The 127072-nt window shown below is 46.9% G+C and overlaps 2 protein-coding genes and 1 non-coding gene across 5 annotated transcripts; all 3 read right to left on the minus strand.

The window, feature by feature from the left end:
* Positions 1 to 13620: 13620 nt before the first annotated feature.
* On the minus strand, positions 13621 to 76755 carry USP10 (ubiquitin specific peptidase 10). The gene is given in 15 exon segments (XM_070388615.1): positions 13621 to 14628; positions 17272 to 17337; positions 18568 to 18712; positions 20076 to 20241; positions 22545 to 22722; positions 23501 to 23600; positions 25959 to 26062; positions 26296 to 26351; positions 26850 to 26959; positions 27466 to 27557; positions 37307 to 37893; positions 37895 to 38351; positions 42533 to 42593; positions 47221 to 47289; positions 76601 to 76755. Coding segments are annotated over 15 exon segments (2400 nt in total). The 5' UTR covers positions 76622 to 76755; the 3' UTR covers positions 13621 to 14440.
* TRNAR-GCG (transfer RNA arginine (anticodon GCG)) lies at positions 34425 to 34496 on the minus strand. Its single transcript has one exon. It is a non-coding gene; the product is annotated as a tRNA-Arg (tRNA).
* A 21688-nt stretch (positions 76756 to 98443) lies between the features above and the next one.
* Positions 98444 to 110036, minus strand: KLHL36 (kelch like family member 36). Of its 3 annotated transcripts, none has more exons than XM_070388616.1 (5): positions 109887 to 110036; positions 107374 to 107452; positions 101655 to 102728; positions 100031 to 100188; positions 98444 to 99153 (listed from the first exon to the last, which is right to left on the minus strand). In XM_070388616.1, exons 2-5 carry the CDS (start codon positions 107434 to 107436, stop codon positions 98598 to 98600), a joined length of 1851 nt encoding a protein of 616 aa, XP_070244717.1. In that variant the 5' UTR covers positions 107437 to 107452; positions 109887 to 110036; the 3' UTR covers positions 98444 to 98597. The 3 variants fall into 3 exon arrangements, with proteins under 3 accessions (XP_070244717.1, XP_005892518.1, XP_070244718.1); XM_005892456.3 differs by having other exon boundaries at positions 109464 to 110025; XM_070388617.1 differs by lacking the exon at positions 107374 to 107452 and having other exon boundaries at positions 109464 to 110025.
* Positions 110037 to 127072: the final 17036 nt, after the last annotated feature.

The raw sequence follows: 127072 nt of genomic DNA on the forward strand, positions 1-127072 counted from the left end.
CAGTTAGACAGAGGCTGCGCTCCGCCAAGGAACAGGGGGAACGAACCCCACTACACATGCCCCTCAGAAAGCTACAACAGTCTTCAGTTCAGGACGCTTGGGGCACTACCATAAGCCCCCTGTAGCCTGTTATTACCAGCCATTTCCCTCTACGGATATATTAAACTGGCAGAGACATGCTCCACCGTACTCGGGGGAGCCACAAGCCACGATTAGGCTAATGGAGACTATTTTTCAAACCCACCGCCCTGCATAGGATGACATAATCCAACTACTAGTCTCCCTTTTCAGCACTGAGGAGAGACACAGGATCCTAACTGAGGCCAGAAAATGGTTAAGAGCAATGGCACCTGAGGGTACTGCAAACCCGCAGCGGTGGGCAGAACCAGCCACCCCGATGAGAGGCCCAGCTGGGACTGTAACGCAGAGGACGGGAGGGCCCACCTGGAGGGATATGGGGTGACTATTTTACAAGGTCTCAAGACGGGGGCCCGAAAAGCAATGAATATCGCAAAACCCTCTGAAGTGATTCAAAGGGAAAACGAATCACCCTCTGAGTTCCGTGAAAGACTGTCCAAGGCCTATAGATTTTAGACGCCAATAGACCCAGCCAGAGGCTGCTGGGTCTCAGATGGTGATAAATGCAGCCTTTGTGTCTCAAGCCTACCCTGAAAATGTCAGATGGGGGATACCAAGTGACTCACGAATTTTTATACATCCCTGAATGCCCAGTACCTTTGTTAGGAAGAGACTTGCTGTCTAAACTGGGGACACAAGTGACCTTTTCCCCCCACAGAAGACCCACTGTTCAAGTGGGCTCAACCACCTACTTACTCTTCCTCTCAGTAACCTCTCAAGATGAATGGAGGTTGCACGATCTCCTGGAAGGGAAACTGGACAGGCTAAACAGCCGAGAGAGAGAGTCAACTCAACAATTCCCTGAGGTCTGGGTGGAAGACAACCCAGCCCAGGGTTGCAAAACAAGTCCCACTGGTAATAGAACTCAAACCTGTACAACGACATCAGCACCTGCCTTGGGCCTGCCAGACCTCGCTAAGCCATTTACTCTTCACGTGACTGAAAAGGACAAGGTGGCTATGGGAGTGTTGTCCCAGGCTATGGGGACATGGGACAGACCAGTGACTTATCTCTAATCAGCTGGACAATGTTGCCACTGGGTGGCTGGGATGCTTACGGGCAGTTGTTGCAACTGCCTTACTGGTCTGGGAGGCAACCAAGCTGACTTTGGGCCAAAATTTGTTCGTAAAAGTCCCACATGAGGTCAACACTCTCCTGTGAGGGGACCCCCATAAATGGCTGTCAACATCCCGGATTCCTCAGTACCAGGGACTGTTATGTGAGAAACCCCATGTTACTACTGAGCCTTGTCAGGCCCTGAATCTGGCCACTCTCTCTCTTGTGGGAGAAGGTGGGCCCTCACATGATTGCAAGGAAATACGCCAGCAGCCCTGACTTGAGAGACCAGCCAATCCCGCACACAGATTGCGTCCTGTACACCAAGGGCACCAGCCTGGTGAAACAAGGACAGTGACTGTTGGGATATGCGGTTGTCATGGAAGAAACCATCGTTGAGGCTAGGTCTCTGCCATCACACTGGTCCACTCAATGGGAGGAACTATATGCTCTAATCCAGGCCCTCCAGCTGTCAAAAGGTAAGACGACAAACATTTACACAGACTCCAGCTATGCTTTTGCCACACTACATGGCTCTGTATAAGGAGAGAAGCCTTTGACAGCTAGTAAAAAAGATATTAAAAATAAGAAAGAAATTAAGACCCTATTAGATACTGCCTGGGAGCCAGAAAGGGCTGCAGTCATACACTGCTGAGACATCAAAAAGAGGATACCCACCGAGCTCAGGGAACAGACTGACAGATAAGACCGCTAAACAAGGCAGCCGAGGGCTTGGGGGTGACAAGTGAAGCCCCGATTAAAGCTCTCATATTGGTGGAGCTACCTGAGCTAACGCTAGACTCTCCAAAATACAGTGAAGCTCAAAACCAACTAGCCAAGGCAGAAGGGGCCATCAAGACTGGAAAGAGATGGCGGGAATTGCCAAGTGGCAAATTATTGGTACCGGAGGAGCTGGCACCCACTCTGGTAAGCCAAACATACCAAGTGACCCATCTAGGCCATAATAAACTGGAAGAGCTAATTTGAAAATATTTCTTGGTTCCCCGCCTCTCTTCCCTATGCAAGACAAAATCTCAGAACTGCACTGCCTGCTCACAGGTCAATGCTGCCTCTCGGCACAGACAGAAACCTCCAGGGACTCAGGTAAAAGGCACGCTGCCCTTTGAACACCTGGAAGTGGACTTCACTGAAATGAAACCTCACCGACACTACCATTACCTGCTGGTCATAATATGTACTTTCTCGGGATGGGTAGCAGCTTTTCCTACCCGGACTGAAAGAGCATCAGAAGTAGCCTGGTGCCTGCTTAGGGAGATAGTTCCCAGATTTGGATTTCCTACCAGCACTGGATCGGACAATGGCCCGGCTTTCGTAACTGATTTAGTATAGCAAGTAAGCAGCACTTTAAACATCAAGTGGAAATTACATGCAACACATAGGTCCCAGAGTCCTGGGATGGTGGAAGGAAACAACCGGACACTTAAAGAGACAGTCTCCAAGTAGATCTTAAGAGACTGACTCTTCCTGGGTGGACTTGTTTCCAACAGCTCTGCTCAGACTCAGGATGATGCCACAGTCCCAAGGCTCTTCTCCATACAAAATTGTGTATGGGAGGCCCCCTCCCATAATAAAACAGGTGCCAACAAATTTGCCTCAGGTAAGGGGAGATGAGATTTCACAGCAGATCGAACAACTGGGTAAGGAACACCTTACCAGGTGATAAATCAGGTAACTAAGTTTGTACAAGAAAGGGCGCCATCCCCCCTTGGGGAACAGATTCACAAATTTGTGCCCAGGGATCAGGTGTGGTCAAAGCCTGGAAACACGACTCCTTGGCCCCACATTGGAAGGGTCCATATACTGTTGTTCTGACCAGCCCTACTGGAGTTAAAGGTGCAGGTGTGGATCCACCACATGACGGTGAGGAGAGCATACCACGCAGACCCGGAGGACATCGAGTGGACTACACAACAGGCCCCCACTGAGCCCCGTGAAACCAAGATCATCTTAAAGAAGAAACAGAGGGGAAGCTCTGCAATCAATTGCTGCTGCAAGGACTTGCTGGTATCATCTTGAGACTAACCAGAGTTTCAGTACAAACAGGGACCTGTGCTATGATTAAAGTTGAATGTTGTGTCTATATTCCTGATTTATCTGGCTATATATCAGCCACCCTAGCTGTCACAAAAGGTCAGGTAAAATTTATGTCTGATGATAATCTTCCTTGTTGGACTTCAGTCCTATCTTGGGTGAAGGGTGATCGGTGGAAAACTGTATTTACCATTGTTATAGTTGCCTTGATAGTTCTGCTTTGTGGACCCTTTATTTTACAATGCATTATGAACTTTGTAACCCAAAGGTTAATGACGTTCTCCCAAATTAGAGGTCGGAGAGTCAGGGTGCAATATATCCCTATGAATGGTGCTCATACTATGAGTTAAGAGCATCAAGAGCGGGGAATGAAGGAGGAAACAGACAGAACAGGCTCCATCTTGAAAGCAGGACTCCACCTTGGGCCGGACGGTGGACTTTGAGCTCTATGCCCAGTATCTATGGAAACGACATACCAACTGGAAAACCAGGCCCCCTGCACGGGAAAGACTAGAGATCTCTTCAAGAAAATCAGAGATACCAAGGGGACATTTCATGCAGATACAGGTACAATAAAGGACAGAAATGGTATGGACCTAACAGAAGCAGAAGATATTAAGAAGAGGTGGCAAGAATACACAGAAGAACTGTACAAAAAAGAGCTTCACAACCCAAATAATCACAATGGTGTGATCACTCACCTAGAGCTAGACATCCTGGAATGTGAAGTCAAGTGGGCCTTAGAAAGCATCCCTATGAACAAAGCTAGTGGAGGTGAAAGAATTCCAGTTGAGCTATTTCAAATCCTGAAAGATGATGCTGTGAAAGTGCTGCACTCAATATGCCAGCAAATTTGGAAAACTCAGCAGTGGCCACAGGACTGGAAAAGGTCAGTTTTCATTCCAATCCCAAAGAAAGGCAACGCCAAAGAACGCTCAAACTACCACGCAATTGCACTCATCTCACACACTAGGAAAGTAATGCTCAAAATTCTCCAAGCCAGGCTTCAGCATTATGTCAACCATGAACTTCCAGATGTTCAAGCTGGTTTTAGAAAAGGCAGAAGAACCAGAGATCAAATTGCCAACATCCACTGGATCATTGAAAAAGCAAAAGAGTTCCAGAAAAGCATCTATTTCTGCTTTATTGACTATGCTAAAGCCTTTGACTGTGCGGATCACAATAAACTGTGGAAAATTCTTCAAGAGATGGGAATACCAGACCACCTGACCTGCCTCTTGAGAAACTGGTAGGCAGGTCAGGAAGCAACAGTTAGAACTGGACATGGAACAGACTGGTTCCAAATAGGAAAAGGAGTACATCAAGGCTGTAAATTGTCACTCTGCTTATTTAACTTATACACAGAATACATCATGAGAAATGCTGGGCTGGAAGAAGCACAAGCTGGAATCAAGATTGCCGGGAGAAATATCAATAACCTCAGATATGCAGATGACACCACCCTTACGGCAGAAAGTAAAGAGGAACTTTCGCCTCTTGACGAAAGTGAAAGAGGAGAATGAAAAAGTTGGCCTAAAGCTCAACGTTCAGAAAACTAAGATCATGGCAGCTGGTCCTATCACTTCATGGGAAATAGATGGGGAAACACTGGAAACAGTGTCAGACTTTATTTTTGGGGGCTCCAAAATCACTGCAGATGGTGAATGCAGCCATGAAATTAAAAGATGCCTGCTCCTTGGAAGGAAAGTTATGACCAACCTAGATAGCATATTAAAAAGCAGAGACATTACTTTGCCAACAAAGGTCCGTCTAGTCAAGGCTATGGTTTTTCCAGTGGTCATGTATGGATGTGAGAGTTGGACTGTGAAGAAAGCTGAGCGTCAAAGAATTGATGCTTTTGAACTGTGGTGTTGGAGAAGGCTCTTCAGAGTCCCTTGGACTGCAAGATCCAACCAGTCCATTTTAAAGGAGATCAGTCCTGGGTGTTCATTGGAGGGACTGATGCTGAAGCTGAAACTCCAATACTTTGGCCACCTCATGCGAAGAACTGACTCACTGGAAAAGACCCTGATGCTGGGAGGGATTGGGGGCAGGAAGAGAAGGCGATGACAGAGGATGAGATGGCTGGATGGCATCACTGACTCGATGGATGTGACTGTGAGTGAACTCCGGGAGTTGGTGATGGACAGGGAGGCCTGGCGTGCTGTGATTCATGGGGTCACAAAGAGTCGGACACGACTGAGACAGAACTGAACTGAACTGAGAATTGAATTCAACTTGCCCAGACAGCCCCTCATCTGGGCTCTCCCAGGCCCGACTCCTTTTCTGTGACTAACACTTATCACTTCATCCTCCCCAGAGCCTGGGTCCCACTTTCTCCCTCCGACTGTGAGCCCGTCAAGATGGGAGTTGTCAAACTTCCGACCTCCTTTCATTTTTATCTCCCTGCATCTACAAGAAAAATGTCGGATCAAGTCAGTACCCAGTAAAGGTCTGATGGGTGAATTAAATTCACTTGAAATTGCCCCAAGCTCTGATTTTCATAAGTTCACAGCATGCTTGGCTGTTTCTGGGGTGGGGAAGGCTCCTTTGTGATGCTGGAGAGACCGGCCAGAGCACCATGATCTGCAGAGCCTACTGGCACCAGTCCCATACTCAGCACAGAGGTCTCCTTGGCATTTACAGTGTTAAGAATGCAGACAAGAATGGAGGAAGCCTGTGTAGACATAGTTATTAAGGATCAATTAGGGCTGGAACCATCTAGGGTTTGGAAAAATGTTTTCAGATTATTTTCCAAGTGTTTGATGAAACCCCAAAGACATTCTTCCCAGGAATATTTCCCCAGAAGTTGGAAACCCTTAAGTATTTAAGAGTTTAACCCTTAGGTTGAGAGTGTTTGTACTGAGCTCATCCCAGTGGAACGGTCCACGGTGCCCAGATGGCCTGTGCTCTCTGTATTTATTTAAACGTGGAGTTAGATGCTTGCATTCCAGAGCACACAATTGAGCTTCACGTGAATTCTCAAACCAGTGCTTGAATTCCAAGAGGGTATGGACTGGACACACATGCTTCCCGATGGCTGGCATCAAGATAAGCCTCTGGGGTTGCAACATGGCCAAACTTCAGACCTTAGAACCCTTAGAGAGGTGGGGGATGGGAGAGGCACCTCCAGCAGCTACCTGGGCTGGCTTGGGGACACAGAGAAAAAAATATTTCTAAAACTTACAAAGAAAAAATACCCACTGTAGAGAAACTGGAATACACAACTACACTGCAGGGGTGGGGGAGAACATACAGAGACAAGCACTGGGATGTCTGGATGAGGGTGTCTGCTTTCAGTCTTTTTGGGGGGGAGTTGTTCTGTGTTGGCATGGCACTGGGCTGTGGGAGCTGGCTTTCAAGGCTGAGATGAAAGGGGCAGAACTGTGTGATTAACCAGCCATAGGCCCTGGTTGTCCTCCTTGGGCAGCAGGGGGAGCTTGCCTGGGACCGGGAAGCAGGATCCAGACACTGGCTCCATCTGTCACTCACACAAACTTCCTCCAAAAAAACAGGGAAGCCAGTTTCTGCCCCTCTCCGAGGGTAAGTGGGAGGGGACACCCATGGTGGATGAAACGAGGGGACTCTGCAAACCACCAACCAGTTAAACTTACTCCCTCGTTTGTCAACAGACTGGTCTGGCTCCCTTCTTGAGATTTTGGTGAAAATAAGGAAGATATTGTGCAAAGAATCCATGGCACCTGGTTAGCCTGGCATCTGCCATCAGGTGAGCATTCAATCAGGGGTAACTGGGACGAAAAGGGTTTTCTATCTGGACTATGAAGAGTTTATCATTTTGAGAATCATTTATCAGTGGTCACCCTGTTACTAAAACTGGCACGTTCTGCATACAAGGTTTCTGTGAGCTTAAGCCCTCCTCACACCCCACTGGAGATTTCAACACCAAGAGACTGTGTTGACCCCGTCACACTGGGGTGATTACAACTGCAGATAACCTTGGGTAAAAGCAGGCACAGGGTACAGGCTGTGTGATGTTGTTTCTATGAAATCCTAAACAAACTCCCTACAGCAGTGGTTCCCACCCAGGAGTGATGTGGGCCCCCAGGGGACATTCAGCCATGTATGGTGAGGTTTCTGGTTGTCACAACTGGAGGAGGAGTGCAGATGGTACCCACTGTGGGGCCAGGAGGCTGCTAACACCCCACCATGCACAGGGCAGCCACCCACACACAGACAGCCACGGCGCCAAGGGTGAGAAGTGATGTATGACCGACGTCGGGCACTGGTGAGACAGGTGAGACCAGTGGTGAGACCTCCACTGGTGGAGGTCCCAGGTGCTGGAAACGCTCAACACATTTGCACAGGAGTGTGAATATGCTATGTGCCCTAAGCTGTGTGCAAGTCACACCTCCAACCCAGCCCTGCCACCCCCATGTGACACCACCACCCTCCCCTTAGCACCAACTTCAGTAGGACAGGATGGTTTAGTCAGTGCATCACTTTTACTCGAGTGAAATTAAAGGGTTTGGTTGCAGGCGTTCCAAGTCAAACACAAACCATATGAAAATGCAGACTCATGGTAGCCACTTGGTTCCCTTTCACAAGATTTTCCAAACCACCACCACTGACGCCAGCAGAGAACAAACGTCTCCCTCCCCACCACCCTCTCATCCCCGCCCCGCTCCAGGTTTTATTGTCATTTCCCTGAAAAGGGGGCAGGATTTGGCCCAGCCCTTCCTGCTCCATAAGCCACAAACCTGCCTGGGGTGTTAGCACCGGGGGCCTGCAAAGACCCAGTGAGTCAGCTGCTCAGTGGGCCAAGGGGTCAGATCCCAGGGCTGGGATGAGCCGTGAGGTCACAGGTCCCGCCCACGGCAAGGAGGGGCTGCAGGGTGGACCTCGGACGGACCCTGCGAGGCCATCCTGCTGGGGCTGCCGCTGTTCGCGTACTGTTTTTTGCAGTGAACTTCAATTTTAGTTTTCTGACTTTTGAATCACATTACATACTGTCACCATTAGGACTAACAGGAACAAAATACTTAGGTTAGATGCAAATCTTACATGGGACCGGTTTTTGGTTTCCTTTTTCTGTGTGGTGGTGAATTGAACAAAAAATTGAAGCCTGGCTTAAAGAGAAGCATCCCGAACTGACAGGACAGCAGAATTCAGAGGGGACAGGCAAGCAGAATCAAAGGTCGAGGCAGGGAGAAAGCACAAAGTCTGAAAGGTGAGTTATGAAGAACGAGACCTGACCCTGTGATGACACCAGAAGGGACTCAGGTGACCAAAGCTTGCTGAGCTCCAAGGCTCTGCTTACAGATGTCACCTGTTACCTGGCCTAACCCTGTCCCTGGCCCCATGTGGCAGTGCCCCCACCGGGCACTTCAGACACCAGGCCACCTCCCCAAGGTCATAGCTGGTTAGTGCAGGGGGATTTCGGGCCACAGGCTGGGTGCTTCTGCACCCCAATTTCTAATCCCTTCATTCCTTTTAGTACCATAAGCATGGAGCATTCCTCCAGATTGCCCTTCTGCCTCTCTGCTGTATCACCAGGCTCCGGTGGCCACTCCAGTTCACTCCCGAGTGACAGGACTGAGCTGGGCAAGCCTTGAGGATGGAGGGGTGGGCGCCAGCACACGGCACAGCACAGGGATCCAAGCAGACTCAGGCTGGTGCCGACTCCCCAGCTGCACAGCACAGGCACGAAATCCTGCCAGACGTCAGAGGGCCAAGTGCCCGGAAGCCCCCATGGCTGGGCCTGGCCCCTAGGAAACCCCATGTCCTCTCAGCTACTGTGAGCATCCCAAGAAAAGGTGCCAAAGGAGAAAGGCTGCCCAGAGAGGGGAAATGGGGGGAGGGGGGCAGCAAACAGGAGCGCCCCAGGAGCGACCACAGGTCCCAACACCCCGGACCTGCTCCAGGTCATGAGCCCCAAGGGACAGCTCCACGGAGTTGGCCGTTTGACACCGGGAGGTGTGGTCTCAGTGCACCTGGAGGGTCTGAAGCCCTAAGAAACAGAAGAGAGCACCCTAGAAAGGGAGTGTTACTACTGCAAAGTTAATTCACAACTTGACAAAAACAGAACAGATTTCAGTGAAGACACAGTGAGATTTCATGTCACTGCATGCCCCCCAGGAGGACCCCCTCGCTGGCCTGGGATGTGAAGGGTGGATGTTAGCTGCAAAGTCAGGAGGGTGAAGCCACAAGGCAGAGCTGACCGACCGAACTCTCCGCCCAGCACAGGAGGACACTGCTTTCAGCTGCAGGGGATAAGATGCTGCTGCTGCTAAGTCGCTTCAGTCCAACTCTGTGCGACCCCACAGACGACAGCCCACCAGGCTCCCCCGTCCCTGGGATTCTCCAGGCAAGAACACTGGAGCGGGTTGCCATTTCCTTCTCCAACGCATGAAAGTGAAAAGTGAAAGAGAAGTCGCTCGGTCACGTCCGACTCTTAGTGATCCCACGGACTGCAGCCCACCAGGCTCCTCCGTCCATGGTATTTTCAAGGCAAGAGTACTGGAGTGGGGTGCCATTGCCTTCTCCGGGTGATAAGATGAGCAGAAAGCAATCCACCCGCCAGGCATCAGAGCCCAGAGCTGGGCCCGCTGCTGGCCACAGGGAGTGAGTCCGTTCTCAGATTGGTCAGGAAATCCATGCTCATGTAAAAGACCTGCAAAATGTTTTCTTCAGTCACGTACAGAATCTCCAATGCTCAGCAAATCTGTGAGGAGGTTGACTTTCTTTGGAGGACAGGTGAGAGCTCAAGGTCAGGCTCACCTGACCCCACCCCAGAGTCCCAGAGCCGCCCTGAGCTCGGTGAAGCCTCAAGGAGGGCCTGACAGCTGAAACCAGAAACACTCTGCATTCGTTAAGGTATCTAAAGAAACAGAAGCCAGCTACGATTTCAAAACAGGACAAGACACACCTCGGGGCCGAGGTCCACCTGATTTCCAACTGTGCTGACACGGCCACGGGGTTTCCCAGGAAGGGCTCCAGGAGTGCTTCAAACACACTCAGGCCTGAGTGCTTTGATGCCACAGAATAAACAAAGCTACCCTCGTACTGACTTGCTAGGAAACCAACAGTGAATACATTCAACATATGTCAGATTAAAGCAGACACAGAAATGGAATCCAGGAGGAAACGGAGTTCATGAAAGATGAAAACATCTTGAACAATATCACTTGATGCACGTGAAGTCCGAGAGTCAAAACAACACTTCCTGAATCACACAGCCCCTAGGTACGTTCCCTTTAAGGAGAAAGAAACCAAAACTCAGAGTTTGTTTTTAATTTTTATTTTATATTGCAGTATAGCTGATTTACAATGTTGTATCAGTCTCAGGTGTACAGCAAAGTGGTTCGGGGACCAAGCAATTGTTCAATGGTTCATTTGCTTATCCCTGAATAAAACAAACATCACCACAGGGTGAAGTCAAGCTATGAAGTAAATCTCATTTTTCAAGCATTCACCTTGAAATACATTCATCTCCAAAACGTATATAAATAAGATGGCAACGGTCAGTTCAAAAGATGAATAAAAACAGATTTTTAAAAAATGCTAGGAAGCAAGAGCAAAAGTTTAATGAGGAAAAAGCATGCCTGCTTGGCAATCTGCTATGACTGAAAGAAACAACACAGCGTCGTGTGTACAGAAAGGCTGTTCACACATGGCCTTACTAGATGTGGATGATTTTTTATGAACACTAAGACTTTTCTCAAAATGTTTTTGAAGCCAATGACCCTCAGGAAATTGTGGTTGTTACCTTCGAAGGTATTATCTTTCCTTCCTGAGACAGAGAAGTACAGAAAAGTCTTCGGTCTCTCCTGATGCAGGAAGCGCTTCCCAAGGGAAGCGTCACAGACCATGAGACTGAAGCAGCCACACTGGCAAGGCACCGACTCCTGCAGGTGAGCTGAGAGCTGGGCAGCACCAAGGTCACTGGCTCACTTGGTTAACTCAAAGCCAACGGACTCCGCCTGTGATCTTGGCTTTCTCACTAGTTGGCCCAGTCGAGTACAAGCAGCCTATGACAGCCATCTCCAGAAATTTCCACAAAGGGAAAGACAGACAATGATGCATCTGCTGACTACAAATTTACTGCTTGTGACTACCTGACTACACACAGTAGACCATGACTACTGACTGACTACCTGAGAACTTAAGAGATGGCTGCTCTGAGCCACGGGGCCAGGCAGCTGAACGTGGCTGTACAAACAGGAGAAAGGAAGAACTACCATTGTTCCATGAGGAATGGAACACGTTTTCCACCAGGATAAGCGGCACGTGCACTTTCCTGGCTTTGGGCACACAACACACCAACCAGATACACCCAGTTTTATTCTTCCTGGAAGACTTCCGGGTCTTGTTCACCTCATTTAAACAGTAAGGAAAAAACCCCCAGTGAAACGCTTCTAACGTCAGCCTAGCATTCACAGTGCTTTAAAAGCCAGTGACAAACACAGGTCAAATCACTCAATTTGCAACCCCAACAACAAGGTTCATGGGCCAAGGTCCGAATGTAAATGCCTTAAAGCCAAGGAAACAAGTCTATGAGACTTCTAAGATATACTAAAATCTGCAGCACAGAATACTGAACATTGAGTCCAAAATCTCAAGGACATGGAGAGACCCACAGTTCACGTGGGACCCTAGAAAGCATTGGACTTGCTAGAATGATCTCAATTTCCCAAGGGTCAATCAGTCCCTCCAGGGAACCAAAGGCAGAAAGTTGTGAATTCCAGGCTGGCATCTCCTCACTATACAGTCGGCCCCTTCCTGAGCTTTGCTCGTCTGCAGCCGGGCACGCTGATCCTGTGTAAGCACAAGAAAACTGGAAAGTTGTGTATCTGTCATAAACATGACCAGAGCTGTCAGGGAGTAGGGGGCCATGAGTGGTCTTTCAGACAACACACTTGTATACAGGATAACAGAGGAGCCCTTTGCTGGCTGCCAGACACAGAATCTACGAGTCTGACGTGCCAGAAGGGACAGCAGCGCTCAAGAGTGAATGCAGCACCGCCACACGGGACAGGGTGACCAAGATACCCAAAGGCCCGCTGGACTGAATTCATCTCCAACCACTTCTGAGAGACAAGATCTTCTGAAGGAAGCTTCCTAATATTTCAGTCATTTCCAACATACTTTGAGCTTGACAAAATAGGTGACTTAGCAATTTAAAGACCATGAAGAGATCCCTGAATGACATCCGAGAGAAAATACTGAAATACACAGGGTGGGTGCCAAGATCTGGAAGTAGGCAGTGTACCAACAACAGCAGCGTTCTGTCCTGGCCCGTTTCAGATTCCTGGGAATGGCGCCTCCCAACTGGGAGGCCTTGTTCTGGACAGGACGCTTGCTGACTCACGGGGACACTGTAACCAACACCAGTTATAGAGGCTAAACCTCAGGACAGGCAAGCCGCTCGCACAGGATGCCCTGCCCCAGTTCGCAGATCACAGCGTAGAACAAACAGCGCCAGGCTCTGGAAGAGGCTCCTACCGTGTGGTGGGGCTACTGCTGTGCAGGCTGCTTTCCCCAAACTTACTCTGGACCCCATGTGTTCCATAACAATCACACACAATTTTAATGAGAGGCGGATTACGACTCATTAAGAAGCTAAGCAAATCGGAGCAGAGCAACGACACAGCAAGCAGGCCCAGGGGACAACGTTAGTGCTACAGTTTTTTAATGTGCATGTATTTTATTGAAGTACAGCTGATTTACAATGTTGCATTTCCGGTGTACAGCATGGTGACTCAGTTACATACATGTACACACTCTTGTCCTGTACACAATACTGGGTACGGCTCCCCGTGCTCTAACAGCATTGTAGTTCTAAAAGTAAGCTCACAGTGACACATGGCTATGAGCAGCAGATGCTAAAAGGAAGAGCTTGGACCACGTAATCCGCATCTCTGGGGACCCCAGCTCACTGCTGTGAGGGGCCTGTGCAGGGCCTTCCAGAACCATGGCGCCGTGGGCCAGGGAATGCCTGACATGCATGACGTCTCTCCATCTCTTCCATCTCGAAAGGCTTCCTTTCCACATCCAGAGGTGGTGTCCATGGCGCAGTCAGGAGGCTTGGTGGCGGGCAACGACAGGGATGCTTGGGCAAGACCCACACTCCCCCCCTCTGTGAACTGAGCAACGCAGGGGACAACACAACGGGGAGAGCACTCACCAACCCCCATTTCTGCTATTTGAAGATCTTAAAAAATCCACCTATCCAAATCACTAGCATTAGCAACTCTGGGAACAGTGAACAACGACCATCTGAGGGCTGGGTCGGCATTCGCAAACACGGCAGGCTGCACCAAGGGCTTACTCTAATTCTGGCAGCGCAGTCCTGCCTGCTTGAACTCCAGTTACTGGAAAAGGCACTCGCTGTCAAAGAAACACCACACATGCAGCTTTAAACCAACTTTGTGATTTTTATTGATGGGCGACAACTGTATACTCCTAGCTATCACTAACTGTGTACAATTAGAGACGCGGCATCGTAGAAGAGCAGACAGCAGAATTAGACAGCAGACGGAGGGAAATACCAATCTTCGCTATTTTGCTCCTTTTTCATTATGTGTACACAGAAGCATGAATGCGTTCTGAAATCTTTTAATGGCAATAAAGTTACAATCACCCTTCTATGTGACTGGCATCGTAACTCCAGATATTTGATCTGCAATGTGTACGTAAGCAGCTTCTCATCGCACAATTATTAAAATGTATTTTTCCTGTTAGGAACCAGCAACTTTTTTTGTGTGTGTTTATCTTTTGAAGAACTATTTCTTCTCTGGTAACTGGCTCATTTTTATCCTTTATCAAAAACTAAAGGGTGAGGGGCGAAAGTGTGATGGATTAAAAAATTTATCCTTTTTAAGGAAAGATAAAATTCATTTTCACAAATTTACAAGTGTTGTTGCTGGTGCAGGACTTACTCTACTATGCAATTAGACCGGGAATCAAACGCAAGTTCCCCTTCTTACTCAGGAATCAGCATTATTTCAGAAATGTGTTTCTCATGTATTTTCTTGAATCAAGAGACAGTCTTTCACCAGATGATTTTGATTTGGAAGTCAGAAGTCAACAGAAGCTATGTTGTGCACAAAACCCAAGGCGTCTCCTTTCACTCTAGCCCATTTTTGCGACAGGGAGAAAGAGCTTCTCTCTAAAGAGCCACTAAAGAGAAGAGGGGAGGCGGTGAGTGCCGAGTCTGCGCGCGGCGTGGGCGCGGCTACAGCAGGTCCACGCGGCGGTAGTACAGGAGGTAGGCTGTGCGCTCGGCGGCGGGCCTCACCACCTGCTGCTGGCTGACCACCTTGACCGTCTGGTCGTCGATGCGCAGCCAGCCGTTGAGCCCGATCTGGAAGACGTCCGTGGTGTAGTGGCCGCCCGTGGCGCTGCTGCCGTGGTGGTAGACCACTGCAAAAGAGGGCCGGGCGCCGTGAGAGCGGCTTCACACAGCAGTGCCTACGGTACCCCCCAGTCTCACGAAACCCCACACCAAGCCAGGTGGGACAGAGAAACATGACACACACAGCAAGGCCGTCTAAACTCAAACCCTCAACAAGTTACAACACAGAGTCACACATCTATACTGTGATAACATGTTCAAACCTCCCAAACCATGAAAGGAATGCCAATTTATAATGGGGTCGTCCCATCTGTGAGCCCTGTGAAGACTTGGGCCTGAGGACGGTCCCCTGGGAAGCAGGACACACAGGAGACACGGTCTGCAGAGCCGTCAGCCCGGCGCCCTGGGGGACCGCACACTGAGACCCAAACCCCAGGCCCTGATCCAGCCAACCCCACCTCCAGACTGTTCTCAGCAGAGTGTCTGAATCCTGGACAGCGTGGAAACATGGAAAAGCCGAACCCACTAGGAGGAATGCCAAGTACATTACAACAAGATGAATTTTTTCATAGGACAGATTAGGACTGTTTGGTGGTTTAGAAATAGGCTTATACTACGTGAAAAAACCAAGAATCTGAGATTTGCTGAGGACTGTCACCCATGACAAGGACAGCACTGCCCCAGGAGGGTTGCCTGGGCAGTTAGCTAGGCTGAGTGGGCACCTGTGGAGCCACCCGGCAGACACAGCACACTGGCCACTGCTATTTTTCTTCGGAAAGGCACTGCCCACTTCCATGAAAAGGAGGGCCCAGGAATGTCCTGCCCAGCAGCAGACCCAGCCTGCGTGAAGGAAGCAGCCTCTGGTGACATTCTGAGAAGGGGACGGCAGTGCGGCCAGGGGGAGCTATGTGCTACCGTGAGTGGCATGAAGGACAGTCTCTCAGGCAGAGAGGCACAATCTGGCATGAGATTCAGCAATAAATACACCTGAATGTCAGTGCACTCTCCCCTCATAAGGAGACCCGAACCCACCCTGAGCCAGGGACCTGGGCTGGTCAGAGCTGGGCTCTGCTGGGGCTCAGAGGGCACGGGGCACTGGCCCACCAGTGACGAACGTGACTGGTCACACGAGGAGAGCAAGACTGTAGGGCCATCAGGTGGGAAACCAGCCAAGGGACCAACACCAGGAGGCGGCTTCATCCTGTCCTGCAGGCTCCCAACGGAGAGGTTGCCACACTTTACCTCTAAGGCCTACCTGACTTGGGAAAGAGTTATGGGCCTTTTTTTTTTTAGTGACCAGGCACTGGGACTGAAAGGACCTGTGGATTTAACTGATTTGCATTTCCTTTGAGACACTTCATTCTAAATATTCAGAAGAGAAGCCTCTACCTGTATTCGGACTTCTTAAACAGTAACCCCATAGCTAACGTGGTGACGTATCATGGATACCCAGCAAGCTCACTGTCATAGAAGCAGAGCCGAGAACCAGAGATTTTCAAAAGCTTATGCACTGTACTAACTCGTTTTCTTTGTCCCACAGTCAAAACCATCTTTAAATAAGTACCTCTTTACTCACATTGTACAGAGAATTGCAACCCATCCAGTGACCTTACTTCTGAGGTCAGAAGGCTCACGATGGGGACTCAGGGGTGCAGGCAGGTGGAGTCCATGCTCTCACCATGGTCCCCTTGACCAAGAGACGAGACCTCCTAATCCTGCCTGTGACATCACCCACTCTGCAAGGACTCCAAGGGAGAGCTACAGGGGGACTTAGAGAAACATGTTCATGCCCTGGGACCTCAGTGACAAACCTCAGAGGTCAGGCTGCACCCTGGGGGCCTCTGGTCTCACAGGCAGGCCGCAGAGAGGCCAAGTGTCCAGCCCACAGCAGGCCGGGGGAAGGCAGTGCCCACCAGCTCCCAGCAGGCTGGGGCCAGGCTGTGATGAGCCACCTTGGGGAGAAGAACAAGTCAGAGGGAGCAGGACCCACTGGGAAGAAAAGGCTGACTGGGCCCAACATGTTCTCACAGGGCCCCTGAACCACCCACCGCCCACACCCACATTCCAAGCACTGGGGGCGGACCCAGGGCAAGAGTGTGAAGCTCTACTCTGCCACGAAAGGGCACGGAGCAGTGAGTGCTCCTCCACAGCTTCAGTGTGTTCTTCTACAAAACGGGACAGCACTGCGTTCCTCTCAGGAAACTGTTAAGGACTAAATGGGGTTCTACATAAGAAGTATCTGGTGGAAAGGTCAATGAACTGGTGAGGGCCAATAAATAACAGTCATTACAAACAGGCTCACAGAAGGCAACACAAAAGGGGGGTGGGAGAGAAGCTAGAAAAGTCTAATAAAAATGGCCAAAAAAACCAACACAATTGGCCATGGGCACCCCATCCCCAGTAGGGAGGGTTCCCAGCCTGACAACCTCACTCCTCTGGCTCCAAGACAGAAACATCATGTGAAATGAGGCCGTACACTGGATTGAGCTTTAGAGCGAGCCAGGAAGACATTCTGTCAAATTGCAAACACACCAAATTTTAGGTAAAACACACATTTTCAAATGATTTACAGACTAATAAAGCCCACAGGGATACCAACAATTTTTCTCTACATTAAACGGTATTATAACAATATAAAATTGTGCCTGTGTATAAAACCTTTTAATCATCGCTTTAATAGGGAAGTATCATGTCGTACAAAGTTTACTTACCTGCAAACAGCCTATAGGTTCTGTGGCATTTAAAGTTCTTATTTTTAACCCCTGGAGAGAGCAGTTCTGAAAAACAAAATATCAACAATTTCAATCTATAAAAGGGCTGACATACCAGGGTCTCAGAAAAAGGGGGCAGATGGCGGCCTCCATTCAAGTCACCACCCTGTGGACCAGGGAGACCCGCCAGCACTCCAGCCCTTCGTCTGCAGACAACTGAGCAGAGAGGCAGTAATCACGTCACCAGAACCCACCCATCAGGGGATGGGCAGTGAGCCTCAAGTTCATGCTAGAAACTCCTTACAAGCAGAGGTTCTAAAAAGTGGAAAAGCAAGATAAAAACAAAGCAGCCCTGGAAAGCCTAAGATGGGAAACATTATCCACGTGCGCCAGATCACAAAACTCGAACAAACAGTAAGATGATTTTCGGTTGACATTTCTTCCCCTCTCTGGTCCTCAAGCAGCCTGTGAACTGGCACTGGGAGCACACCTACAGGCAGAAGACGGCCACTCCTGAGAACAGGGCTGAGAGCAGAGCCCACTGGAGTGAGAGGGAGCATGAGGCCCGCTGCCCGCAGGTCCTGCTGCCTGGCAGGTTGCAGGGCCGGGTGGTGTGGGGAGGCAGGGGAGGAGGATGGCAGGCCCGGTCCTCCAGGAGCCCACCCTGGACTGCACCCATGTCCTCTGTCTCCAGGCACCTGGACACTCTGAGCATCACCTCTAGTTTGTTATGCTCCTGAGGGAACTGCAGTTTCACACATAACATCTCTCTTAAATTCTGAAGTTTTCTAGGGAAGTTTTCCTTCAAGCTCACTCTTAGCAGGACAATGGGGTGCTTGGACCACCAAGTGCCCAAGCTGGAGCCCCAGTGACCTGGCGGAGACCTGGGGCTGGGCCGCAGCTCTGAGCAGGGCCACTGGTGCCAGAGGGCAACGTTCCCCATCCTCTAGAAAGCCCAATTAAGCAGGCTGCTCCCACAGTTACTAATATTCGGTGTAAGGAGAAGTATTTATTACCACTGATCCATAAAGTTTTTATATATTTTAGTATTTTTCTCACCTAGTAATATGTTCATATGGTTTATTCATTTTTTTACTTTGTCTTTAAAAAGCCATTTTTGTGAGAATTTTAACCTAAAACTCTATAAGGAGTCAAGAAATGTAAAACAAAAAAAATCAGGAGCGAGCCCTTCTGAATCCTGACAGGGGATGGAAAAGCTTAAGCTTCAAGAAGCTGGCTAGTTTCCAGCATCACCAGAGCGTCACCATTAACACTTCTGCCTTACACAGCTGTTACCTTTACTAATTTCCAAGTCCACAGGATATTCGATATTTTTGATGAGCTTCTGACAGCCACCGGTCTTCTCATAGACAAACCGTTTGAGGTGCAGCACAAGCACAGGAGGGAGCTTTTCCAGAGTCACTCTCCGACTGATCTCCACCTGAGACAGAGCACAGCAGACACGCCGTCTCACTTCGAGAGGCAGACCTGGGGCCATCGCCCACACCAGGACTCAGCGTTCCGGGGCAGCGCATCTCACACCTTCCTGAGGCACACATCTTTAGAGAATCCAGTGGGCTCTTTCTGAGCGCCACCAACCTCCTTCAGTACATGCTGACAACCCTACAGACGCAGCTCGGGGCCCTAGGCCAAGTTAAGAACTTTTGTCCTAGGGCATTAAACTGGCATAAAAATCCAAAGGCTAACTTAGTAATACCTTAAATTACATACGTATTGACTCATTTTTTAGTAATTCTCAAAATACAGAGAAAGCTGAGCACAATGTGTTTCTTGCATTAGATGCTTTAAATGACCTTAAAGCTGTTTGGTCTAACCACTGGTTTTATAACAGTTCCAGTTTTATCCATTTGAAATGCCCCTTGCTGTTGCTAAGTCGCTTCAGTCATGTCCGACTCTGTGGGACCCTATAGACGGCAGTCCACCAGGCTCCCCCATCCCTGGGATTCTCCAGGCAAGAATACTGGAGTGGGTTGCCATTTCCTTCTCCAATACATGAAAGTGAAAAGTGAAAGTGAAGTCGCTCAGTCGTGTCCGACTCCTAGCGACCCCATGGACTGCAGCCTACCAGGCTCCTCCGTCCATGGGATTTTCCAGGCAAGAGTACTGGAGTGGGGTGCCATTGCCTTCTCCGGAAATGCCCCTTAAGCACTTTCAAAAGTCTACTGAATGCTGCTTCTTATTAAAATGGATCTTCAGAAGCAAATTTAACCTCTTTATGTACTGTTCTCTGTAATTTCAAACGTGTTGATGCTTCCTATGTTTCTATGGAGAATAGTTTCGGTAGAAATTACTTGTTCAAGTCACAATCCAAAAGACAGCAGCACAGAAAAAACACCCAGCAAACCTCCGGAGAAGTGCCCGCCTGTCTGGCTGAAGGTGTATGACGGGGGTCAGGCTTTGGGGAAGCAAGCCTAGTGGCCACCGCCCCGGCTTTTTTTGGTTTCCAGATGCCTTCTCGCCTGTCCTTCCATTCAGACAGAGATCCCAAGGGTGGAAACGGCCCTGCCATCTCTACATTCCCATGGAGCATCTAGAGTCGAGTGTCTCACACACTATACAAATGGTGAATGAATAAAACCTGACCACAGTCCCAGTCAGCACCAGAGACCATGGTGTTTCAGCCATTTCATTCTCACACGTAGAAGCTTTCAGTCCAAAACATGTTAAACAACTGATCTGAGGAGCAGAGCTGAAACCCACTTTTCCTCATTCCAGATCCGTGCTCCCCCCATCGCCCCACGGAGAGCCCCAGGACAAATGTCCCAGACAGACAGCGATCACACCTCTTGTCTGGTTTTGGTGGTGTAACCCTGGACAGACTCTCTGGCCACCAGGCTCTCCAGCGCGTCCTGCACGGTGCGTATCTTGTCGGACTGGATGTCCAGCTGCAGGGTGAAGAACGGCTGCAGGGTGGCAGACTCTTTTGAACTCTGCTGGTAAACCACAGACCTGGGGGTGGAGAGCATAGCGCACCTAAGAGCCCGCCTTCCCGCTCCCCAAGGTTATGCAGCAGGACAGGAAAAACAAACGAGATTATGGTGCCACAAGCAAGATTTTCCAGCATCTCTGTCAGGTGACAGGAGAGGACAGAAATGCCAAAACTATGCTGAATTTTAATATAACTCTGCTCAATACCACCTCGAAAGAATTTCTAGCAACTCAATCCACCAGGTGGAAATTTGGAAGGCTTCCAAAGGCCTTCTCCACTTTATTTAATGCACCAGTTAGCAAAGGTGACGATCTTGCCACAGTCAAAACGCTGGCTCTTTTTGTATCCTCTCAAAGTCTCACAGGCTGTTTTATTGATTGATTGATTGATTTTTAAATTTTTATTATGTTTGGCTGTGCTGGGTCTTTGCTGCTCTGCGCGGGCTTTCTCTAGTTGTAGCAAGCAGGGGCTACTCTTCTTTGCTGAGCACGGGCTCTAGAGCGTAGGCTCAGAGGCGCGGTGCTCGGGCTTAGTTGCTCTGGGACATGTGGAATCTTCCCAGATTATGGACTGAACTGGTGTCCCCTGCATTGGCAGGCGGATTCTTATCCACTGCACCAGCAGGCAAGTCCCTGCAGGCTGTTTTAATAAGAGTGAACTCCAAGGTACATAGAATGTCTTGGGTAGCATTCGCCCCTGAAAATGACTCCACAAAGGAAGGAGAGCAAGATGTGTGTGACAGGGAGGCGGCCACAGCTCAGCCTTGCTTCCTTAGCTGGTTTTCCATTTCATTTTCCTTTGTCTAAGTTTTTTTGAGTAAAAGTGTGTGCTGGGCCCATGTCTCATCGAGCCTCAGCAAGGAGCTCAACACGGAACTCTGACTCTGCAGCACAAGTTCCCTAGTTTACACAGAAATTAAGGGGTGGACGGTGGTTAGACTTCATGAGGAACTGCTGTGAAGGGCAAGTCAGCAGCTTCCTGCCACGGTTTTCTTCTCTCTCGCTGCTTCCCCGACACACAGCACGGCAGCACCTCCAGGCCCCCGTGAGGAGGCAGCCCGGAGAGCAGCGGCTGTTCCTTTGGTCCCAAAGCGTAACAGGCCTGGACTCTATCAAGAGGGTGGGAAAGGTGGAGAAAGGTGTTGGTCTCCTTGGGAAACTGAAAAGCTCCCAGAAGGGGGTGGATTTTAGGAGAAAACCTTTCAGTTGGAGACTGACACAACAGACTCCAAAATAGGAAGGGGCCTGCAGAGTCCAGTCCACAGTGAGGGCACAGGAACCACACGTTCAAGGTCGAGAGACCAGTCCGGGAGGCCTGATCATCAGCTGATGAGGTTCTCATCAGCCTGCTAAAAGGCACTCGACCTAAGCTGTTTTAGCAGAGGGACTGAACTTCCCCAATGCCTTGATAAGGGCATTACTTCTTGATTTAGGACAACGGAAAGCTAAGAGCCTCACTTTAAAAAAAAAAAACACACACACACTCCTGAAGGCGAAGCTAGGGCCTTCAGAAGACGACTGAACTGTAATGAGGTCCCTGAGGACTCTGGAGGAGCAAGGAGATCCTTGGAGTCAGCGCAAGTTCTACTGAACTCCACATCACGTGGTACTGAACAGCTCCAACATAACTGAATAAGCAAAAACTTTCCTTCTAGGACTTCGTGAATGAGCAAAGGGCAGCTGGCCTGAGGGCGCTGTGGCAAGGAGGTGCCACCCGTCTTCCTCAATGTAAAAAGCTTCTCCCTCAACTTACCAGCTCAGCTGGCTCCAGGGCCTAAAACCCCTCCAATCAGATACATGAATGTCTTAACAAAACATGTATTTCCATTAACTTGTCTTTCTCTTCCTTCCAGGCTGTGAGCAGCTAACAGAGGGAATGTCAAGTGTGTTCAGGGTTGAGGGGGCTGGGGGCCAGGAGCCACTGGCAGACCGGTGGGGTAGTGCCTTCCGCAGGAGTGCCACCATGGGTCCTGTGGGGCCAGCAAGGTGTCAGGAGGCCCAAGAACAGAGCAGGCACACAGTGCAGAGGCAAAGCATCCCGTCCAAAGTTTCTTAGGACAAATCTTACACCACCCCCTCCAGCAAAATGGCAGAACCCTAAAAAAATGCAAACGCTAAATTATTCCAGAAAAAGCATAAAACCGGGATTTCTGCAGCGGTAGTGGCTAAAACTCCACACTCCCAATGCGGGGAGCCTGGGTTTGGTCCTTAGTCAGGGACTAGATCCCACATGCTGCTACTAAAGATGGAAGTTCCTACATGCCACAAATAAGACCCAGCTCAGCCAAATAAATAAGTACTTTTGAAAAAGAAAAGCATAAAACCTGATGTGTCCACCAAAAATGCCAGTGATGGGGGTCTGAACAAAGTCCGCCTGGCGAGTGACTGAGGTCTTGTTTCGGGGACCCACTTGCTCCCATTCGTCCTCACTTCCTTCTCCTGGTTCTTCCTGCTCATCTTCATTCACTGAGTGGCTTTTGGGTCCATTGGAAATAGTAAGTTCTGAAAAGCAGACCATCTGCTTAGGCTACTATACACATTTACACAAAGAACAAAAATAAAAGAAGGTTTTACATGAGCCACCTACACAGATCTGTCAACTGCAGCGTCAGAGTGAACTCAGGGTGGTACACTGGGGACAAATGCAATGGTATGATGCCCCCGTGTGCTGCTGGTCTGGCCAGGGATGGATGACACCAGGGGACACCTGGGGCACGCACGTGGATGGGGAAGCACACTCTGCCGCGTTATCGCAGTCAGGCTCCTTCACTTGCGAGGGGACTCAGGGTACCAGGAAAGTCACCCCTACCTCAGGGGATGCGTGCTTTATCAGAAGTGAACTAAACCACCATCTGTAACTTGATTTTGAATCACTTTCAGGGGAAAAACTCCTCTGGTGGGGCAATGGGGATAGACACAGATTAGTAAGGACAGTGTGGTAACCACTGCAGACTCCACCAGTCATACAGGTGATCACCAAACTATTCTTTCAGCTTTTCTCCATGCTTAATCATTTTCTCAATTACAAGTTGTAGGGGAAAAAGCAAAGGTTCTGGACAAATTCTTGAATATACAAAATACAAGATTCTCAGTGGTACATAATAAGCAATGTAAAAGTAATTAGTCACCTTCCTTAATGAGCAGACAAGTGATTCTTGAAGGTGGGTGACTGTTGTGGGGAAGGCAACTTATTATATGAAGATTACATATAGCATCTGTTTAAGAAAGATTCTTAAAAAAATGTTCTACACACTTCTGTAGTAAACACACTGAAACCTACTATCATTATTTGGTGAGAGAAGCTTCTTTAGGTTCAGCATTTCCTCATGGAGTCCATTTAGAATGAAGCCTAAGTACTCTTCGGCATCTTCTTGTCGACCCTGAGAAGGTCAAATAGGATCATGTTAATTTTAACAGATTACTCTCCAAGGCCTGCACAGAGTATATTATCTGCATATACAAACTAGCCTTCTCCTGAATGTTCAATAAGATTTAACATAAAGAGTTTCCCCAAAACCATATGGATTTTTTCTTGACAATTAAGATGGTGAAGAAGAGGAGAGGGAGGGAGATTAAACATTTATCTCTAAGCAATAAAAAGGGTGTTTTGTTTTTTTCATTTTTGCTTTTCTCTATTTCTGAAATTTCCTAAAATAAATAGATACTACCTTCATGATAAGTTATTTTAAAAGTTTCTTTTTTATTAAAATGAAATAAAAACATGAACTCAATGTCTAGGCCACCCCACTGTACAACCCCAGGGGTCACCATGCACACTGTAACTGTAAGCTGTAAAATTAACAGCCCCTGTATGTCTCCTTCCATTTTTGACAATGGGCAACCAAGGTAGAAAAGATGTTATATGTGAAAAACTACTCATTTAAAGACTCAGCTGCCTGTTTCACACATCAGTATATCAGTGGTAGATGAATCACACAAGACCGTCATACAGAGACATGAGATGAGGTATCATCTCACATGGTTTCATCTGATCATGTAATTTATCATGATCGCTTCACACTTCACTCTTTGGTGCATAACCATGTGCGTGTTTCAGGGATCTGCAAGCTCTTCTGCTTGCGGTCTCTGAGCAGATCTGCTTACTCTCATGTAACTGGAGCTGTGGACGGGGGCTTCTGGTGTGTGTCTGTGGGAAACGGCAGAGGCTGGCACAGCCCAAGACACAGAGAAGAGCTAACAGTGCTGGGAAAGGGCTGCTCGCTGGGCTGGGCCTCAGCTGGCATCTAGGAACTTGGGTTTCGGGAGGGCTCCCACCATTCCAGGAACTAGGACGGGAACGTGCCCAAATCGTGCACAGCGTGGTTTCTCCTGAGTGCTGGCTTTCCTTCTGGGAGCCTGGAATTTCGGTCTGTGCGAGGCAGCCAGTGCCTATGTGACTGGCCCCTAACACAATCCCTGAACACTGAGACTCCAAGGGGCGTCCAGGGTGGACCACACCCCACACGCTGTCCCAGTGTGGCGTGGGAGGACCTGAGTGAGGACTGTGTGGCTACACCCGAACGGGACTCTCAGGAGTTCCTGCAGACACTGCCCAAGTCCTCAGGCTCTGCTGAACCCACTGAAGGACCAGCTCCAGAGTCCTGTGAGATCTTCCAGCTAAGCACCAACCCTGAGGTTGGGGTCTCACAGGGACCCCAACAAGCCAACAGTGATGTAACAGCCACAGGATGGCAGCGCTGCTCAGCGACGGGAAGCCCCCAGCTTTACCTCTGCCCCCCTGGCATCCTATGGCTTTTAAAGCATCTGGACACGCATCTACCTCAGAGCTTGTCTTGCCTATTAAATTATCGATCTAACTCCCTTACCGGAGGATGAGCTCCTTGAGAGCAGAGGGCACACTGACTCCATGTGTACATTTCCAACACAGAAACATCCCTAAATTCCGAACTTAACATTCAAGGCTCCACTGAGAGCACAGAAGAGCCCCTGGTAGTATCCTGCTGGACTGCCCGGAGTATCTACTCTTGTTACAAACCACAGGGTTTCAAACAATATTATTTCACTCAGTCTTAACAGAATTTCCTGCACTGTTTCCTAAAGCATTTCCCTGACCATCATTTCATTGCTCATCTTGACTTATCACAAACTCTATCAGGGAGGAAAGAAATGCTCCAGTTCACTGTGCTATGGGTGCTCCGATTTCCTTTCAAGGCCACATGTCAGGGCCCTGGACAAGACCTCCAGGGCCTTGAGCCCCATGCCTTCAGCAGTACAGTGTATGATTAAAATTGTAGGTTGTCAGAAAGTCACAGGCCCAGGAGCTGCTGCAGCAGGAGCATGAGGAAGATGGCAAGCCCTCCCGAATGCTGGCGTGGCTCAGGGCCCCCAGCCCCGCAGCAGCAGGGCAGTCCCTCAGAGGGCAAGGAGCTGGCTTGGCTGCCAGGCTCCACCACTTCCTAGCTGGGACCCTGGACAGTGACTTCACTTTCCTCAAATGTAACAAGCAAACAATTATCACACTACCTACCTTCACAGGGGGAAGTAAGTTAATCTATAGAACGAACACACAGCAGTAGTGGTCACAGTAAACGATACACGAGTTGTCTGACCCCCATGACTGTCATTCCATATTCTAACCCATCCTAGCAACTGCCTCCAGAGCAAGCCCAGATCCACGGAACCCCGCTTCATCACACACTTGAAAGCAGAGGGCAAGCAGCGAACACACAACTGGTGTGGCACGAGCGTCACGCCCGCTATGGAACGTCAGTTCCCACCTTCTCAGACAGGCTCGACTTGATCACTGTCAGGAGTCTATAAATATACGTGGGTTCAAAGGCAGCTCCGGGGCGGATATCCCTCACGATTTTATCCCCAAGAGCTGCAACAGAAACAGGACACAGATTTTCACAACCCAACAAAGTCTTGAAATGACAAAAAGCATGATCACCAAAATTCCCCCCACTGCCACCCAAACTTAAGAAGAGCTTAGGTGTACCAACCTGCGTGTAAAAAGACATTGTTTTCCCAGCAAGACTGAATTTCTCAGTCTCAGTCATCTGACTTCATAGTTCCCCATAGGTAATGGTATAAGAAGCCCTTGTTTCCACTCACCTTGTCTGGGTTTTGGAGGTACTGGCATATTAGTAAACTCATTCATTAGCCGAACACTAAACATGGGGGAGAAAATGTTTAGTACGCTTTTTTTCAACGTCAACATCAATGTCATAATTTATATTGTGTAAATAACGACAGTTTAGATATATAAAGCAAAAATAGAAGACATGAATGAATTTAGTCAGCACATTTTTCAAAAAAGACATACTATCACTAAAGAGACCTGATGGCTAAGTAGAGTATTAGCTTGTATGAAGATAGCAAACTTTAGTTAACCAATGCTACAAAGGCTAGTGAGTTCTTAAATCTTTTTTAAGTGATACAAATTACTAAACATTAAAATTTATTCAACTGACACTAAAGAACACAGATAAAACAATGCTACAATTGCATTTCTGGTTAACTTCCATACAAAATCATGAACAGTAAATTAAGAAAAAAAAAAAAAAAAGAACAGGATTGGTTTATAGGAAATCCAAAACTTTGCTATCTGAATCTAATTCTCAGAGTGGGGAGCCCACTCCTTGACCCGCTCTCAGCGGCTTACTTACAAGCTGTCTATCATGGGTGTGGACGTACAAGGCCTTTGCACTTTCGAATACAGAGGAATGAGCTTCATCAGGTGATACATCGGCGGGCAAGCCACCAAGGCTTGCAGTGTCTACACAACAGCAGTGAGGAAGCGTAAAGGAAACTAAACTGATGCTCCAGAGTGTGGAAAGAACATATAAAACTAAATAAGCCAAGAACACTGAACAACTGAAATATGTAAACACAAAAGGAACCAAACCAAATAATCCCCGAGATAACTGCCTTGTGATATCCAAGGAATTTATAAACAAGATCTTGACTTAACCTAGATTAAGTCAATTAGCACATTTCCAGTTTAAGTGGTCACTCTACCCTACTATTCAGGAACACCCCCCCCCTTTTTTTTTTCAGGACCATTTTAGAGAACTAAACTTGCTTGATTTTGACAGTCATCATCTTTTTTTTTTGGGGGGGGTGGGGTGGTCAGAAATAACCCAGTTAATAAGCAATAAGGAACCAAAGTTTTGGATTCAAAACATGGGGTGGACGCCCCACAGAAGCTGAACTAAGTCAAACGTGCCCTGGGAAGAGGATGCTGCAGAAACCAGCCTTGGGGACAGCATCTGAGGAGGATACAGCGTTGATGTAGCACCAGTTTCCTTTGTTGATCAGCCCGCGGGGTTGCAATGACACCGGTTTGTGAATCAGGGTGACATTCTCCAGTAACTCTGAAAGATGGGAGCACAGTCAAAGTGTTAACAGCGTCTCAGGAGCAATTCACCTGCTCTGCTCTGGGAGCTGACTGCCTACTCCAGAGCACAGTCACACCCACAGGGAAGGCAGGCTCCATCAAAGCTTGGTTCAGCTCTTCATCATGTAATTATTGAATGATTAGAATTTTCAAAGGTATTTGGCCCCCCCTCCCTGAACACTGACATTTATCAACTAGGAAGCACAAGAACTGTTTTAATGAGAAACAGAAAAGGCTTAAAAAACAGTATTAACAGTATTAGGGAAGAGACTTGGAGCAAGCTTTGTTATCCTCAGACTCATCTTTGACATCACTTTTCCCCAGTCTTAAAATAGCAATAAAAGAATGTTTTATGCTTTTAATAGAGATGCTTTATAACAAGGTCCCCCATGTCCCATTACAAATCCTTTAACAGTGACAGCCACAGTTATTCTCGGGAAGTGCGTTCCAGCTCACAGTGTTAACTCACTGTGCTTAATCCTCAGAGATCCCAGGGTAGCACTACCATCCCCTTTCAACAAAAGGAAACCGAGGCTCCAGATTAACCCGCCTGGCTGTGACCTCACAGGAGCCAGGAGGTGCAGTCAGTACCCAAAATTCATCACCTGCAGCCACACTGCCTCCAGTGACTTGTAACAGTAACAAGGGAGCACGAATTTGATATCGGCACCCACCCCAAGGCAACACTCAAAACAAAAGAAGCCTTTCTTTTCTAAACACACAGCTGTACTGGCAGGTCCCAGACTTAAGCATTAAAAGAAGAAATTAATTCGCAAGGTTCTAATGTCAAACACACCCACTTCCTCCCTCTCTCCTGTGAGGATAAAATGCCCTCTGTCCTCTAATTGAGGAAGCATAGAGAATAATTTTCCCATTTATTAAAAAGTGAAACATGACCAACTCAGAAGAGAGGCCATGGAATCTGTTCAGTTAAGACTAAGTTTGCCAAGGTCCTCTCCCCTCACCCCTGCTCTCCATATGGGGCACAGTCATAAAACTCAAAACCAACTTCTGAACACAAGGACCTCTGATAAATGCCATGCTGCTGCTGGTTAAGCCTTGCCTGGGCACCAGGACCTGCAGGCCCAGAGACAACCGAGGGGTGGCCCTGCCATGTCAGAGCCTGCAGACCAGGCGGGGAGGGACGACACAGTACGGGCTCTGCGGGGGGGTGAGGGTGGGCAGGGGAGGGGACGTGCCACCCGATCCACGGACTGGAGAAACCAGGGGTGGCCGGGGCGTACGACAGCAAACAGCACCAGAAATTTGAAAATGTCTCTAGTTAAGCGGGCTGCCTTGCACCCAGAGATGTGCGCGGAGACAAGCAGGTTCTTTGCTGGCTCTGGGGGACCATGACGAGATGAGGGGCTCAGTTTGAGAGTTTCAGAGGCTCGAATAAGGGTGCCCGGACGACACCACTGAACAGTACACTGACCCTCACAGACCAGCCAGTGACACATCTCCACTCACTCACACACGGGACCCTGCAGCTCAGGGCTGTACATCCTGAGAGCGATGGGTGGGGAATGGAGCCCCTGGACCACCCCCGTCCCAAGTGACAGGCTGAGGAGAAACCGTCACGGTGATCGAGGAAGACAGGGCAGCTGGACTCAGCAGTGGAGGCAGACGGAAGTTGGAGGGCCTCAGGAGGGGAAAGCGAGAGTGGAGGGCACTGGGGGCAGGAAGCCTGGCTGAGGAGGGAGACAAGAGGCGTGTGACAGCAAATGGCACCAGAAGAAATCCCTCCAGCGGAGTGTGGTGCCCTCCACCAAGAGGAAACACACACAGGGACAGCAGGGGCTCAGGAGATCCCGGGATGGCAGGAGGGAGGGGAAGGGCAGACTTTTACGGGAGCGGTGGGGAGGGGACATGAAAGAGCAGTATCAACTTCCCTGATGATGCTGGAAGCAAAGTGTCCCAAGGTGGGGGTGGGCTATGAGGGGGACAGGCCTGACAGCATCAATTCCCATTCCATACAGACACTGAAGGAAACAGAAAGCAAATGACTGGGGACATAAATGCAAGACCTTATCTGAAACTTCTCTTCCACACAACTGTTTTACAGGCCTCAAAAATACATTTACAGATGGTCAAAAGTGCTTTGGATGTGTATTTTGTCAGGTTAAAAAATAATCATTTATGACAAGGCCAAGTCCACTCTCAAAGGGGAAGCAGGTGCAAAAAGTGTCAGGAACTAACTGCTCTAGGCTGGAAAACGCCTCTCCTCTCATGTTTCTCACTGAGCTACATGCCCAGAATAATCTGAACACCTGCAGGTGGAAACATCCCAGCCCTATGGAATCTGTGAACACAGCCAATTTAAAATTGACTACTAGCTGATTCCTTTCCAACATTTGTCTGGACAATGGCATGTGCTGATTGGACAGAACCTTTAGTTCTACATCAACCCTTCCCCTGAACCAATCCCAGGGTTGCTTACTTTAAGGAGCAGGCAGGTTAAAAAAAAGAAAAGAAAAAAAAAGGTTCACTCTTTCTTCCCCAATGCTAAGTCTCTTAGCACCACCTAGTGGTTTGTTCAGTAACTGCAGGTTAATAGAACTAAGGGGTTGCAGGCAGACGCATTGACTAACAGAACTTCCAAGCAGACACATATTGGCTCCATCAGGTCTCCTCGCCTCCTTCCCCCTGCTGCTCTCTCTGCTAAGAGCCTCCAGCTGTTCCTCTCCTATCCTGTTCCTTGGCGAGTCCTCAAGGCAAGGCCGATCGTGACTCGCTGACCTAGACCATGGATAGCACACAGTGTTCACCAGCCACATGGGATGAAGTAAGCTGGAGACTAATAGCTATGGATTATGGCAAATGACTCCACACAAGTTTGTGTGGAACGACCTGTGGAGTTGAAGTGAAAAGTGTTAGTCACTCAGTCACGCCTGACTCTTTGTGACGCCCTGGACTGTAGCCCACCAGACTCTTCTGACCGTTTTCCAGGTAAAAATGGTGGAGTGGGTTGCCGTTTCCTCCTCCAGGGAATCTTCCCAATCCAGGGATCAAACCCATGTCTCCTGTGGCTCCTGCAACTGCAGGTAGATTCTTTACCATTGAGCTACCTGGGAAGCCTTGAAACTCTGCAGGAGTGGGAATTCCAACAGAGAAGTGGACTAAGGGCAAGAATCCAGGAAGACAAGCAGAAACAAGGGTCTGCCCCCCGATTCCACCACTTCATTTACCCTGTAACCTGGGGCAGACAGCACGGCCCCTGCAGGGAAATGGGGAGGGTCTGGATGATGTCTCACTCGGTCAGCTCCTCATAGAGGGTCCTAATCCTGCTCAGAAAATAAAGAGCTCAAACAAGTGAGAGAGAAGGAAGGGGACTAAAGGATGAAGTCTGGGAGGACCAACACTTTTCAGTTCTTCAAATGGAAATGTTTACTTCGATTCCTTAAAGTTAAGTTTTGACTATTTTGTGAGTGTGTGCATTAACAAAGTCACATTTTGAAAGGAAAGAAAGGTTGTAGAAAAAATTAAGATTAAATATCTTACTGTCTAAGATTTTCCTCTTAATGTTCAGTTTTATAACACACTGTGCATTGAGCGTTTCTCCCCCGGAACAACTTCAATGGCCACACACTGATCCAGAGGCTAACACCCGACAGAGCCCGCCGCGTGCTGCTCCTCTCCTCAGCCCAAACAGCACAGGCGCAAAGACAAGGCTAATCCTAACAGTCCCAGTCCTGTTTAGTGAATCCTCCTAAAATGAATGAACGTTACTGCTCTAATCCAGAAGTCAATATTCACGATTTACAGACAAGCCAGTATGAATATCACTTTCAATTTTTTGGTATAACCACTATTTAATTAAGTTCCTTTTATAAGAACATCACTGTTTCCGTTTACTATTTTGCTAAAGTCCAATAAGCACGGTAATTATGGAGGTCAAAAAAATCAAAACAAGGAAGGGCAGCCAGAGAGAGAGAGCAGGGTATTTCCTGGGGTTGAAACTTTAAATCTGACTTATGGTCCCAAGTCATCACCGTTGGTGATCTATTTTACCTTCTTTCAGGGCAAATTATCAGAAGTTGACTATAGTAACAAGTTTCCCCCTGAAAAGCCTTCTCTTCAATCCATTGTTGTTGGTATAATTTACTACTTGGATCTGTTTAGACAGTAACTTTAGGAGGGTGCTCTCTTCAAGCCATCTTTTCCACAGGAGTTGGCAGGTCTGCGGAGGAATGGTGTTACAGGAATGGCATAAAATGCCAGCACTGACTCCATACCACACAGAAGATACAAAACTGAAACCGTTATTTCCACCTCTGTAATAGCTCAAACATTAAATGCCTGAATTAAAGTTCAACTTTATGAAATCTGCTGACAGGCAAAAACACTGAATGGTTAAGAGCCTTTCTTACAATTCAAGACATATATAGTAAACCACATACCTTACCACAAATCACTCAAGTGAAATGATTTATAAACTCAAATGGTAATACTAACACTGTCAAATGTATAAGTTCACAAGCCATGAGTATTCTTACATATTTTATGCATCAAATTTTGTTTTCCTAAAGTCAGCACCTAAAGGTCATATTACCATTTAAAATCCATGAAAATGCAAGGCACAGAACTTTCACTGATTCTGAAGGCTCAACAGTTGGCTTGTCGTTGACATTCTGCTACTGTTGACCTGCCTTTCTGTCATCTTCCTAACTGTTTAAAACATTCTCCAAGTGTTTTCTTCCTCATTACATCACTGTGGAAGAACACACACTATCCTGGTTATCTAATTAGGTGGAGGACAGTGAAGTGATCAGAATGTGCCACTACCCACTGGTGACAAATCAACTTACATTTTCTCATGGTGGGAAAGGGAGTCCCATTTAGGGAGGTCTATAAAGGATACAGAACAGAAATACATGCAAGGACATACACCTGTCAAGTCAGACGTGAACTGAACTCTCAACCCACGTGAGTCTGCACACAGGTGGTGGACCTCCTCCACTCAGGGCCTGCTGCATGGTCACTGCCTGGACTACTTGGGAGAATGTGAAGAGAATGAAAAACATGGGAGAAAGTATTTCCCAAGGACAGGAGAAATATAGATATGATTTATAAACCACCAAAGCAAAGCTCAATTGGGGTATACTGCTTAAAATAAATACAGATCCAGGAATTCATTTTTCTGAGCAGATCCAATTTGTAGTGATTTTATTGCTCTCTCCAGCGACAGTTTTTTAGGTCCAAAACAGTGTAAAATCATCTATTAAGTGTGTTTTACCAAAATTCATAATAAATGGCATGACTAGAGCCTCAATACCCCGCAGAACAGAATGTTTTTCAGCGGTCTAAGACCTCACTTTACATAGTTCTCTGAGACTAGAATTCTTGCTCCTATTTGGGCATTTGGCCTGGTCTCGCTCCTTGCCACCATTATTTACACACCTTTAAAACAGAATACACTGGTGCATAGTTTTGAAAGCAAAACATAAAGAACAAAATAACTCTGTGTGTGACCTGAAAGCATTTGATATAATTCAGGTTTGGGAGAGTACAAGTGACCCCCAGTAAAAGCCCAGGAAGATTTTAACGTTCATCACTCAGCAGGGTATGCTCCATTCCAGGCTCTGGAGGGAGCACCAGCTGAGGCTGTCCCCTCTGCTTTTTTCTGTCACACTTACTCTCAACATGGGTGTGTGCCTCAGGTTTTGCACTTAGTTTCAATACAAGCTATAAGAATTAAGATTTTCAGGTTCCTTTTGCTCATCTCCTGACTCAGTTATTCCTACTGAAAAATGGCATATACTCCCTATCAGACTGACATAAACCACTTTCTGAAACACGGAAGCCTCCCCAAGCCTCTACAGGCCTCCTGTGCAGGTCCATGCTTCCCACCAGGTTGGGGAAGTGCTTTTCCCTTCCGTTTCCTGCTTAAATCAGAGTTTACACTTAAAACGGCGAAAGGAACAAAATGTTGACAAATAACACCATGAAGATGGTCTTGCCACCAAAGAACGTAAAAGCAGAATGCAATGCAGTAATGGATAAACAGACTGTGAGTAACTGAAATCTGGCTATATTTCACTCCAAAATGCTGTGTATGACTATTATTTTCTGTTTACAGTTGATCTGAGTTCCATTTCATTTGTGGTTATACAAAACTACCTGGCACTCATTAAGCACAGACATAATGACAGGGCAGACAGATGATCCAGAAATGCGGACACCCAAAATAAATTACCCTGGGGTCAAAAATTGGCCTGTGGATACTGATATCCTTCTAAGAACTCAAAAGAGAATAAACTTATTCAAACTGCCGTTCCCTCCTGTTTCTTTCCCAAATTTAATAAATAAAATGATACACATAAAAATTACTCTCAGCAGAACCACTGAGACGTTAATGCAAGTCAAATTCTATGACAGCCAACATCAACAGATCTTTTAATGGAGCTAGAATTTCACACAGTTAAATGCTGCTTAAAGGAAAAAAAAAATAAAATAAAATAAGCGGGCCTACCATTAAAGCTACGTCTGTGGCAGTGATCTGACCTACAACCACTTCAATATACCTTTTCATTTTTACAAGGTAAACCTCTCAGGAGGGGAATATGACAAAGGGGGAAAAAAATTCTAAACAATCTATACTTTACCTAAGCTCAGTGTGATTCCAACAGTTACTCAGTGTGACTATCACTGCATTATTTTTCAAGAAATACTGAAAACTTTCAGCAACTACATTCTGTATTTCTAAGGTTCAATGAAGAAGTGAAGTCCCTCGGTCGTATTCGACTCTTTGCAACCCCATGGACTGTAGCCTACCAGGCTCCACCCATGGGATTTTCCAGGCAAGAATACTGGAGTGGATTGCCATTTCCTTCTCCAGAGGATCTTCCCAACCCAGGGATTGAACCCGGGTCTCCTGCATCGCAGGCAGTCGCTTTACCATCTGAGCCACCAGGGAAGCCCTCTAAGGTTCAATAATCAGGCTCAAAAGAATGAAACGTTTTGAAAGGAACCACACTTTTGCTCAGATAATGAAAACATTTTTATAACTGACTTAATCAAAAACGGTTAAAAACATAAATCTTGGGGGGAGGTAATGGGGGACCATCGATTCAAAAGTGATTAGACTGTAGCAATGCTCTGCACCAATACAAATAACTTAGAGCCCCCAGTGTCGCTCTGTTCCATTTCTCTTTTGGAGGAGCCGCATCACTTGCAGGATCTTAAGTTTTCCAACCAGGACTTGAAACTAGGCCCTGGCCCAGTGAAAGTGCTAGCCACCAGACCGCCAGGGAATCTCCTCACAGTGTTCTAGAGAGCAGTTTACCGTCAGATTTTAGCAAGTCAACTAGATTTTAACATACACAGCAAACTATGTATCAAACCACATTTAAAGTTATTTGACAAAAAAAAAATAAAAAATAAAAAAAAAATAAAGTTGTTTGACTACAACGCTTTAAAACATTTAAAATGAATATTTTCTTTCTTCTTTTAAATAGATTGAGGGAATTTCCCAGGAATGGAGGTTTTCCTTGTGAAGTGGGCTTCCCGGTGGCTGAAAAATAAAGCATCTGCCTGCAATGCAGGAGACCACCTACAATGCAGGACTCCCTCATTCGATCCCTGGGTTGGGAAGGTCCGCTGGAGAAGGAAATAGCAATCAACTTCAGTATTCTTGTCTGGGAAATCCCATAGACAGAAGAGCCTAGCGGGCTACGGTCCATGGGGTCACAAAAGAGTCAGACACAACTTAGTAACTAAACCACCACCACCCTTTGTGAAGCAATTTTAGGAATACAAACATGACAATGCCTTCTCACTTTAAGGGCTTCCCTTGTGGCTTAGCTGGTAAAGAATCCGCCTGCAGTGTGGGAGACCTGGGTTCAATCCAGGGGTTGGGAAGATCCCCTGGAGAAGGGAACAACTACCCACTCCAGTATTCTGGCCTGGAGAATTCCATGGACTATATATATAGTCCATGGGGTCACAAAGAGCCGGACACGACTGAGCGACTTTCACTTTCACTCTGAGTTTAAACAGCATGTCCGCTTTTAAAAGCACCAGACCATGCATCTCCCACTACAAGTTAAGAATGACGTTTAATGATCTACACAAAGGCTGTTACTATTCTCCCCTGACTCTTACAGCTTTCCCTTGCAATGAACACGTTTTAAAAAGTTACAGTAAAAAATTCACCCAAATAACCTAAAAGTTATTCGTTTTAAAAGTCCAAAATGCTGGTACATCTATCAATTAACTTCTCATTTAAAGAGAAATCCAACACCTAGATTACTCAAAATATTGTATTTTGTATAAGTAATAAAATGCTTATTTAAAAACTTGTTCTAGTATTGCTTGGTGTCATCTTACTCTCAGCAGAAGGATGCACTTTGTCTTTGCTGCAATCCTGGCCATTCGTAAGAGAGCACACACTTTGCATCTCGTTACTGCTTTCACCCTCATCGTTTGGTGCCAAATGCTGTCAGGTATGCCAAAATGTTAAACCAGCAAACATTAAAGCCTAAACAAAGACAATTCAGAACTTCCCTGGTGATCTAGTGGTTAAGAATCTGCCTGCCAACGCAGGGGACCCGGGTTTGATACCCGATCCAGGAAGGTTCCACAAGCCTCGAGGCAGCTAAGTTCATACATCACAACTACTAAAAGAAAGAAAGGAAGGAAGGAAGTGAAGTCGCTCAGTCGTGTCCAACTGTGTGAGCCCAGGGACTGTAGCCTACCAGGCTCCTCATCCATGGAATTTTCCAGGCAAGAGTACTGGAGCAGGTTGCCATTTCCTTCTCCAGGGGATCGCTGCAAACCAGGGATCGAACCTGGCTCTCCCTCACTGCAGGCACATGCTTCACCGTCTGAGCCACCAGGCCCTCACTACAGAACCTGTGCTCCACAACGAGAAGCCACCAAAATAAGCAGCACAGTCACCACATTTAGGGAGCAGCCCCTGCTCGCCGCAACTAGAAAAGTCTCAGGCAGCAACTAACACCCGTGCGACCAATAAACTTAAAAAAAAAAAGACAGTTCATTTTAACTGGGCCAATGGGGTAAGAACCTGAAGTACTGGCTACTGGTAAACTCCTTGGATAATGAATCCTGAAGAACAGCCCCAGTTTCTTAGGCATGTGTAAAAACACACACGTTCCTGCTTCTGACTTCCCACCTTAACTTTAGAAACATAAGCCATGAGGCTTTACAGTTTTATTGTGAACTGGCCCTACTTTGTGAGCCTTAGCATATCAAATGAAATATTAACTTCAGGCCAAACTGTTGCAGTTTTTCTTTTCCAGTCAAGAATTGGCCTTGGTGTGCTAAAACTGAATAAAATCCATTTACTCAATCCAAAATAGGCATTAAAAAAAAAAAAAAAAAAGTACTTTCTTATATCCTAAGAAATAACTCCTAAGTGAGTGGAATCCTCAGGGATTACGACCGTGAGGTCGTAATAACTGGAACACAGGCAGGACTACCCATTAGTCACACAAGGGAGCACAATTAGTCAGAAGGCAAGACGTGGAAATGTAATCTGTCAAATGACTGGTAACGGACATGGGTTTTCCACTTAACGTAAAAGTAAGATAGATATCCCTCCCCACCCGACTCTGCTCATATGTCATTTTACTTTTAGTGACACATAAGGCACAGGTATTGTTCAGAAATTCATCTGAACACATAGGTAATCCGCTATCGCTCTGGATAACAGTGCAGACTGTCTGCTCCCATCTTGGCCTCAGACCTGTATCTTTTGAACTATACCTGCAATCTTTATGGCTACAGGATCCTCTGAAACTGGAACCAGCCCTTCCTTGACTTCCGCCTGCTTTTCAGAGACCAGGGGAGACGTGGCGGGAGGGGAATACTTAGTTTCCACAGAAACCACAGGCAAGGAAGAGGAAGAAGGCTTAGAATCATGAAAAAGACTAGCCCATGACTTGGCAGGCTGACTGGCAGGCACAGTGCCCGCTGCGGAGGCTGGGGCATCCGCAGGTGGTGGGGCACTCTCGGCCTTGGCGGGGTCCGAGTCCGAGCTCTCCACGGTGTGCAACTCCACCCCGTTGGCAGCTGTGCCCTCACCCAAGGATTCAAGTATTTGTCCGTTAGTGACTCCAAGGTTCTCAGTAGTATCAGTCCCCACGGAGGGCTGAGCCACAGCTGTCCTCAACAAGGTGTCCCTGCCGGCCTCGGCAGGGAGGCAGGAGGCCTCCGAGTCAGCCCCCGGGCAGCCCTCAAGCTGCCCTGCAGTCCTGGCCCCGCCGTCCAGGGCTCCAGGGAAAGCCCCAGCAGGCCCGGCGTCGCTGACAAAGTCTGTGGCGTCCTGAGGGCTGCCCCAAGTCCGGGGTCCCTGCCGTGGGTACATCCCCCATCAAGTCCGTGTCCTCGGCGCCTACGCTGTTGGAGACTGCTGGGCCGGCGTGGCCATTGACCAGGGCTTCTGCCGAAGGTCCACCCTCGCCACCGTCTTTCAAGTAACTGTAATATCCAGGGGGACGTTTTTTCTTCTTTTTACGTTCCCTTTGTCCAAGACCACCCGAAACACCATCATTCTCTAAAGCTTCCGCCTCGGCAGGAGAGCCGCCATCCAGGGCAAGGGCAGGGCCCGGGTACTGGCAATTGGCGGAGCTATAGTTCACTTCTTTATCAATGTCATCGGGGAGCTTTTTGGAAGTTGTGCAGCTAAGGATAAATTCAGGGGCCTGAGGGTTCAATGTGCTTGAAATACTGTAGTTGGGAGTTCTCGGCAGAGTGTCACTGGGTTCAATTACTTCATTAACACCAAATTCAATTCTCTGATAGTCGTGTCCTGTTTAGAAAGAAAATGATCAGTAAATATGCCACCAGTTAAGAACACAGCTATACAACTTATAAAAGTCTCAGTAATTATTTCTTTTTGAAACTAAAACCTTAAAGTCTTGCAGTAATTAACAAAGCTAAAACATTTAATTTCTGTGTTAAGTAAGTAATTTGCTGAAATAAATAATAACCACAAAATTATATTTAATTTGGAGATATGAAACACAGAAGCTGGTATCCATTTTCCACTCACGGTAGTTAAGGTAGAAATTAAAATGAAACTTTGAATAGGAAACAAATGCTATTCTGCCTATCTGAACATGTCCCTCAATGCAATCTGATTTTATTAGTTTATTTTATACCTAAGACTAGGGTATATATATTTTGGAAAACTTAATTTTTAAAAATCAACACGACCAACTTGGGGACTTGAAAACCACTGCTTGCTTGTGCTCTCTCTATATATATATATTACGTATATACGGTTTCTCTAATTTGTCCAATTTAATAATTCAAAAAGTATAAATTACACAAAAGCACTCTTTCAAATTATCCATTTCCCAGACTCTTCTATTAACAACCTTAACTGAAGCCCCAAAATGGCCTTGCATGAGTGCCTGTGACTTCTCCTAAATTAATTCATATTGGATTAACCCCATGGGTAAGGAAGGTGCTTCCAAGATAAAGTTAGGACTGCAAACCTTTAAAAATCTCCTTGAAATCCTTTAATACTTCTTCCCCACTTCCCCACTGACAACAATCCACATATTCTATCCATTTAAGATGGACATTTTTTTCACAGATCACATCTCAAAAATTAGGCTGAGTTTCAGAATCAGCTGAGTTTTTCAATAGAAACTAAACACCAATGTCATCTTATATGTGACGAAATAGTTACACATTTTGAAGTTAGGAAAGGATATGTATTTTTTTATTTATTTTTCATGCATTACTGAAGATTTCTCAAGTCTAGTACAAGAGGCCCACTTTTTCTCAAGGCGTTTATTTAAAAAAAAAAAAATCACAGTACCAAAATAATCATATTCTACTCAGGAAACTGAATATATTTTACTTTCGAAGTATTTTTAGAGGAGAAAAAACAGCCCACAGAGGGGCCAGTGCCCTGAATAGTTTTCTAATTCTCCATTTGGTTTGATATCACACACCCTGGGAGTGGGGAGAATACACCAGCCCAACAGCAAAACATTCCTGAAAAGAGAACATGATGATGGTTACAGCTAACCATCTACAGAGATACCGAGAGAACAATTTCAATTCTCTGTCCCCTGAGCACTGCTTCGTGGTTTCCTTATTTTGAAAACAATCACCAAAGGAAATATATTTCTCCATTATCCCTAAAAGTGAACTGTCCAGTTTGCTTCCAGGGAGCTCCATCCAGTGAGGCTGCAAGGATGCAGAGCTGCTCTGTGGACCAAGACGGATGTAGCTGAAGCAGGGAGGCCACCGTTCAGAGACTGGAATGTGCATCGGGAGTCACATTGAAGTTAGTATGTGCTGTACCATGCAGCCTGTGCAGAGTTTGGTTATTCCCAACAAACACAGTGCGTTCCACATCTTAATCATTAATCTTATCGTAACATACAACACTCCAGAATGTGATGTGACATTAATGGAACCATTCTGATATGCTACAGTTGTTACCAAAACATTTACCAGACTGTGGACAGTCTGACCACATCCCTGGAAGGCTGAGTCCTACCCAGAACAGTTCGGTTCCTTTTCTTATGCAGGAACACGGGTTGTGGACACACCATGCACTGCACTCCAGGGCAGAGAAGTCAGGACAAGGCCCAACCTGTCGGGCTGGAAAAGTGATGGAAGGCCTGCAAGCTCATGAGCACTTGGATCATCAGGCAGGGGATTTGTTAGGGGAAGGAAAATTAGCTCAAACCAACAATCACACCCTAACACAGCACTCTCAAAGCCCGTGCACTGCAGCACTCACAGTGCAGTAGCCTGGGGTGCCCGGATGGGGTCCTGAAGTCTGAGATGCTCAGAGGCACCCAGGAGATGCTCATGGCCACGTCCATTTGAGAACCACTGCTTAAGTGGCTTCCTCAGCTGACTTCTCCAATCAGTTCATAGTGAGTCAAGTCAATAATCATGGAGCTCTCAGCCATGTGCAAAGTGTTTATTATCAAGGGGGAGGGGTACAGAGATTAGTAAGGCAAGGTCCCTGCCTCAGGGGATTACATCTATAGGAAGACAGACATCAAAGACGGGAATGATGGAAGCAGAGGGTGGGTGAGATAAAGCCTCTACAGCTTTCCAAGAATTTGTTGTATGACTCAGGGAGCTCAAACTGGGGCCCTGTGACAACCTAGAGGGGTGGGATGGGATGAGAGGTGTGAAGGAGGTTCGTGTTGATATATGGCAGAAACCAACCCAATATTGTAATTATCCTTCAAATAAGAATGAATTAAAAAAAAATGAATAAAATTTAAAAATAGAATGCTCCTCAACACACACACAAAGAGATCTATCTGGATCAGAAACTACAGAGAGGTCAGAGGAGCTGGCAGGATAACTGGATGGGGGAGGGGATGGGAGGGAAGGAGGGGCAAGGCTGCTTCCAGCTTTGGGGACTAACTTAAAAAGGCCACATTAGGGGCCCCCACCTAGAGTGTGAGGAGCCGGCTGTGGTGGGAAGTGCCGGAACAAATCACTCTAAAGCGCTCATCCAAAACCATCCTGAGGGTTTACAACACTGCAGACACTGTACTGTGCAGCTGCTGCACACAGAAATGGATGAGCGCCCACAGCTGAACTCAGCCTAAACAGGGAGGCAGATTCACTGACTACTGGACAGTGAGCTGGCACTGTAGGAGAAATAAAAACAACAGAACAGGACAGAAGAGGCCTTGGGGAACAGGGGCCTTTGAGCTGGCCTCTCTCAGTGTGAGCAGCTGTGTTTTTGGCAGATTAAAAGATGGACTTGAGAGGAGAGGGGGAAGAACGGAGAAAAAGAGCCAAGACGCGTAACTGAGCAGGGATGCCAGCCTGGAGGGGGTGGGGGACATGGTGAGAGTGAGGAGGAGGGAGTGGAGCAGAGAGGAGAGGCGCTGCGACACTGGGGGTCTGAGAGGGAGGCGGAGCCTTCATCTGCAGCCGAAGCCCCTGGAAGGATGGTAAGGCACGACTTGGACCAGGGCTCTGACAACAGGTAAGACAGCGAGACATCTGGAGCCCGAGCAAACACCGGCGGCACAGCGGCTATGTGCCAAGTACTGGAAGTCAGGGAGCACCTCAACCCACAGACGACAAGGGGGCTCCAGAGGCTGGGAGGCCTGGCAAGGGTGTCTGGGTCCCTCTGGCATCTCTTATTTTATCCTCATCCTAAGTCATCATAAGTTCTCTACCTTATGTTTCTTATAAAGCTGCTAATAATTTTAGATAAAATCATTTTCTCATTTGTCTGCAGATGAAAAGTTTACATGGTCTCTGCAAGGTTTATATTTAAATCTAAATTATAATAAAACCCTTTCTGACAATGCTATAGAAACAGGGAACCAAATCACTGCTCTCAAAGAAAAGGTTCAGCTTCCAGCTTCTCCAAGGCCAATGAGGACCTTGAGCATGATGCAAACTGAAAAGCAGTCTAGACAGGTTTGACACGTGCAATGGCAGCCAGCAAGATGAGAGGACCCTACTGTTAGTGACACTGTAACATATATGAGAGGGCTGCAACTCAGTAAGCATCACCTCCAGTGATCAGCTCAGTGTCTGGGACACAGCCAGCCAGCTACTCAGTCAGGACAGGAGGTGAAGAGATCACCTGAATTCCCAAGAGCCCTGATAACAGGCGTGGACATAACCGCAAACTCAGGACAAGAGAAACGAGCTGCCACTGAGCCGGGTGGAAAGCACGTACTCAGAGACGTGCCAGTTCTGGGCCCAACAGCCGGTGCACTCAACAGACAGCCCACTCCGGAACCCGCACAGAGAGCCTTGGCTGTGAAGGGTACACCTGTGCCAGAGGATCCTTACGAAACAAACAGAAATGAGCAATTATTTCCAAAACTCACCTTGGAGGTCTGATACTCTGAAGCACAGAATAAACTTTAATTCATTAGCCAAAGTGGTTTGGTGATTAAAGCTACTCGAGTTTACAGCAAAAACATCAAGCTGAAAGGGAAAGGAAGGAAGACTGCACCCACGGCGCGTGCTTACCATCGGGGAGGTCATCAGCAGCCTGTGCGCCACACAGAACTGTCCCGCCGTATGGAGGAAGCTGCCCAGGGAAGTGGAAAACAGAGTTTAACTCAACAAACTGTTAAAGTTCAACACATGCTATTTCATTAAAGCAACCCTCATTAAAAGGCTATTTATCCATGCAACTTTTCATAACACTATTTTTAACAAAATAACACAGATGGGGAAAGAGTAAGATTAAACATCTTCATATTAAAACACCATCAGAAAGCTTTCCAACACTGATTGTTATTAAATAGATCCAAAAATGAGGTAAAAAATAAAAAATGGGCTCCAACGGACATGTCAATCAGCTACAAAAGGCTCACGACACACCCTCTGTTTCACAGGAGTTGCAGAGTACACATCAAATACTATAAACGCTTGTCTCTGTCCATTGACCAGTACAGAGTCTTCGTGACCATCTGCACACGTTGCTCACCATCACTACAAGTCCACTCAGCCATAGGCAGGAACCAAGCCTGGGGACAGTGAACAAAGCAGCTGGGAAAGAAAAGCCTGAGAATCACAGCTCTCTTTTAACAGGGTGCCTTAAACAACTGGATTAACAGCTGGCAACCACATTCCTTGTTTGGAAGAGAGACAGCAAAATGGTCAGTGCCTGGGCTCTCTGCAAAATGCAGGAAGGTATCATGAATATGCCAATTTTTTTCCCTCCTAGCTATTCCATAATACTTATGAGCTGGAATGTTTCAAATGGCTGTGTTTGAAATGAGAAAGTTTAGAATGGAAAGGGGTAAGGTAAGTGGACAGATAATTGCTATCTGAAGCAGGAAGCAAAGAACAAAAGGATTCCAGCCTAACACGGCTTCTACCACAGCACTTCTCAAAGCCTGCACACTACAGCAGAAACAGTACAACACCCTGGGGTGCCTGGATGGGGTCCCGGGCTTGGCATGTTCAGAGGCACCCAGGAGACTCTCACGCCCACAACTGTCTCAGAACTACTACTTCAGCTGATTTCCTATTAACTCTTAGTGAGTCAATGCAACAGTCTCAGATATAAAAGCTTATCACTCCAAGTACTCTCCTGAGAGAATTAATGACAAATAAGAAGCTAAGAAAACAAAACTGTTAGTCGCTCAGTCGTGTCTCACTCTTAGTGACCCCGTGGACGGTAGCCTGCTAGGCTCCTCTGTCCATGGGGATTCTCCAGGCAAGAATACTGGAGTGGGTAACCATTTCCTTCTCCAGAGGATCTTCCCGACCAAGGGATCGAACCACGGTCTCCTGCACTGCCAGCAGATTCTTCACGGTCTGAGCCACCGGAGAAGCCCAAGAAAACAAAAGGAACTGACCACTTTCTGGACTTAGCAGTGCATACTTACACCAGACAGGGGCACTCCAGCATTCATCACGGCAGAGCACTGTGTGCCCAGGTGGGCTGCACTTGAGCCTGAAGTGCAAGACCATTCCACACACGACTCCAATGCTCCCATCCAGTGCCCCAGCCTTTATCACTGGCATGGACACACGGAGCAAAACAGTGTGTCTGGGGAAGCCACAAATCAGGATGACATCCCTCTGCAGTCACAGAAGACAGCAAACTCCCTGACACAGCCTTTATTCCACTGATGACACTCGGGTGCCCCCTGGTGATAAAATCTAACTTGTAAGGCACTCAAAGTCTTGTTTTTTGAAATCACACTGTACTTAGAATCTAGGGAGTAGGAGAGCCAGGATCTGAAAACAGAGCCCCTGGCATGCCCCAGGGCAATACTGCTGTTTTCTGTTAAGTGTGTTTAAAACACTTACTTTGGTTTACTAACCTGGTAAGACCATAACTGGGAATTACTAGAATGCCAGAATGAGTTCAGGCACAGAAAACGTGTGTATTTTTTTTTCACTCTATACACTGCATATGGTGCCTGTTACACAGCAAACCTCCACCACCTCTAAGAAACCCCTTTGTGGGAACTGGGTATAATAAAAATGCAGCAGAATAAAACTGCAAGAATTGTTCAAAGTTCTCTCTTTAACTATATAGTTACTTATAAGAACAAAGAATTTTTTAAGCAAAAATATATAATCTCACACACAAAAGGAAACTGAGCAACAGAAAAAGCTAAAATTTATTTGTATTAGATACAAAATCAAACCAACTTACTCTGGAAACAGTGCTACCATATTGTGAGGTCAATACTCAGGACCTTCAATAGTAAGAAGGTAGTATTTTTAAATCTTTTTTGCTACTGCTATGGGGTAAGGGGTTAGATCCCCACCCATACACACACACACTCAACACCACAATCTCAAGTTTTATTACATACCAAAGTGAAAACAAAAACTTTAAAAACTTTTTAAATGTCTTTATGACTCAGGGAAGGAAAAAATTTCTTAAAAAATATTTAAAAAATCCACAAACTATGAGGAAAAAAATTACAAGACACTAAAACTTTAAAATGTACTCCAAAAGATTATTAACCCTATAAATCAATAAGAAAAAGACAAGCCATTTGGTAAAAATATGGACAAAAGATATAGAACAGGTAATTAACAGAAACAGAAATCTACACTGCCAATGGACATATGAAAGTAATGTAATGGTGCTCAAATGTTTGTAATCTGGGAGACGTAAATTAAAACGACAAAAATCCACTTACTCCATTAGATTAGCAAAAATTTTAAGTATGTCTATACTGAGAAGAAGAAGAACCAGAGAAGGCAATGGCACCCCACTCCAGTACTCTTGCCTGGAAAATCCCATGGATGGAGGAGCCTAGTAGGCTGCAGTCCTGGGGTCGCTAAGAGTCGGACACTTTTTACTTTCATGCATTGGAGAATGAAATGGCAACCCACTCCAGTATTCTTGCCTGGAGAATCCCAGGGACGGGGGAGCCTGGTGGGCTGCCTTCTATGGGGTCGCACAGAGTCGGACACGACTGAAGCGACTTAGCAGCATACTGAGAATGGGGCTTTCCAGGAGACACTAGTGGTAAAGAATCCAAGTGTCAATACAAGAGACGCAGGTTTGATCCCTGGGTTGAGAAGATTCTCTGGAGAAGGAAATGGCAGCCCACTCCAGTATTCTTGCCTGGGAGATCTCATGGACAGAGGAGCCTAGCAGGCTACAGTCCTTGGGGTCAAAAAAAGCTGGACACAATTGGAACATCTGAGCACAGCATACTGGGAATTATCAAAAATTTTTCTTTTTAATGGGATCTAAAAGATCCATATAGTTATGGCTATGGTCTTCCCAGCGGTCATGTAGAGTTGTGAGAGCTGGACCATAAAGCAGGCAGAACACCAAAGAACTGATGCCTTCAAACTGTGGTGCTGGAGAAGAGAAGATCCTAAAAGTCCCTTGGACAGCAAGGAGATCAAACCGCTCAATCTTAAGGAAAATCAACCCTGAATACTGGTTGGAAGGACTGATGCTGAAGTTGAAGCTCCAGTATTTTGGTCATCTGATGACAACAGCTGATTCAATAGAAAAGTAGAAAAGTCCCTGATGCTGGGAAAGATCAAGGGCAGAAGGAGAAGAGGGCATTAGAGGGTGAGTGGCTGGATGGCATCACCAATGCAATGGACATGAACTTGGGCAAACTTCAGGAGATGGTAAGGGACAGGGAAGCCTGGTGTGCTGCAGTCCGTGGGGTCGCAAACAGTATGACGTGACTGAACAACAACAACAAAAACTCTCATGCACTAGTGACAGGAATGCAGACTGTTAAAACCACTTAGAAAGCAGATGCACTAAAGATGCTTATTCCTTGCAGGGCGCCAAAATTCCATTCCTAGGAATACTTCTTGGAGAAATCCACAGAGGAGCATGAGGAGACATGACAAAATATGATCACTGCCACACTTCTGTACTAATGGAAAAGCTGAAGACCTAGACAGCCCCCTCAGCATGGAAACAGCTAAGTCCAATATTTCACAATGAATGGGGAATTTCCTGGCAGGGAATTCCCTGCTCAGGGAACTAAGATCCATAGGACACAGCCAAAAAAATAAGATTTAACAATTAAAATCAAAGAAGAACAAAATATCCAAATAAATCTAAAGAATATTTAGCTTAAAATAAACAAACTGCAAAATGATGAATACAGCATGAAACGACTTTGTTTTTGTTCTTTAGTCACAAGGCAGGTCTCTTCTGCGACCCCATGAACCATGGCCCACCAGGCTCCTCTGTCCATGGGATTTCTCAGGCAAGAATACTAGAGTGGGTTGCCATTTCCTTCTCCAGGGGAATCTTCCTGACCCAGGGATCAAACCCACATCTCCTGAATTGCAGGTAGATTCTTTACTACTGAGCCCCTGGGGAAGCCCCTGATGAGACATTTCTAACCGCACAAAACAACAAACAATATATACATGCACAGTAAGAGGTGAAAATCACAGCCAGGAAACAAAACGTACTGTGCATTTTTGGCAGAGTTTCAGTATTTCTGGGGAATAGGGCGAATGCGAGGATACAACGGAAGCTTCAACTGTCTCTGTAACGTTTTGCTATTTACAAGTATAGCAAAATGTTAACAGTAATCAAATCCAATGGGTGGGTCCAGTCATTTTTTCATGTTAGGCTCCTCACTTTTCTGTACATTGGAATTCCTAATTAAAAGGCATAAAAAAAAACCCGATCTAAAACATAACCATCAATTAAATTTATGCATGCACTCAATAAAACAAAATTGTCTTACCTCAACTGAAGCACGAGGAGTCACAAAGAACTGATTGAATTCATCAGGGCTAAAATCTCCAAAAATATACTGGGAAAAAAAAAAGAATCACAGATCACATAAAATACACAAATCACACAGTTTCAGAAAACAGTGTTACATGGACCCTATAAAGAATCCGCCAGGACCCCCCAAGACCCTCTCCAGGAAACACAGTGCTGTCTGGAGCTCCTTCACAGCCCCACTGCAGAGAGGTCTGTAAGTCTAGATAAAACCTTAGGGTTTTACGGAAGAAAATCAAAATGATGGACCTTATGATGGGAGAAAACGTTCCAGACAATACCAACTGCCAGCAAGGATGTGAAGCAACTAGAGATGCAGAAAGGCACAGCAACTCAGAAAAAAAAAAAGAGTTCGGCAGTTCCTTATAAAGTTTACTTACCACACAACCCAGCAAGCCTACTCCTAAGCACTTACCAAAGAGAAATGAAGAACAATGTCCACAAAAACAAAAAAAAAAACCTGTATGCTGAAGTTTACAGCATCTGTACTCATTCATAACCACCAGAAACTGAAAAGAATCCAAATGTGTATCAACAGGTGGACATGATACATGAACATGATGATCTACTAATCAATGACTCTCTAAAGCATCACCCTAAGTGAAGCATCAGACTTACAAGGCCACAAGCTATAAGGACATCCACCAAAATATTAATGATTTCAGTTCTTGAATATGAATGGACAACAAAAAAATCAAAGGACATGAGAGGCAAAAAATAAACAGCAATAAAGAGGGTTACTATTAAAACAGGGGAAAATGAATCTGTGTAAACAAAACACAGGATACAGAAAAGAAGTTAAAATTCTAATCTGTATCCTGAAATTCTAGCAGGTAAAATAAGCAGAATGTCAAGAAAAAAAAAGGAGAGAACAAGGAAGTATTCAAAGAAATCAAAGGATTATTAAATTTAAATTACTAAATTTACAAACTCAACAGAAGATCTTAAAGAACCAAAATCAATACAGCAAGACAGCAATGCTTTGAAAGTTCCAAGAAAAAAAGCGTCTCTTTTTGTTTTCATAGAATTCTATTCTATAGTTTACTACTCAAGTGCAAAAGGCAAAATAATTCTTGACTCTCATACACACTTGGGATGAGTGGAGGTGGGCTGCTTAAGAATTCCAGAAAATGCATTCAAGGGATACAACAGCAGTAACAAACAAGTAGGATCCAAAAGATGATCCACACTGCAGACGTGAAGCCCAACGCAAACATGAAGACTCATGTTGCTTTATTTAATACCAACAACAGGAATGCTGTCCACATAGAAGAGAACCACTTTACCTTCTAAGCGGCTACTTTAATTCACGATGTGGGGAAGACACATTAGGATAAGAAGTGAACGTTCTTATAGGATTGCTAAGTTTTTCTCTTCAGGCTGGATTTCTCTTGGAAAGATAAAAATAAATGAAATACTCTTTGAAATCACACTTCTATGTACACTTTCTACAAGTATTTAAAAAAAACAGAAATTGGTCAATCCAGTAAGAGAACTAAAATTTCAAATGATTCAACAAAATCTTGTCAGTGAAGAGGAAGGGAAGGAACCGTGATCCAGCAAGCCTTCTACCAGTCTGCTGGAACAAACCTCATGGTCAATTATGAGCACGCTCCAGTTCAGTTGCTCAGTCGTGTCTGACTCTTAGCGACCCCATGGACTGCAGCCTACCAGGCTCCTCCGTCCATGGGATTTTCCAGGTAAGAGTACTGGAGTGGGTTGCCATTGCCTTCTGCGAATATGCTATCTAGGTTGATCATAACTTTTCTTCCTAGGAGCAAGCGTCTTTTAATTTCACGGCTGCCATCACCATCTGCAGTGATTTTGGAGCCCAAGAAAATAACGTCTCTCTGTTTCCACTGTTTTCCCATCTATTTGCCATGAAGTGATGGGACCAGATGCCATGATCTTAGTTTTCTGAATGTTGAGCTTTAAGCCAACTTTTTCACCCTCAAGAGGCTCTTTAGTTTTTCTTCGCTTTCTGCCATAAGGGTGGTGTTATCTGCATATCTGAGGTTACTGATATTTCTCCTGGCAATCTTGATTCCAGCTTGTGCTTCATCCAGCCTGGCATTTCATGATGTACTCTACATGTCAGTTAAATAAGCAGGGTAACAATATACAACCTTGACGTACTCCTTTTCCTATTTGGAACCAGTCTGTTGTTCCATGTCCAGTTCTAACTGTTGCTTCTTGACCTGCATACAGATTTCTCAGGAGACAGTTAAGGTGGTCTGGTATTCCCATCTCTTTAAGAATTTTCCACAGTTTGTTGTGATCCACACAGTCAAAGGCTTTGGCATAGTCAATAAAGCAGAGGTAGATGTTTTTCTGGAACTCTCTTGCTTTTTTGACAATCCAGCAGATGTTGGCAATTTGATCTCTGGTTCCTCTGCCTTTTCTAAAACCAGCTTGAACATCTGGAAGTTCATGGTTCACATACTGTTGAAACCTGGCTTGGAGAATTTTGAGCATTAGTTTGCTAGCGTGTGAGATGAGTGCAACTGTGCGGTAGTTTGAGCATTCTTTGGGGTTGCCTTTCTTTGGGATTGGAATGAAAATTGACCTTTTCCAGTCCTGTAGCCATTGATGAGTTTTCCAAATTTGTTGACATATTGAGTGCGGCACTTTCACAGCATCGTCTTTTAGGATTTGAAATAGCTCAACTGGAATTCCCATTACAATCTCCACAAGCTTTGTTTGTAGTGATGCTTCCTAAGGCCCACTTGACATCACATTCCAGGATGTCTGGCTCTAGGTGAGTGATCACACCATCATGATTATCTGGGTCATGAAGATCTTTTCTGTATAGTAGTTCTGTGTGTTCTTGCCACCTCCTCTTAACACCTTCTGCTTCTGTTAGGTCCATACCATTTCTGTCCTTTATTGTGCCCATCTGTGCATGAAATGTTCCCTTGGTATCTCTAATTTTCTTAAAGAGATCTCTAGTGTTTCCCATTCTATTTTTTTCCTCTATTTCTTTGCACTGATCACTGAGTAAGGGTTTCTTATCTCTCCTTGCTATTCTTGAAGAACTCTGCATTCAAACGGGTATATGTTTCCTTTTCTCCTTTGCCTTTCGGGTCTCTTTTCTCAGCTATTTGTAAGGCCTCCTCAACCATTTTGCCTTTTTGCATGTCTTTTTCTTGGGGATGGTCTTGATCACTGCCTCCTGTACAGTGTCATAAACTGTCCACAGTTCTTCAGGCACTCTGTCTATCAGATCTAATCCCTTGAATCTATCTGTCACTTCCTGTATAATGGTAAGGGATTTGACTTAGGTCATACCTGAATGGTCTACTGGTTTTCCCTACTTTCTTCAATTTAAGTCTGAATTTGGCAATAAGGAGTTCATGATCTGAGCCACGGTCAGCTCCTGGTTTTGTTTTTGCTGACTGTATAGTGTCTACATCTCTGGCTGCAAAGAATATAATCAATCTGATTTCAGTGTTGACCATCTGGTGATGTCCATGTGTAATCTTCTCTTGAATTGTTGGGAAGAGGGTGTTTGCTATGACCAGTGCATTCTCTTGGCAAAACTTTGCCCAGTTTCATTTTGTACTCCAAGGTCAAATTTGCCTGTTACTCCAGGTATCTCTTCACTTCCTACTTTGGCATTCCAGTCCCCTATAATGAAAAGGACATCTTTTTTGGGTGTTAGTTCTAGAAGGTCTTGTAGGTCTTCATAGAACCATTCAACTTCAGCTTCTTCAGCATTAGTAGGGATTACTTGGATTACTGTGATATTGAATGGCTTGCCTTAGAAACAGAGATCATTCTGTCATTTTTGAGATTGTACCCAAGTACTGACTGCATTTCAGACCCTCTTGTTGACTACAATGGCTACTCCATTTCTTCTAAGGGATTCCTGCGCACAGTAGTAGATTATGGTCATCAGAGTTAAATTCACCCATTCCAGTCCATTTTAGTTTTCTGATTCCTAAAATGTCAATGTTCACTCTTGCCATCTCCTGTTTGACCACCTTCAATTTACCTTGATTCATGGACCTAACATTCCAGGTTCCTATGCAACACTGTTGTTTACACCATCGGACTTCACTTCCATCACCAGTCACATCCACAATACGGCGCTGTTTTCATTTTGGCTCTGCCTCTTCATTCTTTCTGGTGTTATTTCTCCACTCTTTTCTAGTAGCATATTGGGCATCTACCGATCTGGAGACATCTTTCAGTGTTGTACCTTTTTGCCTTTTCATACTGTTCATGGGGTTCTCAAGGCAAGAATACTGAAGTGGTTTGCCATTCCCTTCTCCAGTGGACCACATTTTATCAGAACTCTCCACCATGATCCATCTGTCTTGGGTGGCCCTACACGGCTCGGCTCATAGTTTCGTAGAGTTAGACAATGCTGTGGTCCATGTGATCAGTTTGGTTAGTTTTCTGTGATTGTGGCTTTCATTCTGTCTGCCATCTGAGGGATAAGGATAAGAGGCTTATGGAAACTTCCTGATGGGAGAGACTGACTGTGGGGGAAATTGGGTCTTGTTCCGATGCATGCTCAGTAAATCTTTAATCCATTTTTCTGTTGATGGGTGGGGCTGTGTTCCCTCCCTGTTGTTTGCCCCCAACCAACACCTCACCTCTGGAGATTCCTGGATACTCACAGGCAAGTCTGGGTCAGTCTCTTATGGGGTCACTGCTCCTTTCTCCTGGGTCCTGTTGCACACAAGGTTTTATCTTGCCCTCCAAGAGTCTTTTTCCCTAGTCCTGTTTAAGTTCTGTAGTCAAATCCCACTGGCCTCCAAAGTGAAATTCCCTGGGGATTCTCAATCCCTTTGCCAAATCCCCAGGTTAAGAAATCTGTTGTGGGTCCCAGAACTTCTTAACAGTACGAGAACTTATTTGGTATAACTGTTCTGCAGTTTGTGGGTCGTGTGCTCAACAGCTCTAAGGTAGGGTTAATGGCAACCTCTTGTAGGGAGGTTGCCGTTCTGCCACACCCAGGACTGCTGCACCCAGAGCCCCTGCCCCTGCGGCAGGCCACTGATGACCCATACCTCCACAAGAGACACCCAAACACTCAAGGCCGGTCTGGCTCAGTCTCTGTGGGGTCTTCTGGAGTGCACAAGGTTTTGTTCGAGCCCTCCGAGCGTCTCTGGCAGGTATGGAGTTTGATTCTAAACACAATTTCGCCCTTCCTACCGTCTTGCCAGGGATTCTCCTTTGCCCTTGGATGTGGGTTATGTTTTTTTGGTGGGATCCAATATTCTCCTGTTGATGGTTGTTCAGCAGCAAGTTCTAATTTTGGAGTTCTCGTAGGAAAAGATGATCTAAAATCCTTGATTTTAGATGCTGTCCCTCCCAAGGGAGTTTCCCAACCAGCTGTTAATGCCCAAAAGTTGTCTCAAAGAAACAGCACGAAGACGTCTGCAACAGTGTTGATGACAAGCTGGGGATGGTTTAGCTGGTTTCAGGATCTAATGAAGCTCGCATTCTTGATGTCTCATCACAGAAAGAATTCAGTGAGAGACAAAGTGATAGGTAAGAAGTGGATTTATTCAGATCCAGAGAGAAGCACACTCCACAGACAGAGTGTGGGCCACTGCAGAAGGCGAGTAAGTGCTTAGACTCCAGGGAAAGACTTTTTCTCCTATTATTTTCGATTTTACTCAAATCTTTGTTTTTAAAGGATTATTTGGAAAAATCTGCTACAGATTTTAAGTGTGCTTTCTCATTACAACTTCATGTCAATAATTTCTCCACAGATCCACATCTTTAACCTGATTACAAAACTCACTGGTGAGGGCAACAGGAAGGGCAGGAAGATTCCCCGGCGGTCCTGGGTTAGAACTCTGCCCCTCCACTGGGGACTAAGAGCTGCTGGTGCAGCCTTCCAGATGGAAGGAGCATGTACAGCGAGTAATCTCCAACACTGTTACAAGAAAACATTCTTTGGGTTAAAAAAAAAGGGGGGGGTGGGAGGCAGGAAAATAGAAATACTGATTTGTATTTGCATAAAGACAGGGGCTTCCCTGGTGGCTCGGTGGTAAAGAATTCGTCAGCAATGCAGGAGACTCAGGTTCAATCCCCGGATCAGGAAGATCCCTTGGAGAAGTAAATGTTCTTGTCAGGAAAATTCCATGGACAGAGGAGCCTGGCAGGCTACAATCCATGGGGTCACAAAGAGTCAGATATGACTTCACGACTAAACCACCAACCAAAGACAGATCAATACCAGGATTAACCTGGTAGCTTGGTGGTGAGAAGTCCGCCCACCAACGCAGGAGACACAAGTTCAATCCCCGGCCCAGGAAGATTCCACATGCCGAGAAGCAACTAAGCTCAGACATCACAACTACTGAGCCAGCACTCTAGAGCCTGCTCACTGCAACTAGAGAAAAGTCCGCACACAGCAACAAAGACCCAGCATAGGCAAAAACTGATTTTTAAAAAGCAATAGATATTGGAGGGAGGGACAGTCAGTGGAGGTCGTGGAACAGAGAAGGATATATCTTTTCAGAGTTCTTAGTTCTGAACCATGCAAAAATACTTTACTCAAAAGATTAACTGTAAAGTCAGTGTTATCAAATCACTGTACAACTATTCATATACCCATTTTCCAGAAGCTGTGTTTGCACCTATGTTTCATGATCTCCTTGAAAACAGATCAGGACTTGATGAAAACATTTAATCCAAAAATGACACCATAAGCAACTGCTAACTATCAACTATGCAATGCTGAGGTATCATTTAACACCTGACAAATGGCTAGCCAGAGCTGCTCTGAACTTTAACATAATCCCCTTAACACCAGCTCACATATATCAATAAACAACTCCATAAAAATACACATGAATCACATTCTCTGCCCTAATCGGATCTATTTTCAATCCTTAAAATGCAGAAGTTTTTGAAAGTAAGTAGTTAACACTGGCAACAATCTAAAGAACAGTTTTGTGACTGAGCTTACAGAAGGGGCTGCTAAGAGGCTAGCGCCAAGTCCCAATCTGAGTTGCACGAAGTCACTCAAGTCTCAAGTAAGGGAGACATCAGAATAAAAGACAATTTCTTGCCATCACAATACATGTGAAAAAACAGTAAGTATTTCTTTCATGGGCAGAGAAACTAATGTCTCTTTTGTAACCACTCAAAAACACTGAAGGGAAGTGATATAATAAAATATAATACCCCACATAAATTTGGAGGCTATCATTTGAGTGCTTTTCAAAATCATCTACATCAGTTACAAATAATCACAGGAAGCATCACTATGAAGAAGTGTTTTTTATCCACACTGTTCTAAAAAGGCAAATAGAAGTATTGTTGTAAAGGAGAATTTAGCTTAAATAAATTAGGAAGAAAAGTTAAATTATGAAGTTAAAACTACAAAAGCATAGAAAAACCCAAGTATTTATTCAACTGCAAACCCCAGTGACTGCATAAATTACACTGCCCTGAATTTTAGTGACAACTGTTTAACTAAAACTATATCTGACTAAAGTTTTATATATCTGACTGAAGCATCTCAAGTCTTGTGACATCAAAGAGTTTATCCCAGAAATTCAGGGCAGCCAGCTTCCATTAAAATGTTCCAGTCTCACCATCCCCAAAAGTCTTCCTAATTTTCAATCACAAACTGTTTTAAATGTCTGGCAAAATGAAGAATGTTACCAAAAAGCAGGGGCAGGGTTGTGCTCTTCCAAAAACTCAATGTCAGAAAAGGCTGTGGAAAAGTTCAAGATGGCAGGAAGCTAAAGAGACAGTACAACTAAATGCAACATCTGACCCTATCCTGGATCCTCCCCTGGAGAGGAAATGCTATTAAAGGAGAGCATAGGGTCAACTGACAAGTCCAGAATACAAACAGTGGATTAGAAAAAGATACTGCGTCCATGTCAACATATGGAAGTGATAGCTATCCAACTGCGGTTACTTTAAGAGAATATTCATGGGAAATATACATTCAAGCAGACAAGAAGGCTAAAGGGTCCCAGTCCATGTAACTCACCCTCAAACCTCAAAGGGTAAGAGAAAATGTGTCTGTATTTTCGTGTGTTTGTGAGTTTGTACAGGTATCTGTATAAAGAAGGAGAGAACTTAAACACACCCCAATGATTAAGTGAGGTTCAACCCTAACCAGTCAATATGAATAAAAAATCAAATGGGGGCTCTTTGTACTTCTGCAATTTTTATAAATTTAAAATTATTCCCAAATAAAGAGCTTGCTGGGGTTGTTTTTAAACTAAAACTGAAAACACTCAGCTGTGAGGAAAATTTTTACCTACCCTCTTCTTATATTTGTGTGAAACATTTTCCTTCCTCTGAAGAATTAATAAATATATTTTAAAGTCTGTTTTTAAAGAAAAATACGGTAAGTTTTGGTTTAAAAAAAAACAAGATAAGAATGAGTCAGTGCCTGATTTCACAGGATTTACAATCTAGGAAGAAAATGGCACTGGCCACATGCATTTGTTTGTCTTGCAGGAGCAGGGAGAGCTGAAACTCACAGCTGAAACTCACAACTGTGAGGCTGGCAAGGGGAGGAAGTGCAACCCCACTTTCCCCATCCCTGCCAAGCCTGCAGGGGCCGGCACGCCTAGGCACCCAGGCAACGGGCACTGCGAGCCCTCCGTGGACCACAGAGCACTACAGAAATGTTGGCATCGTCATCAAGTGAGGCAGATCCCTGAGGTTTAAGCCAGGCCCACCAGAGTTGAATGAATACTGGAGTCAAGAGGAGGAACAAGAGAGCAACCACAGACGCTCTGCTCCCAGTTGTGGGGGGGGGGGGGGTGGGCAGGAAGGCCACGGGGGTCGGGACACAGCACAGGGTGCTGGGCTGCCCCGTCCCCTCTCTGGGAAGGGGCTTGGGGGTGGAGGGGTCCTCTCAATCAGAATAAAGCTCCACTTCACCTCCCTTCCACTGACCCCAGCTCAGGCCTTCAGAACTCCTACTGTTCCCGTCTGATTTTGTGATCCTTTCTAGAGAGGACATGAAAAATATATGCACAAGAAACACATCAGGAAAAGGGGCAAGCGCTCAGCACAGCCAGGATGGATGCAAGACACTTCACTGCAGCCCAGCGCCAGGGCGCGGCACTCTGAGTTGCCAGAGCAGACTCCAGAAGGCCCTCTAGGGCCTAGGGCTGTACAGCCTGCGAAAGGCACAGGCCAAACTGGAAATACCAGTGTTCCTGCTAAAGGAAAAGCAAAGACACAGCCTCAGCCCAGGAGAGGTGAGGAGAAGGAAAGGCGTTTGCCAGTCGCCTGCGTGGCCCACTGCTGGCTCTCCAGGGATCCGATGCAGCCATGGAAAACAGCACCTTCTGCAGGAAGCAGGGACCCGGAGGACGACCCCCAGAGCAGGCACTAGGGGGCGCTGGAACACAGCTTCCAAGGTTTGAGATCCAGAAACACAAGTCATTGTGCAGGCTGCCACCAAATCCATGTCCTCTGCCTTCAAAAGGACTCAGGAAAATGGGAGGTCAGCCTCTGAGGTAAAAACTTAGGCTACAAAGGCATGATCAACAAACACTGCTGGGTGCACATTGTACTTCACAGATTCTGCGGCAGTCAGGCATCTGCGAGCCAGACCCAGGTACAGTGTCCCAAGAACACTCAAAGCCCAGCCTGCAGGGTCAAATGCCAGAACCAAGCACAGGAAGTAGAGTCTTCTCCTCCCGCCTCCCTCTTTTCCAACACAAAAGTGAATTTGGGAGGTAGGAGGAAACGTTAAGGACTAATACACTGGTGGCTCAGCAGTAAAGAATCCTGCAACACAGGAGATGCAGGTTCGATCCCTGGGTCAAGAAGATCCTCTGGAGAAAGGAATGGCTACCCACTCCAGTATTCTTGCCTGGAGAATCCCACGGACAGAGGAGCCTGGTGGGCCACAGTCCGTGGGGTTGAAAGAGTCTGGCAAGACTTTATGACTAAAGAACACTGCTCCGAGTGATAAACGCTTTAACTTCATCTCTAAAATCAGAGTATGCCAGACTAAATCCATCTCCACAGTTCTTCCCAGCTCCAAAAGGATCTCCTGGATCTAACCCAGAGAAACACAGCTTTGGGAATGTTCTCAGACTGACACGGCTACCAGGTGGCTGGCACCTGAACACATCGCACTGAGTGAAAGAGGCCAGACTCAAGAGCCACGCATCGCAAGAGTCCATCCACATGCACTGGGTGATATCCAGGAGAGGCAAATCCCCAGAAACAGAAAGGAGAGAGGGTGGCTGCCAGAGGCTGGGTGGGGAGGGACCAGGGAGTCACCATTATGGGTATGGAGCCTCTTTCTGGAATGATGAGGTGTTCTAAAATGGACTGTGGGGGCAGCTGTACAACTCTGTGAATATACTAAAAACCACCAAAATGTACAGCTATTTAAATGGGAACTATTAACAAATGAAGTTTTAAAAAAAAATCAGATCAGTACTTGCATAAAAAGAACCATTCAAATTTCTTTACTTTTTTTTCATCAGGACCCAGTACCTGATGGATGGTGACATCTACTGAACAGTTACTGCTCAGTCTTAACTTTGGCAATTGGTGTGGGTGGCCTAGGGGACACCTGGAGGTGACAATGTTCAATGCACAGCAGGAATTTCATTGATTTAACAGCATGTATTGAACATCAACTATCCACGCTGAACTGTGTTTGATTATGAGAACAAATTCTGAACAAGACGAAGTTTGGGACACCACGATATTTATAAATTTGTCACCGTGTGCGTGAACTGCGCATTGCTTACAGTACTACAAACGGCAGAAGCAGACAGAGGAAGAGGGGGCAGAGGAAGGCTTATGCCTCGACTGACTACCCAGGGCTGCAGCAGGACGCTCCTCACTTTCTTGTGGCTGAGGAGCCCCGAGAAGGGGAAAAATGGACCAAAAAGTGTGACAAAGCCACGCCCTCCTGAAGATTCAAACGTCAAGTGTTGGTTTCCTGTGCTTTGTGCATTTTATTCTAACTATTGAAGTCCTATCAAAAGCCACCCTCTCAACAATTTCCCTGGTAGTCCAGTGGTCAGGACTCCTCACTCCCAATGCAGGAGGCATGGGGTTGATCCCGAGTCAGGGAACTAGATCTCAAGTGCTGCACGGTGTGGCCAAAACCTAAGATCCCACATGGCATGGCAAAAAAATAGTAATTTTTAAAAAGTGATCCTTTCACTTTTCCAAGATTTTTAATAGACTGGATTTATTTAAGTGCTTTCATGGGGAATCTAAGCTGAAACTTGTTTCCACAGACTGCACTCTCCAAATCAGAAAACATGATTCAGTTAACACAAATCCACTTATACCAACCTTCCAGGCCTATTGTACATTACACAATGTCAGTTAAATTTTAACTTGCTTTGCTCTAAACTGTTACTAAACAGCCCTCATTATACAATAACTTGCTATATAGACTTATCACATGGAAAAGAGCTGATAAATTAGGGAGTCGATTTGGTACTTGTTATCTGGGATACCCCTAGTAGAAAAAAGTTCAAAATTCCACCTGTTTTCATTTCGATCACCTTGGTGCTAATCTAGGAAGGAAAGGGAAGGGATGGGAAGGGGAAAGTGCAACACCAATGAAAAAGAACCATTTCTGTCAAAATTCATCAGACTATATACATTAAATGAATTAAATTCACTGCATGTATATCATACCTCCATAAAGTTGTTCTTTGAAAAGGAACAGACACCAAGTCAACTCATTTTTTCCACTGCCTGGATCAGTACTTGGCATACAGCAGGTGCTCAAGAGCTCTGCTCAACAAATGAGTTCAGGAAGAGGAGGAAGAAAAGCAAAGCCCACAACCTATACAAGTTCCAGGGCTGAGGACCGACGCCCTCTCTACAGCAACAGTTCCAACTCCAGAGTCGGCAGGCTGAAGAACTCAAACTCAACTGCTCTCATTGTTTCTTATGCTCCCGTTTTTACTATCAGCAGAAGTGGGCGAGCAGGGGCACAATTTTCATTTCTAAATATAAACTTTTAACATAGTCAAGATATAACATGCAATTTTTAAGTATAACATTTAACCATAATCAAGAAAAGTGAATTAAAGCTTTATTGAAAACTTTAATAAGAGAATACCTATTCTGACCTGAAGGAAAATCATTCACAATAATCACATGGTCTCCCAAACTGGAGAAAAATCAACTTCCAAAATGTTACACCTTAAAGGGGAAAAATGGGAGGCACTGGCAAAACAAACCATGGATGTGCATCAGGTCAGATCAACCTTGTAAAAGTACATTTTTTTCTCCCCCCACAACATCGCTGACCACCATATAAGTCCCCTGTGTCTAGCATGTTGGAGGCATTTGCCCAGTTTTTCTTGCCCCCACTCTCTTCTACTTAAACTTCTTTACTAAAGCCTATTTCCTTAAGAACTCCCTGCTTGCAGGCAGGAGTTTTCACTTTTCTGTCACAGATGTGGCTCGTGTTCCTGGGAATGCTGTCAAGTGTGGGTGAGGACACAGAAGGGGGACAGGCACTGCTGCTGCAGAGGTGAAAGGTGACCGCCGCTTTCTAAAAACTTAGCAGCCTCTTACAAAAATCAAACATACATCCACCATATGACATAGAAAAATTCTACTTCTAGGTATTTTATCCATGAGAAATGAAAATGTATGTTCACACAAAGACCTGCACGTGAATGTGGTCAACAGCTTCATTCATAACAGCCAAATGCTGGAACAACAAATGCCCATCAAGAGGTGAAGAGAGAACCTGTGGCCCATCCCTACAATGGACTATTACCCAGCACTGAAAAGGAAGGATTCCTACACCACATAGGCAAATGCCAAAAATGCTATGCTAAGTGAGAGGAGGCAACACACAAAGCACTCTATAAAACATAACGAAAATTCTAGCAAACGGGAACTCAGCCTATAATAGTGACAGAAAAAGCAGCTCAGTCATTGCCTGCGAGAGGGATGAGGATTCATGGTGAAGGGTCATAAGGGAAACTTACAGGCAATGAAAATGTTCTCTATCCTGATTGTGGGGGCAGTTACCCTCCTATATACATTTGTCAAAACTCAAAGCGCTAGCTTAAAATTGGCACATTTATTGTACTAAATTATACCTCAATATGGTTGACATTTTTAACTAGACATACATCTATCAATAAATCGATGAGGCAGTTGTTTTATAAAAACAGCTCTTTAAGATCAAGGACCACGATACTCATTTTTCGTTTACACGAGCAGAATTCTTAAGCACTCTATAAATACTCACACACAAGGGCTCTTTAAGATTTCATGTTCCATAGCTCAGAGACCCTAACTAGTGGTACACAACACGACCTAAGCTACAGTGCACGCATCTGTATTCCGCTGCCTGTTATCACTGTGACCAGCCTCTCTAAGCCTCCAACCTCAGACTGTTCATGCCTGGCTTGGCCTTTACAACTGCCTAGATCCCCTGACATACCCAAACCCCACACTACACAGAGACAATCAGTGCCAACAATGCTGAATCAAAACTAGGGCTGCATTAAACAAAATGCTACATGAGCAGAAACTTATAAATCCATCTGTTCTACAGGATTTTTCACTTAATGAAATATGCTGGAATCAAACCAACAAAAGCTTGACTACTGAAGGCCACCTGCCAGAAAGGAAAGTGCATCACTGAATCAGAGCTCCATGTTAAAAGACATTTTGGAACAAAAGAGGTGTGACTACGTATTTTCCTCTGTTGGTCACTGCCAATGGTCTCGTCAAACACCCTGAAAAACAGAGAGGTGCGAAAGAAACAGGACTCATCTTAGCTGGTACACACACCCCTCTCCTTCCAATTTTAAGGAGAAAGAATATAGAATGTTCCCTTTCATGAATTGCTCTGGTTGCTAATGAAGACCAAAGTTAGAAGAGTTGGTCCACTGTTTACCTTCTCAATTTAACCTTCACCTAACGACCTGCTGAAAAACAGCCTCCTAAGATTCTAATTATGGAGGTATAGTTCACCTGACCAGCCAAAACAATAGATTGAACTCCATTCTTGAATTACATATGTAGATTCTGTTACGATTAAAAGTATTTTATTAGAAAAATAAAACTCAAGACTTCAGAAAGTCTCTTGTATGGTGAACATATGGAGCTCAGAAATCTGGAAAAGAAATTTTACCCCAGTCAGCTCACAATACTGTTTTCCTACAAAGGTGAAGGTCACCAAGCCAGGGAACAGGGTCAGCTGTACAGGACAAAGGCATCAGGCAGTGCTTCTCAGCCCTGACTAACACCTGAGGACCAATTGAGCATCCTCAGGCCACAATTCTGGGTTTCCACGGTGGGAAGCAAGGCTTCACTTAGCATTTCAAATGCTTCCTGTGTGAATCTGATGTGCAGTGGAGTTGAGAATCACTGAACACAGGGGCACTGCCAGGACCCAGCGATGCAGGAGTGGAAGAAACTAAGCAGACAACTGGGGCGGGGGCAGCACAACTGCTCCCATACTCGGTGAGGGCTCTAAACCACACGCGAGAAACCACGAGACAATCTGAGGCGACTGTTCACGGCCTCAGAGCACCTACTGCTCGATGTACATCCAGAGAAGGCGCTTTTTTCTTTCTACAAAGCAGATGTTTGTAAAATGGGAACTCTTTTAGTGCTTTTAAAGGGTTTATTGGTCATTAACAAGTTAAAGCCCAACAATCAGAAGAAAAACTATAACACAACTAAACTAGAAATAATTTGATAGAAACATTCCACTCCAATGCAACTTTTCAGAAATGTCTTTTCCACAGAGACACTGCTTTGTAACGGAACTCATTTTCCATTGCTCTTTTGACTCAATGAAATCTTTCGCCTCCAACATTCTGGTTTTCCAAAAATAACCCGATTCAAACCAAATCAGTTTACATCCTTAAGCTCATCAACCTATCAAGCACTTGATTAATAATAAGATCTCACTCACACACACTTTTCATAATAATCTTTACTGGAGGGCACTCTACCTTCTTCAGGACTTGGTTCCGGCTCTTAACCATTCTCTCTCCTCTGGGCTGACACCTGGATGTTCATTCTCCCATTAAGCATTCTTCCCACTCATTCTTCCACCTACTCTCACAGCTTCAACTAGGCAGATGAATTCTGAACTCACACTTTCAACTTGGACTGCTCAGTTATACTCCATTCCATATTTCAAGCTGCCAACCCCTAGATTCATTCACTGTTATTTTCTGACTTAACCTTAAAATCAAAAGGCCCACTATTTCCTCAAAACCAGGTTTTGCACTTATGCCAATAGCAAACTTCATTGTTTTTCCAAACTCTTGGATGAGAAACTTGGAAGATTATCTTGAATTATATATACATAACCCAGTTCCTGGGACAATCTCATCAAAACATCAAAATGCTCAAAAGATTTCATTTGGTAAAAACAGCAGCAACTGCATGAATTAAAAGAAGCATCCCAATTAAGTGATGCCGGTCAGGGAGCTAGGACCCTGTTTAATCGGCACATTACTTCTATGAGACAGTGATTCCCCTAGCCTTTTTGGCGGTGGTGAGGAGGTGATGTAAGCAAACAAGGCCCACCACCTCAAGGGTGCACACGCACACATCTCGGCACATGATTCCAGGACTTGCAGACACTCTCACGCTCCCTGTGTCCTATACGACCCTGCTACTCAGTGTGGGTCCCAGCCCAGCAGCAGACACACCTGGGAGTTTATGCTGCTCTCAGACCCCAGCCCAGACCTACAGAAGCCAAACATGCCATTAACAGGACCCCCCATTGACTTTTAACGTAGCGTCAGCCTGAGAAGCAGGGGATGCAGCACAGCATCCCAGGGTCCTCCTTACGGCAAGCTGAGCCTTGTATCCTGGACACTACTGCAGGGCTCCCAACTCCTCTCTCAGGCTGGGTGACCGATTACCACCCAAGCTGGGGGCACCGGCCCACATCAAATGCCCTCCTCCTTTCTCTCTATGTGCCCAAATCCCATTCATTCTCAAGGCCACTCGTTACCCACCTCCTTCACTCCTGAATTCCCCCTGCAGAACCTGCCATGTGCACTGCAGAGTTCAACACACTGCACATTTCAGAACCTGCCCCAATTGTTTCCTATGCCTAGTCACCTGCCGAGTCGCCTGCTCCTACACAGGGTGAGAACACTTTAGGTATCTTCCTGTGCAGCTACAAGCAGCAGGTAACATAGCTGGCCCAGCTGACTTCTCACACTGCAGAACTCAGTTCGAGTCTCCTCTTTGCAAATTACTTTCCTAACAAACCTGAGTTATTCTGGATTTTAACAGGTGATTAGCCTCATTCCCACAGTCAACCAGGGATTACCTAAATGTATAGACTGTGTTATGTCTTTCATAAATTATTCATCAATATTTTGCGCACTTATTACATTCCAGGCTCAGGGAATGTAACAGTGAACAAGAGAACGCCTTCCCCTCACTCATCTTCCACTCTAGTAAAGGGAGAGAGAAAATGAACCAAATAGCTGCTAGGATATCAGATGAAGGGGATCAGAAGGTGTTAAGTGCTCTGAAGAGAAAGCAAGGCAAGAAGGTGGCGGGGGTGCAGCAGGCTGCGATTTTAAAAAGGGCAGAAAAGAAATTCAAAAATGAAGCTAACATTTCATTCTTTCACTATATTAGCTGAAGCTTAACTCACAGAGGCATTAGAGCTGGAAATCTCCAATTAGGTCAGAAAGTCTTTTTCCTGAACATAAACAGAAGTAAATGGTGGAACGTCATCTGCTATTGTCAGACATAAAACAATTTTAACTTCAATGACTCAGTGGACATGAATTCTAGCCAACTCCTGGAGACAGTGAAAGACAGGGGGAGCCTGGTGTGCTTCAGTCCATGGGGTCGGAAAAAAGTCGAACATGATTTAGTGAATGAACAACAACTTTAAGATTACTTCAAAGTATGGTATTTTAGAGCATACTCTCAGTTTCAATTATGATCCTGCCAAATGAAAAATAATACACAATACAAAAGAGACAATAACTTGAAAATATTACCATTTGTAGCCCATCAGTCACAAAAGAGTCAGACACAACTTAGCAAGTAAACAACAACAATGCCATCTATAAGGTCTGGTCCTAGGAAAAATGCAAAATAAACCAAGCTGTCCACTTTGAAAAACTAAAATAAATAAAGAGGGCACGGAGGCAGGCCTGCCTGAGAAGACTCACCCACTCCAAGTGGCCTGGGGCCAGGGAGCAAGCGCGTGGACAGAGGGGGTAGCGTGCTACAGCAGAGACAACTTATCTGTGCTCATTTTTGTTGGCACACAGCTGAGTTAAAAAAATAACCAGTGGGGGGAAAAAAAAAAATAACCAGTGGGCGAACGATGACACTGGCTGAGATATCTAAGATGACAAAGGTAGGAAACACAAAACATAACTGAGCCAGTAAGTCAATGGAAAAGCTCTCTTTCCACACTCACCAATGACATACTCAGGCTCTCCACCTGGGAAGGTAGACAGCTCTGTGGCTCTGGAATTTGGAGATAAAGGCATTTGCTCAGACCAAGTCAACCAAGGATCAATGCTCTGGACCACTATGGGGAAGGCTACCATGAAGGTATTTACTGCATCAGTAACGGTCCTCTGATCTCAGCTAAACCTGTTGAGAAACAGCCCAAAGAATGAAACAAAACAGATTAGCTGATACACAGATGAGTCGCCTGGATTCAAGAAACTATACAACACGAATAAGGAGAGTCACGAAACCCTTCAAGAAAGCCTAGAGGTCACCTGAATTCTTAACGCAAGAACTGCAATCCATCTGAAAACCTCAGGAGCAGCCCACCTCTTTTGCAGCAGCTCTCGTTACTATAAAGGTATGTCTAGGGAGGGCAAATCTGTGCCTTGTGGTTCCTGCACCCTGTGGTCCTGACCTTCACTCCCAGGACTAGAAGTATGTTCTGCCAGACAACATCTGTGTGCTGTGCCCTCCTCCGCCAGGCAGGGCCATGCGTTCCTTCCACCGCTCGGGCACTCGTCCCATCCAGGGCCAGCAGCCTGCAGGCCTCCAGGAAGAGCTGACTGACTGGGAGGAAGAACAAGGCATCCCCAGCACCAAAGTCCACAGGGCCCTCCAGGCTCCCGTGCAGGACAGGCTTGGGAGTCCTTCCCTTCTTCACAGGGAAGGGAGGAAGCTAACTCAGATCTATGCTTTCAACCAAAAAGAAATCAATGGCAAAGAAACAAAATGGCAACATATTTTACCTTCTGTCCATTTTAAAAAGAAAAGAAACTCATTTGTTCAACATGTGTCAGGGGGTGAGAGGCCAAGTCTTTCCAAACTGAGCTGTGGCAACTCTGTGTCCAAGACCAGTCATGGCTAGGATATTGCTACAGAGTCATTGTGAGTGAAGTTCAAGTTACAGCCAGAGAAGCTTCCAGCCAAAACTAAAGAGACTGCTCAAGATTTTTTTTTTTCAAAGCAATCTCTTATCTCATTTTCATGGAATAGAACTCCAGTCACACATGAGAAAGAAAGTTTGTGCTCCTGGCACTTAACTCACACTGTGTAGTGTGGCATGGAAAAGCCAAGAATTCAGTAAGAACCAAGATGGAACCAAGAGTGTTACTTTAGCACCAATTTGTGAAAAACTGGAGACAAGAACTTCAAAGCTGACAAATCCATGACCAGCAACAACAACAACAAAAAAAGGCTGCAAGAATTTCCAATGGCAAATTGGCTTAATGCTATGCCCCAATTCTCAAAGACGGCAGACAGTCACAGTTAAACGGAGTTGGGGCGAAGCCCGAGCTGCCCCCACACTGAGAGTCCTATCTCACCACATGGCACCCAGCAGTTTCTAATGGCTTTGGGGAATATAATACAATTTAGAGCAAGAGTTGGATAAATGTTTGTGGAGAGGAATTTGTCCATCAGTTTAGCTACTGAACTTCCAACAAAACTGAGCTCTCAGGCTCAAGACCCAGGGTGGCACGTCTTCAAAGTGGCAACGTGTCAGGCTCCTCAGTCGGTTCTGTTTCCACAAGTCACTCGATTCAGGACTAAAATTACTAACATTACCTTGCAGAGGGCCACAAACTGGCGTCTTTTGTTGTTGTTCATACCTAACCTAGACTGAAAATGTTTTTAAATGTCCAAAATATTACTCAGTTAATTCTATTCATGGGAAAGGGCTCTGCAGCTTAAGGGGAAAGGCGGCAAACAAAAGCATGCAGAGGCTCTGACACCTGTGTCAGGCTGAGGCCCTGGGGGCTGAGGGGACACAGCTGGGGGCCTAATCAGGGGTCCCTAGTCAGTGGGTCTGGATGGCCACCAGGATGCCAGGTGGTTCAACTGAGAAGACCACGACCAAGGATCATGACTTAAGAAATACTACTAGAAATACTACTATATAAAATGGGGCTTCCCTGATAGATCAGCTGGTAAAGATCTGCATGCAATGCAGGAGACCCTGGTTTGATTCCTGGGTGGGGAAGATCCGCTGGAGAAGGGATAGGCTACCGACTCCAGCATTCTTGGGCTTCCCTTGTGGCTCGGTTGGTAAAGAATCCTGGCCTGGAGAATTCCATGGACTGTGTAGTCCATGGGGTCACAAAGAGTCGGACACAACTGAGTGACTAAGCAAAGCACAGCACAGCACAGCACATTGTGTAAAATGAGCCCAAATGTCTAAAATTTAAAGGGAAGCATTTAAAAATATTAACAGACGTCATCTCAGAGTCATGATATATGGGTGATATATTTTCTTTACAATCAAGGAATAAATGCTGGTTTTTAAAGTTGCCCCCCTCCCAAAAAAATTAAAGAGAATATGGGCAGAAAGTGAAGAGAAACTAAAGAGCCTCTTGATGAAGGTGAAAGAAAAGAGTGAAAAAGTTGGCTTAAAACTCAACATTCAAAAAACTAAGACCATGGCATCCAGTCCCATCACTCCATGGCAAACAGATGGAAAAACAATGGAAACAGTGAGAGACATTATTTTCTTGGGTTCCCAAATCACTGCAGATGGTGACTGCAGCCATGAAATTAAAAGACGCTTGCTCCTTGGAAGAAAAGCTATGACCAACCTAGATAGCATATTAAAAAGCAGAGACATTATTTTGCCAACAAAGGTCCGTCTAGTCAAAGCTTTGGTTTTTCCAGTAGTCATGTATGGATGTGAGAGTTGCACTATAAAGAAAGCTGAAGGCCGAAGAATTGATGCTTTTGAACTGTGGTGTTGGAGAAGACTCTTGAGAGTCCGTTGGACTGCAAGGAGATCCAACCAGTCCATTCTAAAGGAAATCAGTCCTGAAAATTCATTGGAAGGGCTGATGCTGAAGCTGAAACCCCAATACTTTGGTCACCTGATGCAAAGAACGGACTCACTGGAAAAGACTCTGATGCTGGGAAAGATTGAAGGCAGGAGGAGAAGAGGATGACAGAGAATGAGATGGTTGGATGGCATCACCGACTCGATGGACATGAGTCTGAGCAAGCTCTGGGAGGTGGTGATGAACAGGAAAGCCTGGGGTGCTGCAGTCCTTGGGGTCGCAAAGAGTCGGACACGACTGAGCAACTGAACTGAACTAACTGATGTCCCCATATGACTTCCCTAACAACTCTATCCAATTATCACTGAGGACACTCAAGGGCTATTTGCCTTGCACTAATCTCCCTCAGATATCCCCAAACATCCTACATTTTCCCTGCTCAAAGTTTTAGGATTTAAGGTGCTGAAGTGAGCAGAGAGAACATTCTGAGATCTAGAGGAGAGCCAGCAGAGGACACCTTTGCCACCCTGGGGAGGACCCCAAACGGGCCTAGAACAACCACCTCCGTCAGCAACCCTCACAGAGCCTGTGCTTTCAGACACCCACCACCACCAAGGCTGAACTACCAAAGTCCTTCGTCCCCCAACCCCCACACACCGTCCCAGCATCCCACCCTACACACCAGGCAGTCACCCACCGAGCACAGGTCTGTCTCCCAAACAGGCCGCAGGCCTAAACACTCTGCTCTTCTGCATGTGCTCCCCACAAAACCCCATCCCTGAGCTTCTCTGCCCAAATGTCGCCTTTCTAGGAGAGTCGACTGGCTTCTCCTGACGCTTCTTCTCAGCTTCCCCTGACGCTCCCCTTTCCAACCCACACAGCACTGCCACTCCCCCCACCTCCTCCGCACCCTCCCCAAGCTCAAGCTTGTGGCCACCATGAGCCTGCAGGATGGTTCTGCAGGGCAGGCAGCATGAATGCGTCACCCTCTTCCACGCTCTCGCCGGGTAAGACTGGCCGCCTCACCACCGCCACCGCCTTGGCACCCAGTTCTGAGTTCTCAGGGGCTCCCCAGGCCCTGCAGCCACAGAGCCATCTCAGACTGGGTATCACCCAGGCCCTGCTTCTGGGAGCCGGTCTCCTGCCTCCCCTGCCCTTCCTCCAGACTCGGTCTTCAGTGTGGAATGGCCCTCTGCATTCCTGCGACTATCTGATTAGTGTGGGTGTCTCTCTCCACAGTAAGCTCCCTGGTAAGACGGACAATGCCCATCTCTGCTTATCACTCCATCCTCAGTGCATGGTACACAGCAGCCACTCAATGACTTGCTGAACGAATGAATGAAAGTTTCTGACTATATTGTTCACACTTCTGCTACAGGAATTACCACCCTAAAAAGGGGATTCACCAATTAGCCTGTTTCCCTCTCCTACTATGCTGTCAACTCCCAAAGCACAGATCTCTTTTCAGCTCTATCCTGCTAACGCCTGGCCACCAAAATTCTTTGTTTGAGCAATCACAAAAGATATAAAGTCCTTTATATGCAGTTCTGAATAAAAGTGCCTGGTATATTACAAATTAATTCCAAAGACACAGAATACTACCCTTGGAAGACCTGACTTTGCATTAGAAGTGGTGGAATATGATTTCTGGGGAGAGGAAGCAGACATGAGGAGTGGGCCAGTTCTTTAGGATTTGTTTTTCTTTTCTTGCCACTGCAGTATTTCAATAAATACAAAGGGGAGAGACCAAACATGAATCACCTTATTGACAGATATTTTATGAAAAAATCTTTCTCAATCTTTTTCAAATATTTCACAGTCTAACTTGCTTTTTGATCAAATTAATATGTAGTTTTAAGTTTTTTAACATAAAAATACTTCATGTTTTAATTTACCACTAATTATTTTCTTAATGTTACTAAGCAAAATGTATCTCCCACTCTGCCTCCAAATAACTAATGAATTAAAGATTTTCATCTTTTAGAGAATTTCCTGGTGGTCCAGTGGTTAGGACTCCATAGGTCACTGCAGGTTTACTCCCTGGTCAGGGAACTAAGATCGCAGTGTGGCGAAAAAGAAAGAAAGAAAGAAAGAAAGTGGGGAAGTGAGCAAAGTCTGATTTTGGATAAGACAGGAGAAAGTCCAGGTTCATTACCCAATTCCCCACTAGTCACCAAGGCTGATGACCTACTAACCTCTCAAACTAACCAAAGGTTTGTCCTCTCAGGGGTCTTCTCTAATGCAGAGTTGACCAACAGATTAGAATGTGAATCTGAATCAGACCTTTTTTTTTTTTACAATATAGAAATTGGACACCATGACTGCTATAATTATGGGGTTGAATGTGTTCAAAAAACCATTTCTTAAAAAAAAAATTTGTTCAGGCATTTTAATAGTCATAGATTTCTACAGCACTTCCAGAGTTCTCAGTATACTGGGTCACAGAGAACCACTTTAACCTCCAGAACATCTGCTCCATCCCCTGGCAAAAGCCAATAAAAATAAGAAAAAGTCTATTCTACCTGAATACACAGCTTCAATAATTTTAGAAACAAGAGGTGCTCCAAAAAGTCCAGCCCACTGACTATACAGTTGCGTGCATGCGAAAGTCACTCGGTGTCGCTCAGGGTCCGACTCTTTGAGACCTCATGGGCTACCCATATCCAGTCCATGGACTTCTCCAGGCCAGAATCCTGGAGTGGGCAGCTGTTCCTTCTCCAGGGGACCTTCCCAACCTAGGGATCAAACCCAGGTCTCCCGCAGTGCAGGTGGATTCTTTACCAGCTGAGCCACAAGGGAAGACCGACCATCTGGTTAGAAGACTGCATTATGAGACAAGGGAACAAAAACAGTGTCAGAATAGGAAAGGCACACCAGACAGACCAATGGGACCAAGATCAGGGAGGGGGGCAGTGACTTTTTACTTTAAATGTGTCTGTTTCAGAAACTCAAGTCTTAAAAAAAAAAAAGAAATTCAAGTCTTTATTTTGTATTTTAAAATCAATGAACAAGATTTACCAAAATGCACTCTACACAGAATCTAGCAATTAATAATTAGTAACAGACTGGTTGTTGCTGTTTAGTTGCTAAGTTGTGCCCAACTCTTTGCGACCCCGTGGACTGTAGGTTGCCAGGCTCTTCTGTCCACGGGGTTTTCCAAGCAAGAATACTGGAGTGGGTTGCCATTTCCTTTTCCAGCTCTAAATAATTACTTAAACATGTAAACCTTTGTTTCATTCATTCGGTCATTCCATAAACCTTCTCTGAGAACTATCATAAGGAAATTGCACTGTGAAACGGCAGGCCTTTATCAGTCTGGCCAAGTATAAACGACAGAGGCTAGAAGTCCAAAACCTGCTCTTAAGTCCCTGATAGCGCCTTTCACGGCCACGTGACTTCAATCACAACCTCCTGAGTCTCACTTTACCCATCTGTAAAATGGTGATAATAGGAATACATTACAGGGTTGCTTAAGGATCATGCCAGCCACAGCACTTCACAAACCATGCAGTTTATAAACTACACAACCACTCCACATGCTGATCGCTGTAATGTTTCATTTCATAATAAATATGCTCCTCCTTGTCCAATCACCAGATCTACCCCAAATGCCTACTCTCCAAGTCTCAAATAAACACACACATCTTGGTAACCATCCAAGGAGAATTACCACTTAAATATTAAGAGACAGAAGTTTTCTACAACATCAGGCAGGAATCTCCAAAAACTCAAGAATTAAACGTCATTTTCAAATTCTCTTTTATATCCTCCCAAGTGCTGTTAAAAGTAAAAAGACTGATATTTTCAGGAAAAAATAGAGAGTACATACTTTAATGATGAAAGTCTCTCAAGAGGCATTGCTTCACTCCTCTGGAGTTATAAACTGTCTAAAATAGGAGAGACACATAAGAGGAGGAAAACTAGAAATGCTCTTGACGGTTACCAGAATACCAAATAAATTCACAAGTTGGCCCTAATTAAATTTAAATGAGTGTAATAAAATTTAAAATGCATCACTTATATCCAGAGAAAAGGATACTATCTTTATGTGAGAATAATTAAACAATGTAGACTAACTCATAGCCCAGCTGCTGCTGCTGCTAAGTCACTTCAATCGTGTCCGACTCTGTGCGACCCCATAGACGGCAGCCTACCAGGCTCCACCGTCCCTGGGATTCTCCAGGCAAGAACTCTGGAGTGGGCTGCCATTTCCTTCTCCAAAAGCCGAATCAAAACTCTCCACACACAGCCATGTATTAAATGTTCTTGGGTGGTTCTGGATGTAGTTCACAAGGCCCATGGCTTGCAGCAGACAATTTATACAGAGATCTAGCTTTAGTCAACATATTTTAAAACAAAGAATACTTTTGACTTGTACTCACAATAATGATAAACGTCTATTTTCCTGAACAGTGAGGAAAGTAAATTAAGAAAATGGTCCAAAAAACCATCCCCACCACTTCCGGTGCATCCAATGGCTCTCATGGAACTACAGCTCGGGAGAGGGGTGAGGATGGGGGGGTGAGGGGGCTATTCATGGGACTCCTCCCTTCCCTCCCCGGCCAGCTCGTCCACAATAACAGGTCTGTAACATGAAGCCCTCTATTTTGTTCAGTCTTAAATGCAAGGTTTTTTTTTCCCTACATTCAGTGTCTTACAGCAAGGCATGCTTGAAATCTCTAATATTATTCAAGTTACATTTAATTTTTTTTTCCACAGTAGCTCCAATGACAATATAAGTTTGCAGCTATCACTCTGATCTTTTGACACTTTAAAGACTACTTTGCTAGAAAAGAGCACTGGTATGCCAACTGTGTGCATGTAATACACACAGATAAAAAGCAGCATTTCTCCATAAAACAAGTACAAGTGGGGAAACAAAACTGTACTACCATCAGAGAGAGAAAGGCAGGCAGCTAGGTGTAAAACTTGGATACCAAAGGCACAAGAGTGGGGCACCAGTCTTTCTACTAGGAGGTATTTTTATTTTCAATGCACTACTTGTGAGACTCTTAAATCAGAGAGTGTAGGCTTATGAGATGGTGAGATGGTCCTTGAGCTGATAATCAGAAAAATAAAGTGAGAACTGACCTGAAGAATGACAACCAAAAAAAGCTGCAGACAAAGCCCAGGAGGGAGAGGCCTGAAGAGGGAGAGCAGAGGAGCAGCCCTGGGCTAGGACGTGGTCCGAGCACCTCGTCATCTCTCAGCTCTCAAGGCAGCCAGAGAGGGCATGTCCAGGAAGACTGGCTGTGTCCTGCCCACCCCAAACCACATTTCCACCTCTACACCTCAGCAAGCCTACTCCTGGGACAGGGCAACCCGAGCACAGGGTCTTTCCAGACAGGGAGCAGCATGGAGCTATTGGTTTCTCGGGTCCTCTGCTGAAAATGGGGTCACGACTGAGGAGCTTTCAAATAGTCAGAAAGTGGCCCACTCATGCAAAGTCTACGCTCTGAAGACTCCACCTTGAGGCTTACGACAGATCCTACAGTGCCTGATCCTTGAAACAAATAGTACTATAAACCTACCCCAAGGGCTATCTTTATTTTGCCTACACTCAGTTCTTCCTCCAGCCTGCACTGACAGAAAAGATCACAGAAAGACCTATTGGGAGATCACGTCAAAAAACAGGAAAACTGCAGTCCAAGCACATGCAAGTCTTTGGAATTGAACATCTACACTGCTGAAGTAGCACTAAAGTGACAAATGACAGTAATCCCATGGCCCAAGGCCAGGAAATTCCACTGCAAACAGATTTATCTGTTTTGTGCCACAGTGATTCTTGCCTGTGTGGCAGTAAAGAGAACTGTGACAGCGTAATTACAAATTCAAAAGCAAGCGCTTCCCACTGGTTTTCATACTTGTGTATTGTCAGGAAGAAGTGTCCTCAGCAACCACCTTCAATGTGCCACTTGAAAAGCCAGACCTCTTAACAGCAAGCACTTGCATGTCTGACATTTGTAAAAGCACAAACAAACAAACAAATAATCTTGATGTAACTACTTCAGGTTGAAATGATACAACTTTTCTCAATTACTTGAATATTATAGTCTGAGCACAGCACAAAGTAAATGTGCCACTAGGCCTGACATTAAATAATCATTAAGCTTAGGAATTTTTTTTCTTCCTTTAGTTTTCCTATGTGACCCACTATTCAAGTCATGTTAGTTCTACATTCAAAAAAATCTGAAATAAACGTCCTAACTTTTGCTCTGGAGAGGAATTTAGAGTGAGGCGGGTCCACTTATTACTTGCCATCACTTCATCACTTGGTCCCCACAAGATGGGCTCCAGAGCGTGAGGGGAGGCCCTGGATGGGGCTCTCACCTCCATTGCTGGTCTGCAGGAACCACGGAGGAGATCATCAACTCAAACTTTAAATAGCATATCTAGTGCAAGGACCTGTTTCAAGATTTTGCTGTCACTCTACAAACGAACACTGGTATCTCCAAATATCCTATACTTCAAATAATTTTATTTACTTCAGCTGCTCACTATGAAACGCCAATAAAAATGCTTCTCTTTGGAGAACTACTAACACAGCTGTCAGTTACAAAGATATTCAATGCTTCAGTAACACTCTACCATATGCTCAAAGTTGGATCCAAGAAATCCCACAGTGTAAAATAAGGGGCCACATTATTTTAACCTAGGTAAGGAAAAGATTGAGGTGAGCCCGCTGCAGAGGACCAGGACAGGAGCAGCCACATGATATTCAAATAGGGTGTAAGAAGCGTTACTGTAGAGATTTCACTAAGAACAGCTGCAACGATCACAAACGCTTCTTCCAGTTTAAGACAGCACTGGTCAGTTCAAATTAATTATCCCAAGTCATTTCATCAGTTCCCTCGTGACAACAAATATTAATTAGAGATGTACTTTCACCTCAATTGTCAAAGTTCATTATTTGGGTTTGTTAAAATGTGTTGAAAGCTATCCGCATTAGAAATGTTTCCAAGTTTTTCAGTTTCACGTCAATCCAGGGAAAAGGGTTCAATCAATACTATGGAAATAGGATATAGTCTATAAATGTTTTTTTTTTTTCTTTTTATCAACTGTAACCTTAAAAATCCAATTTTAAAATAGGACCCTTAAAAAAACCTAAGAAAAAAATAAAATGAAATAGAGCCCCGACTGCTAATCTGTGGTTGTTAACCCCCACAGTAAACACCTAACATGCATCATCGTGCTTAGCACAGGGTGATCGCTCCATCGGTATTTGTATGAATGGCAATGACCAAGGCAGTACCCTTAGGACAGGAGGTAACTGAATAAAACTGAATTATTAAAACGCTCAGCCTGACTTATGCAGGATCCAACCATTAAATCCTGTCACATACATGATTTCATTACCTGTTTTCATTACTACTCTTCTAAAAAGAAAATTACTAAAAGTATGAGAAATCATACCATTTCCTTTCCTACCTTCTCTATGCTAGAACTTAAAAGCATTTCAATCATACTTTAAAAGAATAAGCCCAAAGTGTTGCTAACATTTATGTTCAGCTAACTGTTGCCACCTTAATTTTCCAAAGATGTACAACATGCAGGCAATAATGCTGTATAAAACAAACACTAGGACAAGGAAAGCAAACGAAATTACAATCACGTTTACATATTATCACTGCTCATTAACATTTCAATTTTGCCCTGCGTCGGGTGCTTATGATAATGAAGTGAATTATGCCTAAACATGCTTCTTTCATTTCAAAATCACTAAGACTATGACCCATTCGTTCACAATGAACCTTGTACCTATTTTGTAGCTATTTATCTTAATATTTAAGTTGAGAAAAAGGCAAATACTAAATTTCTTAAGAAAAGAAATCTTTGAATTACACACGTAAAACTTATTCAACCACTAAGCCTTTTTTTGTGCATAGAACTTTACTGAGTTACTTTCAAAAGCAGACGTACTAGTGAACAAAAAGTTAAAGGCGGAAAGTTGTAGAGCAAACTGAAGCGCCAAAAATTTAACAAAATTGCAGCTTCCTGTTAAGATCTCATTTTTTTTTTAAATTATCGCGTCTTAAATTCCGCGACACGCGTTAATTACAAGTTATTAAAACCTACTCCATTCCCAAAAGGGCAACAAAAACCAACTGCTTAGAGAGAGTTATGATTTACCGGCCACCAGTTTTCCAATAGCTACTCCGTTCCATTTCCCTATATTTAATACAAAGTTAATACTACAGCACACGGAGTTGATACAAAAAAGTGCAACAACTTCCAGGGACTGGAAGTCGACAAATCAGTGGTCTACACAGCAAGCTCGACAAATAAGACCACATGCTTATTTTCAAACAGAGCAACTGTATTTGGGAGAGTAGGGAGCACTGAGTTCAACTCTAAACTATCTCCCTAAAAGCGTGCTCGTTCCTCTTTCTTTCCACTACGGGATTATCTTAAGTGGCCCCTAAGCCTGAGAGACCGCTCTGACAGTGTGCGTTAGTATAGTGTCAGACGGGCTGAAACGGATTCATGCAAAGCATGTCACTCAAAGGCAGGTATTAATAAAAGTATAGTCTTGGCGAGTTATTTCGAGTCCCCTTTGCAACAGTAACCTTAAGCTGCTCCTCAGTCACTTGAATCTAAAAGCCAGAAAACCAGCAATCTCACTCACCCCCACCCCACCCCACTCCACCCCAACCCCCGCAACGGGGTCAATCAAACTGCGAAAGCAACCTTTAGTGCCACGGGGAAAACGGTGCACCCCCAAATCTTGGTGGTTCGCTGCGGGCAGAGAGGCAACCGGAGCGCGTGGAAGGCTCTGCCGCTCCCGGGCCTCCCGAAGCCCCTCGGCCGCCTCCCGGGACGGCCAGGGCCCCATCCTTACCGCCGGCTCGCCCCGCGGTCCAGCCCTGAGGTTAACCCCTTCGCACCCCCCGCCCCATACCCTCTCCAGGCCGGCCCGGGCTCCCCCTCTCTGCCGCCCCCACGAGGTGGGGCCCGGCGGGCTCGGGCACGGGCCTGGCCGGGCTGAGGGCGGCCGAGACGCGGAGGCAGCGGGAGGCTCGGGGCCTAGTCCCGGGGAGCGTGTCCCGGCGCCCTCCCCCACTCCCACACGCTCGCTCAGAGCCGGGGTGCGCCCGCCCGCCCGTCCGCCCCGGCGCCCGCCCGCCCGCGGCCTGGGATCGCTTCCCGCCGAGGGCGCCGGCTGGCGGCTACCTGCGGGCTGTGGAGGGCCATGGCGGCCCGTTTCAATGAGCCTCGGCGCTCGTCCGGCTCCTCACGCTGCTTCCCCCGCCGCCGCCATCTTCTCGCCCGCACATACACACTCGCATCGGCCGCCGCGCCTGCGCACTGGCCGCGCGCCGCGGGGCGTGGGGAGGCCGGGCGCGCCGGGCCTGCGCTGCGCATGCGCAGCCGACAGGTGGGCGTGCGCGGCGGGAGCCGGCCTGGGGTGGGCCCTGAGCCCGCGCCCCTAGGCGGATACGGCCCCGCCCTCTGCAGACCCGAGCTGCCGGGCCCGGAGGGAAAGCGCGGGGGACGGAGGTGATAACGCCGGAGCGCCTGGTGTGCCCGAGCTTCTCACCACCCCGGAGGCCACCTGGGCGGTGCTTGGCGGGACTCGGGAAGTCCGGGCCGGGAGCTGCGGCCTGAGGTCGGCCTGGTCCGCCAAACCCTTGGGCCGGGGTCTCCGAAGTGCGAGCTGAAGATCTCAGAGCAGTTGCGTTTATGGAGGTCGCATCCACCCATTCATATTTGTTCACCTTTCATTCATTCCACAAACACACTGAGCGCCTGCACTGTGCCACGCCTTTAACTAGGCATCGGAGAATATTTTAAAAAAAAAATAAAAACGCACCCGTAAAGCGTTTAGGATTGGGGCCTGGCAAATGATAAGCATCCAGTGTTACCTATCACACACCTACATGCATGTGTGCAGACAGACCAGTTTTCGGGTCATTGGTTCCAGAAACAGTGAGCCCCACCTGACCATGCAGGGTACCACCTGCTTCGGCCCCTCCAGCTGAGTCTTTGGGTTCGTCACCCGTGAAGGAGGTTAATTAAATTTCTTAACTCATAAGATTTATGTAAGGAGCAAATTAAATGAGTGTGAACACACTGGCAAAAAAATTTTAAAAAAAACTTTAAAAAGCTAGGGAAACAATACTGTTGTACCCATGCTGATATTAAAACCACAGGAAAAAAATCTACCTATGTATAAAGACAAGGAGGGATATGAAAACCCATTGATGACTTATAGTGGTTTACATCTAGTTTGTAACAGCATGTTTTGTTTGTTTTAATGGTGGCACCACTTGATTTCAATACAAGGAGATACATGTGAAAAGGGAAATATGAGCAAGCATTGTGGGCCCTGGGCTTCCCTGGTAGCTCAGATGGTAAAGCATCTGCCTGCAATGCAAGAGACCCAGGTTTCGACCCCTGGGTTGGGAAGATCCCCTGGAGTAGGAAATGGCAACTCACTCCAGTATTCTTGCCTGGAGAACTCCATGAACAAAGGAGCCTGGCAGGCTACAGTCCACGGGATTGCAGAGTCAGACAGGACTGAGCGACTAACGCATTGTAGGCCCTGCAGTCCTTAGCAGGCCCTTCCCTGGTGGCGCAGACAGTAAAGCGTCTGCCTGCAGTGCGGGAGTTCAGTTCAGTCTCTCAGTCGTGTCCAACTCTTTGCAGTGCGGGAGACCTGGGTTCAGTCCCTGGGTTGGGAAGATCCCCTGGAGAAGGAAATGGCAACCCACTCCGGTACTCTTGCCTGAAAAGTTCCATGGACTGAGGAGCCTGGTAGGCTACAGTCCATGGGGTCGCAGAGTCAGACACGACTAAGCGACTTCACTACCTTCACTACTATACTTGCAATGAGAGCCAGGGGAGGAAAGCACAGTCAAGAAAGACCTGAAAGGGACTTCCCTGGTGGTCCAGTGGTTAAGAAGCCACCTTCCAATGCAGGGACACAGGTTCAATCCCTGGTTGGGAAACTAAGATCCCACATGCTGTGGGCCTTCGTCCCACAACTAGTGAGCCGGCACACTGGAACAAAGTCCTAGCACAGCCCCACCAAAGAAAGCCTGAAATAAAATCCCAACACCCGCACTCTCTGGGCTGTGTGAATTTCAGCAGGTAAACTTTCTGTGAATTTTTTGTAAAAGGAGGTGTGGTAAGCAGAGTCATCCCATCCCCAAAATGTCCACTTTCCAATCTCCAGAACCCGTACAGATGTGACTTTACATTGCTAAAGGGACTTTGCTGCTGCTGCTGCTAAATCGCTTCAGTCGTGTCCGACACTGTGCGACCCCAGAGACAGCAGCCCACTAGGCTCCTCTGTCCCTGGGATTCTCCAGGCAAGAGTACTGGAGTGGGTTGCCATTTCCTTCTCCAATGCATGAAAGTGAAAAGTGAAAGTAAAGTCACCCAGTCGTGCCCAACTCTTAGCGACCCCATGGACTTCAGCCTACCAGGCTCCTCCACCCATGGGATTTTCCAGGCAAGAGTACTGGAGTGGGTTGCCATTGCCTTCTCCAAAAGGGACTTTGCAGATGGGGTTAAATTGAAGACTTTGAGATAAAGAGATTAAATGGGTGGGACCCATGTAAACACGAAGATCCTTAAAAAAAGAAAGAGGGAGGAAGCCAGAGAGTCAGACAATCAGAGAAGTTAACAACTAAGTGAGGAGGGAAGACAGAGAGAGTGAGAGAGATTTCAAGATGCTAGGCTGCTGGCTTTGAAGATGGAGGAATGCAGTTCTAGAAGCTAGAAAAGACACAGATTTTCTCCTAAAGCCTCCAGAAAGAAGACAGCCTTGCCTACAACTTGTCTTCAGCCCAGTGAATCTTCTGACCTACAGAACTGCAAAATAATTTGTAAACCAGTAAATTTGTGGCCACGTGTTACAGCAGCAACAGGAAATTAACACAGAGGAATAATACAATCTACTTTGCAAGCATGTTGCCAGGAGGAAACTACTGTATTTAGCTCATGGAATATGGTGCCTAGCACTTTTTAACTACCAATCAATTAGTGATAAGGGACTTTTTATTAAATCCCAGGGAAGGTATGAGTTTTCTCCAAGGAGGTAACATTTGAGCTAAGCTTTGGTAACTATGTCTTTAGAGGGGCCCCATATTTTCCCATCTAAACCAATGGCTACATGGTCTGACAAGCAGGAGTTAATTCTTGGGTCCCAGGGGTTAGACTATTTCAGTTAGACCTATCCTACCTGGAAAATTATTTTCTGGAGCTCTGATAGTATAGAAGAGTACCGGTAGCTGTGTGACCTGGGGCAAGTACCTACCTCTCCCGACCCTCTGTTTCCTCCTCTGTAAAACAGGAGGGATGATACCTTTCAGGAATGTAATGGAAATGAATACAATAACAAGAAAACATATGTAAATTGCTTAATAAGACGTTCAGCATAGAGCAAGAACTCAATAAATGATGGAAATTATCATTATCCAGACTTTTGGAAAGGGAGATAATGTTAGCAAGGGCTCAGTGCATTTGACAGGATGTTATTGCCGATAATAAAATTCAAGCTTTCTAAGAACAATTGGAATTTGGGGAGACATATCCACCATTGTGAGCTGAGCAGCTTCCCAACATTTAAAGACTTTTCTGACGAGATTAATGGTGATAATAACAAATGAGGGCTGTCGCTTTTTTTTTTTTTTAATACTAATGGAACATTTCAACATTTGGAAGGTGTGCATAACTCACTGAATCAGTATTTTCCAAATGACCCATGTAGGATGTTATAAAATCACGCATGAGTAAAAGATCCATTCAAAGTACTAAGATAGATCAGTGGATTTTAATCTAACAGAGTTTGAAAAGTTTATTGAGATGATTTCACATTCCACTTTGCAGTTTTCCTTTAAGAAATTTGCTTTTCACAAGCAACAAATAAAAATATACACAATTACTGAAAAAGGCCCTTCCTAATTTTTTTCTTAAAAAAAAAAAAAAAAAGGCAATTCCTTTTTGCGAACTATACTTTTTAGGAAAATACTCCTCTCTGCCTTCCCAGCTGCATGCCCTGTGTGAGGCTGGATTTTCTTCACACTTCAAAGCGACATATCACAACCAAGCAAAGTCACAAGCAGGTATGAGAATGCAGCTGCAAAATGCAAAACAATGTTACTCTTCTCAACACCATTTTGTTGTTGTCGTTTTGAAAAGTTATATTTCATCAAAAATAAAAAAAAATATTTTAGTTTTACACTGATACACAATGAATTTATGAGAAATAAATTGTCATACATTTTTATAAATATTTCGGTTTTCATTCCTAACTGGTAAATGGCAATAAGATAGAATTCACAAAAACAAAAGTTTGGGGGATCAGCAATAATTTTGTAAAATGAAGAGAAATCTGAGGACTTCCCTAATGGCACAGGGGATAAGAATCTGCCTGCCAATTCAGGGGAACACAGGTTCAATCCTGGGTTCCGGAAGATTCTACATGATCCAGAGCAAACTAAGCCCAGGCATCACAGTATCCAGCCTCTGCTCTAGAGCCCATGAGCCACAGATACTGAGCCCATGTGCTGCAACTACTGAAGCCCAGTTACCTAGAGCCTGTGCGCCACAAGAGAAGTCTTCACAATAAGAAGGCTTCACACCTCAACAAAGAGTAGCCCCTGCTCACTACAACGAGAGAAAGCCCTCAAAAAACAGTGAAGAACCAATGCAGCAAAAAAAAACCAACTAGGAGTTTTGAGAAGGACAACTCGGCACCAGGCAGGTCCCCCACTTCCCTTTTCACGGGCCCCTCTGCCTGCCTGGAACTTCCTTTCCCCTTACTCCCTCAGATCTCTGATTCTGATGGCCACCAGCTCCAAAAGGGCTTTTCTGAAAGGACCTCTTCTCTGCCCAACCACGGTCTCTCCTGTGCTGTTTTTGTTTTTCCCCTCCACAGCACTTCTCACTAAACGACAGTGTGCAGAATATTTATTTGAGGTGTGGATTATCCATCTCCTCCACTAGACTCTAAGCTCCAGGAAGCTTACCTTTATTCCCTGATATTTTTACACACCTGTAACCCTTCCAGATGTTTCGCAGCCTTTCAATAGATAGTTTTTGAATGAATGAATGAACAAGTGACCATTTTTAATTCTCACAAAGCCCAGTGAGGTGAAGATTATTGGTTTCCCCATTTGGGGACTGAGGAAGCTGAAAGAGGGGCTTCCCTGATAGCTCAGTTGTAAAGAATCCATCTGCAATGCATGAGACCCCAGTTTGATTCCTGGGTCAGGAAGATCCACTGGAGAAGGGATAGGCCACTCAGTCCAGTATTGAAAGCTGAAAGAAGTCAAGCCACCACTTTGTTTTTTAAAGCAGTTTCATGAGATAGAACTATAGTTTTGTTTTTTAAGATTGATATATTTATGGCTGCACCGGGTCTTCCTTGCTATGGGCAGACGTTCTCTAGTTGTGGCAAGGGGGGCTATTCTGCATTTCAGTGAAAGGGCTCTACAGCCTTCGTGCTCAGCAGTTGTCACATGGGCTTAGTTGCTCCGTGGCATATGAGATCTTCCTAGACCAGGGATCAAACCCATGTCTCTTCATTTGCAGGCAGATTCTTAACCACTGGACCACCAGGGAAGCCCAAACCACCACTTCTTTTTTTTTTTCCAATCACCACTTCTAAGTGGGGTGGATCGTGATGAAAAAATAATAGGTTTGCCAAAGGCCCACTTGGGATCTGATTTGGAAATTGAGTCAAACCATAAAAAGACACTCTTGCATTTTTTCTTTGTTTTGGTCCCACCTTGTGGCACACAGAACTTCCCTGACCAGGGATTGAATCTGTGCCCCTTGCAGCAGTAGTATGGAATGTTGACCACTAGACCACCAGGGAAATCCTTTTTTTCCCTCTCTCTCTTTTTAAAAATTTTATTTTATTGAAGTATAATTGATTTAAAATGTTGTGTTAATTTCTGCTGTACGGCAAAGGGATTCCGCTATACATAGAGCTGACTCTTTTTTCATATTCTTTCCCATTGTGGTTGATTCGGGATGCTGGATATAGCTCCCTGTGCTCTATAGTGGGGCCTCGTTATTTATTGATCCTCTATACACCAGCTTGTGTCTCCTACCCCAAGCCTCCAGTTGCCCCTCCCCACCCCACCCCCTTGTCAACCGCAAGTCTGTTCTCTGTGTCTGAGGGTCTGTTTCTGTTTCGTAGATAAGGTGATTTGTGTCATATTTTAGATTCCACATAAAAGCGATATTATATAATGTTTGTTTCCCTTTCTAACTTCCCTTAGTGTGATCATCTCTAGGTCCATCCATATTGCTGAAAATGGCATTATTTCATACAAAAAGACATTTTTGAGACAATCTAGTAGTGTGAGTAAGGCCTGGAGACCAGGGAATTAACTACCAACAAAAGTATTGGGTGTGCTAGTGAAATTGGGGCTGTTCTAGAAAACCCCACTTCCTGTTTCAAGGGATGTTGCTGAGATATGGGCTTCCCTGGTGGCTCAGATGGTAAAGAATCTGCCTGCACTGCAGGAGACCTGAGTTTGATCCCTGAATCAGGAAAATACACTGGAGAAAGGAATGGCTACCCATTCCAGCACTCTTGCCTGGAGAATTCAATGGACAGAGGAGCCTGGCAGGCTACAGTCCACGCGGTCACAAAGACTTGGACACTCCTGAGCGACTAACACATGCTGAAATATATCCAGGTGAAATGACAGGATGTATGGGGGTTTGCTTGAAAAATATTTAAGGCAAAAAAAAAAAAAAAAAACAGGGAGGAAAAAGGAGTAAGTGAAGCAAACAAGATGAAATCTTGAGAACCGTTGAATCTAAGATATGAGAGTATCTGGTTAGGTCCTCTGAGAAGCAAGCGGGAAAGTGGGAAGGGGCTGGGGGCAGCGGGGAGAGAGTTGGACAGGTGCCTGGCAGGGCTGTCCCCTGGGCAGGAGTGGGGATGGGGAAGGGCTGGGTAAAAGCCCTTGAGCCAAATTTGTGCATCCGAGTAATCTCATTCTCCTGTTCTAGGCAAGGAAAGAACCTGCCTAGTAGCGGTATGAGTTTCCTAAGGCTGCTGCGACAAGCAGATGTTCTGAGGGAGCATCTATTTCAGGCCTCTCTGCAGCTTCTGGTGCTGCCGGCGATCCTCGGCCTAGCGCTTCAGCACTCCAGTCTCTGCCTGCGTTGTCATGTGGCCTTCTTCCCTCTGTGTCATTTAATAAAATCAGCTCTGGGGGTTTTTCATCCCAGAGCAGAATGGAGCCTCAGGTTGTCCCCCCGGAGCCCCCCTAATCATGGCTTGCTCTGCAGGGCATGTTATCTCAAGTATGTTTAAACTTTAAACATCAACATCCAATTCAGCCCAGCAACCTGCCCTAGGAAGGAAGGGAGCAGATGGGCCAGGAAATGCAGGTTGCTGCCTCTCATATCAGCTCCCCAAGGGTGTGTTCATGCATTTACTTCTTCTCCTTTCGGCCTTTTATTCTGAGTGGTAGAACTCATGTAGTTGAAGTCTCTTCTGGAGCAGAACACCCACACAGTGTATTTCCTCTCTCCTCTGTCGTACTTATTTCCTCATCTCTGCCCTACCCAGGGTTGGGCACTGTCTCCAGACCACAGAACAGGTGCCACTATCTTAAAGGACCTTGGCCAGGGGGAAAGTGCTAAAGAAGAGGAGTAAGCCAAGGTAAGAAGTACCAAGGGTCTGGATTGCATTGATTCTGGCCTCAAGTCACTCTGAATCTCTGAAGCAATCATTGATTTTCTATAACTCAGTTCTCATATAGGAGGAAAGTCCAGTGTCTCCTGCCAGCCTCATAGGATAGATACTGAAATGGACTGGCATGATGAAATGAAGCTTATATCACATAGACTAATCCATTAGCTGCCATGCATTCATGTTACCACTGAGTTAAAGGGGTGACATCACTATTTTATACCCTTTCATGTTTCTTGATCCAGTCACTCCTACCAACCTTTCCCGTTCATCCAAGAAATTCTTATTTTTCATTGATATTCATCTAACATTTTTTTTTTCTGCGAAACAGACAGCTCGTGTTGGAGGAGAGTTAGGATAGCTTTCTTTCAGTCTTCTTTAGCCTAGAAAAATAAGTATCCTTTCTACTCTCAAGTGAAGATTGATTACTGTAATGCAAGAGTTTTGGGGGGACTTGCCTGGTAGTCCAGTGGCTAAGACTCTGCATTTCCAATGCAGGGGGCCTGGGTTTGATCTCTGGTCAGGAAACTTAGATCCCACATGCCTCAACTAAAAATTTGCATGCCAAGTCTAAAGATTAAGCATGTCATAAATATATATTTTTAATACCTTTGTTTAGCCCATAGGAAACATCCTGATCAGGCCCACCTGTGAATGATTGCAGGAAGAAAGAAATTAACACACCCCTCCAGAGGCAGCCCAGAACCAGGAAATGTCTGACTTTATTCCCTCCCCTTTTAGTGTAAAAGAAATCTGAATTCTAACTCAGGCAAAACGGTTCTTTGGTGCACAGGTGGGCCCACCTTCTTCTTGGTTTGCCATCTTTCCAAGTAAAGTTGCTATTCTTTGCCCCCAAAATTCATCTCTTCATTACTGACCTGTCGTGTGGTAAGCAGTATGAGCTTAGACTTTGTAACACCAAGATAGATCACAGCCCAGTGAGAAAGACAGCCTTGTAATGCAGCCACACACGGCACACCAAGGTTCTAACGGGTGGGCAGCCTGTGGTCATATGAGAATCCTTGCTTTAGAAGAAGCCAAACAGGAACTATAACCAACATCCTGTAATAGAGCGCGTGCTCCGTTGCCCAGTCATGTCTGACTCTTTGCAGCCCCATGGACTGTAATCTGCCAGGCTCCTCTGTCCACAAGATTATTTCAGGCAAGAATACTGGAGTGGGTTGCCATTTCCTCCTCCAGGGGATCTTCCCAACTCAGAGATTGAACTCTCGTCTCCTGCATCTCCTGCACTGGCAGGTGGATTCTTTACCACTGAGCCACCCAGGAAGCCCATCCTACAATAAACCATAATACAAAAGAATATAAAAAAGAATGTGTACATATGTATAACTGAATTGCGTTATTGTACACCTGAAAGTAACACAATATTGTAAATCAACTACACGTCAATTAAAAAAAAAGCAGATTTCAGCAGAGATAAAAGATGGAGAGATGGAGAGACAGACACAAAGACAGAGGTAAGAGACAGCTGACAATGTTTCTTGAGCCCCTGGATACAGCAGCTTGAAACTGCAGACAACTCAGGTTTCCACATGAACTGACTCCCCCGATCCCTTCAAACCTTTGCCACTTTGGACTGGAATTTTGTTACTTACCACCAAATGAGTGCCGTAAATACATTAATATTGTTGGTATGTAAGTGTCATTTTCATAAAGTTAAAACATGACATTCAAATATAATAGTGAACCCATGTCAGAGGTTCACTAAGCTTATTAATAAGGAAGGCAGCAGAGTGGGGGGATGGATTCGAGGAAGCATGCAAGATAGAGTCTGTATAGATATTGAAAGAAAGAATGCTGGAACTTTTTTTTTTTTTTTTGACTGCTTCGTGTGACACGCAGGATCTTGGTTCTCTGACCAGGGATCGAACACATGCCCCCTGCAGTGGAAGTGCAGAGTCCCAACCAGTGAAGTCCCCACGTTTTCACTTTAGAAAGACATCTCAGGTATTGGCAGGTAAGTTGTTGGAGATGGGAAGGTGGTGAAGTCGGAGGCTCACAAAGAGACAGGAGGGCTTGGTACTAGTTAAGAGCCTTCAACTGAATCCCAGGCCAGAGACACTTTGTGAGCTCCTGGATACAGCCATGCCTGAAGCTAGGAAAAGTTCACAGCCTTTCCAATTAAGCCATCCTGAACAGGATGCTACAGAGGAGCTAGTGAACAGGGGAAATAATGGAAAGACATTGATGTGATGGAACCTGTTAGCTGATGTCAAAGGTAAGAGAGGCAATGTTATCCTAATGCCATATGGATTTCTGATTTGTTTTAATGGGTAGAGGAAACGGTCTAAGATGAGGTGTTTAACTAAAATTAGAACTGGATTAGGACCCAGTGGTGCCCTCCATGGTACACATCCTTTCTGTGTGTATCATTTCTTATTTGTAAGAAATAGGCTTCATTCAGCCCTCTTGACCTTCCCTGAGTTCCAAAGGGCAGATTTAGATAGTTGCCTATCAGGGAAGGGAAAGAAAGTGTGTTGCCAGCCTCCTCTGTTCATGGAATTCTCCAGGCAAGAATGCTGGAATGGGTAGCCATTCCCTTCTCCAGGAGATCTTCCTGACCCAGGGATTGAACCTGGGTCTCCTGCATTGTAGGCAGATTCTTTACGATCTGAGCCACCAGGGAAGCCCAGGGGATACAGAAACAAGCAAGAAGCAGCCAAGAAACAATAGTGTAGACTTGGGGTAGAGTCCTGGTTCCACCTCAAACAATATCTTTGGGTTCTTCTGCAGAAACAAAGGCCCCCACCCAGGTGGATAACTTCAGGCTGAACATAAGATTCCTGGAGCATCACCCTGTTACCTCACTACCAACCAATCAGAAGAAAGTAACACCTCCTGCAGCCCTCACCTAAATTTTGCCTATGAGAATTCTCCTAACAACCATCAGTGAGTTTGAGTTTCTCTGAGCATGAGCCACCTATTCTCCTTGCTTGGCCCTACAATTAATCTTTCTCTGCTTCAAACTCTGACATTTTGGTTTGACCTCACTGTGTCGGGCGCACGAACTTGCCTTGGGTAATAGAACCTCTCTGTTGCTCAGTCTGGTGAGAGAGAGAAACACAAACCAAGGGAGTGACAGTCCTCATTCAGAGGCACAGTGCCTTATCTTTTTCTTCATTTCCATCAACAGGGCTTTGTGAAGAACACACCCATATTGACTAGGCCACATGCTGGCTTACATTGCTCTACTTCTGAGTTAAATGCTCCAAGGCTTAAATTTCAGTTCTGTGCCCGCCCTCAACAAGAGATTGAATTTTTCTATCTCTGTTTCTTCATCTTGAATCATGGTTTATGAGATGCACCTCCATCAAGGCCGTGAAGACACAACAAAGCCCAAGGGCTCTACATGATGCCTGGTCCATGATAAGTGCTTTATAAGGGGTGGAAATTACCATGATCATTCTGGGTTCTCCAAACAGACAAACATTTTTTTGACTAACTGGCTTGTGACATGGATTGTTTCTTTCCAATTTAAGATGCTTTCTTTTCACAGAAGTTTAAAAAATAATAAAAGGGTAATTACCATTGGGTAGGTAATTACTATGCTGTGCTTGCTCTATGATTAAATAAAAATGTTTTGCATATAAGTTAGTGTTGCCGCTATTAGCAGTATTGATATATTAGTTATACAATAATTTTTAATTTAACAGCATGTGCAGGTTCTGGGGAGGGCAGCCTCCCAGGAAAGAAGAGGGGCCCTTGACCACATTGTCCCCACTGCAGGAGGTCCAGGGACTGGGACTCCGAACTTCCACTGCAGGGATAAGGGTTCAATCCCTGGTCGGGGAACTAAGACCTCCCACATGCTATGCCACGCAGACAAAAAAGAAAAGAAAAAAAAAATGCTGCTTTTCCAAAACCGCTGCCGTTTTACTGGTGGTAGCAAAGCAAGTTTGATAAAGAGTAAAGAAAGCTCTGCATGCAGAGCCCTGGCCACCTGTAGGCTTGAATATTTTCTATTAAGATTTTTTAAAAGGGGAAAGGACAGACAGTGCACACAGGACCCTGGGCTGAACTCTTTCAGAATTTGGCTCATGTAGTCAGTTCCCTGAGTCTGTTTTCTTGGGGCTGTTATGTTAGCCTTCTCTAGAGAATGGAACGAATAGAAAGTGTGTGTATATATATAGATATAGATATCGATATGGATATAGATAGAGAGAGACATTTATCTTAAGAAATTGGCTCATGCAAATACAGAGGCTGGCAAGCCTCAAATCCGCAGGATTGGCTGGCAGGCTGGATACCCTGAGAAGAGCCAGTGTTGCAGTTCAGGTCTGAAGGCTGTCTGCTGGCAGAATTCCCTCTTGCTCTGGGGAGGTTGGTCTCTGTGCTAGTCAGGGCTTCACCTCATTCAAGGCCCACCCACATGATGGAGAGCCTCCTGCTATACCCAAAGTTCACCGATTTAAGTGTTCATGTCATCCAAATAACACTTTCACAGAAACACTCAGAGTAATGTTTGACTAAATATCTGGGCACTGTTACCCAGCCAAGTTGACACATATAATTAACCATCACATATGCATTAACCAGACCAAGATTCTAGATACACAAAACTGAGAGCCAGACCTTAAAACATAGTAACCACATCATGCCACTGTCCTCCATGAGGAATCCTATGGAGGATTCTTTGACATCTCTGTGACATCTTTCCAAATGGGTGATGGGAATATCACCAAATCTTTGTCAGAGTTGATGAGACACAGAAACCTTTTAGCTTCCTGTTTCCTAAAACGTGTTATGATGACATAAAATCTCTACAGTTACTTTTGTTTACTTTTTAAAATTTTTATTTATTTTGGCTGTTCTGGGTCTTTTTGCTGCATGGGCTTTTCTCTAGTTGCGGTGAGTAGGGGCTATTCTTCTTTGGGGTGCATGGGCTTCTCATTTGTGATGGCTTCTCTTGTTGCATAGCACAGGCTCTAGGGTATGTGGGGTTCAGTACTTGGAGCTCCCGGGCTGTAGAGCACAGGCTCAATAGTTATGATACTTGGGCTTTGTTGCCCCAAGGCATCTGGGATCTTCCCAGATTAGGGATTGAACCCACGTCTTCTACATTGGCAGGTGGATTCATTACCCCTGAGTCACCAGGGAAGCCCTCTATAGTTATTAGCAAGGAGGGGGCCCCAGGCAGAAACAAGCTTGAGAAACCTTGGGTTAACCAAAGCTGTGTTAGTTACTCAGTTCTGTCTAACCGTTTGCGACACCATGGACTATAGCATGCCAGGCTCCTCTGTCCATGGGATTCTCCAGGCAAGGATACTGGAATGGGTTACCATGCTCTTCTCCAGGGGATCTTCCTGACTCAGGGATGGAACCTGGGTCTCCTGTATTGCAGGCAGACTCTTTACTATCTGAGCCACCAGGGAAGGGTCCTAACTAAAGTTAGGTAGGTGTCTTTAATGGGACTTTCAGAGGCTGTAATATACAAATGTGTAGCCTGCTGTGAGTCTCCAAGAGGAAGCTCTCACTTCAGAGTTCCCTAAACGTTTCCTGACCAGAGCTCCTCTGGGGCAGCTGCATAGGAGACAAGGGTGAGGCAGGTCACACTCTGAGGGACATCTCATCCACAGTGTAAGGAACTGAGACTTATGCGATAAAATCTCTTGTCCAGGTGGCATGTTTCAGAGTGAAAGCAAAAAACCACATTCCTGAAGCACAGCCCTGCGCTCCGACCATGTGGCCGAGGTGAGATCTAGTCCCTGTTCTAAAAGCAGGAGACACCAAGCACAGCTTTGGTTGAGGCTAATTAGTTAGGAAGATCAGACTGGAATCCTGGTCTCTTGAATTTCAGTCTGGAACAAAAAAAGAAAGCCCGCAGCATTGAGGCACTCAGAACTGCAGACAAGAGTGATATTTTTAGTGCCTTTAGGTGACCCCTGGGAAGATGAATCACTGCTATGGCACGCCTGGTCAAAAGATTCCACTTAAGCCAAGCATGAACTCCCAGCACCAGCGGATGCTGGAGACGATTCAAAGAGTCAGGCCACACCCTAGGACTTCCTGCCTCCCATCAACAGGAAGTGCACAGATGAGGTAGGTTCACTTTCCCTGGGATGCAGCAGGTATGTGGCCCTGCAGAGATTTGCTCGGAGACCTCGCCAGCCTTCTCAAGCCCAAGTCTTTGGCTACTCCCTGGCTGAGTTGGACTTTAACCAGAGGGAGGCCCCATAGTTCAGGTTTGGTCAGTGCAAACCGGGCGCAGCTGTTGGGGATCTGGCAAGACTCGTAGCTCAGGAAAGCCTGCGGGAGCAGAAAGGAGACAGAACCATCTAGAGAGCAGTGATCCTCAGTCGAGCTTGCCTTAGACTCCCTAAGTAAGTGTTAGTTGCTCAGTCGTGCCTGACTCTTTGCAACCCCATGGACTGCAGCCCACCAGGCTCCTCTGTCCATGAGATTTTCCAGGCAAGGATACTGGAGTGGGTTGCCATTTCCTTCTCCCAGTGGATCTTCCCAATCCAGGGATCGAACCCGGGTCTCCTGCACTACAGGCAGATTCTTTACTGACTGAGCTACAAGGAAGCCCCTTAGACTTCCTAGGAGGGTTCATGAAAACACACATTGCTGGGCTCCACCCCAGGAGTGGCTGAGTCAGTGGATCTGGGGTGGGACCTGAGAATCTGCGTTCCCAAGTTTCCTGGGATGCAGATACTGCTGATCCAAGAACCGCTGTTTGAGGACTGCTGCTCTAGAGCGCCCTCCGAAGGATACCCCGAGGTCTGCACACAGAATTGCTCCCTTGGCAGGCCTGAAATCAAGGCTACTTTTTTTTAAATGCTACCCTTTTTTAAAAAAAATTCTTTTTAAAAGAATGCTTACCCTTTAAAAAAATATTATTTATTTATTTCTCGCTGCACTGGGTCTTCGCTGCGGCACAGGCTTTCTCCAGTTCCATGGAGCTAGTCTCAGATGTGGTGTTCCAGCTCCTCATAGTAGAACTCAGGCTCTAAGGTCTCCAGGCTCAGTAGCTGTGGCGCACGGGCTTAGTGGCCCTGTGGCATGTGGAATCCTCCCAGATCAGAGACAGAACCTGTGTCTCCTGCACTGGGAGCTCGGAGACTTAACCACTGGATGACCAGGGAAGTCCTATTCTTACTTTTTTAGAACCCCAATTTTAGAACCCAAGAAGGGGGGTTTCTAGTCTGAATCTCAACCTATAGTTATCTGGGAGACCAATACACAAAACTCAGAGAATGGGGTGAACTACTTACTATTTTCATTTTTTAATTAAAATATTCATTTATTTGGCCATGCTGGGTCTTTGTTGCAGCATGTCAACTCTTAGTTGCCGCTTGTGGGATGTAGTTCCCTGACCAGGGATCGAACCTGCCATTAGGAGCTCAGAGTCTTAGCCACTGGATTGCCAGCAAAGTCTCTGGGGTGAGGTATTGCTTTGGTATTTTAAACAAATGTATTGAGATATAATTCATACATCATTCAATTCAATGACTTTTCATACAGTCACAGACATGTGCAACCACAAACACTTGTCAATTTTAGGGTATCTTCATCACCACAGAAGAAACCCATATCCTTTAACTCCTGCACCCCTATCTTCTCGCATCACACCCCTCCCCTAGCCCTAAGCAAACACTAACCCACTTTCTGTCTCTGAATTTGCCTGTTCTGACCACTGCCTGTAAACAGAATCGCACAATATGGTGCCCTTTGTGCCTGCTTCTTCAGCTCAGCATAGTATTTTCGAGGCTTCATCCATGTCACCCACGTCATGCTTCATTTCTGTTCATTGACTGATATTCCATTCTCTGGTATTTGCACCCCAGCAGTGCCTTCTGGGGGCGTAACACCCTATGCAGGTAATGTACATGGTGGCCATTTTCAAGGCGTTCAAAGAGCTGGGTGTGAGCTGGCCAACTTAGGTTAAAATCCAGCTCCAGGAGAAGCAGGTGCCTCTGGGGTCCAACATGGACCCTCTGCCCTCCTCTGATTCTGCTCCAGGGCTGGCCACACGCTGACAGGATGCCCCTGCGTCACACGTGGGGCTTCTTTCTGCCCCAGGGAAGGAGGGAGGGAGCTCTCTGAACAGCTGGCTCTGTGAGCAGGGCAGCCCTGGATGGACGTCACCGGGGCCTCTGGGAGCACCCACCCTCCTTCCTTGGGCAGATGAGTGAGGACACATGGGCTGCTGTGGGGCTTTCCAATTCATTGATGCCCCTTGAAAAAGGTGCCATCTCTGTCACCCCTCAACCTCCAACCTAGGGCATCTTTGCTTTTGCCCCCATGTAGGATCTTAATTCCCCGACCAGGGATCAAACCCATGCCCCCAGAACTGGGAGTTCAGAGTCTTAACCATGGACTACCAGGGAAGTCCGTGGTGGTCGCTTGTGATGCTCTCAAGGAGCAGGATACGGCAGCCATGTGGCTGTTGCTACTCAGGCCTGGGACACTTGCCCTGGGAGACTTTGGCTTCCAGATAAGAAACTTGGTAAAGAAAGACCTGGAGACAGAGAAGGTAGATTCTTGGTGGCTCAGATAGTAAAGAATCTGCCTGCAATGCAGGAGATATGGGTTCGATCCCTGGGTTGGGAAGATCCCGTGGAGAAGGAAATGGCAACCCATTCCAGGATTCTTGCCTGGTAAATTCCACGGACAGAGGAGCCTGGTGGGCTACAGTCCACGGAGTTGCAAAGAGCGACTAACCCTACTACTCTGGGGGAGAGAGACCAGTGGGATGGGGGAAGCAGAGCAGAGAGAAAAAAACGAGGGGGGAGGGGCCCCAGCTGTCTCAGGCCCTGACATGTAGTGAGTCCTGGGGAGCTCCTATCTGGCTATGACTGTGAGACCCAGGAGAGTGCTATTTCCATCAGCCCAGTCAACCCTCAGATTCATCACCAAAAATAACTGCTATGGCTTTAAGCCACAGCTTGGGGTGACTCAATACTCAGTCATAGATAAAGCCCCCTGTGAGCAGCTTTTCCTCCTTCCTGGTCTCGCTCGGCTTCCTGGGCTGTGAGACCAGCTCCCCAGGTCAGCCACCTGCCTCCAAGTCCTTGTCTAAGGTTCTCTCTCTGTTCAAGAGAACCCAAAGGGACGTGGACCTTCTGGGGAGGTGAGGTAGTTCAATGTGGGTAATATAATTAGCCCGAGATTTGGGTGCGTCATCTGGAAAATGGGAGGCATCTCATTTCTAACCTAAGATTCTTCTGGAAGTAAAAGAATCAAGGAGAATTTACCATCTGTTAGTTGGTATCCCATCTGGGGCAGCTCAGTGGCTCAGAGGCAAATCTGAGGCAGGTTCTTCCCACCATTCTCCCAAAGCTGAATTACCAAAGGCTCAGGGAAGTGACGCCCAACCACAGTGTCTGGGCTTGTCTGCTTGCTGGTGGAGGCTTTGAAACCCCTGCAGGGCATCAGAGCTATCTATTTGCCTCTTCTTGGGCCCTAAGGGTGGTAAAGGAACTCTGTTCTTACAGAAATGCTATTGTGTCTTTCTGATAAAGATAACCCATTGCTTGTTTTTCTTTTCTAATCAGATTATCCCAAATTTAAGGAAATAGTTTCATTTCAGGTCAGAGGACTTAGGGCTGTCATCAAGAAACTGAATGAAACTTCTGGTAAAATACAGTAATTAGGAGCATAGTGAGAGCTGACTGGGAATGCCCTTGCCTCCCATGACACCGAAAGGCAGTCTGGTTAATTTCCAAATTATATTTGGGCTCAACATGCAAAGGGGCTCTTTTTCATTTGGGCAGAGAAAACAGGACTGAAGATTACTATAATAACCACACAAGACTAGGGCTTTAATTATAAAATAAGCCATACCCTAGCAGGCAAATCATTTTTAATGTGTTTCGAGAATTGAATACTTTATGGAGTTAAAAACAGAAGGGGAAAAAAACTTCAACATGCAGGAAATTAAGAAGAGATAAGAAACAGAAAAGCTTTGGGTGTCATACAGTTACAATACAAAAGCAACAAATGAAAAAAATAGCACACACGTGATAACCAGCTTCAGTAACATTAGCAGCCAGAACATACCCAGTGAATTATCAACACTTAATCATCAAAGATCTAATTCTGCAAGGGAGCTGGAGGTAATGATGGATTTCAGTTGATCCAAAGGACGTTTTCCTTCTATCACAAGCAAACCTGTAAAGACAGCTCAAGTAACTTGGAAAAGTAGAGTTCCTTTTCTCAAAGAAAACTGACACAGAAAGGTTTCTCCTCCGGCCCCCCTCCCCCAAATTTGTACATTCATTAATTCTTCTAAGGCAACCAAAATACAATTTCTTGAGACCACCAAACCGAACACCCTGCAAAGCCACAAATTCTACCCGTGTAAAAAAAAAAAAAAAAAAAAAAAAAGATGAGCGATCTCCAAAACTCTGTAAAGTGCAGGATGGTTTAGCTTACAGCTTTTGTTGGATTTCAAGTTAATGTGTCTTTATAAAAGAAAGGGTGGACAAACCAGAGTGACGAGACCCAGCCAGGCCCTGGGCTGAAAAATGACCCATACTGGAAAGGTGACAGATGGATCGGCCCTCAGGGATCTTTTCAACTCTGCACACTCTACTGCGGTAGGAGCTTTGGAAGAAATGTTCCAACGTCTCAGGGTGTTGGCGCGTCCTCATCACACACCACTGCCCTTTTGCTCAGCTGGAGGACCAAGACAGTCACACTCCTGGGCCATGTATGACATCATACAACTCAAAAGCATGGATCAGATCGCAGCCATGGCAGAGCATCATGGCCATGAGAGGTCGCTAGGACAAGACCCTGGAGCTGACCTCGGGAGGGGTGGTGGTGGGGAGATGGAAAATGAAAACCCCGTCAGGCAACTACAAAATGGTTATTAGCAAATGGTATCAAAAAGTATCAAAACATTTCAAAAAACTTTAAAAACTGCCAGGCTTGGCGGACACAGGGGATGGGCTCTCCAAGCACCTGGAGAGCGGCCCTACATTTCAGAGGTTTATGCTAGAGGTCAGGGACATGGCCCCTTCCCCTCTGAAGATGCTCAGAATCCATGGAGACAGCAAGGATGTCCATGCCACACGGCTGGAACTGCCCATCCAGGTTTGGGAACAGGGGTCTCAGATTCTAACCAGAAGACCTGAGAGCCAGCTCAGTGAGATGCTGGCCGAGGCGCATGCCATGGAGGAAAGGGTAAGAGGAGGAGGCGGCTGCTAAGTCTACAAGGGGTGGGGGGAGTCCTTCACTTCCTACATGGCTGCCTGTCACCCAGAGGTCCCTGCTGGCTTAGGGGTCAGGCCCTTAATTCACCTGAACTCAAGAGTGGGATCCTAGACCTGCGAGGGACGCCACTTCCCTTGGGCATCTGGGTTGCCATCCAACACTGAACCCCCTTTAGGGTTGACTTCTGCAGTTCCCACTAAGTCACCATGTGGCCAACTTATGATTTAAGGGGCAAAGGGAAGGGCATTCAGAATAGAAATACACACATGAGGTTTTCTGCTCAGATTAAGACCTAGAAAGACGTAGACGTACCACCTGGCAGTCTAGATTTCTAAAAGCGGCAGGATGTTAGAAATACAGATTGAGCCATACACACAAGCAAGGTGCGAAGATAACCTGTATATTTTAAACAGCAGACAGACCACTGTAAGTAACAAGGATTCTTCAGCTTTACTACTCTGCTTTCTTTCTGTCATTACACTAATGTCTTAAGCAAACAGGATTCCAACTTGGGCGAGGATCAAATTCAAAGCCTACCACTCATATGAAGTTAAAACTCTAGTTCTTTAAAAAGAAAAAAAAAACAAAAACCCTGAACCTGAATAAAAGCCCATCATTCTGAAAGATCAAAATAAGACAATCAAGGTGTTGTCAAAGTTCAAGGCGAACAGCTGGGAGCACTGACAACACGATGGGGAAAGTTGCCGTTTCTGTCTCAACGTGGTGGCCAGGAGACCCCAAGCCTTTGTCACTGCGGCTGGAAATCATATTATTGTGATTCTGCAGTTCAAAGGGCCGCCTGCTAAGGGTGCCCCAAAGTTCTGCCCACCTGGGTTACAGACAGTTTTCCTCTAGTCTTAGTTGGATTGCACAGCACACTGATTTCCACCTTAAAAGCGCAGACAGCAGGAACCTGCCATGGTCCCACCACTGCACTCTCCCGCACCCAGGCAGGCACTGCCCCTGGGTCACAAAGCTCCTCTCCATGGACCCCAAAGAGCTTGGAAAAACCTTTCTTAGAACAGTGGAGCCACCACTAACTATTTGAAGTGGGTCTACAAGAAGAAATTTTCCTCATCGACCCTACCTTTAAAAGAACACTCACACCTCAATCATATCAGATTCTAAGGTGCATAGATCATAAACATCCTTCATAGCATAACGGCAAGAGAGACATCAAGGCACGAGAAAATCTGAATAGAAGCCAGCAGCACAACCTTATTGTCAAAAGCACAACAGCTAGCTTAGGCTAAAAATTCACAGCTTTCGTCCTCCCGAGGTCAAAGCCTTCCTGCTCCTCACAGCAAGCATGGTCTTTCTCTGTGCTCAGCCCAATCTGCCCTGGATTCTGGTTGAATGACCCCCTCTTTGCTCATGACCTGGGCTAAGCTGGGGAGAACAGACCACAGGTTATGTGCCTCTCAGGGAACAATGAAACCTGCCTTGGAACAGGAGGAAGGCAAGCCCTCCCACAGTTGGCAGGAGTGCTGTAACATGGATTCCGGGGAGGGCTGGATTAAGTTTGAGATGAAAGAAGGATTGCAGCTTCAATGCAGTTTGGAGGTGAAGGGTTGATGGAGAGTTAACAGGTGACACAGGACTTCTCAGAGCCTTTAATACACTTTGAAATGTTGTATTAAGGAGATCCAAGAAGGTGGACAGTTTTTTGCTTTGATTATTTGTATGCTTTGCAGAACCTCTCAAGGGTCTGTAAGCCTTTAGCAACTGCCATAGGCTAAACATGCAGACAGGTCACCCATCTCATGAGAGGCAGTGCTCGTTTGGGTACGAAGTTTTCAACTCCCAGCTGGCTCTCAGCTCTCCTGGTCACTATGGAAACAGGCCAACCAAAACCACAGTGAACCTTCAAGAGAAGGGGAGGGAAGTGCCATAAAGAGTCAGGAAAAAAGGAAAAGGAGAAAGAAGTTCACTGAGCTTCTTATTCTAATGCCAACATTAACGATAATCACGAGGCCTTGTCATCTCTGCAGTAAGATCTCTGCCACGGCACAGATCACTAATGCCTCTGCTGGCTGGTGATTAAAACCTGCTCCACGCCCATCGTCCTGGTGTGACAGGTGGCTTGGGCAGGAGTCTCGAACGCTCCTTAAAGGGCACATGCTACTGCTGTCAGTTCTGGTAACTGTGGGACCAGCGGGGGTGGTCACGCATTTCAGGAGGAGGTGCAGAACCCACCATCACAACTCATGCAGACTAGGAGACCTCGACCCCTGGGAGGAGGCCTGGCCAGGATCTCTCCCGTCCTTTAGGAGGTGGGAAGCAGCTCGAGACTTGTTAAAGAGTGTGCCCCCAGCACAGGGCTACCTGGCGACGGCCGGGCGGGATAGGATCTGGTGCCGGAGTTCGGGAGATGCTCCGACAGCCTCCTCTGGTCGGAGTCCCTGGGCCCTCCCTCGTGTGGGAGCCTCCTGGGGTGTCTCAGAGCAGGGGTCATAGAACACAACGGCACGTTCCACCTGCTCCCTTCTTTCCTGAGTGATAAATGGAGATTGGCGGGGCTCAGTACATCAGTAATCTAATAAACAGTGGCTTCCAGAAGAGACAGTAAAAAGACCAAAGCACAAATTACAGAATAACGCTTATCAAGAGCCACGTGCCTGTTTTCCTTTCTCCCCTGTTCCCTTTTGGAATTCGGGACGATGACCAACCGGGAGAAATGGCCACCTGAGGAAGAAAGCCCAGTGGGGAAACGTCCCTGGTGAGAAGTCCCACACCTCACCTGACTGCCTGGGCTGCTGGTGACCCTCGGTCACTCTCCAGGAGCCTCTGTGCCCTGCCTGTAAAAAACCACCTCACCAGTGATTCCCAAGCGTGGCTGACACTCAGTCATTCCGAGGACAGTAGTTTTCAGCCCCCCTCAGCCCCCTTCAGAATCGCTAATTCTGAGGTGGGGCCCAGGAACCTGGTGTTTGAAAAGCTCAGCCAGGTTTGGGGAGGCGGGGACTACGGGGCCTGCACTGTCGCACCGGAGCCCTTCATTCCACTACAGAAACTTCTGCGTCACTCTTGCCCTGGCTGCTCTCAGCGGGATGGTCGGGGGGTAGGGGGGCACCCACAGGGGTTGGTGACTTGGGAAGTAGCCCCGCACAGATGCAGTGACCACTCTTGCCTGGGCCCTGGGTTAATTACTCAAGCAAGATGGTATGTCAAATCACATAGAATATTTAATCGGTTACTGTGATACCATAGAAATACCAAGAATCATAAAAGTAAAAATTAAAAAAAAAAAAAAGCTGCTAGGTCGTACATAATGGTGCCAGGGTTCTCCCGGTGGCTGCTGGTCTGTCGGCATGCCGGGGGTCACTGGCCGTGGTCCTGGGGCCTCTTGCCTTTGCCCTTCTTCTTCTTGTCCTCCAGCCGCGGCTTCAGGGCGCACACGCAGGCCGACACGCCAGCGATGGCCTTGGGCAGCTCGGTGCCCTCACTCCACTTGTCCTTGTCGCGGTCGTAGACCTGCACGGTCTTGGAGAAGGCCGTGTTCTCCCAGCTGTAGCCGCCCAGGATGTAGATGCGGCCCTCCCACACGGCCACACCCGACTCGCTGTTGGCGTGCAGCAGGGGCGCCACGCGCGTCCACTGGTTGCACTGCGGGCTGTAGGCCTCCACGCCTAGCACGTCGAAGCGCTCCATGGACTCCAGGCTGTCGTCGCTGCCGCCGATGGAGTAGATGCTGTCCCCCAGGCTGCACATGCTGTGCCAGCCGCGCGCAGTGCTCATGGGCCGCCGCTCCTCCCACACGTCCGTCCGGTGGTCGTAGCACAGCAGGTTCTTGCGGTAGGGGCCGATCTGGTAGTCGTGGCCCCCCGAGATGTACACAAAGTCCTTGTAGATGGTGCCCGCGTGGCCATAGGTGAACCTGCGGATGGGCGGACGAACAGAGGGAGAGAGGAAGCTCAGGGCTTGCCTAGGACAAGGTCAAGATTTCATCGGTCGGCTTCCTCAACCACGGTCATCTGGTTCTGGGTGATAAACTACGTGGGTTACAATCCACCCTGCTAGTTATTTTGGGGATCAAGGGACTCAACTCATCACGTGAAGCACGAGGCCCAGGCTGGCACACGGTCATCAGTAGCTACTATCATGACTGTCTACTCATCTTATTCACAGGTGTCCAGGTAGGGCTTCCCTGGTGGCTCAGTGGAGGAGCTGGGATCCACACCCAGACGCTCACCCCACATCCTCTTCTAACTTCCAGGGACCAAGTCCCCTAGACACAAGTCCACAGCAAGCCTGCTTCAGAGGGTGCACCTGCAGGTTCGATCGCAGGGGGCTGGTCAGATAAACAAGTCCCCTCTGCTAAGCCCGTGACGATAAACGCAGTGAATGGACATCTGGAAAGGGTGGGATAGTCATCACGCCCCCTTCACAGACGAAGCAGCAGAGACAGCACAGGGTGGGGACACCTGCTCAAGTCAGATGGAGCACAGACGACCCCCACCCCCTGAACTCCTCCTGCCCAAAGCTGAGAGGTTTTCAGTGAATCTCTCACCCCCTGAACCCAGCACCCACTCCCTGAAACTCAGGCAGTGAGGAGACTTGCAAACGGAGTACTCGGGCAGCCCCCAACAGGCGCCCTGACATGCCGCCACTACGCCCTCTGCTCCTCATGCTGCTGTTCACAAGCCAGGAGACTCTGCCTGGAATTGGAGGCCAAGATACCCAGAAAGGCAGGTGGGCTCAACTGCCACCCCGGAGCCTCGGCGTCTGTAGATCTGCCCCCAAACCCCAATCACCTTGGCAGGCCGGCTACATAGGACCAGGAGTCGGTCTTTGGGCTGTAGGTCTCTACCGAGGAGAGTGCTCCGTTCTCATTTCGGCCGCCGACGGCCACCAGCATGTCCTCGATGGAGGCCAGGTAGAAATCCACACGGCGCTGGTTCATGGAGGCCACCTGTGGAGGCGACACGCCTGTACTTCCCCATTCCCAAACCTGGGTCAGCATCAACACCCAGCACTGTGTCCCCAGCATGCTCCATGGAAGACACAGCCCAGGTGAGGCAGAGGCCACCTGAGTCTGGGGAAGGGAGCCAAACTGGAAGAAGAAAGGGGGGCTCTTTGGGTGGGGCCCTCAAGACCTCATGAATCCCTATGAGGGGCATGGAGAATTCACTTCCCCAAACCTGTCTGGCCAAACCTGTCTGGACTAGAATTCTGCAGGACACACGGGTCCCAGCCACTGATGGATTGGTTTCCTGAAATGTAAGTTCACCTTTCCCCTTGCCCCCCACAATCAGGTATTTTAAAAAGTAGTAAATTAGCAACAGGAGACCCGAGCTTCTTTTTTCCTTTTTAAAGACAAGCAGGACATTCGAATGAACACGGTTCCACAGCAGACTATATGGTTAGGCTGCCACTGCTATGAAGGTATGGAGGCCAGCCTTCTAGGCTGGGAGCCTCCTTCTTGTGGCAAGACTTACAGAGTGGTTGGTTTTAGATTTTTGAGAATAAAAGAGAAAAGTCATCTGAGTCCCTTCTGAACCTTGAGCTCAGGAAACCTCCAAGTTAGGTCAGGAGACTGAGGTGAGTATGAAGACTGGGACAGACTCTCGTGAGTGGTGCTGTGGTTCTGGGGAGGAAAGGAGCACAACCCCAACCCCCCAACAATGTGAGCTACAACCACAACCCTGGGAGGTCAACATCCCACCACCCGCTTCCAGAGGGAGAAGCTGAGATTTGGAGCGGGCGTGGAGCCAGCCTGAAACTCTCAACTACAATTTGCCAAGCTGGGCCGTGAACCTGGGTCTGATACCAAGACCCAGCCCCTTCCCAGCATGAGCCACCACACCTTCCAAGGGGCCATGGCTCCTACGAGACATGAGCCTTCGCAGCCTCCCTGAAGCACCTCCAAACCTGTCCCAAAGAGGAGCTTGGCGGAGACTCCGAGACGTGGGGAGGCTGTCAGAAGTATGGGTCAAGTCTCCAGACCAGTGCCATCAGGGATGGTAGCCACTAGCCTCGCACGGCCATTCACACTCACGTTTAAACACGTGACAATGAAATAAAACTGAAAACTCAGTTCTTCGGTCCCATGGGCCACACTTCAAGCCCTCAACTGCCACATGTGGCCGGTGGCTACTGCTGGATGGCACAGACACAGAACTGTTCTGCGGGTGCAGAGTTCTACGGGGCAGCAGTGCCCTGGGCGTGGCCCATCCCTGCAGAAGGTGGCCAGTCAGCCCTCAGTGCCCCCAACCAGGCAGGGGGCTGTGATGGGGCTCGTCATCTTATCATCACACCTAGTTCAGAAGCAGGACGGCTGTCCAGGCCTGAGAGAAGGGAGTGAGGGGGCAGTCAAGACTAAGGTTAAGAAGATCGAAAGTCCTCAAGAGTAAAGAAATAATCTGGCTTTAATCTCACCTTGATCCACTGTTTACAGCGGGGGTCATACCTATAAAGGAGATTGGAGGCCGCATCCCCTCCGTTGTCCCGTGAGAAGCTGCCGCCGGCGATGAAGATGAACCCCCCCAGCACAGCGACGCAGTGGTGGCTCCGCCGGGCCGGCAGGGGCGTCTCCTTGACCCACTGCTCACTCTGGGCGTCCAGGTAGCAGGTGTCGTCGCTGAGCTCCAGACACCGCTCGGAGACCTCGCCGCCCACAAAGAGCAGGCACTCCTGGGTGGTGCGGAGGGCCGTGCGCTTGGTCTGCATGACGGGCTGGGCCGCCAGGCTGTTGTGGTAGCGCACGGCCTCCTCGATGAAGCCCTCGCAGTTGGCCTCGCGCGGCAGCAGCGAGCACACGGCGGGCTTGACGCGGTGCAGCAGGTCGTTCTTGGGGATGAGCGGGAAGTGGATGTTCTCCAGCACCTGATAGGCATGGGCCTCGCGCTCGGGCTGCTGCGTCAGCCACTGCAGGGCGGCCTGCAGCAGGTCGTGCTCACACTCCCGCTGCACCTCGCTGCTGCCCAGGTAGGCGCACAGCTTCTGCATGGAGATGTTCTGCAGAAAGGCGGGCGTGAAGGACAGCGTGCCGAAGCGGCTGAGGATGAAGCTGTCGATGAAGGCGTCCAGCCGCTTGAGGCTGTAGATGGAGGCCAGCTCCTGCAGGTACAGGTAGTTGTCCTCGCTCACCTCCTGCTCCAGGTACTCGCAGCAGAAGTCCACCGCAGTCCAGATCTGCAGCAGGTGGGCCGTCTCCAGCACGTAGTCGATGTTGCCGCCGTCCAGCACCAGCTCCCCGCCGTACAGGAAGTCCACCACGGCCTTGAGCCCGATGTAGGAGGCGCCGATCAGCTCCACCTCCTTCTGGAAGGCCTCGCGCATGCCCAGGGTGAACATGGAGTTGAAGTAGTCGCTGCACACGGCCAGCAGGTTGCGGTGGGCCGGCAGGCGCTGCTCATCGGCCACCAGGACCACGTCGCAGAAGAGGCCGCGCAGGCGCTGCTCATTCAGCCGCTGCAGCACTGTGCCCGAGTGCTCGGCCCAGCGGTACACCTGCAGCGGCGAGAGCGCCTGTCAGGAGGGGAGGGGGCCTCGGACCCACCTAGCACCACCCGACCAGCGTTTAGCATACAGCAGAATGAGAGAGAACGGGAAACAGAGTGCCAGAGTACCTCGCAGAAGTAAGGGTGTTTCACTGTGTGTGTGTGTGGCTATGTACTTGTATTGGGCTTCCCTGGTGGCTGAGATGGTAATCAATCTGCCTGCAATGCGTGAGACCCGGGTTTGATCTCTGGGTCAGGAAGATTCCCCTGGAGGAGGGCATGGCAACCCACTCCAGTATTCTTGCCTGGAGAATCCCATGGGCAGAGGAACCTGGTGGGCTACAGTCCATGGGGTCGCAAAGAGTCAGACACGACTGAGCAACTTTCAGTTCCATTTCTTTACAAATAAAATTTACTCAACCTTTCTTTTTTCCTTTCATTCTCCCCCTCTCTTCCTCCTTTATAAACAGAATTCCCCAAAGTGTTCTTCGTTCCCTCCTTTCCCATCTCTGTTTCCTTCTCAGCAAGTGTGTGTCATGGCAGAGGTTTGCAAACGCTGTCCCGTGGGGAGGGTGAAGTTATGTGGGGTGGAGCCTCTCTGGTGGGACGGGAGCTGGTGGAGCCCCAGCTCTGCAGCCTCTGAGTCTCGAGCAGCCTCTGAGCCTCCGTTCCTGGTCTCACAAGTGAGGCTGAGTCTGTTTATCACCCAGGTTTGTGGGGGTCATGAGACAGAACCTGGCACAGAGCTGGCCCCAGGGGAGCGGCAGCAGAGTCACCTGCTGGGCCCCTCAGTCCCCACGAAGGCGCAGTGCCGACACTTAGGCTACGAGACCATCCAACAAGGTCACGGGACCCAGAGACTAACGTGCCTGGGGAACTTACTCTCAGAAACATGGCTTCAGCAGTCACGGCCAGGGTTAAAAGAAACGTATGTAAACTGCAGCAACACTATGCTACACATGGCCCTGTACACGTGACTGCACGCTCTTGTTCGAGCATCATGGGAACCCTCCAAGGGAGTGTCAATTATATTTCCAGATGAGGAAAAGTCAGGCTCAGAAAGACTGCAAAATCTGTCCAAAATCCCACAGTGACTGAGAGGCAGGGCTGGGATTTGAAACTAGATCTGATTTCAGAGCCCAAACCTTTAATCACCATGCTACACAGGAATTAACAAATCAATTGATAGGAATAATTAATAGGAGTTAATTCAATACATTCAGGTTGGTGGACATTGACCGACTGTTGTCTGCCTGCCCTGGGCTTTTAAAGATACAAAGAAAACTCAGACTTTAGATAACAGTTTCTAAATCCTGGACGGAATAATCAGGATATTTCACACTGCTCTATTTACTCCCTATAAAAACAACAAGATGATTCAACATATGAGAAAACGGACCACTCAGAAACATCAGCAGGGAGATTCAAGGGTGATTGGGAAAAAGGGCTAGGCATTAAGTCTGATGTGTGGTGGGGGTGGTGAGGCTGGGCAGGTGCAAGCAGCTGGCTGACTTGCACACAGGTCCCTAGAGGTTACTTCTCAACGTGTGTTCTATGGCTCGGGCTTGGTTTTTCCTTCCCTTCCAAATCTGCTCTCTACCACCTCCAATGCACCAGTAACGGGCCACTTTATTTCCCTGTGGTCCTTCCCGTCCAGCCAGTTCCAACATCCATGGCTCCATCCACACCGAGTCTCAGGCAACATCCTCACATTCTGAGGACACCATGCAGCCAATCCCTACAGCTCCCTTCTCTTTCAAGTCCACAGAGCCAGGCTCTCCTGCCTGACATTACAGGGTGGCTTCTTGGAGGTTCACACATGGATATTTCTGCCTATTCTGGTTATCCAGAGAGCGCTGGGCTGGCCTGGTTTTGGCTTATAATTGAGCAGGAAAGGTCTGGGCTCCAGCACAAGCTGGCCTGGGGCCCCTCTTGGGTGCAGACTGAAGGAAATAAAAAGGCACCACAGGAGCGGGCTATCGAGTGACAGTGAAGGCTAGTGTCCTTGAGAAGCAAGTGAGGGGCCTCAGGTGGGCTCTGAGCCCACCCTGGTCTCCTGGTTGCTTCCAAGCTGGCAGGGGCACTGGAACTATCACAGGTAAATAGGGGTACACAGGCCCCTAGCTGCGGCGTGAAAAGGAAACAGCCCTGAGGAGGGGCAAGGATAGGGAGAGCCCCGGAGGAGAGTTTCCATGGGGCCATCTGCGGCAGGCAGGCAGGGCAGAGACGGCTTCACTGCTTCTACAGCTGGGCCTCCAGGCTAGGTGGGCTCGTTTAGTTCTGCACCTGGGTCTCCACCACAGCCTGTTTCCACATGTTTAGTGTAGCAGCAGAGACAACAACTAAAAAGAGACAACCGTGACTTCCCGACTTTAAAGGGTCATCAGTAACTGAGTTGCAGCACTTCACATAGTTTAGAAACTCTGACCTTCGACTTTCTCCCATGACATTAACCCTGTTCATCCCTTCATTTCTTATTTTAGCACCTTCACCAAAGGCTAGGCAAGGGAAAGAAACACAGGTACTCAGGGTCTAATGCTGGGCAGAAAGGAGCAGGTATGGGGATGTTGTTGTTTAGTTGTGAGGTCGTGTCCGACTCTGCAACCCCATAGACTGTAGCCCGCCAGGCTCCTCTGTCCATGGGATTTTCCAGGCCAGAATACTAGAATAGGTTGCCATTTCCTCCTCCAGGGGATCTTCCCAACCCAGGGATCAAACCTGTGTGTCCTGAGTTGGCAGGTGGACTCTCTACCGCTGAGCCACCAGGGAACCTGAGGTATGGGGCACCTTATACTAAAAAAGAATTCAGGGACTTCCCTGGTGGTCCAGTGGTTAGGACTCCAGTCACTTCCACTGCACAGGGTGCGGGTTCAATCTCTGGTCGGGGGACTAAGGTCCCACAAGCCACGTGGCACAGCCAAAATAAACAAACATTAAAGAATAAAAAATTCAGCATCAAATTGGATCGACATATTTTAGAGTAGATAAATGAGCAGCGGCAGCCACAGAACGGAAGGCTCCATTGATCTGAGACAGGCAAGGTGTACCACCACAAGCGGTAACTGGGGTGACCCTCCGAAGCAGGCCAACGAGAGCAAGGAGCAGGCACACACAGCCACCCCCGACTCCATTCATACAAGTTCAAGGGCAGGTGAAACTGCTGAAAGCTGGGAGAGTGGCTCTCCCTACTGCAGGGACCCGGAGGGGTCTGGTGATATTCTTTTTAACTTATCCAGGTTTTGGCCACACGGGTGTGATGAATGTCTAGAAATTCAAGGGCACGTTATGATTTGGGCGCTTGCTAAGTATGAAATGTTAGGAACATAAATACAACAAGCCAAGGGATAAAGAAGCCTATTCCTGAAAGCTTCAATTCAAAGAGAAACAGGCTCAGAATCTGGCTTGAAGGGACAAAGGTTTCTAGCGCTGTCGAACTTAGAAAGCTACGCTGTCTCGGCAGCCAAGCTCCGAAACAAAGCCCCTTTGAGGCAGCAGTGAGACCTTTCTGGGTTTTCACAGCAGATAAAGCCAGGCTTGGCAAGGGCCTTCTCAGTCGGCTCAAATGGAAACAGGAGAGTTCTCAGGGGGATCAGCCTTCCCTGAAAATTACACCCCATTTTTCTTTTTCACACATCTGTTGAACCTCATTCCTCTTTTTGTCCTCTTCTATAAGTTGCTCGCAGCTCCCTTTATCTAAAATGGTATTTCTTCATCTTTCTTCATTTGTCTGCTTTTAAGATATTTTTTCCCTAACAGCTTGCTATGTCATTTAAACACACAATATACAGTCTATATATTTGGGCATGTATTATATTTACTTTGAAAGAGTAAAATTCTTTCCACACCCCCAAGCTCACCCCTTATGAGCAATGTCAGCCCCATGGAGAATGCATGATATAGTCCAACCATGACATTTAATCGTCAAAACGGGAGACTTTTAAAGAAAAGGACGCTATTGATATTTATAAATAGACAGGTATAAATGGGGACTGTCCCACAAATTGGTCCCCTGAACCTCATCTACAGCGGCTGTGGGGACAAGGGCCACTCCAAGTCACCTGAGGAGTCTGCTAAAGGTTACAGAATACCAGGTCCTGCTCCCAGACTTTAATTTAGCAGGTCTGGGGTGGGGCTGGGTACATGTACTTCCAATGAGACACCTGCCTCCTCCCCCCTTCCCAAGACATGTCTGATGCAGTCAGTGTGACACAGGTAGGTAGCAGCGCCCTGGGGGCCCACCCTCACTCACTCCTAGGGTCCCAGAAGGTCACGATCAGGAAAGGCTCTGGCCCTTCACATCAGGTATGCCAAGTGCTGCCCCCACTATAAGGCTGGGGGCTGGCTTCTTGACAGACATCTTTGGAGCCTCAGGTGGAAACAGGAATCCCATGGCATCCACCCTGTCCTGTACACCTCTCAGGGTCGAAGTGCAGGATAAAGGAGTCCAGTTGTGTTTCTAACATCCACCACTCCCTTCAACCCCCGCTCTCTCTGATTTTATGATTTTTCCACTCCTTGCCTGTGCCGCCTCTAGTCACCGTTAAGGAGATTAACACCAATGCCAAGAATAGAAAATCAGCCTGTACAATGAGAATGAGCTTGTTAGAAAACCCTCACGCTTCTTGGGCAATCGGCACAGTGACCCGTTCACAGACCTTTGAGGACTCGCTGATCTTGTACGGCCGAGACACTCGCGTCTGCCGGCTTCCCTCCATCATAAACGAGATCGCAGCCCTACGACAAGAACGGGGTTTCTGAGCATGTAGTAATAACTCGAGGTCATTCACAAATCGCAGGCTCTGCTGGCAGGTGTCAGTGACAGCAAGAGCGAAGGGAGGGAAGAGAGAGAGAACACTGTACTTCCAAGCACTCTGTCACGCTGAGTGCTGAAAACATTCGGGTGTTCAAATCAGACAGAACACGTAGTAAGCGTTCCCTTCTCACCTAAAGTCCCACCACGTCTTGTCTCTCAGCTCACCTACAAACACCTACCTTTGGATGTTTGATCAGAAGGCCGTCTTTGCAATAGATCAAGACCACAGTATCAACAGTTGTCATTTCAGAACCCAGACTATGACCCTGGGACCAAGTTAAGGGACTGACACCTGCCATCATAGTAACCTTCCACCCGGCTTGACCAAGCTGACGTCACTTAACCCATTTCACAGATGACGATGTTGAGCTCAAGGTCACACAAAGCTAGTGAATGGCTGGCAATCAAAGCTGAATCTGTTCAGCTTCAAAACTGGACAGACATGGGCACTTGAATGGGGCCTAGGCTGAGTCTCACCCTTGTAAAATTCTGTGACGTTCAGGATACGGTTCAGTGACGACTACCACGTATAAAATATGCTCTGGCCACAGGCACTGTCTTGTTTTCTTTGTCTCACTGATTTAAGCCCCACAACATCACCAGGAGGCCAGCACTATTATTACCCTCAGTTTACAGAGGAGGAAGCTGTCGCAGCGAGGGGAAGGAACTTGCTCAGCTTCACACTCAGGAAGCAGCAGCAGAGTCAGGATTCCAAGGTAAGGAGGCTTGCATGCTCTCAAGCCCTAGGCTACTCCACCTGGCCATTAAACAAATACCCACAGGCAGGAAACCTCTGTGAGAGAATGGGAGAGGGGATGGGGTTATGTCCTGCCTGGAACATCCAAGATCAACTTGAACAAGCAATTTAACCTTTCTACACACTTCGTGGTGGAGTCTATGGCAAAGGCTGGTGCACCCACACCATGACAGGCTTCTTCCAGTTTTTGAAATGTCAAGCAACTCACTAAGAGCACAGAGCCGGCTCCGGGGGACCTCGGAAGATGGGCGCACAGGGAGGAAGGATTAAGCCAGCAACATGGGCACAAGTCATATCCTGGGACAGAGGGTTTACAGAGGGATCTATCCCCTGCTATCCGAGTTGAGAAGAGTCAGCTTTTGCTAATAAGTAACAGTGCAATAAGGAGTCCAGCGCTCTGTTAAGACAATCACGGAAAACAAGAGGGGGCTCCAGTGATGTGGGGGAATGGGTTGGGGAAGCGATCCTGGTGCAGTCTACCCTGCCAGTTTCCTGGGGGAAAGGAAGGGATAAGTAGATTTCTCTCGGCAAATTAGCAACTTTGTGACAAAGACCAGCTGTAGCCCTCCCCCCAATCCTTTCTGACTGCCCCTAGGATGCTGGGGGCTCAGAGACAGAAAGGAAGGACACCAGCAGCCATCCTACTCTTCATCCCTGACTTCCTTGTTTCACCTTCACCCTCCGAGACAGGTGTCACCGCTGCTCCTGATGCCCAGGCTCAGGCGGCCGTGGGGCCCGCCCAAGGTCACCCGCAGCACACCGTCTCCACCACCCGAGGCAGCCAGCCAGGTCTCAGGTCTGCCTTCAGTGCTAAAAGCTTTGTTTTCTAGGCCAACGTTTCTAGAGAGAGTTTTCCCCGTGAGGAGGCTCCCTTTTGTCTGCGGGCAAGCGGTTCGGGGGCCCAGCTGCTCCAGGAGTGTGGGTGTCAGCTGCCTCCTGTGCTTTCTGCAAGCAGGTGAGGGGTCAAGGCCATCCGCAGGGACGGTGGCGATACCCAGTGAGGCGCTGAGAGGTCTTTTTACTAAACACGGAACAGAGGCCACGTCCGGGCGGCCGGCAGGGTCCCCAGGGAGCCCGGGTTTCAGGCCTGAAACCTGCCGGACCGCGGCGCTCGGGAGGTGGGGGAAACCGCGTCGTGGAGGTGGAGGTGGACCCGGACGCCCGCCCGCACTCACCGGTCCCGGCTCTCGGCGGACACCGCCGTGGCTTCCTCGGACACGGCACCGCTAGGCGGAACAGCCGGCACAACAGCCGCCCGGGCGGGCTCGCGCCGGCCGCGAGACTGGGGAGGGCGCAGAGCGGGGAGGGCGCCGGCGGCGGGACGCGGGGACGCTCGCCCACCTGGGCCGCGCGCCGCCGCGCAGGCCGTACCTGTCCCACCTGTGGGGGCGGCGGCCCCCTCCCCAGCCCCGAGCCTCGGGGCCCGCCCCTAGCCCTGCGGTCCTCACCGGCGCTCCGCCGAGCACAAAGGGCTCCCGCGGGCGGAACCGCGGCGCCGGCGACCCTCCAGAAGCAGGCCCGCCCCCTGCCCCGGCCCCCGGAAGGCGCGCGGCTCCCGCCCCGGCCAGCGCAGGAGCAGGGCGCGCGCGGAGGCCCACCTGGGAGGGCACGCTACTGGCGCGGCGCGGGGACCCCCGGCGGCGGGGCCGAGCGGGCGGGGCGGCGGGGCCGGAGCGCCGGAGCCCGCGGGCCGGCCGGGAGCGCGGCCATGGCTCCGCCAGGAAGTGCGAGGCCGAGGGCGGGGGCGCGCGCAGCCAATGGCGGCGGCCGGGAGCCGGTGGGCGCAGGCGGCGCGGGGGCGGAGCCTGCGCGGGGCGGGGCCTGCGCTGGGGCGGGGTCTGTGCGGGGTCCGGGCCTGCGTGGGGTCCTCGCCCACCCCTCGGCCCGCACACCCCCTCGACCCGGGGCCTCACTGGCGGCCCCGGCGGGCCACTCAAGAGTCAAGCATCGCGACCGCCTCCTGGGTGTCGACCGCCGTCCCAGGCGCAGGGACACGGCGTGGACCAGACAGGCGAGGTCGCGGGCCTGGGGGACCTGAGTGCTGAGAGGGGGCATCGCGGGGGCACCTTCGCACCTTCAACTTCCTCCAACCTTAGTTCGGCCGGCCGCATTGCGTTCACTTACAGCGAGGCCTTCGCTGGCCCCCTGTGTTAAAGTCACCATTCCTCTCTTCACTACCAAACAGCTCTGTGCTTGCTGCTGCTGCTGCTAAGTCGCTTCAGTCATGTCCGACTCTGTGCGACCCCATAGACAGCCCACCAGGCTCCCCCGTCCCTGGGATTCTCCAGGCAAGAACACTGGAGTGGGTTGCCATTTCCTTCTCCAGTGCATGAAAGTGAAAGTGAAGTCGCACAGTCGTGTCCGACTCCTCGCGACCCCATGGATTGCATGCAGCCTTCCAGGCTCCTCCGTCCATGGGATTTGCCAGGCAAGAGTACTGGAGTGGGTTGCCATTGCCTTCTCCGAGCTCTGTGCTTACCTCCGTCTAATTCTTCTCAATCATTCCTTGTTCAGTCGACTTACTCTTCTCTCTCCCTGACTGGAAACCCGCCGGGGCAGGGTTTGCTGCCAGCCCCAAGGCGGGCACCTGGTAGCCTCTTAACTACGTGTTTGAGGAATAAATGAGCTTTAACCACCACAGATCTATCATTGTCAAACTTACGCTACAGCCTGAATGAACCTTGAAAACATTATTCTAAGTGAAAGACACAGAAGAACGGGAATTGTATGAGTCCATTTATATGAAATGTCCAGAACAGGCCAATCCATAGAGACAGAAAGGAAATTAGTGGTTACTCAGGGCTGGGATGTTGAGGGAAATAGTGTGGCTGTTAAGGGATGTTTTTGGGCAGGAGTGTGACAAAAATGTTCTGAAATTCGGTCATAATAATGATTGAACAACTCTGAATAGATGAAAAACCACTGAATTGTACAGTTAATAAGGGTGGATTGGGATTTCCCCAGCGGTCCAGTGGTTAGGACACGGCACTTTCATGCCATGGAGCAGGTTCGATTCTTGGTTGGGGAGCTAAGATCCCACAAGCCGCAGAGCACAAACAAAATTTAAAAAATAAATAAAAACTAAGGAAGTACTCAGTATCAAAAGGGACAAGCACAAAAGGGAAAACATTACCCACCTGAGGAGAACAGCTGTCAGTACCTAAGTGTAGAGCAGCCCTGTGTTTTTTGCATGCCTGTGTTCACGGATGCATGCACGTGATTCTGTGTGGTGCAGGCCCTTTGGAGAGGTGTCAGTGAACTGCCAGCCCTGTCTCAAGAACAGCTGGGCCTGGGGTGGGGGGCGGGTGGGAGGGATAGGGAGGGAGGTGGTGTTGGGGATGGAGTGAGGCCTAGGAGAACTGTTCCTTGCAGCTGCAGCCCTAGCTCCCCAGGGAGCCTCCAGGTCCCTGAGTCTCTTGGAGGAGGAGGGAAGGAGGAGGCAGGCAGCTCTCTAAACACTCTGTTCTCACCAGAGGTTTGTCCTTGGCCCAGCTTTCCTCCCAAAGGCTGAGTAATCTAGAAAAATTGCAGCCCAGCATAAGTGAGCCAGCCTGGGGGCCACCCTGGATCACGTCTGCAAGTGGAATTCTTGGCTCAGTCCCTCCAGTAAATTTGTAACTGTTTAGATTGGAGGGTAAGAAGCAACAGACCAGTAAATGGGTGAAGCCACAGAGGTTTGCTGGCCCAGGCCTTGGTCGTCCCTAATCTCAGATTAAAAGAGAAAAGACTTTCTTCCCCTCAGTTGGCATTTCTGCTTCCTGCTTCCTTCTCCGCAGAACTTGCCTCCCCAGCTGTGCCTGGATTTGGGCCCTGGCGCGGTGCCAACTGGACCAGCTGCACTGTGTGCCTCCGTTTCCCACCTCCAAATGGGGTAGCCTTTGTTCCTTTCGTGGTGTTGACAAATTAATACATGATGAATGAATGATATAATGAATGAATGAATAATAAATGAATTAATACATGCTGACTACTTCCATCAGTGCCCCATGCATGTTAGTCGCTCAGTTGTGTCTGACTCTTTCTGACCCATGGACTGTAACCCGTCAGGCTCATCTGTCCACAGGATTTTCCAGGCAAGAATACTGGAGTGGATTGCCATTTCCTTCTCCAGGGGATTTTCCCAACCCAGGGATCAAACACGGGTTTTCTGCAGTGCAGGCAGATTCTTTACCATCTGAGCCACCAGGGAAGCATAAAACCCCATGAACAAAGCTCCATAAATTTGAACTTTTGTTGATGATGCCTGTCTACCAGTTAGAAAACTCTTCCTTAGCTGAAGACTTTGTTTCCTGTTAAAATAGAAATCATTTGAAAATGGATTCTATGAGTCATTGACACCTTAGCATTCATTCATCAGCTTCAGGCGCTTTCTCAAGATCATCTTGTTTCATGACTAGAGGGAAAGGAAGAGGCCAGCCCCTAAGAGGGGTAGAGAGAAGAGGGGAGGGGAGGCAGATATAAGGCGCTAAATGTACACAAAGCTTCCTGCGTATCACGGCTTCTCCTGGAGCTGATGCTGTCTTGGGACCTGTCAGGTCAGAACTGCTGGTCACTTACTGCTGAGGTTTCTAAGGAAGCTGGCCTGGCCCACAGCTTGACTCTGTTTGCCATGGTTCCCTGTTTGCCAGCTGTGAAAATGAAATGCTTGGCATTTCAGGGTTGCACAGCTGGCTGTGGTCCAAGGTCAGCAGGTAACCCTGACTAGCCACGTCTCCCATGGAGTCTTCAAGCCTCTCGTGTGAAACCCAGCGCGTGGATAAAAGCCTTCGCAAAACTGTGTGGCCAGGAGAGCCACATAAGTAATACAATTACTTGTGATTCATTCACTGCTACACCCCTGCCCTTCCTGATAGGATTATAACTGAAAAAACTCTCAGTGTTTTCATTTGACTTGGAAAACCTGGACCTGGTGTTTGGTATCGGTCTAGGGTGGTTGAACTCTCAAGCTCTAGAGCTGTGCTGGGCCATTTCTATTTTAATTAGTTAGAATTACATGAAATTTAAAATGCACTTTCTCAGTTGCCTTACCTCCATGTCGCGTCCTGACTAGTCACCTGTAGCTAGTGCATAGCACAGATTATAGAACAATGCCACTTCTCAGAACATTCCAGAGATGCTGCCCTAGAGGACCTCTCATTAACTGTATGACTTTGAGTAAGTTGCTTGTCTCTCTGGGCCTCAGTTTCCTCATCTTCAAAATGGGAGTTCATCTACTCAATAGCAAATACTTTTCGAGTGCCAGCCATATGCCAGGTACTCTTTTAGGTGCTGCGGATATAGCGCTAAACACAGGTAAATAAAATGGTGGGACTTCCCTGGTGGTCCAGTGACCAAGACTCCACGCTCCCAATGCAGGAGGCCTGGGTTCGATCCCTGGTCAGGGAACTAGGTCCTACAGGCCGCACCTAAGTGTGTGTATGCCCCAACTAAAGATCCCATGTGCCACAACTAAGACCTAGCGAGGCCAAATAAATAAATAAATATGAAAAAATATACAAGTAGGTAAAATTGTGACTCTCATAGAGCTGCCATAGGGGTGGGGCCAAAGTCCCTTATCTCTGAGAGTTATCTTGAGGATTAAATAAAATAGAACAGGCAAAGCATTTAACAGGGCACATTCCAAGTTCTTGAGAACCGTTCATTCTGTTATGACTACTAATCTGCCCAGCCCCTTCTCCCACAGCCCTGCCACCTGATGGTAAACAGAGAGCATGCATACCTCTACATCTGGTGGTAGAGTACGCATGGCGGATATTGCTAATTGATCACAGCACTTTCCCACTGAGCCCTGAGGTACTGATGGGATTCTAGGAACAGCACGGAGCAGCACTCTCAGATACATCCTTTTCAACATCTCTTCCAAGCTCCCCCGTGAGCTGCAGGACCCCTTAGTTTCTGTCTATAGAGTTCAAGCTCAGACTTCAGGCCCAAGCCTGACTCTTCTTAGGGAAAAGAGCAAGTGCCTGGTTGATACCTTGTCAGCCAAGCAGCTGGTCCTGCTTTGACCTCCTGCCAGCAACTGGCTCCTTGCTCCACTGCTTCTTGGAGTGGGGTCTGGCCGTCTTCTCACCAGGGCTCCTGCAGTCTTGAATATCGTTTGTCTCCTTTATTCAAGAAAAGTGGATTGTCCCTAGGTGGACAAACAGTCCTGGCCAGAAAAGTTTGAGTGAAACCGGGCCTGACATCCAAAGTTGGAGAGAGACACATGAACTCGCAGTTGTAATATAGTGAGATAAGGGGCGGGTGGAGGCTGGCCCCCAGCCGTCGGGACCCAGGGGAGGAGGAACACTAGGTCCCCAGGGAAGGGTCTGCTCCATGGGAGGGGGTGTCATCCTTCTCCATCTTTGAACTGCCTGTCCCTGCTCTTGTTCTCCCCCACTGCAGGGACTGACCTGGGCAGCCCACCCTGACTCAGCAGGGCTGTCGTCTCTCTGGGTCAACCATCATTTTGGTTCTGGTGGTTGCATTCATTCAGTCATTCATTCAGTATGCCACGTAGTTACAGCATGTGGTGTGAAGATACCAGACTTCAGCCCTCGCTTCTACCACTTGCCAGCTGTGTGACCTTGGGCAAATTGCTCAGCCTGTCTGTACCTTACTTTCCTCCTCTGAGGAATGAGGTTTACAGTGAGGCAGTAGAGTCTGTCTACCTGCCTCCCCTTCCATGGAGAGGGCTTAGCATGATGACCTGTGTGTGATACTGGCTCACTGATATTTTCATTCACACATACATCTCCAGATCCCCAGAGAGTTTTTTTTTTTTTTTGCTCTTTTTTTGCTCTGTTGGCATGGTTAATTCCAGGAATGAACATTTTTTTTTTCAAATGCTAAACTTCCCTGACACCCCTGAGATAAAGCTTTTCTGTGCATGACTTAAAACTGTGGGGCAGTGACACCTGAGCTGTGTTTGAAAGGGTAAGTGGGAGATTCTAGGCAGATGAGAGTGGTGAAGGGGGTCTCAGGCAGAGGAAACTGCATGTGCAAAGACCCGGAGGAGTGAAGCAGTGGACAGTTGAGGAGGAACTCTGGTTGGCTGGACATGGGGTGCTTGCAGGGGTCCATGCAGGGGAAGCTGGACTCTATGAGAACAGAAACCCTTTGGCAGTGAGCTGGGTGCCTGGCTAGTGTGGTTGAAGTAGCTTTACCTGTGTATATATGTATGTATTATTTTATTGAAGTATAGTTGACTTATAATGTTGTATTAACTTCTGCTGTACAGCACAGCAGTTCAGTTATATGTGTATATACATTCTTTTCCATTATGGTTTATCACAGAATATTGAATACAGTTCCCTGTGTCTACTCTAGGACCTTGCCCCTACCCTCTCCCTCTGACCCCCTTGGTGGGCTGGTACCAATACAGCCCTGGCTGGAATGTCCTTCCCCTGCCCCTTCCTTCTGAATCAGTCTCAGAGAATTCTTAACACCATAAAGGAAAAAAGAATTATATCAGTGATGCCAATTGGCAAGCAGGGTGGGCTCTGGTTGTTACCCATCTGCTTGTGCTCAGATTCATTCTTCACCTTCTCTGTGTCCTAGAAGTCTGACCTTGATGGAAGGCATCACCTGGGCTCTCTCCCCTGTGACTTCCTATTGGGTTGAACCAGTGGGAGGCACCAGATGGAGACAGGAGGGCAAGAGGAGAAAGGTGGGGAACTTCCTGTAGTCCCTAGATTCTCTTCAGGGACTTCCCTACTGGTACAGTGGCTAGGACTCTGCACTCCCAATGCAGGTGTCCCGGGTTAGATCCCTGGTTAGGGAACTAGATCCCACACGTGCAACTAATGGATCCTACATACAGTATGAAGCCACAACTCCTGAGCCCCTGTGCTTAAACTACTGAAGCCCGCACACCCTAGAGTCTGTGCTCCACAAGAAGAGAAGCTATCGAAATGAGAAGCCCATGCACTGCAACTAGGGAGTAGCCCCCTGCTCACCGCAACTAAAGCCCACATGCAGCAATGAAGACCTTGTGCAACCAAAACTATAATTAATTTTAAAAAAGGGACCCTGCATGCTGCAATGAAGATTGCAGATCCTGAGTGTCCCTACTAAGACCCAGTGCAGCCAAATAAATAAATGTATTCTCATGCTCAGTCATGCCCGACTCTGCGACTGCGTGGACTGTAGCCCACCAGGCTTCTCTGTCCATGGGATTTTTCAAGCAAGAGTACTGGAGTGGGTTGCCATTTCCTCCTCCAGGGCATATTCCCCACTCAGGGCTGAACCTGCAACTCCTGTGTCTCCTGCGTTGCAGGCAGATTCTTTACAGCTGAGCCACCTGGGAAGCCCTAATAAATAAATACATACACAGATATATACATACACACTTATTTCAAAAAGTAAATTCTCTTCAGAATCCATCTAATGTGCCTTCTGTTTGCTGTCAGCACTCTGACTCCAAACACTGGGAAAATTTGCCTTTCAATCTATTTATCTGTCAGTTTTCCAAAATGGCTTATAGAATAGTCTGCTTTCTCCCTCATACTGTCAACATGGAGAACCTGAACTTCTGGTTTAAGGGGAAGAGAAATCTGAACCGTCTGTCTTACATGGTAGGAAGTACATGAGGATGTACAACCAAAAGACCTGGCACTTGTACTTAAATGTGTGTGGCAATGTCAGCTGGCTGAGCCTCAGTCTCCCCACCAATAAAATGGGCATAATAGAGTGACCCTGCCAATCAGCCTGTAGCCAGCAATATGTCTACTATTGTGAGATCACAGAAGGAATATTTAATGAATGAAAGAGCACATGATGGATGACCAAGTAATATGAGCTAATGCACACACAAAAAGGCACTTTGAGTTTCAAAGCTTTTAATTTTTTTCAAAGCTTTAATTGAGTTTCAAAGTTTTAATTTTTATAGTTATTTTTTAAAGACACTCTCTTAACTAGCTTTCATTAAACTGACTCACTAGGTTACTGAACTTGTCCTATTTCGTCTGTGAAACACACGTGCATACTGAACTCTCCACCTACATACTTCTTCCTCACCTTTGTCCTCTACCCTTAGGCAGAGTGAGTGTGTTTGCTCCCAAACTTGTGTATGGCAGTTGTGTTTATTATCATCAATAATTGATTCCATTAAGTGTTACAGAAATCATGGAAACATGAGGGTAAAAAGAAAGAATATTGTCTCTATGAAAACTGAAATGAAACTTGGGAAAACTTGAAGCCCCTGATTAAGGAAATTGACATCAAATGAACTGTAGAAACCAGGGAAGAGAAGGTGGAAGGGACTGTGAACTCCAGGTAAAGGGTTCATTCTGCACATCGACGGTTTTGAAAGATTCTTTAGGTTCTGTAACCACCATAAAGAATGGGAAATGGGAAATCACAGTAGAAGGTTATAGAAGGTCCATGCAAGAAGAAAGATACAGGGCTATAAACAAGAATGAAATAATGCCATTTGCAGCAACGTGGATGGACCTAGAGATTATCATACTAAGTGAAGTAATCAGAGTAAGACAAATACCATGTAATCGCACTGATCTGCAATCTGAAAAATAAAACAAGTGAACTTATTACAAAACATAAACTCAGGCATAGCAAATTTATAATTACCAAAGGGGGAAGAGGGAGGAGGGATAAAGTAGGGATTTAGGATTACAGATATGCACTACTATATGAAACAGGCAAACAAGAACCTACTATCTGGTACAGGTAACTATATTCAATATCTTATAATAATCTACAATGGAAAAGAATCTGCAAAAGAGTAGATATAAATATAACTGAAGTACTTTGCTATACATCTGAAACTAACACAATATTGTAAATCGACTATACTTCAATTAAAAAAAATACACTAGTGTATTTCAGCCAGCCTGTGCTCAAAGAAGAACATATACATATACTTGTTGCTGCTGCTGCTGCTAAGTCGCATCAGTCGTGTCCGACTCTGTGCGACCCCATAGACGGCAGCCCACCAGGCTCCCCCGTCGCTGGGATTCTCCAGGCAAGAACACTGGAGTGGGTTGCCATTTCCTTCTCCATTGCATGAAAGTGAAAAGTGAAAGTGAAGTTGCTCAGTAGTGTCTGACTCTTCAGGACCCTATAGACTGCAGCCTACCAGGCTCCTCTGCCCAAGGGATTTTCCAGGCAAGAGTACTGGAGTGGGTTGCCATTGTCTTCTTCAGCAGGCTGCTGTTATGGGGTGCTAAAAGCCAAAAAGATGCTTATTTTAACAAATACCGCAGAAAATTGTGGCTTTTTATTTGCATATTGTTCACATTAATTTATTCCTCTCTATAAAAAAAAAAAAATTTATTCCTCTCTATAGACCTCCTCTGGATAATAGTTTCCCTTAGCCAACATAAAATAAACACTTCAGGAAAATTTTTATTTGACCCTGAAAGTATATTTTAAATGTCCTAGGGAAAATTATTGTTTAAAGAAATTAAATGATAGCTTTTTGTTTGTTTGTTTGTTTGTAGTGGAACCAAGAACCAAAATTTTCACATATTATGTTTGCTTAAAGTCAGGCGGATCTACATACATCTTCCTGTCTGTGAGAAACTTACAGCCTGTGAATGACTAAACACACCACACCAAGGGGAAATAAAACAGGTTTTCACACAGCAAGTTTAAAAGTTTAACTGATAATACCGGATCCCCTGGGTTACTGAAATTTCTTTGTCATGTCAAAAGTAGAAGCTAGTTCAAAATAGCAACGGTCACTAGACCAAGAATTAACTCTCACAAATCCTTTGCTGTGATGGGGAGCTCACTACCTCCCAGGAAAGCCAAATTCAGTTCCATCAGAAAAGAGTTTTCTTCTTCTCCTTTTTTTTTTCATCAATATATTTTGAAAATTGAAGTGCAGTTGATTTATAATGTTGTGTTAATTTCTATGAAAGAGAAAGATCTTTATATTGACTCCAACTCTGTCTTCCTATAACCGGGTTAGATCTGCTCCCAGGAGGGTCGTATAAGACTACCTTCAGGACTTCCCTGCTAGTTCAGCGGTCAAGAATCCACTTGCCAATGCAAGGGTTGTGGGTTTGATCCCTGATCTGGGAAGATCCCACATGCCACAGAGCAATTAAGTCCAAGTGCCACAATTACTGAGCCTGACCTCTGGAGCCTGTGAGCCACAACAAAAGTCACCACAGTGAGAAGCCCATGCACCGCAATTAGACAAAAAGAGTAACCCCTGCTCCCTGCAACTAGACAAAGCCTGTGTGCAGCAACAAAAACCCAATGCAGCCGAGTCTTTCTTTTTTTTTTTTTAAAAGAACACCATTATCTGCTGTAAGAGGGACTTCCTCCCAAGTGAAGGGGCAGTTCCCCTATCCTCCACAAAGCCACTCTCCTGCAGGATAAACCACATCTGTGGCTTCGCATCCCTCCCAGTGTCTGCTGGGGTCCTCCTTTAAGCACAATCCCCACATCAGAACACAATTCTCAAGGCGTGGTCTGACCAGCTCGACCTTGTCTTCTTCCCTGGTTCTGGACGTTAGAATGCCTCCTCCTAAGTACCCTCCGCCTCCTCCTAACTACCCTCCTTGACCCTGAAGGGCTAGGAGGATGGTGGTGGAGTGGGAGAAGGGGGTCCCCTTTGCAGGATGTTGGGTCTGATAGTGGAAGACCCTGGTGAGAGAGTGGAAGGCAGGAGGGAAGAAACGGCAGGGGTATTTCTACCCGTCTCTGGAGCAAATCTCCAGTAGCCATACCTTCTCTGAGCTGCAGCATCCCTTAGGTGATTTCAGCTCTACTCTAGTGTCCCCTGACCCTGTCTCTCTGACCCAGGGCTGGTCACCCATCTCTGGGCTGTGGCTGATTTCTTGGGGTGCACCAACCTGCTGGACTTCTCTGCTCGCTGCCGTAGTCAATATCCTTCATTCAATTCTTCCTGCTTATATACTTCCCCACTCGCTGAATGAGCTCTGTATATAGTTTCTGTTTCCCGGTGGAGTTTTGTGTGCCAAGTCTAGTAAGGCAATTTAAAGTTTCATACTGATTGGAAAGGGGAGGGGGAGGGTGGCTGGCACTTAAAATATCAGCTGCTTTTTGGGACTTGCCTGGTGGCCCAGTGGTTTAGACTCTTTACTCCCAATGTAGGGGGCATGGGTTTGATCCCTTGTCAGGGAAGTAAGATTCTCATGCTGCATGGGTGCGACTAAAAAAAAATTTTTTTTAAGTAGTTGCTTTTATTGCCTTTGATATGATTTTCCACATGTGGTCCTCACTTCATGGAAGAGGAGACTGAGGCTCAGGAAGGGAATGGCAGAGCCAGGGTTTGGGAGAGAAATTTTCTGAACCTTCAGCCATTAGACCACACTGCTCCACTCAGAGGCTTGCACCCACCCTGCCCTTACTCACTGGTAGATAAAATCCTAGATCATGTTGCCCTTCCAGTGTCTTCTTGCTGGATTTCTGGAGTCCAGGCGGAGTTCTCTCTGAGTGACTCACAGTTCCTGAGAAAGACCATTTGGGAGGAGGTAGGTATTACGTTCCCTCTGTCAATAGCTCAGCACCTTCACTTCCCAAAAGCTCCAGGGGCCCTCTTTTCAGAGATTTGACAATGAGTGAGCTCAGCACCGATTCTATAAATACCTTTTTCCATAAATATCTATTCCATGTAAGACACCTGCTTTAGAATGACAACCACCTTGCTGAGAACAGCAAATTTCAGGGTTATGTTTTATTTCCATCTCTAATTACAGCTGAGATGGGATTTCTTCCTTCCTTTCCTTCTTTTAATGTACAGCCCCAAGGTAAATGTGGGAACTAGGACACTGACCTTCAAAATTCTGTAGGTTATTATTTGCAATCACAGAAACAAAGCTCATGCAGAAATGATGGTCTTAAAAAGTCAGCACAGTGTTTCTAGAATGGAGCACACATGGCTGAGCTACTCTGGGTCAGTTTCACTGTGTCCAGACTCTGCCTCTTCCTGGGGAGGCTCAGACCCCTGACGTCATGCCGCCTGGGTTCTAACAGTGTCTCTGCAAGGCTCTTGCTGTGTGACCTGGGGACATGGTGCCACCTCTCAGTGCTTCAGTTCCCTCCTTTATGTTGCAGCGGTTAGTGGCACTGTCTTCTTGGGCTGACGTGAGAATTACTTGAGAAAATAGTTGTACAGCACTTAGCACGGTGGCCAGCACAGAGAACACAACCCATAGTAAGCTATTACTCACTCTGCATGAGTGCCAAGTCTCTTCAGTCATGTCCGACTCTTTGCAACCCCATGGAGGGTAGCCCACCAGGCTCCTGTGTCCGCAGGATTCTCCAGGCAAGAATACTGGAGTGGGTTGTCATGCCCTCCTCCAGGGAATCTTCCTGACCCAGGGATCGAAACTGTTTCTCTCATGTCTCCTGCATTGGCAGGCAGGTTCTTTACCACTGAGCCACCTGGGAAGCTCCCTGATTACTATCCCTAATACTGCATAATATAGTTACTATATCATGAATAGGGTACATAGATGCTGTATTAACATTATATCAATATACTGTCTCATTGCCCCTCACCACTCACTGTCCCCTTCTTCTCCCCTGCCTGATATCACAGGGATGGGTCCTAGCTTGTCCCATTAAATATATATATATATATATATATATATTTATTTATTTATTTTACTTGGCTGTACTGGGTCTTAGTTGACACATGTGCAATCTTTAGTTGTGGCGTGTAGGATCTAACTCCCCAACCAGGGATCAAATCCGGACCCCTTGCTTTTGGAGTGCAGAGTGTTAGCCACTGGATCACCAGGGAAGTTCCCATCCTTTGTGTATTTTTATTACTTAAAAAAAATTTAAATTAATTTTATTTGTTTATTTTTGGCTGTGCTAGGTCTTTGTTGCCGCGTGAGTTTTTCTCTAATTGTGGTGAGCGGACTTCTCACTGCGGTGGCGTCTCTCGTTGCGGAGCACAGGCTCTAGGGCACAAGGGCTCAATAGTCTCAGCTCCTGGGTTCCGAAGCACAGGCTCAAGAGTTGTGGCCCACAGGCTTAGTTTCTCTGTGGTATGTGGGAATCTTCTGGGATCAGGGATCGAACCTGTGTCTCTTATACTGGCAGGCGGATTCTCTACCACTGAGCCACCAGGGAAGTCCCCTTTCAATATTTTTAAATTTGGTTACCTGTCTTTTATTTTTTATTAAACATGCCTGAATTCTACTAACTCTGGGCTTTCCCATCATGGAGTCATTGCTTTCTCTCCACTGTCCAGGCCTATTTGAATTGAGTTTCATTTGGGCTTCCCTGGTGGCTCAGATGGTAAAGAATCCCTTTGTAATGCAGAAAACGCATACAGGAGACCCGAGTTCCATACCTGGGTCAGGAATATCCCCCGGAGAAGGGAATGGCTACCCTCTCCAGTATTCCTGCCTGGAGAATCCCATGGACAGAGGAGCCTGGTGGGCTAGAGTCTGTGGGGTCACAAAGAATCAGATACGACTGAGCAACTAACACTCAAGTGTTAACAAGCAAGAAGACTACCCACACCAAAGTGGCTTGTCTCCCTCCAAGACTAATTCCCATGAGGGCAGGGAGCCTGTTTGTTTAGCTCTTACATGTAACATTGTTACTGCCCAAGTTTAAGAATCTAGAGATGAGATTTCACAAAAAGATTCAGATTTTTTGCTTTCCTTAGACAACTGGAAGGCTTGGCCTCATTATGCTAAGATTCCTGCATAGCAACTGGGACAGATCTGAGGACCAGCAGCCCCCTTTAAAAGGGCAGTTCTAAGATGAAACTGACACCCAGAGGAGAATGACCTTCAGGAAAAAATGTTCTTAGACTGTGTACTTGGCTCATTCACATTACGTGCCTGCCCCCTACAGGCAAGTGTGTGTGTCATCCCTTTAGACACACAATAGGCCCAGTGCCATAAATGAATGGATGGATGGATAAATGAATGAATAAATGAATGAATTTATACCTGCCCTCAATTTTTTTTTTTTTGGTCCCACCATGTGGCAAGTGGGATTTTATTTCCCTGACCAGGGATCAAATCCGAGCCCGTGCATTGGAAGTGCAGATCCACTGGATCGCCAGCGAAGCCCCTCCCCCAATTCCTGACATAGTAGCTAGCACATTGTTGTTGTTCAGCCGTTAAGTTGTGTCCAGCTCTTTGTGACCCCATAGACTGGACTGCCAAGCTTCCGTGTCCTTCACTATCTCCCAGTCCATTAAGTCAGTGATGTCATCCAACCATCTCATCTTGTCACCCTCTTCTCTGGCTGCTCTCAATCTTTCCCAGCACCCGGGTCTTTTCCAATGAGTCGGCTCTTCGAATCAACTGGCCAAAGTATTGGAGCTTCAGCTTCAGCATCGGTCCTTCCAATGAATGTTCAAAGTTGATTTCCTTTAGGATTGACTGGTTTGATCTCCTTGCTGTCCAAGGGACTCTCAAGAGTCTTTTCCAGCACCAGAGTTCGAAAGCATCAATTCTTAAGCACTCAGCCTTCGTTATGGTCCAACTCTCACATTTTTACATGACTACTGGAAATACCATAGCTTTGATTATACGGACCTTTGTGATGGTTTGGCAAAATGATGTCTCTGCTTTTTATTACACAGTCTAGTTTTGTCATAGCACATAATATATGTCAAATATTTTGATCTGATTTTTTTCTAAAGAAACGCGAGTTTGATTAGATTGATTTTTATATTGTGTGGATCTCAGATTTAAACAAATATTCACACAGCGAATTTATTACTGGGGTGCAGTTTATTGTTCTGCCTTAGCTGGGCATGTTGTCTTCACAATGCTCAAAATCAGATTTTGTTTCAAAACCCACCTTACACCTTCAGTCCAGTAGAGGGCGACAGCAACTACAAATAGGAGAAACACAGTTACAGGTGGAAGCATCCAGATAAAGTCGAGGCACCCAGGCAGGGTCCCTGAACTCTGGAATCAAATTCAGGCTAGAAACCACTTTGTTGTTGTTGTTTAACATTCTTAATAGATAGTGCATTCATGTGTTCAAAAACAGAACAGGATAGATAGAAGTAAAATGGTATATGGTAAAATCTCTCTCCTTCTCTTCCCTTTGTACCTGGCTTCCTTCCTCATCTCCATCTCAGGCACAACTCTTTTATTTTTCTCTTGTGTGTTCTTCCAGAGGTGTTTATGCACATATGGACGAACACAAATCTCTCTGTACTCCCTCCCCCGACTTTAAAAAGCTAGCTGCACAAGAAGGTGTTTTGATCATACTGTTCTGTACTTTGCCTTGTTCCATCACGATGTAGACTGTAGATCTATCATTAACGTAGACGGTAGATCTATCAGTAACAGTGCATAGAGAGAAGCCCCCTACTCTCTTTGTTTTTCCAGCTTCAGATTTCTCCATGGCACACCTGTATCATTATCTCTTCATCCAGCCCCCCATCAATGAGGGGCTTCTGCTACTAGCAATAAAGCTCAATGATTCAGTTCAGTGCAGTTGCTCAGTCATGTCTGACTCTGCGACCCCATGGACTGCAGCACTCCAGGCTTCCTTGTCCATCACCAACTCCCTGGAGCTTGCTCAAACTCATCCATCGAGTCAGTGGTTACTTGAATGATGATTACTCAGTGATTACTTGACTGTGTCTATAGCAGCGACCATCAGCCCCAGTTGCCCATGAAAATGATGAAAGGGGATTTTAAAAATCCCAGCCCTTAAGTCATACTTCAGATGAACTACATCAGAATCTCTGAGTGTGGGACCAAGGCACACAGGCCGCCCTATGTCCTGTTGATGTTTCTAGGGGAAACTGGCCAAGAGCACAGAGATTTGCAACGTTGCTAGATATTGACAAGTGGCTCCCATGCCTGGTTGTGCTAACTTGCACTCCCACCAGCTTGTATGAGACGGCCTGAGTCTTCATGGCTTCACCAACAAAGCATGCTTGTCAAATTTTGCTTTTTGCTAAACTGTTAGTTTTTTTTTTTTTTTTAAGTTATCTCAGTTTTGCTTCAATTTGCATTTCTCTTATTAGGGCTTGAGACTGAGCATCTTCTCATTGTTTAAGAGCCTTCTGACCTGTCTGGTCATATCCTGTGCTCACTTTTCTTTTCTCTCCCTTCTCTCTGGCTGTGCAACAGGGCTTGCAAGATCTTAGTTCCCCAAACCCAACCCTCCTCACCTCCCCAGGAGTGGAAGCATGGAGTCCTAAGCGCTGGACTGCCAGGGAATTCCCTCTTTTTCCTAGGTTGGTTTCTCTATATGTCAGCGAGGTACCTTCTTCCTGATTTGAGTTGCAAATACTTTCTACTGCTCTGCTGCCTTGTTTTGTTTTCTTTTTTTTCCCCTCGAAGAAGACTTTTTACATATCTGAATGTAACTATCTTTCGTTATGGCTTTTGGATTTTGAGTCACGGTTAGTTTGGTTTCCCATTCCAATCTTATAAAGGAAGCTTCCCATGTGTTCTTATGACACTTTTGTGGTTTCCTTTATTTACAGGCAAATCTTCGATCCTTTTGGAATTTACCCTGATCTGCGGTATGAGGTATGGCTCCATCTTTGGCTTGCTTTCTAATAACTAATTATCCCATTATCTTCATCAGGGAGTAAGGTAGGAGCTGCTTTGAGCTGCATCCAACTGGAATTTCTTTGTTTTTGCCTTTTAATTTATAGCAATACCAGCTCCTACTTTCCCCACTCACCTTCCCCCATGTGCCTGTTCAATGCTCGATTGATTTTTGTTTGTTTACCATTAAGAATTAATTTTATTATTAATTGAACATTGTCCCTGACCTTTGGGGTTTCTATTTACGATTTATTTTAGTTGATAACCAACAACAATGATCTTTTGTTGAATGTCTAACATATTTGTTGACAAGTTTCATTAAACATGAACCATAAAGCAAACCTATGATGTCAGTTGTAGTTGTTGTTTAGTCGCTAAGTTATGTTCGAATCTAAAGTGGTCGGTACTATTACTATTCCATTGGAGGAAAGTAATCAGAGAGTTTCTGAGGCTTGTCCAAAGGCCTACAGTTAAAAAGAGGCAACACTGGATGCGATTCAAGAGCCGGGTCTTGGGGGGTCCAGCCTTTTTACTTGCCTGAACCCTGTAACTGGTCTTTGTGGAATGATTGCAGGAGGGAATGAATGACTGAGTCAGTGAGGGAAGGAAGAAGACAGAATGAGTCAGCTCCTGCCCTCAGTGGAACCCAAAGGGGGAGATAAGATGTGAATGCAAATAACCAGAGCGTAAAGTAAACAGTGACCCCACCAGTGTTTTGGAAGCAGTCCACTTTCTATCCCCTCCTATCTAACAATCTTACTTCTTTCCAATTTCTCCCTACCTAGAAACCACGGAGCCCAACACTGGGCCAGGGCAGTTTGATGCAGTAAGTCACCCATGTGGAGCTTCCCTGTGGAGCTCTGCAGCCCAGGAGCCCTGGTGGGGAGGAGGGAGGTAGAGGAAGGGATAGGGAGGAGGGGGGGGGTGCAAAGTGAGAGAGGGAGGAGGCGAGAGGACAAGAGCTTGAAGACAAGGAATAGGGAGGAGGTAAACGGAGTTGTTGTTTGGGGGGATAAGGAGGACTAGGGGAGGCTGGGGTAGGAGATGAGGGAAGGGAGGGGAGGTGGGAATAGGGAGGAAGGAGGGAGAAGGGGTTAGGGAAGTGGGAAGAGCAAGGGGAGGAGGTGAGGCGAGGAGCGGGCAGTGAATGAGGAGGGAGACTCAAGGAGGGAGGAGGGAGAGGGAGTAGAGAGAGGGAAAGGAGAAACAGGGCTTGGGGAGGAGGAAATGGGGGAGGAGTTAGGGGAGTGGGAGAACAAGAAAGGGTTGGGGGAGGGAGAAAAGAAGAGGAGGAGGGAGGAGAAGAGCGGGGAGGG

This window comes from Bos mutus, chromosome 18, assembly GCF_027580195.1.
Source record: "Bos mutus isolate GX-2022 chromosome 18, NWIPB_WYAK_1.1, whole genome shotgun sequence".
NCBI classification, from domain to species: Eukaryota; Metazoa; Chordata; class Mammalia; order Artiodactyla; family Bovidae; genus Bos; species Bos mutus.

Coding starts and splice junctions, on each gene's coding strand:
- KLHL36 (XM_070388616.1), bottom strand. CDS start 107,436: ATGATGGAGGGAAGCCGGCAGACGCGAGTGTCTCGGCCGTACAAGATC. Junction 102,729..107,373: donor AGATCAGCGAGTCCTCAAAG/GTCTGTGAACGG, acceptor TCGCCGCTGCAG/GTGTACCGCTGGGCCGAGCA. Junction 99,154..100,030: donor TATGTAGCCGGCCTGCCAAG/GTGATTGGGGTT, acceptor GCCCATCCGCAG/GTTCACCTATGGCCACGCGG.